This window comes from Armigeres subalbatus, chromosome 1 (genome assembly GCF_024139115.2).
Source record: "Armigeres subalbatus isolate Guangzhou_Male chromosome 1, GZ_Asu_2, whole genome shotgun sequence".
NCBI lineage: Eukaryota > Metazoa > Arthropoda > Insecta > Diptera > Culicidae > Armigeres > Armigeres subalbatus.
Genome location: NC_085139.1, coordinates 171,584,019 through 171,728,197, shown reverse-complemented (window position 1 = coordinate 171,728,197; position 144,179 = coordinate 171,584,019). Strand labels below are relative to the sequence as shown.

Genomic DNA, 144,179 nt, shown 5'->3' with positions numbered 1-144,179 from the left:
ATTTTAGTAACGCTGCTAATTTGTTTCTCAAAAAAAAAAAATGGAGCTAAACTTAATGTAAATTTAATTAAACAGTAAAATATCTTGCCGAAAATTCTATTTTATGAATCACCATTCCCATGATGGAATTAATTTACTCCTTGGGGAAATATTGTCTGGTCTATCAGATGAACTAATGCTTGGGGAAGGGTTCTAAAACTGGAACTAATTTCCTTGATAGATAAAATAATTCATAAACATAATAATTGTTCAATCCACTTAGGATAGCTAATCTGCTTCTAAGAACATCATAACCATAAAATTTCAATTATTGCTGATAACACTCTTATGCCGGTGACAAACTCACGCGTGTGTGTGTGCGACCGCGTCCAAGACAAAAGAATTCCTCTTGCTGATATTCTGCTTTATGAGGGCTTGGACGCGCTCCGCATCGCTCAGCTGCTTCAATTGTTCAAAATGATAGTATAATATGTGTTACGTAAGACTGGCAAACATTTATGACACATTTTTTCAAAGTTTTGCTACTAAATTCGTTATAATCACACGATGGTGTTTAAATCAGTTGTAAAATTATTACGTAACATATGAAGGACCCCGCATGTGCCATGATCAAAGCATATTCAAATTTTTACTAAAATCGTACAGAAAATTGAACGAAAAAAAAAAATTTTTTTTTTGTACGTTCTATCGAGGTAAAATGTACGTACAATCGAGGGTACGCGCTATCGAGGTATGCCTGTATAGCATTGCTGAGACACTGCAGAAACGGATCAATTAAATCGAACCAGTTTAGTGCACCATTCTTGCCCAAAGAGGACGTCTGCATTAAATGTTTGCCTTTCTTGTGCATTAAATGTAACTAAAGACTGTAGATCACTACAAAAATGAAACTTTGATAGCAAACCCAGAGACATACAGTGTCTATACCATTGTTTGATTAAAAACAAAGTTTAGATAAATGCAATGCTTTTTCACCTTCCATAATACACGAAAAAGGCATCAACATTGATTGATCTTTCTCTTTTTTGCCTGAACGCAGCACACACTTTAGCATCTACACTGCAACACGCCAATGAATTAACTATTTTCCCACTGATACATTTTTCATAATGCAGAAAGGGAAAATGTGAAAACCTTCTTTGCAGCAGTGGTATCATTACTGTTTCTTTTCATCTTGGTTCGTTTTGTACCATGATTTTCGTCTTCAGCCACTGTGGCTCTGAGCTCGACACTCGTCAACAATTTTGCGAAAAAAGGGTGATCGATATTGTTGCGGATGCAACAAGAGAAACGCTTATTTTTTTACAATAACATATAGTTTATAAATATATATAAGTATATACATTTTTCCTACAATAACATATAGTTTTAATTAAAGTCACATTTTGGGTTAAACTGAACAGACTCACGTTTGTTTTTCCCTGTTTTTACTATGGTTCCCCTTCTAGCGATGCCAATCAGGATTATCAGAATCTCAAGTCTTTAATTTAAGGCAAAATATTAGTTTATCTTTCCCTTAATTATTTAAGCTCAGTTACCGTTAATTTTAAGAATACTGGCTGTCTGGATCCTTCGCATGCAGGTCCCGTCTCTGGATATAATGTATACTTTTAGTTTTTAAGTTTTCTTATTTTATGTTTTTCTAGCTTACCGATTCAATTTGATTATAGATAGAATAAGTTGACTGTAGGGAATAACTAGTTTTAGTAACTAACTATAGATTAAACAAATCACCGTCTCACTCACAACCTTTATGTGGCACGTGTAGAACACAATTTTTGCTCGCCTCGCTTTACAATCTGCTGTTGACAGTTCTGCTCCACGTCATTCTCACAAACCGCATTACGCAGACAGCACCTACATCCAGCACTGCAAGCTTCACTATTGGCATTTCATAGAGGCCTGTAACTGTCTGTACGACCGCCGAACGTACTTGTCCGTCTGATGAAGTCTTAACTGATAGCACGCGTCCTTTCGGCCAACAGTTCCGGACCAACTGAGGATCCACCACAACGACAATGTCACAAACCGTAATTGGCTTCACAGGATAGAACCATTTGATGCGCCGAGTTATTATGGGCAGATACTCTGCCACCCATCGCCGCCTAAACGAATTCGTCAAAGCATCCGACCCCTTCCATGACTATGTAAGTGCCAGCGGACAATCAGTACATCGGACTAGTGGCTTGGACCCTTTCGAAGATCCCAAAATAAAATGGCCTGAGATCAATGTTGGTGACGAGACGTCATCCACAGGTACGGAGTCCCACGACGTGCGAAGCAGTCCCTAAGAGCCATGATGCACGAACTGGTGCTCAGCAAAGCGGCAAATTCGAGGTGTATGGCCCGAGTTGTTAGGCATGTAACGATCAGTCCGCGGCGATTATCATGACGGCGACCGATAATGAAGAGAAACGGACCGAAGAAGTCCACACCCACGTATGAGAACAGCCGTACGAAAGCTGCAAGTGCCATTGATCGTGTACCGTCAAACGGGGGGAAGATGATCATTAAGGCGAAGATGATCATTTGTTATGTCAGTCAAAAGTGCCTAATTTTTTTTTATGAAATAGTAGTTAACAATATTATCCGTTTAAAGGCTCCCCCAGACCCAAGCGATTTCATCGCCGCGACGGCGACAACTAGTCGCCGCGATTCTATCGTTCGGTCGCTACCGGCAATGTTCTATTTACACTTCCATACCAATGGTGACAGAATCGCTGTCGCCAAGCGATAGAATCACGTCGCGACTGTCGCATCGCGTGTGTTTGGGGGAACCTTAAATCATGTTACCGCTAGGTAGAAAATCCGAGTTTTTCGATTATAATCATGAAAATGTATTTTGTGGAAGAAAGGGAGAGATAGTCATAAATGACGCTATTTTCGTTTCAAATATTGACTTTGTAGACTTCTTTACGTAGTAAATTCAACATTCATACAAATAACCTAGTGTATTTTGACGGCTAGGTCATAATGATTTTAGTAGAGCTGTCTTGATCAACTTCACCCCAAACCAGAAAACTCAAAAAATGTGTGATAATTTAATTTATTTTATTAATTGCGAACGCATTTCAGAAGATTAAAGTTGTTGATTAGTGCAACGTATACAATGACCTGCATAATAAAAAGCCCACTTGCCGTTTTTTATACAAAATGGTCAACTTTGGAGATCAAGATCTCGATTGCGTGTGAACCAATTTAGCTGAAAATTTGACCAGAGCTGAGATATACACACTTAAAATAAATCGCCGAATTCAGTAAAATTTAACCGAAATCTCAACAGCAGAACTGTTCGGTAAAAAATTCAACTGATTTTCGGTGATTGTGACAGTTGAACAATGGAAAAAAATCCAAAAAAAATCTGTAAAATAAATTACCGAACAGTTCTGCTGTTGAGATTTCGGTAAAAATAACCGAATACGGTGAACTGAGTTAAGTATGTAACTTGAATTTCACACCTGAGTTTCGACCATATTGATTCATAGGGTAAAAAAATATTGCGGTAATACCAAAATCCTTTTTTTGGTAACTGCCGGTCACTGTAGCAGTACATGTTTTGAAAATATTTGTTTCGGTTTAAAATGTAAACACACATTGTTATTGCATGTTTTGTCTTAAAAATGATCATCTTCCCCAGATGACGGTACCATACCTTGAGCTGCTTGAGCTGCTTTGGGAGTTTATTGTTGTGGAACGTCTAGACGACTCTGATTTGGCTAACGATCACGAAACGCTATATTTGTACTGTGACGCTCGCTCTTTTATGTGGATTGGGCTCAATGACCTGACCGTATGCTTTTTTGCGATTGATCCACGCACCAAAATTCGAATGTACTACTCAGTCGTGAAACGTGTTGTGTATAGGCAAAGATAACGCAGATAATGTCTAAAATGTATAATTCGGACGGTCTTACAGTTGGATATCGTTTGCCGAGCAACCGATAAATACCAAACACCGATAACAATAGATGTTCGAAAACGTGGATAGAAATGGGTCGGCCACATATTGCAAGGGAGCATAAACGAAATCTGTAAACAAGAGCTTCCTTAATATTCGTAACCAGATAGGATATAGAATATTTATGCTGATAGAGATATATGCTCGTATTTTCACTTAAAATGCTCTTGGTGGTAGGGGCCCTCCTTAGCCGTGCGGTAAGACGCGCGGCTACAAAGCAAGACCATGCTGAGGGTGGCTGGGTTCGATACCCGGTGCCGGTCTAGGCAATTTTCGGATTGGAAATTGTTTCGACTTCCCTGGGCATAAAAGTCCATTTTTGCAATTAACTCTTTCTTTCCATAAAATGTTGGTCCTGAGAAGAACCAATTTTCTTTTCCCAATGCGCCTTCTGTCCAATAACTAACTGCATCCAATCACTTGCCGACACCTTGCGTTGCAACTGTTCGACCGCCACTTGATGATTTTTCGCTAAGCCTCCAAAAGTTGAAATAAATTTTCAGCATTGCCACCCACTCCGTGCTGCTGTGTCCGCTCCGCTGCATTGAATGTCTAACCGCTCTCTGTGGAATCCCGATCAAAATGGCTCGCGCGCGCTGAACAGCAGCTTTCTTGTATTTAATAAATTAAGCCCGTTAGCCCCGCCCCTTTGTGATCTGATATGGGTGTAAATATAATGTGCACTCATAACGATTAATGAAGGGGCGGGGCTAATGGGATTACTTCATTAGATATACGAAAGCTGCTTTTCGGCGCGCGAGCCATTTCGATTGGGTTTCCACAGACAACGGACCGTTCGGAGAATTATGAATTCTAAGAATCCAATGAAACTTTCTCGAAAGATTCTGGATTTGGTTATGAGATCAATCGTAAATAGCGAATTTGATAGCGCGTCGGAGGGAGATGATGTAGTGAATTTTAATGAATGGGATCACTAACAGCAACCAAGCTACCACGCCAAACCCAATGCCACCGAAACAGTTCATTTTCGCAATTAACTCTTCCTTTTCGTAAAATGTTGGTCCTGAGAAGAACCAATTTTCTTTTCCCAATGTTCCTTTCCAACTAACTGACACCACAATTTGTAATAAATTTTCAGCATCGGCACTGGCGGTGCGGGATCGCCACAGTGCTATTTTTATGGTCAACCTTTTCTTCATATGAAATTCTGGTTCGTTGAGGTTGAATGATCTGCAGCAACACATCGAGCACCACCGATGGATTTTCTTTGAATATGTTATTAGCGCCTCCGTGATGCTGTGTTCGCTCCGCTACGATCGCTTTGATGCGTCTGCTATGCGTAAAATCTTGTTCAAACTGAGGATTAGATCCAAACCCGCAAGTGATTGATTTTTGATGTCTGTGGTAGTGATGCATGTACGTGATTGGTTAGTTTACCTATTTCTAAACTTTTTATCAATTATCGATAATAAATAGTTAAAAATCAGTATTTTCAAATAAATACAAAGAAGCGTTGACTCTAGACCTGTACGCCGAAGTATTTGTGAACGGCGGCGGCGTCGGCGGCGTCACGCCGTAAGCAATGATCGGCGGCGGCGGCGGTGGCGTGAATCGGCGTGAAGAATTTTGAGCTTAGAAAAAAAAAATCACACGGCTAGGCATATTATGCTTGTTATGAATTTTAGGGTTTTTGTGCAATTGCTAGCTACAATCAGACTTATGGGGGGAACATCTTTATAGCTAAGCTTGTATCTTCACAGCAAAAGCGTACATTACATCATCCACTAGGACATTTCCGCATCTCAGCACATGAGTTCATTGGAAAGTACTTCGGATATAAATCCAGAAATTAGTGTGGAAATTCCTTAAGATATTCCTAAGAATTAATGTAGAATTTCTCTAATGAATTCCTTCAGAATTTCCACCAAGAATTCCCTTGAAAATTCTTTCCGAAATTACTTCAAAAGTTCCTTCATGAATATCCTTCTACTTTAGGGATTGCTTCGGAAATTCCTTTACGGAGTCTTTTGGGAATTTCTTAAGTAATTCATTCAGAACTATTGTTAAGGATTCCTTTGGAAGTTCCTTTAAGAATTCCTTAGAGAATATCCATAGAAAATCCTTCAAACAGTTCTATAAGAATACCTACGGACACTGTTTTAAAAATACATTCGAAAATCCATTTAGGTGAAAAACTTCGGAATTTGATTAAGTATTTCTTTTTTCTTCGGGTATTTCTAATAGGAAATCTTCCAGTAATTCCTCAATTTTTTTTTTCAGAAGCTCTAGGAATATATTTTAAGTATTCTTTCGAAATTTCCCTCTGGAATTTATTTAGAACTTTCTTCAGGACTTCTTTCCGAATTTCGTATAGTAATCCCTTCGGACATTCCTCCGGATATTCCTTTAGCAACTCTTCCAGACATTCCTGTCGAAAATTTCCTCTTTAATTACTTTAAGAATTCTTTCGGGAATCTCTTCAGAAATTCTATTGGAAAATCTGACAGTAGTAAAACAAACTCAGTTTTGACTCTAGGAGCAAAACTACATGCCAATACCCGTAATACTGGGTAGATACCTTTTCGTGGTGTGTTACGGGGTAAGTTCTACCATGGTCACATTGCCAGCTACAGGCAAATCCTGACCCAATATCCTACTCCGTGGTACTTATTCCTTCTCTCCCTAGTAACGGTACAGATAAGTGTGGACAGGAATAGTAATTCTAATGCTTTTGCCATTTTTGTCATAGATTGAAATTAAGGACTACACCCACCTTCATTTCTGATAGCAATCTGGCCTGAGATTTCAAAGGAAACATGAGTATCACTAGTTTCCAGTCCACGAAATATACTTTCGTGTTTTCATACATTCGTAATATATTTATTTTCCATATTCAATGAAACTTATTTTTCATATTTCATTATATCTATTTTTCATATTTTTACATTTTATTTTTTTAAATTTCCATTTATAATTTCATATTTTTATATTTTAATATTTTTTCAATTACGTATTTTATACTGTCCTAAGTTCACATTTCCATGTTTTATTATTTTTGTGTCTTAAAATTTTCATATTATATTTTTATATTATATTTTCATATTTCTTTAAATGTAACATTACACTTTCATATTTGATACTTTAAGTTTTATTATTTTAAACTATTATATTTCATATTTTTGTATTTTCATATTTATATAATTTCATGTTATTACACTTTCATATCATAATATTTATATATTATAATTTTTTTCCATATTTTCATATTTTTTCCTATTTTTATACACATATATCTCATTATGATGATTTTTTATTTCTATATTTTCATGTTTTCACACTTTTTATACCTGTATATGGTCCTATTTTTATACATGCTACAATATTTTCATATTTTTATAATTTATAAAATTTATTTTCATATTTTTTTTTTTTTGTCTTTCTTATATCTTTATACTTTCATGTTGTTACAATTTAATTTGCATATTTACATATCTCTATATTTTCATGTTTCCGTTTTCACATTTTGTATTTTTATATTTTTATTATTTAATTTTTTATACTTTCATATTTCCATATTATATATTTTCGTATTTTAATATTTTTATATTATATTATCTTATTTTCAGATCTTCATATAGTCATATTTTCAGAATTTTATACTTTAACATAAATTTTTATATTTTAAAATTTTCAATATTTTCTCATGCTGTTAAGTTTATGTTTTTTTTATGTTTTTTTATACTCATATTTTTGTATCTTCATTTTTTAATTTCATGTTTCATATTTTTTTTATTCTCATATAACAATTTTAATTCTTTTATTACATTATATGTTTATGTTTCTTATTTTCATATTATAAAATTTTCATATTTTAATGATTTAACATTTTCATAGCCCACTACAAAGCATACCAGGAAGGAAAGCTTCACAACCTGCCATGTAACCTTTATGCAGACGACGTCCTGGCACATAACCTGCTATCTGACACTCATAACATTCTAATTAAATTCTTCACAATTTCCAGCTTCTTCTACAGGAGATGTACATCCCAAGTTAACTTCGGCTCCTAACTGATGTTACATTCTACAAATATATATAAAATTTGATATAATTTCTTATCATAATGTTATTCATTTCACTACATATTTATATACAACGGGTAGAGTCGGGTAGAGCATAATTGCACCAAAAGTAACTGTGTTTTAATTGCTAATTGCAAATCATTACATAAGACAAGCCGAATACAAATCGACGGAATCGCTTCTCAAGGTGCATATCGAACTATTTACAGTGGTAGTTTAGTCAATCAGATTGTTTCAATTTAGATATTTAGTTAAAAAATAGCTGTACGGATTTTGATCCTTTGATTCGAAATCCGTCCACGGTGGACGGATTTCGAGTCAGGAGTAGTTGATTTAATTCATTATTTTATCATGTTTTTCGTAGTTTTAATGAGTAAATGTGAAACACTTCAAAAGTAGAAGCCTTCATGCGCCTGTGTCAATGACAAACGTTTTATTTACATTCTATTCCTATTTTCTAATGACTTTTTCATATACGAAGGTGCTTAAGTGTACGGATTTCGATGCCCCACGGTACTACTGATATGCTGTGAGCCTCAATATTGACAAGAAAAATTATTGGGCGTCATCTAACTCAATGATTTTCCAGGATGCTTTCTTTGTACTGGCTGCGTTCGTGTTCGATTAGATTAGATTAGATTAGGAGCAAAACTACATGCCAAGAAAACCTCTCAAAGTATCGTGATTGCGGATATTCGAATATTCTCAAGAATTCCTTGGTAACTTACTGCAGGAGTTCCTTCAAAAAATTTTACAGTTCTTTTTTGTAAATACCTTAAATAATTCTTTAGAAAATTCATTCAGAAATTTATTCGGTAAGTCATCAAGAAACTCATCTCGATCAGGAATTTCTCCAGGAATTCCTTTAAAAAAACCTCCACAAATGAAACCAACTTTTCTGGAGATTCTTCAAAAACTCTCCTAATATTAATTCTGACGATTCCATCACGAATTCCTTCAGAAATTCTTTTTGGAATACCTTTAAAAATGTATACCCATGTAGATGGGTACACTTCCCCACAACTGTAATGGATTTGACGCGCCCTTCCTCAAAAAAGCCATCTCTTCAAAAGCTAAAAAAAGATTGCGAATCTATTTACTAGTCTGTTGGATTACACTGTTGAAAGGAGATTCTCTCTATCCCGCGGGCTTCGCGCAAGTGTCTCTGCTTAAGGGCCCACCACCTCCGTTTTTTGCCCTTAATACCGCAGTGCATTGAAAGCATAATGGTACTTAATTGAATTCTACTGTAATATTGGATGGAGCCGTATGCAGAGCAAGACTCAAGTCAGGATGGTGGATAACTACACAAATGCATACACACCAACTTTTAAAAATTTCTACATAATTATTTCTAAAATTATTTTAACAATTCCACTGGATTTTTTCCAGGTAAGACATGCCATTCCCTCGTAAATTCATCTAGTAGTGCTTTCGGAATTTCCTCCGCCATTTCCTTCCAAAATTCTAGGACGAATTTTCAGATATCTCCGTACAAATACCTAGAGAGATTTCCAAAAAACCTGAAGGAATTACCGATAGCTTAAATTTCTTAAAGAATTTTTTAGGACATTCCTCCTCCAAGAATTTCTTCGAAATTTTTCTCCAGAGATGACTTCAAAAAATCTTCCAGACGGAAATAAATTCAAAAATTCCTCAAGATTCTAGGAATTTTCTTCAGGTATTCCTTCAGAACTTCCTCCAGGACTTTCTTCGGACATTTTTTCAGGAAAACCAAGAAATTTCTTTGGGAATTCACTTGTCATAACACGACCCGAAGTCCAGTCAAGTACGAGACACTGAAGACGACTTTACTGTTGAGGTCGAAATACGTATCTGTCAAGGTACAATTAAGTGGTGGAATTAAATGGGATTGTACAAACTCGTCTTATGACAAGTGAAGGCATTCCACTAAAAGCTCAAAATAATTTTCTTAACTTTGGGAATTGTTCATCAAAATAAATCAAAACCGTTATTTTAAGAACAATTCTGGCAATTTAAGTACAAGGAGAGTGAAGAAAATGTTCAATTTGGTGGGTGACGTACCCCATCGTGCTCCAGCCTCAGAAGCCATGTTACCATTATTGCATCTATAGCCAAGAAAGGGCCCTCCTTAGCCGTGCGGTAAGACGCGCGGCTACAAAGCAAGACCATGCTGAGGGTGGCTGGGTTCGATTCCCGGTGCCGGTCTAGGCAATTTTTGGATTGGAAATTGTCTCGACTTCCCTGGGCATAAAAGTATCATCGTGTTAGCCTCATGATATACGAATGCAGAAATGGTAACTTGGCTTAGAAACCGCGCAGTTAATAACTGTGGAAGTGGTTAATGAACACTAAGCTGCGGGGCGGCTCTGACCCAGTGTGGGGATGTAATGCCTATCAGAAGAAGAAGCCAAGAAGATATTACATGATCTAACAATTAACGCGCCAATGCAGGTTAAAGTGACAGAAATAAAAGCAAACAAATCTGCTAAAGGTGTAATAGCTATTTAATTAATGCCTGATAGGTTGCCTTGGTTCGGCAGATGCAAGCGCACTGGATGCTGTGTTGGCCAATCATCGGCGTGAAGTACGAAATTCGGCGGCGTAGAGCCAACCGGCGTATGGCGCGCCGCCGACACCTTGACCGGCGTCGGCGTACCTCAATAAGGATCGGCGGCGGCGTGGCGCGGCGGCGCACAGGTCTAGTTGACTCATCCTTGATCGAATGGTCCAAAAAAATTGAAAATCCATCGAGAAACGGCTTAGATATTAAAGTTTAAAGTCTATCATATTTTCGTGACGGTCCCCGATTTTCGCAATCGTAAAGTGTACCCCAATATAGAAAACACAGACGTAGTCCTACGTCAAAAATTTCGCCACCTCAATATTTTTGGAAAGTTGATGGAGGGATGGGGGAGTTATATAAAGTAAATGTATTATTTGAATCGGCCTTATGAGCAGAATAATTATTTCAACAAATATGAGACAGTTCAGCTTTTCAGTTAAGATCTCAGTACAAACATTAGCTATTGTAAGCTCGAGCTCAAACATTATAACTTGAAACTCTTGATATGTAGAATCATGTTGATGGAAAATGGCAATTTCCAATAATAAGAACTTTCATTTCATATTCAGCTTTAGAAAAGTTTTCAGCTCGGATTATTAGTCATTAACAAAATCCTAACAATAAAATTACTAATTAAAATCTGAAAAAAATCTGAAATTGGTAGATTCTCGGATGTTAGTAGAAAGTTTTGGAAGTAAGAAACTTTGTGTGTGGTACCTACCTAATAATTTCACTTAGGGCTGAGAACCATTTGGGCAGCACCCAGCACTATTGCCTTCAGCAACGTTCATTACTCAAGCGCATTACAACCGAATTACTTGTTTTTTACTACATGGTTAGTTTTTGTCGATATCTGGTGATGTACAAACAATCAAGCCATTTGGTTGTAGGCTGACCAGATCATTTCGGTGAAAAAACGGGACAAACGCACTTGCAAAACGGGACATGTCAAAAAACCTTGTGAGAAAATTCAAGAGCTGTGGAAATTTCAAATTTTATGAGCTTAATTTTCATTTTCCGGATAAAAAGCAAGAGATATTTTTTAGAGTGAATCATTCACCACGATAACCTTCTCTTGTATTAAGTTAGTTGTGGAAAATACTACAAATATACAAATAATATACAAATTCATTCTTCAAAGGAGCTCGGAAAAACACGAAGGAACATTATTTACATTAATAACGCATTTTTCAAAATATTTTTAAAATATTGAAATTTGGATTTTTTTTTATCAATTTTAAGAATATGGATTTTATTATTGACCAATATCAAAAACTTTTCATATTCTAAGCAATTTAAAATGACAAAAAAAAGTCAAAGTATAAGTCAAAAGGCATATGCGAAAAGAGCAATAGGGTGGGATTATAGATTTTTCGTGCTAAACCCTTTTTAATGAATATAAGTGAGGGAAAATCTACGGATAAGAATAACAAGAATCTCAACAAGAAAAGAACATTAATAAAATGTAATTTTAATTATTTCCATGAATGTGGTTGGCGCATGTGCTCAAATGTAAAATCTAATCAATTCACAGAACTTTGTGATCGAATTTGATTTAAATGACGCTAAAAGTAGCCTCACACATCGGGAATCCTGTCAATTGATTTTGTTCCCATGTACTTCTAAAAGGGCGGAACTCATGCAATTTCGTCGTCAAAGGTAAAACAAATCCCGGCTAAATTATAGGCAAGTTTACTGCCCATGATCGCATATTTGTAACAATCGACAAAAGTAGGCATGGGAGAAATGGATGGATAATGTTTGTGATACGCATAAGTATGGAAATCTCAATAAATTTCTAAAAATTGCCAAAAATTATATAAAAACTTTTTCCATTCGAATTCTTCGGTAGCAACATTGACATTACTTGATACTTGAGTACGAATTTATTGCGTTAATTTTTGTTCGATACACAATGCATACAAGCGACAGAAGTCTCCAGTGTTACAGTTATGCGGTCATTTTGCTCAATGTTACAAAACAACTTGTTAGTTTTTTCAAGTTTTTCAGAACAAACCTCCTGATTTTATCTGACCTGCCTAAAGATCCAACAATTTTGGAACGATTTATAAGATAAACTCAAAATCGAAAAAAATGCAAATGTTACAAATATGTGATCATGGGCAGTTTACAGCTTGGACTCTCGAAAAATTTCCACTTTCTTTATATTTGGTTTTAGATTCCTGCCTAAAATATTGTTTTTTTTTGGAAGAATCAATGAAAAACGGGACAAATTGAGGATTTTTTAGATTACGACGGGACAGCACAATAAGGTCTAAAAAACGGGACTGTCCCGTTAAATGCGGTACGTATGGTCAGCCTATTTGGTTGGAACGCGGTCGAGTTATTAACGTTGTGGACGGGAATAGGGTGTGCTGCCCAAATGGTCCCGCTCCTTATAACAGCAATAAAAATATACGAATAAAAATATATAAAAAATTCCGTCATTGAATATTCATGCTACGGGATCATTTCATTTTTCAGCTTTCATATAATGTTTTCATTACATATGTTTTAATTATAATATTATTATATCGAACGAATTTTAATCTAATAATTAGGCATTTTTAGAGTTCTTGTGAACAAAAAATACGCATTTGTTTTCATGTTTCAGTTAGAAACAGACCAAAAAATACTACGCACATTTCATACTAAATAGTTAAAAAAACAGCTTATCGCAACTTTTCGGAAAACATAATAGTTATTAATAGAAAGCTATTGCTCTTCGCTTTGTAATGAGCACAGAATCATTACGGGCACTCATCGACCCCTATACTTTGGGAGCATTTCAATCTAAAAAAATGTTTGTGTGTTTTGATTAATTTTGTATTTAAAGTTAACTTAAGAGATCGTAGTGTGCCGTGGTCGCGAGTGAACGTGTTTTTTTTTCTGCGTTGCAGCTTCCGTCATTTATTCTGTTTCATTTCAAAATGACAGAAAATTTTAATTTTGAATTAGAGGACTATCTAAAAAACCTTTAAATCAGCATGGTGTTTAAAAGGACAAACTGATTTGCTTTGTTATGTGTGCCGCGCTCGCGAAGATTGAAGATTGGACATCATCAGGATGAATGGCTGGTCGAGGGAGGAATTCGATTTTGGTGAGATCAACCCAAATACCTTTAGGATAGCTGTATAGCTAGATAGGTCTTTCTTATTGTCTTCTTTAAATAGAGGTTTCTATACGCTTATTAATTCAGAAGTAAGGGAAACTCCATTAAGCTCTTTTATTTAAATTTTTTTTCATTGCATCGTCACTTTTCCCATCACCTCTAATCTTTCCTCGTCCCGTAGTGTGATGTATGGATGTTTCCTAAGTGCATGCATCAATGCATTTACTAACTAAACATGCCTTTGCTTTTGAGGCAAGCTCGTTCTACTCAAGTCCACTAAATTACTGAAAGGTGAACGAAGGTCGAAAGAAATTTAATATAAAATGTTGTCATTCAAAACCACACTTTTGACTCGTACAGACAATAATTTCAACCCTCTCTTGCTCTCAAACGTACAACACTTTTATATAAAATCTACAATAAACTTATAATATTGTCATTTCCTTACGATTTGTTAGATAATTTGCTGATCTGGTGAACCAGATCTTCCAAAAAGTGAGCTTCGAATTATTCACTCACTTTAAAGATCCGGATCATTTAAACGGTTCCGGATCTGAACGCCCATAGCCGTTGACATAGTGGTCAATCACTATCCCTAATTGCAGATTAGTGCGTAGAATTGATTGAATTTGCTCCTGCAAAGTTTTTTGTGAGTTTGCCCCAGTTTGTGCACGGCCGCAGTACCATTATATTTTACCTGTACAAGATTTTATTTGTGGATAGGTCCAAATCTTTAAAACGGTCGAACATGAATGAACACTTTAAGTTGTAGTTAATGTATGTGTTACAAGAATGTTCATAATATTTCATAATTTTCATAATTTTTGACGGGTTTAATCTAGATAACGAATGCAGGTAAGACAAATATTAAGCAGTGAAAGTAAGTATCTAATATGGTATATTTTGATGGTCTGATTTCGCTTGTTTTTCATCGCTTTATTCATTCATTTTTTTTCCAGAAGGCAAGTAATGGCGGAAAAAAGTAAAAGAAAAAAGATCAGAGTGCGTTTTTGCCTTTCATGTATTATTAGATATGCAGATTGTTCGCGATAATCAGAAGCTTTTGATCTGCTTGTGCGGTCGATATGTGAATAGATTTAATTAATCGCAATCTTGAAACATGTCTCAGAGACGTTTATTTAGGAGTATCAAATTTTCTGTCAGAATTGAGTGAAAAAAGTAGATCATGTTTGTTTGTTACTTGAAAGACAAATGTTCAGCATTTAGAGGTCACGTACAGTCGTGATTTATTCAGTAGGCAGAATGATCGGCCGGTCATCACATAATTTGTTTTGCTTTGTGCGGTTAGCAGAACGGTCGCCCGATCATCGAAATGTTGTTCTGCTTTGTGAGGGAGAGTAAAATAATTAGAAAGTGAAGATTCAGTTCGCGTCAGTAAGCAGAACGATCGGCTGGTCATCGAAAATGTTGTTCTGCTTTGTGTGGTTAGCAGAGAGATCGGCTGGTCATCGACAATTTTGTTCTGCTTAGTGCGGTCGGTAATTAAAATAATTAGTGTTCGTTCGATTATGTTTTGAATTGATCAAACTACACGCTATACACGGCATACCGTTTACCAAAACGAACCCTGCTTCAATACCTACCCCATGTATCCAACATCCCAGTGATTTCTCGTGGAAGTGCAGATGACTCGTCGGCTTCCATCAAAGCGAGTATCACGTCAACATTCTCCTACCCATTCCTTAATTGACCTGCATTCGGACACGGCCGGCGCTGGTATTGCTTAATATTTGGGTCACCAGTTCTTACACATTGAGGATGATGTTAGCCCCAAACATCATCTGTTGGTTCTCTGTGTAATTACTGCCGACCTGGCAATAACGGAGTAGCAACCGTGGGCGGTCAATCATGCTCATGCTCATGCTCATTTTGTATTTAAAGTTAACTTAAGTTGAGTTACCTATATTTGACATAGTCATATTATTTACATCCATATTTCCCGATCTACTCTTCGCAATAGATTCTCTATTATTCTTTCGGGACAAAAAGTCGATTAATTTGTTAGGGTTAGCTTAAGTAAATTCAAGCAAATATTGTATGTATCATTAGGATGAATAAGGTAGCAGTCAAAACGATTAATGTAAGAGATGGCGTTTTTTCAGTGGTAGTAAAATCAAAATTTCATCACTACAAAATCTTTTCACCTCATACTTCATTCCTTATCACTACTTCTTCTAAAACACCTTCATTTTCCATAAATTTGCGAAATACCTGATTTTTCCATACATTTTATCGATTTCCAACAAGGGGAAATGTTCCGATCTCCATCTCATTGTACATACACCCAGGTTTTTTTTTACGCGGTTGGAATTCAATAATTTCTCGGTTAACCTGAACTTTTACAGCTTTTCAAATACCCCCTGAATTTTCTTTGATTTTTTGTGAATTTTTTGGTGGGGTTAACTCATTGCTTCATTGACACTGAAGGTCTTAAACGACCAAAACCAAACCGTGTAAAAAAAAACATGGGTATATCCATCTCATCGCTAAACAGAGAAAAACGGCACCAAATTCGCCGCTTCTTTTTGTCAACATGCGTACTCACTGCTCTAAAAAATCACAAAAATAATAAACAATTCCTTTTCATTGCTTTATTTTTTATGGGATAGAAATAGGAGCTATGAGATGAAGTGGCGAACCGTTCCCCTACCATTCTTCCATTCTTCTCATTGTAAAAAATATGACAATCTCAAAACATAGAGTAGCAGGTTTAACAAAACAGATAGAAACGCCGGAATCGTCACTCAATGACGAGTACCGTAAACATGGTGCACGAAAGGTTGTTGTCTACACTTTTTACGGCTGCTACACCCTGGAAGTAAATGTCATCGAAGTAAACAGTCGGTCCATCATTGTTAATCTGTTGATGCAAAAGAAGAGGAGGTTTTTACTCTCGTTTGAGGAAGAACAGTTCGTTCTGCTCAACCGGGATTTTCCAGCTCCTAATAAAGAATAAGAAGAAGATGCTGATCTAAACACTTTGTCAATCAGCGTTTTTAATCAAAACTCAACAGAACAACTTCGAATTTTGAATTTGAATCACGTAAGTGTTCTATATAAAATGAGAAAAATATAATTCTGACGGAAACACAAATTTCGATTTTTGAGGTTTTGGCTGCTCTCGAACCGTTGTGCACTGTCTTATTACATGCTAGTTATTTATTCGGTATAGCGACACTGAAGCCGAACAGGTATTCAATCAGCAATGCTAGTGTTTATTACGAATAACAATGAGTTAATCAAAAATTTTATAAATGTAGCCGGGATTCAAACGCGGTCTGCCTTGATGCTGGGCCGCGTAAAGCTCCAGTCCTGATTGCTTGCAGCCTTAATAATTTGTAAGCTAGCGCTATACTCGAAAATCCCATTTTAAAATATTTATTTACTGCCATTGTTTTATTGAATACTAGTTTTATAATCAAGCTCATCAAGCATACACAAAAGTGAGTACGTTTACACTATTTTCCAAGTCATCAGCCTTTCTGACTATGATAGATCATTTTATTATCTCACCCAGATTCTTAACCGGTGATACCGTATAGTTTAATTGATACCATATACTGCCTTTGATCGCACATTAGTCCCATTTTTGCTGGATTTCCTATTCATATGGGACACATATGCGAGTGTGAGCAGTATACTATGTGCCAACCAACGACAACACCCAAACAAGTTATCCACACTTGATTTTTACCACCGTTGTTGGGCGGCGTCGATGAAATCCTAAGAGCATTGAAACTCAAACTGGTATGTCATGTAGCCGGTCTGTAGTAAGGTGCTTGGCACCAAGTATGCGAAACAAGCTTTTGGATTCCTACAGAAGGAAGGTTATTGTTTGCATTTATTGCGCGTTGATAGGTTTCGTTCCAATTCCAATTGAAAGTGATCGCAATCGTATTGAATATGAAATGCCACCACCAAAAAAACTCCAGGGCGTGTAAAAAATCCTTGAAAACGGGTAGAACGTTGCGGGACAATATCGAGGCTAACAAGTAAACTTTTGTCTACTTTCATACGTCAAATCTTTTTTTTCAACTATAGAATCAACTTTTTTCTTGCAGTTTGGTACAACATACAGAACAGTGTACAACGTGAGGAATTCCATCCAATAATAAATCTTGTTTATTTTTTTTCGTTCCTAAACCTGTAGACCTTGAAATTCATTCCTTTAGTCAGTGCCACGCCATTAGATTTTGTATTACAAGGTTTATCATGCTCTCAGTAATTAGCAATTGAATCCGGTTGTGTACTCCCTAATCATTTCCTCAAATTTGCCACTTTAATTAATTGTCAATTAGTCGAACATGAAACCCGATAGATTACTGGTTTGTTTTTATTGGCATTCAAGCTCACGAGCTCAATGAGTCACAAATTTTCTCGATCGTGACGAATCTGCAGTAAATAATGGTTAACAAAATTCAACCTAGATATGAATTCAGAAGAAAATCATAAAACCTTGTTTATCTAACCCAAACATTTTTTTAGAGGTTTTAAGCCGCGGTATATAAGTTATAGTTAAAACAAAATGAATTCCTGGGCAGCCTTCAATAGAGTTTAATTACTGACAAACAGACGTAGCAGTGATAAAATTCACATCGACCATGTGCTTAATGATACTTGTATGTAAAAATAGCCAGCATTAGTTAACCACCTGAAGTTTGTATGGCGAAAGACATCTAACGCAGGTTTTCTCAACAGCAGGAACGCCTACCAAATATTTTTTCGCTTACCAAATATAAACGTTTTCTGGGGCCCTTCGTAGCTCAAAAGTAAAATGGGTGACAAAAAAGTAAATCATATAGAATATGGCTTTCCCCGTCTGGAAAAAAAATCCCACATATAACCTTGACAGTATCTATAGAATAATTGAATCATTTGTTTGAGAAACTGCATAGGTATTTTTTACACAATTTTACACAATTTCGAGAAAACAACAAAAAACTGTTTTTATACAAATTGGCACCAAATCTTTCGATTTCTTCGACAAGATCAATATTTTTTGGCAAAACTCAACACCCTGAGGCACTTCCAGTGCGAAAACTGTAGGTACATAATTGCTCTTCAAATTGCGTGCACATAGGGGGAATGGCGGCTTTGGCAGGTTTTGTTCTATTATTGGTAGGCTGACCAGATCGTTTCGGTGAAAAAACGGGACAAACGCACTTGCTAAACGGGACATGTCAAAAAATCTTGTGATTCAAATTCAAGAGCTGTGGAAATTAAAAAAAAAATTTCCTTGTAAGAAGTTAGAAAATTTTGTTTAGAGTGAATCAATCACCACAATAACCTTCTATTGTATTAAGTTATTTGTGGCAAATACTAAACTACTAATATTTTACTCTTCAAATAAGCGCGGACAAAAACACAAAGGAATAAAAAAATACAAGTTTTTAAAATATCAAAAAAGTAGAATTCTGAAATTTTATTTTAATCCACTCTTAAACATGCATTAAGATTCTTTTACTGATCAATATGAAAAACTTATATTCAATACTGAACAATAGAAAGGCAAAGTACTCGCCTCGCCATTAGAGAGATAAGAAGAAAAAAAATTAAAGAACAAAAAAAGACAAATGCGAAAAGAGCAATAGGGTGGGATTATTGATTTCCCGTGCTAAAACCTTTTTTCATGAATATAAAGTGAGGAAAAATCTGCGGATATCTAGATCAATCTCCGTGCGTTTGTTTTGTTTTCCTCAACAGCTGACCCAAAATTGTATTCTAATGATTTTTTTACATTTCTCCGTCAAATTCCCCAGCATTTTAAATATGCAAACCTTACGGATTCCAAGACGAATCGATTAGAGAGAAAATTTTGCAAATAGGTTAATCCGTTAATGAGTTAAATCGTCACATTTTTATTAATATAGATTATCGTCGTTTTTTTTACGGTGGATGATCTCGAAATGTTCAGAATTATTCAGAAAGACTTTGAATGACTAATGAATCAAAGAATAGAAAAATATGTGGTAAAGTTGATTTGAAAAAAAGAGAATTACCTAATTCGCAATAGACGTTGAGGCGTGACCTGATTTTCAGGATATACTTGCCTACCAAATTACCGGTCCCGTTCAATCATAACATCTCACACTTTTTTGATGGGTTTCGTCCACTTTCTTTGTATTTGGTTTAGATTTCTGCTTAAATATTTGTTTGAATAACATTTTGGAGCTCTTTAGAAGAATCAATGAAAAAACGGGACAAATTGAGGTTTTTCTAGATTACGACGGGACAGCACAATAAGGTTTAAAAAACGGGACTGTCCCGTTAAATACGGTACGTATGGTCAGCCTAATTATTGGCAGGGGGTTTTTTTATGACTGACTAGGCTCAAATTTGGCCTAAACATTCTTTGCATATCAAAGAATAAAGCTATGTCCATTTAGAATCCGGAATAATAAAACCATCTGTATCTCGGTAACGGATTGACGTACAAATAAGGTTAATACATCAAAACAAAGGTAATTTACTGTACTTTAAGGAAACAATTATGATACAAATCATTTCTTTTTGTTTCTAGTGAAAATTCGCACCTTCTTCTTTATTCCTCTCATCAAAAGTTGCACACCTCCGAAGTCAACTTCCTTGGCACATTTGTTCCACATTTTGGTCATCTGAGTCGCGTCCCGAGCTGTTTTTCCACTTTTCTTAAGCTTCCGTTTCATTACTGCCCAAAATGTCTCGATGGGCCGGAGCTGTGGGCAGTTGCGTGGATTTATTTGTGGACAGTTGCGTGGATATATTTTATCGATGAAATCTTCGTTATTATCGCGGTACCACTGGATGACTTCCCGGCTGTAGTGACAACTCGCCAAATCTGGCCAAAACTTCACGGGACCTTTATCTGCTTTATGGAAGGTAGACCGCGGTTTTTGAGACATTCCTCCTTGTACAGCTTCGACAACTGGACAATGAAGTGGTAGCCAATCGGAGTCAAGGAAGGAAAGTTTTAGTCGTTCGCGTCAATTACTTTTATCTCCAACAGTTGTTAACCAGTTGGCGCGCCCTTCTTCAAACAAACCATCCAGTGGAAAGCTTGACAAGTATTGCAAATTTCATTATTATATTTGTTGGATCATTTTGCTGGAAGGAGATTCTCATTTTCCCGTGGGTTTCGTGTAAGTGTCTCTGCTTACAGGTCCACCACCCCCAATTTTGGCCCTTCATACAGCAATATGTTGAATTCAAAATGATATTGAAATTTGACCTTACCGTTAAGTGGAACCGCATGCAGAGCAAGACTCAAGCTAGGATGGTGGCTAACTACATACATACATACATACATTCCTCCTTGTACAGCTTCGAGTCCATCGTCTGATTCGTCACAAACACTTAGGTATTTGCTCCACAGCTGCATATTCCTTGCTAAAATCATCTGTTTTTTTTTGCAAGTTTGTCCAAAAAGCAAACTTAAACTTCGCAGCAACTACTCCTCGTGCCGTCGTCATGTAGAATTTTTGGCTAGGAAGCTGTCCGAAATCCACCGTCGATGAGCAGGATTATCAACGTGGGTGTGCAGATTTTTTTCTCTCCTTTCGGCTTCCATCTGTAATATTTTTTGACTCGCTGCACGAAACATCGTGAAATTTATACCACAGCGGTGCCTAGGTAGACAAACCGCTGTAAAATAATTCTTTCAGCGGTCACTTTCCGTGCCGCTGCAATACAATAAATGATTCCGGATTCTAAATGGACATAGCTTTATTGTGGAAAATTTCATAAAATTCGGTCAACAAAAACCCCCTGCCAATAATAGAACAAAACCTGCCAAAGCCGTCTTTCCCCCTACGTAGTTTTTTAAACAAACGAAATTTTTTCATACATTCCAGAACGAATTTTTTTTTTTAGTATTTTTTATACCTATTTTTGAACCTTTAATGGAAGATTTAAGAAGGCTATTCGTGCAAACATGATATTTAGATGTACAGTTCATGCTTCTGTCGTTTTACTTTCAACTCACATCTGAATTCAATTGGGAAAAAATGAGCATCCACTCGACATCGCAATACGGGTACCTGCTAGCTACACCATCAAACTCGCATAACTAATTAAGTACCGCTGCGCGTGTAATTGATATCATCAAACAATGCAGCACCATCGACAGGATGTTCGATTTCATTTCCACAATTGCATGCGCAATAATTCGTCAGTAGACGTCGAAATAATTTCCTGTGCATTCGTGCTGCATTCGAAGCGTGGGATCGAAATACGCCTGCACCTCAGACATAATAGATGTAAATGAAAATGGCTGATACTTCCGATTTATTGATTTAAATTGAACAGCGATTAAATTTTATCATTCTGTATTGATTTTAAATATGATGAATGATAGGAATTGAACGAATGTATACTGAAATAATTGTCACTTTATTTGTTAACAAGAATCATGTAGACTTCCAAAATAGAAACTTCCATCGACTTTACTTGAATCAAATAAAACTTACTCAAATAACAAATGCATCTTAATAAGAAATTTAGTAAAATATACACTTTTCTGGTGAATTCTACTCTAAATTAACGTATGAAAAATACATGAGTGGGGTTCTCAGAGCGAGATGTATGATCATCAATCGCCAATCGCCAATATTTTGCGATAGATCGGTTTGAAAAACAAAATGTTAACCCTGTCCGCTTCTAGTCATCATTGACAGGGATATTATAGAGAAGGTTTTAATAAAATTCCACTTAAAATCTATGTACATAATTATTTGGAGTATCTTCCCTTTCCTTGAACCGAGCAAATGCCTAAATTAAAAGAAGAAATCATATATCCCCTCGCCTTAACCCTTAAAGGCGCAAGGCGATTTTTTTAGAAATCGTCGGAAATATTTTTAACGTAAATAACTATTGAAATTATTGACATTAAACGTATTTTCGGTTTGTTGTTTTAAAACAACATTGCGCATTTAAGGGTTAAACAAAACAAATGCCTGAATTGAAAAAAGGAGTTATAATCTCTCTTGTTATCTGCCAAATGCATTCCTTGAAAGAAGGATCGTATCTCCCTCGCCCTAAAGCGAGCAAATACATGAATTGAATGGAGCATTCAAAAATGGAATATTGTCTTCTGCCGGGTGAAAAAGATGGTAAGTGAAAAAGCCAGATATTAAACACAGCATCTCTCTTATGATGTAGTGGCGACAATAATTATAAATAATTGGACATAGTTTGCATTAGTTCCGAAATTGGTGATTTCACAACTATTATGCCAAATGACCATTATGCCAAACGGCCGTTATGTCAAACGACCTTTATGCCAAACGGCATTATGTTAAACAGCGTTATGCCAAACGACTTTATGCCAAATGGCCTACCACACCGTTTTGAAATCGATTTTATCCAATGTTCAGAGGTAAACTTCATGTTTTAGAAAGGCCAGATTATGCAGAGTTAAGTAAGACTGAAGATCAATTAAATTTTAATTTTAATCAATTCTTCCGAAAACGACTTCAAGAAGCAAATGAACCGTTTGTTTGAGAAACTGCATATGTTTTTGGCCGAAATTTTTAGCCGAAATGAGATACGAAAATAAAAAATACGAAAAAAAAAAATTTGTTCAGGAATGTATGAATTTTTTTTCGTTTGTTTTTTCTACATAGGGTAGAGAACCATTTGGGCAGCACCCCCTATTCCCGTCCACAACGTTCATTACTCGAACGCATTACAACCAAATTACATGTTTATCTGTGCATGGTTAGTTTCTGTCGATATCTAGTGATACACAGAATATCAAGCCATTTGGTTGGAACGCGGTCGAGTTATTAACGTTACGGATGGAAATAGGGGGTACTGCCCAAATGGTCCCGCTCCCTATGTCCACGTACTTTGAGAAGCAATTGTAGAGTTCTGCTTACATTTTTTGCACTGAAAGTGCCCCAGGGTGTTGAGTTTTGCCAAAAACTATTGATCTGTATCGAAGAAATCGAAAGATTCGGTGCAAATTTGATCAAACCCAGTTTTTTGTTGCTTTCTCTAAGTAGTGTAAAATGGACTTATGCAGTTTCTCAACAAATGATTCAAATAATATTCACGTTTTTTGGCCAGTAGAGTGCGCTTTTTGGAACTGTCGGTCGAAGTTGGCTTGATTGTTTGCATTGTTTTGAATATTGTATGAATATGTACACTCCCGGCCAAAAGTTTGGGTTCACCCTCGAAAAATATAGGCAAAAGTTTTTGGCCGTATTTTCGCCATCTTACATCCGATTTCGGGTATTGTTAGCTCAATATAAAGAATATGAGTAGATCTTGCATCGTAGATTTTTTAAACTTACATATTTCATTTTTTATGTGCTAAAATATTACATTAAGATACACATATTTCTTAAATTTATGTGGTAAAAACATGTTATTTTTTCTCAAAATTGAACCCACAAAATTTCGAAATAAAAAGTGGAACGGAACCCAATTTTAATCATCTTTGAGATGCATTGATGAAATTTCGGCGAAAAAATCTAGTTTTATTTAAAAAAATCAAAATGTTTACTCCGAAATTTTGTGCAGTTTTTGTAGAATTTTCATGCTAAACTGTATTAAAATCTGCCGTCCACTGGTTGGGTCCAGGAACGGTTGTTCTACAAACGTCGAATAGAAGGCCATTTGTATGAGCAAACGTTGTTTCACATTGTCTCTTATCTCCAATATTTTCATGACTGGTGCAAGGTATAAAAAAATAATTGGTTCATTAGCTATATTGTCCTAATGATTTTTGTCCCGGGTATTCCGGAATTTTCGGGATTTCAAACACAATATCCCGGGTATTGGAAAATCTCAAATTTTCCTAAATCTAGGGATTTTGACGTAGGACTACGTCTGTCTTTTCTATTTTGGGCTATTGTACGTGGATTTCCCTATTGGACCCGACCGTTCGAAATAGTCGCTCCTTGAACAGTCGTTCAAATCGCCGTTTTTACCTTCACACCCATTTTCATAGTAAAATCTGTCAAAACTGACAAGTCTGCCACGTGCTTTTTGCTGTTTCCCTCGGACTTCTCTTTCTTTTCCGACGTTTTGACAGACAAGGAGCAAAAACAAGGCAATCTACCAAAAAATAACGTTTGAAATAGGCAAATGAACCGACCTTCGAATCCTTTGGTCAAATAAATCCACAATACATTTTACGATTGCGAAAATCGGGGACCGTCACGAAAATATGATAGACTTTAAACTTTAATATCTCAGCCGTTTCTCGATGGATTTTCAATTTTTCTGGACCATTCGATCAAGGGTGAGTCCAGAGGGTGAGTGGCTTCTTTGTATTTATATAAAAATACAGATTTTCAACTATTTATTATCGATAATTGATAAAAATTTTAGAAATAGGTAAATCAACAAATCACGTACATGCATCACTAGGGTTTGGATCTAATCCTCAGTTTGAACAAGCTTTCACGCAGAGCGGACGCATCAAAGCGATAGATCAAATGGACTGTTTCGGTGGCCTCGGCGTTTGGCGTGGAAGCCTGGTTTCTGTTAGTGATTCCATCCATTCAAATTTACGGGCTTAATTGATTGAATACAAAAAAGATTCTTTCCGACGCGCGTGCCATTTTGATCGGGATTCCGCAAAGCGCGGTTTAGCCATTTATAAGGCAGTGGCAACCATATTGCCACCAACAAATTATATGTTTTTCTGTTTTTTAACAAGAGCTCTACTTATTATTTCCCATGTATTTTTTGCTACCTAGTAGGCCCTTAGATGAATTTGAGCCATAAAAATTGAAATGACAATTTGAGAACGGTTCTTTTACGAACAGATCGTAAATTTCGAGTGGAAGAAGGATTTTCAGTTATAATTCATAGAAAAAAGACGACAAAGATATGGTTTTTCCCATTGGTTCATGTCTTAAATTATGAAGAATGAAGAATGCTTTGCCTTTCTTGTATATTTGGCTTTTAGACTTTTGACGAAATGGATTGGGAAAAAAATCCAAAACAAAAAAAAATCACTTTTAATGCGTTTTCCAACTATGAATCTTCGCTAAAAATGTAACGTGCCTTGTTTTGCTTTGTATAACGTAAAACCTATATTTTTAAATCTCCTTTATTTTTGTTGTTGCCTTTTTTCCCGCTTGCAAGGCAGTGGAAAATTACATTCTCTGAACGGACTCGTTGTCTGCGGAATCCCGATCAAATATATATCGTTACAAAGTCCCTGAAGCTCCAGAAACTTGTTAATGCCTTTGCAGAATGGTGTGGAATCAACGAGCTGATAATCAGTACTAAAAAATGCTCGGTTATATCTTTCATCTGTGAAAAGAACCCAATCAAGTGGAACTATGATATTGAAGTCGTCGCTATGAAATGGTCGCGGGAGTATCAGTAGTTAAGGATCTTGGTGTTCAACTAGACACAAAACTGTCTTTTCGAGACCATTACTCGTATGTTATTGCGAAAGCCAATCGAAATCTGGGATTTATCTTCAAAATATCAAATGAATTCAAGGATCCGTACTGCTTTCGAGCTATGTATTTTTCGCTAGTGCGGTCTATACTTGAATATGCTGCTGTCGTATGGAGCTTTTATTCAGAAATCTGGACTTCGAGAATAGAAGCCGTCCAATCTTGTTTTGCTCGTTATGCGTTGAGGATCTTCCTTGGCGTGACCCTTTCAACTTACCATCATATCGGAGTCGCTGCCGTTTGCTTGCAATGGATACATTAACCAGGAGACGTCAGGTGGAAAGAGTTCTGTTTATACAAAAAGTGATAACCAGATATATTGATTCATCCAATTTGCTAGCTCAAATCAACATAAATGCTATTCCTCGTAACTTAAGACAAACGAGCTTTTTAAGATTGGACTATAGATGCACTGGCTATGGTCAGAACGAGTCAATACGTATAATGTGTTGTATGTTTAATAGTGTCTACAGTTTATTTGATTTATCTGTAAGTACAAGTAATTTCAGGCTACGATTGCTGCAATCTAATGCATTTGCATAGCTTAAGTTTTATTCATGTAGACAATGATGTCAGATGGATGTACCAATTAATAGTAAATAAAAAAATAAAAAGATAAATAAATAAATAAATAAATAAATAAATAAATAAATAAATAAATAAATAAATAAATAAATAAATAAATAAATAAATAAATAAATAAATAAATAAATAAATAAATAAATAAATAAATAAATGAATAAATACATAAATAAATAAATAAATAAATAAATAAATGAATAAATAAATAAAGGCTTGCGCGTGCCGGAGTGCGGCTTTCTTATATCTAATGAAGTAATTGCATTAGCCCCGCCCCTTGATTAAACGTTATGAGTGCACATTATATTTACACTCATATCAGATCACAAAAGGGTGGGGCTAACGAGTTTAGTTTATTGGAAAGGCGTAGATAACCTACAATTAGAATATACACCACCCTTTCATTACTATCACATTGGCAACCCGTTAACCAAGACGAACCTCTGCCATAAAACCTAACCCCCAGATTCAGAGATTCATCCTGAACAGAACATGTGCCAAGAGCGTGCCTTGGTGTTCTTAGTTTTGAACTTTGAACACAGTTTAGTGTGCACTGGATTGCTACGCAAGCAAAACGATCATGGTAATTAAGATTCCTTAGGTTTGGAACTATCCAAAAGCATATGAGCATGCTTGATTTCTATCCGTTAGATCCCCACGTGTTCCATTACCAGCCAAAAAATGTGTAGCATGCCGTCGTTTGAATTTGTTTTCCTAGGATACAAGTCGCTAAGTTAGGTCAGCGCTTTTGAACAGTGTGCAGTGTTCAGAACGTTTTGAACACGAACACGCGTTCTCGTGTTCAGATGCATCTCTGCGCCAGATTCCAATAAAATTCCGCAGGAACTCGTGGCGAGTGCAGAGGTGTTCTCGGCTTGCAGTGACTGCATCATCAATTCCTTCCCATCACCGATGACCGTGAGGACGTGGCCAGCGCCGTTATCGACCATCAAAAATACTAGAGCTCTCGGACTGTGCACATTGAGGTTGGAGAGAATATCCCATGCTTCCATCCATTGGTTCCCTGTGTAATTGCGATTATTCTGGTCAATCACGGAGTAACAACTACGAAATGCACGGTCATATTGCTCATGCTCAGAAAGAGTTGATTACGAAAATGGACTGTTTCGGTGGCATCGGGCTTGGCGTGGTAGCTTGGTTGCTATTAGTGATAACATCCATTCAAATTTATTGCATCATCTGCCTCCGATGCGCTATCAAATTCGCTAGTTACGTTTGAGTTTTGCACTTTTTTCAAGTTTGTTGTGATATGTTCAATCGACATAATCTTATTATTAGATTAGCAAGAGAGGGAAATAAGCCAACGAACTCATGGTGACTCGAGGTTAGGTTTACAATGTTTAAGGATGGACGGGGATTATGATTCAGAATCAGAGAATCATCATAATCAAGGAATTTCCGCAGCTTATCCGGTCATTTGGCGTCAAAGAGTTTTGCACTTTGCAGAAAGTTAATTTCGGATAGGCGGATCAACCTTCTTTCGTATAAAATGGTGGATTTTATATGAAATCGATGAAGACGCCATCTCAGTGGAAAATATCTACAGCAACCATCCATCGGCGAACGTCGCTTGGACAGACAGATGCCAAGATATAATGTTTTTTAATATGAAGAAACTTCGTCTTGAGTCAAATTTCTGCTGTTAATCTTCGCAACAATAGACATCGTAGATAACCAACAGCTCATAACCAAATTCAGAATCTTGCGAGAAAATTTCATAGGATTCTTAGAATTTGCCATTCTCCGAATAGTCCATTGTCTGCGGAATTCCGATCAAAATGACTAGCGCGCGCTGGAAAGCAGCTTTCTTATATCTAATGAAGTAATTTCATCAGCCCCACTCCTTCATTAATCGTTATGAGTGCACCCATATCATATCGCAACGGGGCGGGGCTAACGGGCCTAATTTGTTGAATACAAGAAAGCTGCTTTGCGGCGCGCGCGAACCATTTTGTTCGGGATTCCGCAAAGAGCGGTTGAACAGGATTGTATGCATCGGAGTGGACACAGCAGCACGAAGGCGTGAGTAGCACCAGTGCCAATGCTGAAAATTTATTTCAAATGGTGGAGGCTTAGCGAAAAATCATCGAGTGGCAAGATTCCGAAAAGCATTTGGATACAGTTAGTTATTGGAAAGGCGCATTTGGAAAAAAATGGTTCTTGTCACGGTTGATTGCAAAAATGGTCTGTTTTGGTGGCATCGGCGATTGGTGTGGTAGATTGGTTGATGTGAGTGATCCCATTCATTCAAACAAATTTGTTGCATCATCCCCTCCGTCGAGCGCTTGTGATTCAGCTACCGAAAAGTAGCTTTCTGCCGTCGCAAATCGATTAAGTTTTGCACTTTAGAGAAAATTTATCTCAAATTGACCTTCTTTTGTGTAAAATGGCGTCTCGGAAAAACAAACTGATTTCAATTCTAATGACTAACAGAAACAAAACCAAATAATCTTGCCAGTAAACTTCATTTTCCGCCTAGTCAAATCGATAAAGACGCCAATACCTCTTCTTGAATAAATAGTTTAAGTTCTGAAAAGAACTATGTGTAATTACTTCTTGAAATTCTCCTCACTTTGCCACGTACGTTCCCATCGCGGGCGAAAACCAAACGATGCAAATAAATATATTTGCGTTTGGTATCATGGCACTTCTGATTCCGCTTATTTCTCCTTTATTTAGGACATTTTTAAGGATGGTGTCTTCTAGCATTGTGATATCCTCCACTGATAGCCAGTCGAGAGTCGAGTGGCTTCAGCGGTGATGCGGCCGATGAGTCATGCTAATTCCATGGTAAGAGACTCAAAGTTCATTCAACTGGGAGCAACTATTCGCCTTCTTGATTCAGTTGACTTCCGAGCAGTTTGCTCAATGTTAATAAAAAGACACAAATTATTATGGCAAATACCATCCATTTCGTATAGCTACGTAGTCCTACGTCATCTTGCGTACAACCGGATTGGGCTGCACCTTTGAGTTTTTTTGTCCCGGGATGTCCTGGGATGGAAACTCTATCGATTATGTATCTTGCGAGTTTATAAAAGCATCAACGGAACCTCACATGCAGTAGCTTAGCGATAAAATCGCGACAACAGATGCCCAGCAACAGCGACAGTCACGTGTGTTTAGGGGAGCCTTGAGACCAATGGTTTGACTATTCGTCCAATGATGGACTTCGGAATTATGTAGTTTGGGCGAAGAAACCTGACGTCTTCGCGGGCTAACCCGAGTACTGGATGGATTAACAGCTCAAAGAGAAGAAGGACAGCTCGTAGTTAATACATATCGGGTTTTGCTGTGCTTTCAATTAATCAACAGAACGGTTTTCCCATTGTAAGGTCTAGCTCCTGCTAAAAGAGAGAACAAGGAGGAAATCCTAGAACTGTTTACTGCACTCAAGGGCACTTAGAACCGAGTCCACATGATGGCAGTGGGTATGATCTTCTTACTCATACAGCCAAAGATTGCTCTGAGTTCACTAAATTTATTAAATTTATCTAGGGGAACTGTCCCGTTTTCCATCTCACTGTACATATATTCATCTCATCGCAAAACAGAGAAATACAGCACCAAACTTGTCGTTTCTTTTTGCTAACATTCGTGCTCACTGCTGAAAAAAATCATAAAAATAAAGAACAAATCAAATACCTTTTCGTTGCTTTGTTTTTGAGGGGATGGAAATAAGAACTATGATATGAAGTGTCGAACAGTTCCCCTACTTACCTGAAATTTACAATACCCATACATCTGAATTCAACAGAAAGATAAGCATAGTTTACTTATGATTCTTTGATGATTATTTGAGATTGCAAACAAATGATTCATCGAAGAAATTTACTTTAAGTTGAAATATTTTACCGATATTTTATTTTTCAGGACCAAAATTGATACTAAAGGTTTATTATGTTTTGTTTTATGTTTTGAAACAGTTCCCATGCTCTAATAATCGTGAGTTTTGTTGTACGCCCAGACTATGGACTAGTTCCAATGCTGCATTTTCGTATAGTTTGCTATAATTAGGAAGATCCTATAAAGTTGTCACTTCCATGCCTAGCTACGCCCATGACTGAATAAAAACTATAATTTATCTTAAAGCTAACTCCGAAAAATAAGTACTGGTTCGTCTTCAAAATGTCCAAAAAGTTTGTCCGCTCTAGAAGCAAGCTACTTAGCTTGTAGGGCCTAAAAAGGGTAGGTGCGAAGCGGTGCGGAGTTGTTCTGTTCTCTTTATTTAAGTGCGGATGAAATTGTCCAACAGCCCTCGCTGTTCGCCAATTGTTAAACAAAACCCTGCGTAAATCGGAAACATGTGGAATAAATTAAATCCGATAATCTGCAACAAAACCTCAGTAAAGCTTTCTAGAAAAACATGAAATCCTCTAGCTGGTTTCAACTTAACATTGGTTATTAAACTTGTAAGTGCTGGGTTGGTCTAACAGATCTCAGTCGTAGATAACGAGAAATAGCGTCATAAAATGCTGGTTTTTATTTCTTCACACATTCTCTCACATAAACGAGTTTATTCCCTACCACCAAAAAATACCCTACCGCCCAAACAAGACTGATTTGAACGATATTTTGTCAAAAACGTGAAGGCATCAGATGGAATGGCAAGTAGTTCGAATAGAAAATCTGTTCCCAAGTCCATCCCAACCCCTAAGTCCATCTCTAAATTTGCACTGATCAAATCGAAAAACCAATGCAGCATATTCTCACGGATCGTATTCAACAAATATATTCGTGATATTTATTTCTAAAAAGTATTTTTCAATAAAAAGTGGAGCATTTTTACAAACTAATTACAACACATCACTACAAATCGCTGCGCACTACACTATTTAGTTAGTTTAGTTTAGTTAGTACACTATTTAGTCAGTTTAGACGCACAGCATGGCCTCTGTAAAGGGCGTCCAAGTTCAACTTATCTTCTTGAATTTGTTGACTATACCCTGAATGCAATGGATAAAGGAAACCATGTAGAAGCTCTTTATACTGACTTCAGTAAAGCATTTGATCGCATAGATATACCCATGCTTCTATTCAAATTGAAAAACTGGAATTGAGCTGGACTACTCAAATGCCTTGAATCCTACTTAACTGATCGCCAATTGATTATAAAATTTAACAACAATAAATCAAAACCCATTCAAGCCACTTCCGGTGTCCCCCAGGGCTCTCATTTGGGGCCTCTATTATTCATAATATATGTAAACGACATTTCCTTCATTCTTGACAAACTTAAAGTGTTAATCTATGCAGATGACATGAAGCTCTTTTTGGAGATAGGGAATAAAAATGACCTCAACATATTCCAGAACGAAATATGCACATTCTACGAATGGTGCAATAAAAGCCTATTGCAACTGAATGTAAAAAAATGTAACCTTATATCATTCAGCAGAAAAAGAACAGCATCAAATCTCTCAATTACATTAGGAAACCAGGTTGTAGAGAAATGCGATAGAGTTAGGGATTTAGGAATTATCTTAGACTCCAAACTAACATTCATCGACCATTACAACACCATTATTCATAAAGCAAATAATATGATGGGTTTTATAAAACGTTTCTGCTATAACTTTCATGACCCATACACAATTAAAACATTATATATTGCTTATGTAAGGTCGATACTGGAATATTGCAGCATTGTATGGTCTCCTTTTTCAATAGCACACGAAGAAAGATTAGAATCAGTACAAAAACAATTCCTATTATTTGCTCTTCGTAAATTAGGTTGGACAACATTCCCACTTCCATCATATGAGGCACGCTGCAAAGCTTATAAACATTCAATCTTTGAAAGAGCGTCGTGAAACTGCAATGGTTTCATTTATTAACGATATAGTTTCGCAGCGTATTGATTCAACAAACATTTTATCGAAATTAAATTTCTACATACCATCTCGACAACTGCGTCATCGACATACATTTTTAACCAATCACTGTCGCACAAATTATGCAAAATTCGGACCTCTCAATCAGATGATGGCTATCTATAATCAACATTGCGAAACTATTGACTTTACAATGTCTCGGCAGAACCTAAAAAAATATTTTGTCACAATTCGAAACCTACACATCTAAATTTACATTAAATCGCAAAATTAAACACTACTTAACCAAACTATTTTTATTTTTATACACTATAATACCGTATTTATAGCATTAAGAAAATAAAGAAAAACATGTATATTGTATATGTACTAGTCTACGTCGGTTGACGAAATAAATAAATAAATAAATAGATTGCTTTGTGTGACTTTGATCAACTTAAAATTGAGAATAACTAATTTTTTATTCTCCTTTATTCTTCTTTATTCTCTCAAATTTGGGTTATTGTGCTGAGCAATCCCATTTGGATCCATGCATTTTTTGACACCAATCATGGAATAGAAAGGGATAATTACCCTAATTTTGAATACATTTTTTTGGTATTCTCATCAGTAAGTATATTGAACTCAAATTTGGGTTGATTTATCCGTCCTTGGAGAAATGGAAAAATCTTACAGACAGCAGCATCACGAAATGCTTGATTCATAATGAGCGGAAACAAAAAAGACAATGTCAAATAGTCATGACGGCTTCATCTACACAATGCGAGAATAATTAAATGATAAAATTAGATTTCACAAACAAGTGTTCATTTCGCCTGTATTGAAAAGAATAGAGAGACAGCTGTAGCCTATTAAGTATCAAGTAAGAAAGACATTATTTCGAAACAGACACCAGTTTTGAGAAAAGGAAATAGAAATTGTGTCTTCATATTCTGATCATCAGTGCAAAATAACTTTTATAAATTGTAATCAAAGTATAACAGCATAAACATACATTATATATCAGACATTATTGAAATATATGTTCTTTGGAATTCTCATAAGGTGCGAAGTTACATCATTCAACAAATTACCACTCCATCTCTACGCTACCTCGTACTTTATGCGGTGCTTGTTCACTTTATTTCGCTCCAGCAACCGATAAAAGCGGAAAAACTCCTCTAACTGTTGCAGAGATTTACTTCACTCTTGCTCCAGTCCTAGTTATACTTGTCATGCCCATGATCTATTTTCCGCTTGTCTGTTCCGTTTGTCGGCGAAAACGCTCGGACAAGCTTTAAGGCCCGGGATAGGAGAATGACCTTCGGTGCAGTCTTGTTGTTGGCAATGGAAGTTTTCAAATGTGCTTCCAGTGTGAATGCGATGGTGCCACCCAGCAAGAACTGCACTGCGAGACGGCCCACTAAAGCAAAACTAATGAATGTGTAAAGTATGTGGCAAAGAGCTTTTCAAGCAAGTTTTCCTATTCTACACGTTGCGGATGGTTTCTATGGATTATCAAAGTTGAACAGGTGGGTGCTTAGCTCAAGTGGGGTTCCTTCGACGCATTTTACGATTGGATGCAACCCGGTTAGTGGGAAGATATGGTACACATTGTTGTTTCACATTTATCACTCTTGTCCTAGCTATAGTATGGTTTGCAGTCATAATAATTGTTCACAAAGCTTCCTAACATGTAGAACTGTATAATTGGATATTCAGGGCAATTTGTTCTGAACGGATCCTTAAAATGAAATTAAGAATACTCGCTTAACTTTTCAAAAGGTTCTAAGTAACATTTTTTTTCATGAATTAATTTGAATAGCGCAATCAACAGACTAAGGGTATGCGATAACACTCTTTTTTCTAACGAAACGAAACGAAACGAAATTTAAAATGTCTGTGTTGATTCGGATCGAAACGAAACGAAATATAGATTTGTTTCGAGACTTCGAAACGATACGAAATCAAGGATCATTTAATTCGAAATTTTTCGAAACGAAACGAAATTTTGATTTTTTTTTCCGCGGAATTTTTATTATTATTAAATTGGTTTTACATTATGTACGCAATTCTGATTTCACGTTTTCGAAGTCGAATAACTGTTTTGCAACCAAAAGAGTTATAATAACAGAAAAGGCAATCTGTGATAAATCGCCACATTCTCGCCGCATATAACATTGGCGATAAGGCAATACCCCAGCATATGTGCCGCTTTCAAAGGAATTCATCGTGGAGCGTGTGTTCCCGTATCTGATCAATTTCATATCAGTTTTATATACTTAATATGAAAATAATTAATAAAATAAATAAAATAAAAATAAATTGTGGGATTTTCATATACGGATTCAAATTTCGCTTAAAACCTTGGTTCACTTAAGAATTATGTAATTATGCTGAAGCATACTTCATATTGCCTTGTCAGCGTGGTTTTACAGTATTGACTTAGTCAAAATTAGAAAATGAATGCTTAGATTTATTTTCTTATTTAGATACTCTATTATGTATCCACATCTGCCAGGCGTATGCGTAGTGTAACTGCCAGTGACGTCCGCCGTCTATGCAGTGGACGTCCACACGTCCCAAACTAGCTCACCGTTGGGGTTCTCACGCTTACCTTTACTTGCTCAAGAGATACACGACGGAATAGCGAAGAGGGACACATGCACATAGGGATAGCGTTAGAAAGAACTGAAGATTTAAAGAAACATTTTTAATTATATTTTATTTTTCATTTGATATTACTGGGTTTTGGATTAGTGGGAGGAAGGGAAGGGTTGCGGCCTTACAAAGTTGGTCGACATTGTCATGCTCAGGTGTTTTGACATATCTGGGTACTCAACGGTACCTGCAACGGGGTTTGAAGGAGGTCCTCCTCGGCTCCGCTAGTGGATTGCTGACTAGGCTGACAGTGGTTGGTAGTTTGATGCGACTATGCTTCTCCAGGTCCTCTGGATAGGTTGCCGACGAGGCTGTAGTCTTGGACACGTGGGAGGGGAGGGCTCGATGACTCGTTGTGTCGTCTTTCCGGCTCCGCGAGGTAGGCAGCCGACACGGTCGTAGCGTTGGACATGTCGTGGGCGAAAGCTTGAGGGTTAGTTCAAGATTTTTATTTCCAGTCCTCTTGAGGAACGCAGCCAGCGATCTGTAGCGTTGAACACATAGGTGATTTGTCAAAGATTTTTCTCGGCTTCACGGGGGTGTCGCCAGTGATCTGTAGCGTTGGACACGTAGACGGGGGGAGGGGTCTTGAAATTCTCTTTGATACACTTTCACGGCCTCAAGGGCCAGGTAGCCGACGAGGCTGAAATGTTGTACACGTGGGCGGTATGTCGAAGCTCTCTCGGCTCCACGGGGATGCCGCCAGTGATCTGGAGCGTTGGACACGTAGACGGTGGCTTGAGATTCTTCCTAATGCACTTTCACAGCCTCAAGGGGCCGGCAGCCGACGAGGCTGAAATGTTGGACATGTGGGCGGTTTGTCGAAGCTCTGTCTCGGTTCCGCAGGATGAGCCGCGACGTTGAAAACTGCGACGATTGGTGATTCTTCGAGGTTTGTTCCCAGCTCGGTGGGATAGACAGCCGGCGAGACGGTAGCGTTTAGCACGTGGATGCAGCTTGAGAAATAGCCGTTTTTTCGGCTCCGCGGGACTCACGACGCACTACGGGATTTTCTATCGGAAATAATCCTCCCGACGGGTAACAGCCGTTCACCGCGCACACTCTTCAATATTCGGGACGTTCTAGGCTCCCTTCACAAGCACACTAAGTCCTCGCTAAATCAACGCTTCACAAGGATCTTCTTTTACAGCTTTTCTCCGGTCAATCGAGAGGTCTGTACCCGATCACAGTCAAAATACGACTCCTCGACTAGTCCACGATCTTTCGCTCGGCTCCCTCGATTTTCTCTTTCTCTTTTTCTCTCCCATCCTTCGACGTTCGGCTTCGGTATAGCGGAAATGGTGTTGCCGTCTTTCCTTCAATTTTGCTCCAAGGGCCGAAATAGGGAGAGGGGATAGGACAGTGGGTACACTTTAACTATGAAATAGGTGAAACGCATCGATATTGTTTCCTATGTATATACATGTTATTCAAGTATGCCGATGGTTCGTCCATTGTTACTATATTCGGTAACAGTAGATAGAGAACTGATATTACTAGACCAACATTTGAAAAGATCTTATCAGCCAAATTTTATTCCTTCTTATTCTTCGTCTACATATATAGCATACATTTGCTCACTAGAAGAATCCTGTGCACCTTTCTAAAATGCACAAAGATATGTAGTTCAGATTGAATTTCACAGACCCATAGTCTTATATACAATCAGCTCGACAAACTGAGCTATTTTCTGTGTGTCCTTGGCATATAAGAACAGCTGTTATGGTCAGTATAAGCTGAAAGCAATCACAAGTAAAGAACTTTCAGCAATTTTAATGATCTTTCAAACCGCTCTGGATTTTTTTTTGCAAATTCTATGCGAAGATCTAGAAATGCCCACAAATCTGCAATGTTCCTTACATATTGTGCAAATAGTCAAAGAAAAGCTTATCAGATTGATTAACTGTACACATCGTAGTTGCTAATCATGATTGACCGAGAAACAGCAAATATGCACAGCTCACCAATTAAATAATATTCTTGCGATACAAAAAAGTTATACTTATTGTATACTTGCTGCGGAGCAATTCATGACCAATAACGATGCTAGTCACGTGCTTACAGTCAATTTAGGTTTATGAGAGGAAAAATAGTTTAACACTCATTGTTATAAGAGGTCGAGGAATGCTCTGCATCTCCGTGAGCGCTATGGAAAAGGAATCGTTGGTTAGTTGAGAAGGTAATTCACGTGAAACCCCTTGGTAAGCGACAAAATATTTATTGTGAATGAAGTTATTTTGAAAACAAGAAGACGAAAACTGTGTTTCGAATCAATCCAACGCAAGACCAATGTGCTTCGTTTAATAATCTTCTACAACACGATCGATTCCGCACTAAATAATGTTGTGCTCTTCGATGCAGACATTAGTTTTGTAACTTCGCGTTCTCCCACACTAGCTGGCGTGATCAGCATCAACACTATCGATTGCACATTAGTTAAACGAATTTCTGCTACGCGAAGTAGATTTCGCGTTCTCCCGGACTAGCTGCCGTCCCATAACCAGCAGCAACACGATCGATTCCGCATTCATATTGTGCAAGTAGTAAAAAATAATATCACAAAATTTAAATTTTAATCATGGAAACACTGAAGACGTTTTATAGAAGAAAACTACATTCATATTTGTCGACTAAGAATGGGGTTATGTAGTAAGCATGAATAGAAAAAAATGTATAACATAAAGTCTTGAAAACAACTTTACGATTTTGTTCAGCGGCGCAGCCAAAATTTTCGATAATAAAAGTATGGTTTAAGTTTAATTTTTTTTCGAAATTCCGCGGAATTCCGTTAAATTTCGTTAGAAGCTAGTTTTTTCTAGCGAAATTTTTGTAATTTTACGAAACGAAACGAAATCAAGAAATCAGATTTCGCCATGCTCAAATTCCGCGAAATTCCGCGCAATTTCGTTTCGAACCACCTGAAACGAAATTTTTCGAAATACCGCATATGCTTACAACAGACCAATATGAAAGCTTTTGATTGCAGTACTCAAATTAATTCATGAAAAAATGTTACTTAGGTCCTTTTGAAAAGTTAAGCGAGAATAGTTGAAAGTCTGAGGTGAACCAACCCAGGGCTAACACCTCATTGACAAAGAATAAAAATAGTCAAAAGTTTGTGATAGCTTCTATCCCGCAATTTGCATGAGTGAGTATGCAAATTATACCATTGATGATTGATGAGCTGCAGAAGTAACTGCGAATTGAAGTACAGAAGAAATTATTCTATAATTTATACAGATGGCTAAAAATGAAAAACAGAGGCTGGAATCATGAAATCAACCTTTTATATATGTATTTATTTATATATGTATTTATTTTGTTGTTTATTTATTTATTTGTTTATTCATTTATTTATTTATTTATTTATTTATTTATCTATTTATTTATTTACTTATTTATTTATTAATTAATTAATTAATTAATGATTTTATTTATTTATTTATTTATTTATTTATTTATTTATTTATTTATTTATTTATTTATTTATTTATTTATTTATTTATTTATTTATTTATTTATTTATTTATTCATTTATTTATTTATTTATTTATTTATTTATTTATTTATTTATTTATTTATTTATTTATTTATTTATTTATTTATTTATTTATTTATTTATTTATTTATTTATTTATTTATTTATTTATTTATTTATTTATTTATTTATTTATTTATTTATTTATTTATTTATTTATTTATTTATTTATTTATTTATTTATTTATTTATTTATTTATTTATTTATTTATTTATTTATTTATTTATTTATTTATTTATTTATTTATTTATTTATTTATTTATTTATTTATTTATTTATTTATTTATTTATTTATTTATTTATTTATTTATTTATTTATTTATTTATTTATTTATTTATTTATTTATTTATTTATTTATTTATTTATTTATTTATTTATTTATTTATTTATTTATTTATTTATTTATTTATTTATTTATTTATTTATTTATTTATTTATTTATTTATTTATTTATTTATTTGTCTTGAATGTTAAAAACGCGAATACCGTTCGGCCGTATGCCATTTGGCCGGAAGTTGTTTAGCCGAAAATGCCATTTGGGCGAAAGGGTCATTTGGCCGAAAAGGCTATTTGGCCGAATTTGGCAATTGAAAAGTGAGAGATAGGGTGTGAGACGTCTACTTATTTCCCACTTCTCACTGTGAAAAGTGAGTAGTGTGAAGTAAAAAGTAAGACGTCTCACTACTCACTTCTCATTTTTTTTCACAGAGAGGAGTGATAAATTAGGAGTGAGAAGTGATACGTCTTAACATTGGGCGGCTACAAGACGGTAGACTAGCCCAAGAATACGCGCAGCAGCTGGAAGTGGCACTCCCAACGGAAGAGCAGCTAGGCGCAGCGTCTCTTGAAGATGGCTGGAGAGATATTCGATCCGCTATTGGTAGCACCGCAACCGCTGCACTTGGCACGGTGTCCCCGGATCAGAGAAACGACTGGTATGACGGCGAATGTGAGCAGTTAGTAGAAGAGAAGAATGGGCGAGCATGGGCGAGATTGCTGCAACACCGCACGAGGGCGAACGAGGCACGATATAAACAGGCGCGGAACAGACAAAACTCGATCTTCCGGAGGAAAAAGCGTCAGCAGGAAGATCGAGACCGTGAAGAGACGGAGCAACTGTACAGCGCTAATAACACACAAAAGTTCTATGAGAATTTGAACCGTTCACGTAAGGGCCACGTGCCACAGCCTGATATGCGTAAGGACATAAACGAGAACCTTCTTACGAACGAGCGTTAGGTGATCCAAAGGTGGCGGAAGCACTACGAAGAGCACCTGAATGGCGATGTGGCAGACGGTATGGTGATGGACCTGGGGGAACGCGCGCAGGACATAATTCTACCGGTTCCGGATCTCCAGGATATTCAGGAGGAGATTGGCCGGCTGAAGAACAACAAAGCCCCTGGAGTTGACCAACTACCAGGAGAGCTATTTAAACACGGTGGTGAGGCACTGGCTAGAGCGCTGCACTGGGTCATTACCAAGATTTGGGAGGAGGGAGTTTTGCCGCAGGAGTGGATGAAAGGTGTCGTGCGTCCCATCTAAAAAAAGGGCGATAAGCTGGATTGTAGCAACTACCGCGCAATCACATTGCTGAACGCCGCCTACAAGGTACTCTCCCAAATTTTATGCCGTCGACTAGCACCAATTGCAAGGGAGTTCGTGGGGCATTACCAGGCGGGTTTTATGGGCGAACGCTCCACCACGGACCAGGTGTTCGCCATTCGCCAAGTACTGCAGAAATGCCGCGAATAAAACATGCTCACACATCATCTATTCATCGACTTCAAAGCCGCATATGATACAATCGATCGGGACCAGCTATGGCAGCTAATGCACGAAAACGGATTTCCGGATAAATTGACATTGTTGATCAAAGCGACGATGGATCGGGTGATGTGCGTAGTTCGAGTTTCAGGGGCATTCTCGAGTCCCTTCGAAACCCGCAGAGGGTTACGGCAAGGTGATGGTCTTTCGTGTCTGCTATTCAACATCGCTTTGGAAGGGGTAATACGAAGAGCAGGGATTAACACGAGTTATACAATTTTCAATAAGTCCGTCCAGCTATTTGGCTTCGCCGACGACATAGATATTATGGCACGTAACTTTGAGAAGATGGAGGAAGCCTACATCAGACTGAAGAGGGAAGCCAAGCGGATCGGACTAGTCATCAACACGTCGAAGACGAAGTACATGATAGGAAGAAGCTCAAGTGAAGACAATGTGAGCCACCCACCGCGAGTTGGCATCGGTGGTGACGAAATCGAGGTGGTAGAAGAATTTGTGTACTTGGGGTCACTGGTGACTGCCGAAAATGATACCAGCAGAGAAATTCGGAGACGCATAGTGGCTGGAAATCGTACATACTTTGGACTCCGCAATACGCTTCGATCGAATAGAGTTCGCCGCCGTACCAAACTGACAATCTACAAAACGCTCATTAGACCGGTAGTCCTCTACGGACACGAGACCTGGACGATGCTCGTGGAGGACCAACGCGCACTCGGAGTTTTCGAAAGGAAAGGTCTGCGTACCATCTATGGTGGGGTGCAGATGGCGGACAGTACGTGGAGGAGGCGAATGAACCTCGAGTTGCATCAGCTGTTTGGAGAACCATCCATCGTTCACACCGCGAAAATCGGAAGACTGCGGTGGGCCGGGCACGTAGCCAGAATGTTGGACAATAACCCGGTGGAAATGGTTCTCGACAACGATCCGACAGGCACAAGAAGGCGAGGTGCGTAGCGGGCAAGGTGGATCGATCAGGTGGAAGATGACTTGCGGACCCTCCGTAGACTGCGTGGTTGGCGACGTGTAGCCATGGACCGAGCCGAATGGAGAAGAGTCTTATATACCGCACAGGCCACTTTGGCCTTAGTCTGAATAAATAATATTAGTGATACGTCTCCATTCTCACTTCTCATTTCTCACTTCTCACTGTAAAAAGCGAGAAGCGTGAAGTGAGTAGTGAGACGTATCACTACCCACTTCGCACTATTCACTTTTCACTGTGAGAAGTGATAAATGATGAGTGAGAAATGAGACGTCTCACTTCTCACTGCTCATTTCTCACTTATCACTGTAAGAAGTGAAAAGCGAAGTGAGTAGTAAGACGTCTGAATCTCTCTCTTCATTTCTCACTGTAAACAGTGAGAAGCACGAAGTGAGTAGTGAGACGTCTCACTATCCACTTCGCATTACTCACTTTTTACAATGAGAAGTGAGAAAAGAGGAGCGAGAAGTGAGACGTCTCACTACTCACTTCTCATTTCATACTTTTCAAATGAACTATTCTAACAAATGTCGTATTTGGCCAAATGTTCTATTCGGCCAAATGTTCCTTTCGGCCAAATGTCCTTTCCGGCCAAATGACCCTTTTGGCCAAATGACCCTTCCAGCCAAATAACCTTTTCGGCCAAATGACCTTGTCGCCCGGATGACCCTTTCGGCCAATTGACTTTCGGCCATATAGGTTTCGGCCTAGTGGCATTCGGCCAAATGGCTTTTGGTCGAATGGGTTTCGGCCAAACGACCCTTCTCCGTTGAGAACAATTCTACAGACTGATTTTTATTCAAGGTTCCTCATTTGAGTTGGTGAGTAGCTTCCCTAGCAGCACACATATTCCACATAGGTTACTGCAACTCATATGTGACTAAATTTAGTCGCAAACAAGTTGCTGCAACCAGATTTGCCTGACTTGTGCTGCTCGGGTTACCTGTAACTTGCCTTTCTTTCACTGGCATCCTTGCTTTCAGCTTTGCTTTACTCAGGCGTCATGAGATATCGTAGAGGAGGCACTTTTTGCGACTTACTCCTCTTTATCGTCCAGGGAGTCCGACCGTGCTCGCTTGTTGCGTCTGCAACAGCGTTTGACTTTCTTTTAAAGAGCCAAGTTCTTCAACGAAAAATCTCCTCAGTTAGCTCTAGTTGGCGTTGTTCGAGTATCTCATGCGGCCGATGAGTCGGAGCATTGCATAAGGTCGAGGTTAGATTCAAAGTCAGCGCTGTAGTTAGTCCAGACATCAAGAATTTCCCGCCTTTATTTCTGACTGATGCAGATTTTATTTTATGCATGTCAATCCCGAGAGTCCCACGTGATGTCTTGCGTTTGTCGATTGGGAAAGAGCCGCTGAATGCCAGTACGGACGTTTGTTGAGCCACACCTGGTTGGAGAGAAGACAAACCTCCAAACCAAACCAAATAGGAGGCTCCTATACCGCTGGGGGCCGTTGTGTAAGGTCTGTCAAGTATCCCAACCCACACTAGGACTATTTTTATTTATTTATTCAGACTAAGGCCGAAGTGGCCTGTGCGGTATATAAGAGTCTTCTCCATTCGGCTCGGTCCATGGCTACACGTCGCCAACCACGCAGTCTACGGAGGGTCCGCAAGTCATCTTCCACCTGATCGATCCACCTTGCCCGCTGCGCACCTCGCCTTCTTGTGCCCGTCGGATCGTTGTCACCGGATTATTGTCCGACATTCTGGCTACGTGCCCGGCCCACCGCAGTCGTCCGATTTTCGCGGTGTGAACGATGGATGGTTCTCATAGCAGCTCATGCAACTCGTGATTCATTCGCCTCCTCCACATACCGTCCGCCATCTGCACCCCACCATAGATGGTACGCAGCACTTTCCTTTTGAAAACTCCAAGTGCGCGTTGGTGCTCCACGAGCATCATCCAGGTCTCGTGACCGTAGAGGACTACCGGTCTAATGAGCGTTTTGTAGATTGTCAGTTTGGTACGGCGACGAACTCTATTCGATCGGCCGTCTTGCGGAGTCCAAAGTACGTACGATTTCCAGCCACTATGCGTCTCCGAATTTCTCTGCTGGTATCATTTTCGGCAGTCACCAGTGAGCCCAAGTACACAAATTCTTCTACCACCTCGATTTCGTCACCACCGATGCAAACTCGCGGTGGGTGGCTCACATTGTCTTCTCTTGAACCTCTGCCTATCATGTACTTCGTCTTCGACGTGTTGATGACTAGTCCGATCCGCTTAGCTTCCCTCTTCAGTCTGATGTAGGCTTCCTCCATCTTCTCAAAGTTACGTGCCATAATATCTATGTCGTCGGCGAAACCAAATAGCTGGACGGACTTATTGAAAATTGTACCACTCGTGTTAATCCCTGCTCTTCATATTACCCCTTCCAAAGCGATGTTGAATAGCAAACACGAAAGACCATCACCTTGCCGTAACCCTCTGCGGGTTTCGAAGGGACTCGAGAATAAACTCGAACTACGCACATCACCCGATCCATCGTCGCTTTGATCAACCGTGTCAGTTTATCCGGAAAACCGTGTTCGTGCATTAGCTGCCATAGCTGGTCCCGATCGATTGTATCATATGCGGCTTTGAAGTCGATGAATAGATGATGTGTGGGCACGTTGTATTCGCGGCATTTCTGCAGTACTTGGCGAATGGCGAACACCTGGTCCGTGGTGGAGCGTTCGCCCATAAAACCCGCCTGGTACTGCCCCACGAACTCCCTTGCAGTTGGTGCTAGTCGACAGCATAAAATTTGGGAGAGTACCTTGAAGGCGGCGTTCAGCAATGTGATTGCGCGGTAGTTGCTACAATCCAGCTTATCGCCCTTTTTGTAGATGGGACACACGACACCTTCCATCCACTCCTGCGGCAAAACTTCCTCCTCCCAAATCTTGGTAATGACCCAGTGCAGCGCTCTGGCCAGTGCCTCACCACCGTGTTTAAATAGCTCTCCTGGTAGTTGGTCAACCCCAGGGGCTTTGTTGTTCTTCAGCCGGCCAATCTCCTCCTGGATTTCCTGGAGATCCGGAGCCGGTAGAATTATGTCCTGCGCGCGTTCTCCCAGGTCCATCACCATACCGCCATCTTCGTCTGCCACATCGCCATTCAGGTGTTCTTCGTAGTGCTGCCGCCACCTTTGGATCACCTCACGCTCGTTCGTAAGAAGGTTCCCGTTTATGTCCTTACACATATCAGGCTGTGGCACGTGGCCCTTACGTGAACGGTTTAACTTCTCATAGAACTTTCGTGTGTTGTTAGCGCGGTACAGTTGCTACGTTTCTTCACGGTCTCGATCTTCCTGCTGGCGCTTTTTCCTCCGGAAAATCGAGTTTTGTCTGTTCCGCGCCTGTTTATATCGTGCCTCGTTCGCCCTCGTGCGGTGTTGCAGCAATCTCGCCCATGCTGCATTCTTCTCTTCCACTAACTGCTCACATTCGCCGTCATACCAGTCGTTTCTCTGATCCGGGGGCACCGTGCCTAGTGCAGCGGTTGCGGTGCTACCAATGGCGGATCGAATATCTCTCCAGCCATCTTCAAGAGACGCTGCGCCTAGCTGCTCTTCCGTTGGAAGTGCCACTTCCAGCTGCTGCGCGTATTCTTGGGCTAGTCTACCGTCTTGTAGCCGCCCAATGTTAAGCCGCGGCGTCCGACTTCGACGCGTGTTGTACACCGTCGAGAGTTTTGAGCGCAGGCATACTGCAACGAGGTAGTGGTCGGATTCAATATTCGCACTGCGGTAAGTGCGGACATTCGTGATGTCGGAGAAGAATTTACCGTCGATTAGAACGTGATCGATTTGGTTTTCCGTTTCTTGGTTAGGTGATCTCCATGTGGCCTTGTGGATATTTTTGCGGGGAAAGAAGGTGCTTCGGACTACCATTCCGCGGGAGGCTGCGAAGTTTTTGCATCGTTGGCCGTTGTCATTCGATACGGTGTGCAGACTATCCGGTCCGATGACCGGTCTATACATTTCCTCCCTTCCTACCTGTGCGTTCATGTCACCGATGACGATTTTAACGTCCCGCAGTGGGCATCCATCGTATGTCTGCTCCAGCTGTGCGTAGAACGCTTCTTTCTCGTCGTCGGGTCTCCCTTCGTGTGGGCAGTGCACGTTGATGATGCTATAGTTGAAGAAACGGCCTTTAATCCTCAGCTTGCACATCCTTGCGTTGATTGGCTGCCACCCAATCACGCGTTGGCGCATCTTACCCAGCACTATGAAGCCGGTTCCCAGCTCGTTGGTGGTGCCACAGCTTTGGTAGAAGGTAGCCGCTCGATGCCCGCTTTTCCACACTTTCTGTCCTGTCCAGCAAATCTCCTGCAGCGCCACGACGTCGAAGTTGCGGGGATGTAATTCATCGTAGATCATCCTGTCGCAACCTGCGAAACCTAGCGACTTGCAATTCCATGTTCCAAGCTTCCAATCGTGATCCTGTATTCGTCGCCTAGGTCTTTGCCGATTATATCGAGTCGCATTATCTCTTATATTGTTCGTAACGATTGGTTTTCTAGGCGGCTTATTGGGCCTGCGCAAACCTCCTGTCTCGTCGGAGGGCCGTCGTGTCAGGGCTGTTTAGCGTCCCACCTAACACCAGGACTTGGGCTTGTGCGCTTTGAGCGGCACACGGTCGCTTTGGTGGGGCCTACTTGCGGATACATGTAGCTTTTTATAGAGGTTTAACAGGGCCCACTGTCAAACCCCACCACATCCTAGGCAAGCCCCACAACTCGCAGATGGCCTGGGGAGGGATCGTCAAGCCCTTGGACATAGTCCCTGCTGCCCGGAACTAGGACTAGGCTAGTGCCTTTTTAGTGGCACACGGTGACTTTGGTTTGTGGATTAGTGCACATTTTTATAAAAGTTTAACAGAAACCACCGGCAAAACTCACCACATCCTTGGAAGACCCAACAAGTCGCACCCTCTAACTTTAGCTGGTTTCAGAAGGACAAAAATGGCCGTGCTGAACTACCAGATAAATAAGCAACTGGTTGTAGATGTGATGTCACTCTTGATGCATTGATCACCGGACATACTATCGAAAAAAGTTAATGAATCATTAGAGTATTTGAGTGACCAGAACGTGAAATCAATGCCTTGGCGCTTTTCACGGTGTGTCTATGAGGAAATATTATTTTTCAAAAATCAGTATCTCTGAAACATCCACCACGTGAAAGTATATGCTCTCCTATTTCATATAGTGGGTAAACGAAAATGTTCTATCGGGGGATGTAGAACAATTTTTTTTCACTATTTTTGGAACAAACTCCATAGAAATCTCCAATGATAGCCGATTTAATCCCCTCAAAAATTCATGGAAAAATGACCCCCGATAGAACATTTTAAAAATGGACCTATGTGAAAGAGGAAAACCTATACTTTCGTGTAGTGAGTGTTTTAGAGATACTGATGTTTTGAAAATAAGCCTCTTCGGACAAACACACCGTGTATTATAATCCAAGCATCACCCCGCTTCGCTTCGGCTTGAAAACAGAGTAAACCAATATTTTAATATTATGTTCAGGCCACCTTAACACCTACTGAAAAAACACGCAGTCGCCATTGTTACAAAACTATAAATTTAAGGTCTTTTCTAGCCCAAAATTATTTTTCCAATAATAAAAATACAATTTATCTTAAATTTAGCAAAATTAAGGCGGTGACGGCTATTTGGTTCTAAAGTTTAGATTTTCTTACAATATTATTAAATTGGTCACTCTAAATTTAATGGAATTTGATTTCTTTAGTTTAGTTAGCGTTTCAAATATTTCCCAAAAAGAACAACCTTGGTTTCATAACTTATGTCTAAATATCAGTTCATAGTCATTAACAACTGGTTTACGAACGAACGCAGATCCGTAAAATATACAACAGAGTCAGAACTTCATGACATTTAAAAGCATTATATTTCGTCTCATTTTACATCAGTTCTTACTCAAGTCTAATTTCCGACATAGACCTTTAACTCGAATACAGCTCACCACGCCGCCGTAGCAAACAAAATTGATTCCTTCGTTTGTCTGGTGGGTTTCCAAACACGGCCTGACGGAATCGATATCTCTTATGCGCTCACAAAAAAATGACCGATCCCATTGAGCGTGGCTACGCGTCGCAATTCATACAGTTATGGTAGCAGTAAGGTATTTTATTTTCGAAAGTTGCTCTAATATTGGACTCACTACGCCTAGTTTGATCGTCGTAGTGGACAACAGAACAAGCCGCAGCCAATATAGGGTCCACGAAAAAAGACGACAGAGTCGTCTACTAACACTACTCAGGCACTGAGAATTTGTAGAACCGATTCAAGACAAACTGGACAAGTCGAGTGTCGGCTGCGAAAATGCTCCAGTGAAAGAATAATTAAAGTGGTACTGCTACCGTTTTGGTTGAAAATAGGGTAACCAAATTTTAGAACAGTTGAAAAATGTTTCACAACTTTACCTAATTATGTTGTTCACATAGAGCACTAAGAATTAATAATTAAAATTTGAGACAGGAAAACAATTTTGAAACATGGTGAATGGACGACTTTTGGCGATAAAAAAGGAATGGAGGCTTACTGAAACGTTTCTTATTTTTTGTATGTATACATACAGAGATTACTCCAATTCGTCAAGCAGAATCGGTTAATATATAACACTATTATAGACCACCGAATAGTTTCGCTTTGTGCGTATCATTCCGATATATTTATGATTTTTTGAACGGCATCATGTAGCAAATTACAACTAGAAACCCTACTCAATATTGGCGCAATCTGAGTGCTAGATGCGGATCATGAACCTCTTTGTGTGGTAGGTTGGTTAGTTCAATCGCTAAGCGAAGCACAGAATCGAAGGTAAACTTTGACTACCCCTAACCAATGAGTAAGGTTTTCAAGCAAACTGTCGACTGGTAGTTCCACTAACTTGAACTGTGGTAGGTGCTATAAACACTGTTGATTTTACAGTCGGGCTGAGGCGGAGGCGAGTGTACTCAAATTAATTCAATCCTACCGGTGGAGAATCTAAGACCAGGTACAGTGTGAACTAGAGTAAATACAGTATGCAGTTATGCCTTTGTGCTCATCTATGGATTCTACGGTATCTATACTAGGTTCCTTTGCTGCATCGATCACAACCACCCGCTAGTAGACGATCTCTCTCCTGCTCACTGTGGCTCATTTACCGAACAAACAAAGATAATAAATTGTATTCAAATAATATTATGTGTCAATTACTTTGAATGGTGAATTGTATCTTTGAATAAACAATACCTTAATAATTCAAATTCAATTGAAACTAATTTTCCTCTCAGGTTCTTATCAGGCCTTGGGCAGTGGATCCCAAACTTCTCGTAATATGGTCTATTAATACTGAGCTGAGCTTTTTGAAACGCTCTGCTAAATCTAGATCAGACTAGTAATGTGAGGTTATTTGTCAGCAATTTGATGAATATGAGAACATGGGGTAAAATCAGCAAGATCTCAATTCCTAACAAGACAAAGTTCACATAACAACATTTTTGGCTAAATTTGAGGTCAAATATGTTATGTTTTGTTGATTATTTGTAATTCCAAACTTGACGAATTACAATACCCAATAATTGGTGTGAAACGGGGTCTTGCAGCTGCGTGCAGTTAACTTAACCACCTTTGCACGATTCCCCAGAAAGTTCTACGATTTGTGTCAAAATTTCAGCGCAAGCCGCCGATACCGAATCGAGATATTATATTTATTCGCGTTATGGACAATTGTTTTCCCATTTTGCAGTGGGACGTAAACTGTCGAATTTACGGGTATAGGCAATTCTTTTTCATGTTGTAGTTAATGCTGCTATGCATCCTAAATAACCGCCGCTTTATCAAATACTAGACAAACTTGCCCGATCTCGCTCGTGGGACAACGTCTGTGTTTTCTATATTGGGGTACACTTAACGATTGTGATAAATCGAAAATCATAACAAAAATATGATAGACTTTAATCTGTGATATCTCAGCCGTTTCTCGGTGGATTTTAAAATTGGTTTTTTACGATGTTTTTTCTTCGCGGATCGCCTTTAACCCTTATGCGGCCGAAGGGGTACCCGTGTTCCTTTTTCAAATTCAAGTGGTGATATTTCAATGAATTTTTATAGCTGAAAGCTGAAACTCGGTGACATCTAAGAACTCCATAAAATGTATCATCTGTGAGAAAATCACGTAGATACAGTGAGGAGGGACGTGGGGAGGGGCATCTGATTTTTTTCTACCACGTGGATGGCCGACAGGGTACCCGTGTTCCACTAAATTGATATTTTCATAACTTTACCAATTTTCAACCGATTTAGATAATTTTGACAGTTTTGGAAACAGAAACTCATATACTTTTTGCCCATTGTCAAGGTTTACAGCTTTTGTCCATGGTTATACAAGAAATCTTTGAAGTAAGGCTTAAGAGTCTACACACGTAACCGAGGGACTATCAACCAGTTTCAAATATATTCCATGCTCATTGCGCTTCTTAGAATAGTCGGTGTTCACAGTATATATTCTGGGTCTCCAAAAACCTCTGGAGTAAGGCCTAAGTCATCCAAAAAATCCCTGGAATAAGATCTTATGGGCTGCTAACGTAACCAAAGGTCTATCGTGCAAATTCAAAAGCAGTACATGCTCTTTATGGTGCTTAGCATATAATGCTTTCACAGTATATGTTCCGGGTCATCCAATGACCTTTTCTTAAAACATGTTTGCATTCCAAGTAGTTCTTGTTGCTGTCATTGATTCCAAGTAGCCTACGAACTCCATACAGTCAAGGTCTTCGGATCAATCTCCGTAATGGAGGCAGTAAACAAAGAATAAACAAGTTGCGTGACACCTTCTTGGTATATGTTTGTTTTTCATGTAGTTCTTGTTGTTGTCGTGAGTTCCAGGTAGTCTACGAACTCCATACAGTCAAGGTCTTCGGATCAATCTCCGTGATGGAGGCAGTTATCGGAGAATAAACAAGTTGCATGACCCCTTCTTGGTATATGTGTGTATTCCAAGTAGTTCTTGTTGTTGTCGAGGACTCCAGATAGCCTACGAACTCCATAGAGTCAAGGTCTGTGGATCATTCTTCGTAATTGAGGGAGTTATTGAAGAATAAACAAGTTGTGTGACCCCTTCTTGGTATATGTTTGTATTCCAAGTAGTTCTTGTTGTCGTGGGCTCCAGGTAGTCTACGAACTCCATAGATTCAAGGTCTGTGGATCAACCTCCGTAATGGAGGCAGTTATTGAATAATAGACAAGTTGTGTGATCCCTTCTTGGTATATGTTTGTATTCCATGTAATTTTTGTTGTTGTCGCGAGTTCCAGGTAGTCTACGAACTCCATGCAGTCAAGATCTTCGGATCAATTGTTTGTATTCCAAGTAGTTTTTGTTGTTGTCGTGGGCTCCAGGTAGTCTACGAACTCCATAGAGCCAAGGTCGGTGGATCAACCTCCGTAACGGATGCAGTTATTGAAGAACAACTGGGAGGGACGGAAGGTAGTGGTTTTCCTCCAATACCTTTTCCGAACTTAATCTATCACATGTTGTGCATATGCATAATCGAGTTTCAGACATAGTTATTAATTTCCACTCCGGGTGCATCAATACCAGGAACATAGGCAATTAACTTTGAATGTACTGAACTCGAAAGGCGATCTCTCTTCGCTTATGTGGTTGGGTTGGGATCTGACGACCAACTGGCACAATCTCACTCAACCCTACTTCATCGAGCGCCGTTGGTGATGAAGCAAGTGTGTAGGAGCCAGATAATACTAAATACTCATCTTACGTGGTTGGCATTGTACAAAAACATATATGAGAGAGTTAGTTCTGAGAATGTATTGCGAGAGTTCCCCTACATGCCCGGTGCTGTGAATTTGATTTCATCAGTACCCGCCAAGCTGCAGAGGACGACGGAGGTCCTTCGTAGCTTAGTAGGGAAAACACCTCTCTAGCGCACTGGTTTCGTGGGATCAAACGCCACCGAAGTTCTGTAGATCAATCTCCGTAATGGAGGCAGTTATCGAAGAATAAACCAGTTTTGTGACCCCATCTTGGTATATGTTTGTATTCCAAGTAGTTCTTGTTGTTGTCGTGAGCTCCAGGTAGTCTATGAAACAGAGTCAAGGTCGATGGATCAACCTCCTTAATGGAGGCAGTTATTTGAAAATAAACAAGTTGTGAGACCCCTTCTTGGTATATGTTTGTATTTTAAGTAGTTGTTTTCATTGTCGTGGGCTCCGTAATGAAGGCAAGGCAAAATATGTGAATGGAATCCGTATTTTTTTTTGTCGAAGAGACTTACGAACTTATTAACAGGTACTCATAAATGATTCATAATAAGCTACAGGCAGTGAAAGTTATTTCATGAAAATCTCTATAGCTTGCAGTTATCGAACGTCTGCTGTAGTTTTTGTTTTTGCCATGGTACTAGGTAGTCTATGAACTCCATATAGGAATGATCTGCAGATCAACTCACGAACGGAAGGCTATTGGTATTGTTTGCATTTCAAGTACTTCAAGTTGTTGTCATTAGCTCTGGGTAGTTATTGAAGAATAAACAAGATGTGAAACCTCATCTTGATATATTAGTATTCCAAGTAGTTATTTTTGTCGTGTTGTTGTTGGTTCCAGGTTCCAGGTAGTATACAAACTTCATTCATATCACTAATATGAAGTTGTCTATTCTTTGGAAATGCAAAATGTAAATAAATTGGAACGATGCAACTTCACGCCGAGAACGTGAGGGAAAAAACGGACTAATATCGCAAAGATCATGTACCATATTAAAATTAGATTAAGGACACTCCTCACGGTATCCAAATTTCAAAGTGCTCGCGTTTTCGGGGGCACACCAATCGATAGGATGACCATCAGCATATGTCATGAACGCATTTTATTCATGGACCCCAAAGGCATGTACCAAATTTAAAACAGGGTGATATATCTCTGGTGTGGATCCTAATGCCTTACTTCAGGGTTTTCTTGGATGACCATGAACATTTGAAATGGGTGCATTATATTCTACGTACCATAAAATGCATGTATAACTATTCAAATAGGCCGAAAGAACTCTGGTTACGCGTGAAGTTCTTGAGGATTGTTCAAGTGTTCTCTTGGATAGCCATGAACATATGTAATGAAAGCGGTATATTCTATGTACCACAGATATCTGGTTACGTGTGAAGATCCTGAGGCCTATTCTAGCATTTGCTTGGAAGACCATAAACATATGCTATGGACGTATTCTATTCTATGTACCACAAAGGGCATGTAACACTTTTGAAAAAATCTGAAAGATCTTTGGTTACGCGTGTAGATCTTAAGGCCTTTTCCAGGGTTTTCTTGGATGACCATGAACATATGCAATAAAGGCGTTCTATTCTATGTACCACAAAAGGGATGTACCACTTTTGAAAAAATCTGAAAGATCTTTGGTTACGCGTGTAGATCTTAAGGCCTTTTCCAGGGTTTTCTTGGATGACCATGAACATATGCAATAAAGGCGTTCTATTATATGTACCACAAAGGGCATGTACCAGTTTTGAAACAATCTAAAACATCTCTGGTTACGCGTGTAGATCTTAAGGCCTTTTCCAGGATTTTCATGGATGACCATCAACATATGCAATGAAAGCGCTCTTTTCCATGTACCACAAAGGGCATGCACCACTTTTGAAAAAATCTAAAAGATCTCTGGTTACGCGTGTAGACCTTAAGGCCTTTTCCAGGGTTTTCTTGGATGACCATGAACATATGCAATGAAGGCGCCAGAGGACTTATCCGAGAGATTTCTTCGATAGCGCAGAACATATGTAGTGATCACATTTTATTTCAAGATGCTCAAAGAGCATGTACCACTTTTGAGACAAGTTCATAGACCCATGGTTACGAGTGTAGACCTTAAGGCCTTACTCCAGAGAATTCTTGGATGACTCGGTACATATATTGTTATCGCATTCTATGCTAAGTACCACAAAGAGCATGTACCGTATTTGAATTTGCATTATAGGCCTTTGGTTACCCGAGTAGATCTTTAGGCTTTACTCCAGAGATTTCTCGGATGACTAAGACCTCATTTCAGGGATTTTTGCATTACCCGAAGCATATACTGTGAACACCTTCAGTTCTAAGAAGCGCAAAGAGCTTGTAGCATATTTTAAACTGGTTGAATGGCCTTTGGTTACGCGTGTAGACTTTTAAGCCTTACTTCAAAGATTTCTTGTATAACCATGGGCATAAGCTGTAAACCTTGACAATGGGCAAAAAGTATATGAGTTTCTGTTTCCAAAACTGTCAAAATTATCCAAATCGGTTGAAAATTGTTGAAGTTACGAGAATATCAATTTATGGGAACACGGGTACCCTGTCGGCCATCCACGTGTGTTTTTTTTGTTGGCCGAATAAGGGTTAACGCGATTTTTTTATTCGAATTTCAGATTCTTTTGGGCACGTTTTGGAAGTTACTCATTTTTTACGCTACTTTTACTCCAGCTGCTCGTGGTTGAAAACGAGGAAGGGTCATTTGGCCGAAAAGCTCATTTTTCCGAAAGGTTCATTTGGCCAATAGGGTCATTTGGCCGAAAGGGTCGTTTGGCCGAAGGGGTCATTTGGCCGAAAGGGTCGTTTCGCCGTAAGGGTCATTTGGACGAAAAGGTCATTTGGCCAAAAGGGTCATTTGGCCTATGAGGCTGTTAGACGTCTCACTTCTCACTGTGAAAAGTGAGTAGTGCGTAGTGGGTAGTGAGACGTCTCACTACTAACTTCAGGCTTCTCGCTTTTTACAGTGAGAAGTGAGAAACGAGGAATGAGAATTGATACGTTTCTCTTATCACTCCTAATTTCTCACTTTTCAAATGACCTATTCGGTCAAATGTCCTATTCGGTCAAATGTCCTATTCGGCCAAATTACCCTTTCGGTGATACGACCGTTTTGGCCAAACGACCCTTTCGGTAAAATGGCCCTTTCGGCCAAACGAACCTTTCGGCCGAATGTCCCTTTCGGCCAAATGACCACTTCAGCCTAACGACCCTTTCGGCCTAATGGTCTGTTCGGCCAAATGGTACATATATTCGGCCTAGTAGCATTCGGTTAAATGGCATTCGGCCAAACGGCCCTTCCCACGGTAAATCATGATTGGCAAGCTCGATTGTTAAATGAATGAAACTTACAGGGCTTTTTGATGGTGCTGTTATGCCTGCCAATTTATACGCGCGTTTTCTTCCGGAAGCTTGGGGCGTTTGACGGCAACTATTCACTTACGTCTTGGTGCCAGTAGATGCGCTCGTAATCTCCTTCGCTGCAGCAGCGCTGCCGGAGTAAACGAGTAGTCTGACGGAACTCACGTGAAGGAATAATTATTATTATCAATAAACTGTCAAACTTCTTTGTTGTCTACTCTAGCTTCCCCCTAAGATGAACACAAAACGCCGTTGACAGACTCAGCTTTAACGATGGGCATTTCTATTATGAGATAACCATTTCTCCCTCACAACCAGTGCAGCGAAAAGTTGATTTGCCTATTTTCTCACTAATTTCGTGCCATTACCAATTGTAAAAATATTAGTCTTTATGGGACAAACAACCTAATCCCTATAGTTTGTTGATGTTCTAGGTTCAAATCCCTTTTCAGTCATAAATTTTTTGTAATTGCTAAACGAAAATATTCGCGAAAAGTGAGTGAGACGTAAAAATGATTAAACGAAAAAAGGTATTCATCAAGTAGCCACGGCTTTCGCTAGTCTTCTGGGTTTGCTCTGGAGAAAGGACGGGAGGGAGAGAGATGTTTTTCACTACAAACTCCGAAAAAAGATTCTCCCCGACCCGAAAATCCCTGGATTTCGTTTCATCGAAACGAAAAGTACGAACCCTGCTGAAGTGCAATTTTTTCACAAGATTCTGACCTTGGTTTTGCTGCTTCTATAGAATACAATCTACAAAGCCTGAGAACAGATTTATATTTCTTGAATTTTTTCGCCAACTTTTTGTATGGATCAAGTGTGCCCATATTGAGACAATAACTTCAAATCTAAATATCCTAAAATTTTGATGGAATGTTGACAATTTTATCAGTACAGATCATTAAGCATAGTTATGACTTTGTGCTATGGAAAAAACAAAGCATTTGGTTTTTGTTATGAGAAGTTGTTTAAATTTTGCGAGGCCAATAAAAAAATCTTTAGGAAGGTCAAAACATACAAACCGCCCTGCAGAATAAATAAGGTTGTCAATCCAAAAAAATAGCTCACCACATAAAGCTCATTTGTCTAGAGGATCTATAATAAAAAATACACTAGAACAAAACTACTTTAGTTCTCGATAAAACAGGGGGTGATCAAGTCTCCCGGGGATCAAGTCTCCTCACCTTCCCCTAAACTTGATTTGGTTTTGCCTTTACTTTTATGTTATAAATATTATTACTGAGTGGTGGATGATTCCGATGAATCAAACGAATTTATGACATTTTATTTGAAAACAGCTTTCCCTGATGCCTTGCAAAAGATTTCGAAAATGGCCAACTGCGGTTTCTCAAATAAATATTTCAATATGTAATAACATTTGAAAAAACTATCATTCTTTAAAATGCAAGTAGTAACAGGGATGATCTTGCACTATATCAGCAAGAACAAATGTGTATAAACCTTAAATATTTGCGAAAATGGGGCATTATATATTGCGTATTATTTAACTTTCTAGAAAGAAGCCAAGAAAACTTAAAGAGTGGGCTTAATAGACATATGGCTACCGCTACTGACTCATACGCAGGATGTTGTAGGTTCTGTGTGGCTCTAAATGGCCGGAACAAAGTTATGACAGCGACTCTCCGTGGATCCGTGTGCACGCCACGAAGGTCTGACTAGAAGGGCGGAAAGTCATGGCTTGCTGCTCGCCGATTGACACGCTGATGTGTGAAATGTGCACGCTAAAAATGAACTACTCAAAATTGAGTCGAATCCGACTCATTTTCATTAAAAACGGGACAACTCAAAATTTGAGTAAAAGATACTACTTCAATAAAATGATTTGAATCCAAATCCAATCCAAATCCAACCCAAATCCAATCCAAATCCAATCCAAATCCAATCCAAATCCAATCCAAATCCAATCCAAATCCAATCCAAATCCAATCCAAATCCAATCCAAATCCAATCCAAATCCAATCCAAATCCAATCCAAATTTAATCCAAATCCAAATCCAATCCAAATCAAATCCAAATCCAATCCAAATCCAATCCAAATCCAATCCAAATCCAATCCAAATCCAATCCAAATCCAAATCAATCCAAATCCAATCCAAACCAATCCAAACCAATCCAAATCAATCCAAATCAATCCAAACCAATCCAAATCAATCAAATCAATCAAATCAATCCAAACCAATCCAAATCAATCCAAACCAATCAAATCAATCAATCCAAATCAATCTAAACCAACCAAACCAATCCAAATCAATCCAAATCAATCCAAATCAATCCAAATCAATCCAAATCAATCCAAATCAATCAAATCCAAATCAATCAAACCAATCCAAATCAATCCAAATCAATCCAAATCCAATCCAAATCCAATCCAAACCAATCCAAATCCAATCCAAATCAAAAACCAATCCAAATCCAATCCAAATCCAATCCAAATCCAATCCAAATCCAATCCAAATCCAATCCAAATCCAATCCAAATCCAATCCAAATCCAATCCAAATCCAATCCAAATCCAATCCAAATCCAATCCAAATCCAATCCAAATCCCAGTCCGAGTTCTGCCCCGGTCGAGTATAGACGCTTACTGGCAATTAATTAAACCAACTACCGCGATCGCGAAAGTATCATATTACCCCCGACCGAGACCGTGAAAGTGTCGAATCACCAATTACTAGTGCCGTCGACCGAAGCGTAAACAACATACATAGGGCTCTGAACTTGAATAAACCCTGCGCCACCGGCGACACCAACTTGCCGGATGAGTGCATCCAATTTCCCCGACTGAAACCTCTGGAAACCCAGAGAAATGATAATGGTGATGGAAAGGATGGAAGAGGATAAAATTTCCACGGAGTGTCCCTGATACTTGTGGAAAAAACAATCCAAAGTTACTGTGGAAGCGGAACCAGCGCAAAGAAAACGAAGGATGGAATTCTAGTGACGGTGAGGAACGAACATCAGGCAAAAACCTGGCTAAAATTGAAAAATTGTGTGACGAAATTACCGTCAAAGTGTACGAGCACAAAACTTTAAATTCGAGCAAAGTAGTGATAGTCTGCCGAGACTTGAAGGAAGTGAGTGACGACGAGCTTCTGGAAAACCTATCCTCCCAAAGAGTTACGGAAGTCAAACAGTTGATGAAAATGCGCGACAATGTTAAAACTCCGATGGGAGTTTTCGTACTTACGCTTAAAGGAAAAACACCCCCCAAAGAAGTTAAAATTGGATACACTGTGCTGGAAACAAGACCATGGTATCCAAATCCGATGCGTTGCTTCAAGTGCCTAAAGTTTGGCCACATTGGAAGAAACTGTTCAAGTGAGAAAAGTGCAGGAAATGTGGAAATAACTATCATGAAGAATGTGAAAACCGAGAAAAGTGTATAAATTGTGGAAACGAGCACGGAGCGTTCTTTAATGGATGCCCCGTCTTAAAAGAGAAAAGGATATAATAAAAATCAAAGTGGATAAAACTTGTCTTTCTGGGAAGCCAGAAAAATGATAGAAGATCAAAGCTCGAATACTTACGCCGACCAAGTGAAACAACTAAACGAAGAAAAGAAACCCTTGAAGAAAAGATCAGAGCTGACATCAAAAATCAGTTCGAAGTGAAGCTGAAGGAATACAAAGAAGAAATCAAAAGTCACAAATGAAAACGAGAAAAGATGGAATCCATGGAGGAAAAATACAAAGCACTGAACCACAAATTCGAACATCTGGTATCAGTCTACAAAGAGGAGAAAACAAGAAGAAAAGCAGCCGAGAACGAACTTGAAAGTCTGAAAAAAGACAACAGTAAACTACAAGCAACATTAAATTTGTACGCACCCTCCCATAGCGGACAGAAGAACCCAACTAAGCACACAAGAAGTCAAGAGAAGCAGCCAAGTTCACCTCCAAGGAAAAAGGAAACAAAATGAAAGCAGTTACCGAAGAAGTAGGATATATTTCCACAGACCCAGAAAATAACTCAGATGACGGAAACGAGAAAATGAAATCCTAGAAAATAATAGCAAAACCAAAAAGCATTACAAAATAGCACAAACAACACAAGACCACTCAAGTACAATCAGCAGTGAACACCATATAATTTCATGGAATGTAAGAGGCTTAAGAGGAAGAAGGCCTGACCTCAACATCCTTGCAAGCACTTACAATACAATAGCTATTTGCCTTCAAGAAACTATGTGCCAAAATGACAACCAATCAGAAATCAGAGGATATTCAACATACCATCGTCCAAGAACAAACGGAGCAAGAGCAGCAGGCGGTGTAATAATCGCAGTAAAAAACGACATCGATAGTCAAATCATAGATATTGATACAGATCTAGAAGCAATTGCAGTTAACATCGGAGCACCACTTAACGCAAACTTACTAAACGTATACCTCCCTCCGGGGGAACAGATCACAAAAGAGGATATTATGGCTTTAATAGAACAAATTCCTGAACCTTTCATCCTGGTAGGTGACATAAATGCCCATCATCCCTTATGGGGATCGGAAAATATCAGCACTAGAGGTACAACAATAGAATCAATAATAAACGAGAAGAACCTGATAGTTCTGAACAACGGTGAGAAAACCTACATAAACAGCGGCACAGGAATCGGATCTTGCATCGACATTTGCCTCTGCTCTAATCAACTAGCGGGAATACTGGAACTTACCGTCTGTGAGGATTCACACGGAAGTGATCATATTCCACTAATTATGTCGACACCGTCAAAATCGCCAGCAAGTGATCGTATTCCAAGATGGAAAATAGAAGATGCGGATTGGGAAAAATTCCAAAATAACATTAACATTGAGACGAAAAATGATGTCATCGATCAAGTAGAAGAAATAACTAAACAAATAATAATAGCAGCAGAACAATCAATTCCAAAAACTAAACCAACAACTTCTGGAAAACGTGTGCCATGGTGGAGCAAAGAAGTAGCCACAGCTGTAAAAACTAGAAGAAAAGCTCTACGTAAACTTAAAAATAACAAGAACAAACCTCCAAGCCCGCAACTAATATACGAATATCAAGACGCCAATGACAGAGCACAAAAAATCATCACAGAAGCAAAAACTAGCTCTTGGAAAGAATTCGTCAGCAAATTCAACGTTCATACTCCGGCCAAAGAGATGTGGAGCAATTTTAGGAAAATTCAGGGAAAATACCAATCATCAGCTATCAGAGAAATCAACTTTAACGGCCAACGCATGAACACAAACATTGAAATAGCAAACAGCCTTGCTGATCATTTTGGAAAAATAACATGCGATAAAGAGTACAATTAGAACTTTATACCATTGAAGAACAGGATCGAGCAAACACCTCTCGAAATAAGAAATGAGGATACAGCAGAGTACAACGCACCATTCTCCAAAAACGAACTAGCAGAGGCAATGGAAGGATTAAAAGGGTCATCTCCTGGTCCAGACAACATACACTATGCCATGATCACTCATTTGCCAGTAGAATATAAGAACCTCTTGCTGAAAACATACAACTGGTTGTGGAATGAATCCATGTATCCAGTTAGTTGGACCAAATCATTCGTAGTACCTATTTACAAAGGAAAAGGGAAAGAAACAACCCTGGAAACTATAGACCTATTTACCTAAACAGTTGTCTTGGAAAGATCATGGAAAGAATGATCAACAACAGGCTAATATTCATCTTAGAAGAAAAAATCTAATCAATCAACACCAGTATGCCTTTAGGAAAGGCAGATCTACTACCGATTATCTGGGCCATTTTGACAACATCGTGAGAGAAGCAATGCATAAAAAGCGGCTAACACAAGCAGTTTTTCTGGATATTAAAAAGCCTACGACACAACCTGGCGCAGATTAGTTCTGAATAGAATAAGCGAATGGAAAATAGGAGGAAACCTCATCAAATATCTTCAACAAATGCTGATGAAAAGGAGCTTCAAAGTTAAGGTAAACGGCACATACTCCCGCGACACGCTAATGGAAAATGGTTTGTGTCAAGGATCAGTTATAAGCGTGACCCTGTTCTTGATAGCTATAGACACCATATGCTCAGACCTACCACCAAACGTCCAAGTCTTACTTTATGCAGATGACGTAGCTTTGATCTCCAGCGACAGTAACCAGAAGAAAATAGCTAAAACCTGCAACTTGCTTTGAAAAAATTGAAGCTTGGGAAACCCACACTGGATTCAAGATCTCAGCCGAAAAATGTGCAACCGTAGTATTCAAAAAGCGAGATCAAAAAACAAGCCAACGTAAACCTTAAAATTAACAACGACATAATACCGTACAAGCTCAGTCATAAATGTCTTGGAGTAACACTAGACCACCATCTAACATTCAAAATACACATCGAAGAAATAAAGGCAGCATGCCAGCAAAGAATACAGTTTTACGTTGCACAACCACCAAACAATGGGGTGCAGACCGGCAAACTTTATCAAAAATATACAAATCAGCTGTACTAGAGAAAATGCTGTACGGCGCGCCAATCATCTCCTCAACCTGTGAATCTACAATGAAGCAGCTAGAGAGCATACATAACCAAGGACTGCGAATAATAACAGGAGCTTTTCAAACCAGCCCAATAGAAAGCCTACAAGCCGAATCGGGTATACCAAGTCTTAGAAATTTCTTCAGTCAAAGACTCGCTATCTTCGCAACAAAGCAAACAAACAATGAACAGGCTTTAACAAATAGTGCAACAGACGAAGAGAATAACAACAGCTCAGGAGAATTGTGGGCCCAAGGCCCAGCATCAGAGCCAAACAATATCAGAACAAGAAGCAAGAATATTATCGAAAATATTGGAATTCCTCTACCACCAAGCAAATCCCTAAATATACCAAAAACTCCGCCATGGATAAGAAAAGACATTCTAATAGACAAAACAATGATGTCCGCTAGTAGAAACGGGAAAAACCCAAATGAACTTAAAAAACTGTTTGCTGAAAGAATCCACACCAAATATAAGTTCTGCAAGCTGATATACACGGACGGATCAAAAAACGACTCTAAAACGGGATACAGCATAGTAACCGACGAAGGAATCATACGCAAGCGAACCCATAGTCTACTCAGTATTTATAGTGTGGAGAGCCTTGCAATAATAGAGGCCCTAAACTGGATTTTCAAACCAGAAAAGAGTAGGCGCATATATTATTTGCACCGACTCTTTAAGTGTTGTCACATCACTAGAAAAGAAGAAAATCAGAACCAGCTTGAAAGACGAGATAGTTCATCTGTACACCAACATAGGGAAGAAAGGTACATCGGTAACATTCATGTGGGTCCCTAGTCACATAGGCATCCCAGGAAATGAGAAAGCGGACAAAGAAGCAAAGAGTGCGCTAGAGATGAGCACAATTACGCGGAAAACAGTTGATCACCGCGAAATAAAACCATCATTAAAAATAGTATGACTAAAAATGGGAATCCGAATGGAATTCAACACCCCACAACAAACTTAGAGAGATAAAAACACTACCAAACCATTCAAAGAGGCGCTAACAGGAAATCGCAAAGAAGATGACATACTCAGCAGACTACGAATAGGCCACAGCCGGCTAACACATGCATACTTACTGGAAAAGGAAGACCCACCAAAGTGCGTAAAATGTAACCACCCACTCACTATTAAACACATTATCGTTCAGTGCCCTGGATACGACGACGCAAGAAAGAAAATCGGACTCCAACCAAACATGAGGGAAGCATTAGCCGACGACAACAGTCAAGCAAAAAGAGTACTGGAGTTCTTTAAAGAAATATCGCTGCTCGACGCGATTTGACCCCAAAGTGAAACCTTGAAGAAGAAGATGGAAACACCTTGATGAAGATGAAATCGCTGCAATAACTCTCAAGGAGAAAACGATCGATGCCATACAACGTAGTAATTTAGGCAGTGTCAATAAACTCTGTAAACTCTTGACAGACTCGAATAAAATTCTAAAGAGTCTATAATAAACAAAAAAAAAAAAAAAAAAAATCAAATCCAATCCAAATCCAATCCAAATCCAATCCAAATCCAATCCAAATCCAATCCAAATCCAAATCCAATCCAAATCCAATCCAATCCAATCCAATCCAATCCAATCCAATCCAATCCAATCCAATCCAATCCAATCCAATCCAATCCAATCCAAACCAATCCCAACTCCACCACTCATCCCCAATCCAACCCAATCCAAATCCAATCCAAACCAATCCAAATCCAATCCAAACCAATCCAAACCAACCAAACCAATCCAAACCAATCCAAACCAATCCAAACCAATCAAACCAATCCAAACCAATCCAAACCAATCCAAACCAATCCAAACCAATCCAAACCAATCCAATCCAATCCAAACCAATCCAAACCAATCCAAACCAATCCAAACCAACCAAACCAATCCAAACCAACCAAACCAATCCAAACCAATCCAAACCAATCCAAACCAATCCAAACCAATCCAAACCAATCCAAACCAATCCAGTCAAATCCAATCCAAACCAATCAAATCCAATCCAAACCAATCCAAACCAATCCAAACCAATCCAAATCCAATCAAACCAATCCAAACCAATCCAAATCCAATCCAAACCAATCAAACCAATCCAACCAATCCAAACCAATCCAAACCAATCCAAACCAATCCAAACCAATCCAATCCAAACCAATCCAAACCAATCCAAACCAAATCCAACCAATCCAACCAATCCAAACCAATCCAACCAATCTCAGTCCAAATCCAATCAAACCAATCCAAACCAATCCAAACCAACCAATCCAACCAATCGATCAACCAACCAAACCAATCCAAACCAATCAAACCAATCCAAACCAATCCAATCCAGTCAAACCAATCCAAACCAATCCAAACCAACCAAACCAACCAAATCCAACCAAACCAATCCAAACCAATCCAAACCAATCCAACCAATCCAAACCAATCCAAACCAATCCAAACCAATCCAAACCAATCCAAACCAATCCAAACCAATCCAAACCAATCCAAATCCAATCCAAACCAATCCAAACCAATCCAAACCAATCCAAACCAATCCAAACCAATCAAACCAATCCAAACCAATCCAAACCAATCCAAACCAATCCCAAACCAATCCAAACCAACCAAACCAATCCAAACCAATCAAACCAATCCAATCCAACCAAACCAATCCAAACCAATCCAAACCAATCAAACCAATCAAACCAATCCAAACCAACCAAACCAACCAACCAATCCAACCAACCAAACCAATCCAAATCCAATCAAATCCAATCCAAACCAATCCAAACCAATCCAAACCAATCCAAACCAATCCAAACCAATCAAACCAATCCAAACCAATCCAAACCAATCCAAACCAATCCAAATCCAATCCAAACCAATCCAAACCAATCCAAACCAATCCAAACCAATCCAAACCAATCCAAACCAATCCAAACCAATCCAAACCAATCCAAATCAATCCAAACCAATCCAAACCAATCCAAACCAATCCAAACCAATCCAAACCAATCCAAACCAATCCAAACCAATCCAAACCAATCCAAACCAATCCAAACCAATCCAAACCAATCCAAACCAATCCAAACCAATCCAAACCAATCCAAACCAATCCAACCAATCCAAACCAATCCAAACCAATCCAAACCAATCCAAACCAATCCAAACCAATCAAACCAATCCAAACCAATCCAAACCAATCCAACCAATCCAAACCAACCAAACCAATCCAAACCAATCCAAACCAATCCAAACCAATCCAAACCAATCCAAACCAATCCAAACCAATCCAAACCAATCCAACCAACCAAATCCAATCCAACCAATCGGTCAAACCAATCCAATCCCAATCCAGTCCGATCAATCCAAATCCAATCCAAATCCAGTCCAACCAGTCCAACCAGTCGATCCAGATCCAAATCCAATCCAAATCCAATCCGATCCAATCCAAATCCAATCCAAATCAATCCAAACCAATCCAACCAATCCAAACCAATCCAACCAATCCAAACCAATCCAAATCCAACCAAACCAATCCAACCAATCCAAACCAATCCAAACCAATCCAAACCAATCCAAATCAACCAAACCAATCCAAACCAATCCAAACCAATCCAAACCAATCCAAACCAATCCAAACCAATCCAAACCAATCCAACCAATCCAAACCAATCCAAACCAATCCAAACCAATCCAACCAATCCAAACCAACCAAACCAATCCAAACCAATCCAAACCAATCCAAACCAACCAAACCAATCCAAACCAATCCAAACCAATCCAACCAATCCAAACCAATCCAAACCAATCCAAACCAATCCAACCAATCCAAACCAATCCAAACCAATCAAACCAATCCAAATCAATCCAAATCCAATCCAAACCAATCCAAACCAATCCAAAACCAATCCAAATCCAATCCAAATCCAATCCAAATCCAATCCAAATCCAATCCAAATCTAATCCAATTTTTACTATTTGCTCTTCGTAAATTAGGCTGGACATCATTTCCACTCCCATCATACAAAGCACGCTGCATGCTTATTGACATACAAACTTTGAAAGAGCGGCGTGAAATAGCAATGGTTTCCTTCGTAAATGATATCGTTTCGCAACGTGTTGATTCACCTGAAATCTTATCAAAATTAAACTTTTATATTCCTTCAAGGCAACTTCGTAATCGCACCTTATTTATAACAAACTATCATCGAACAAATTATGCCAAATTTGGACCTTTGAATCGAATAATGAACATTTACAATCAACACTACGAAGCTATCGACTTTACAATGTCTCGGCAGAATCTTAAAACATATTTTAATAGAATTCGAAATCGCAACACATAAGACAAAAGATATAACATTTTTTATCTGTACTATTTAATCTCTAGTTAATTTGTTATTATAAATATATGGTAAATACTTCACAATTTATGTATATTAGCATTAAGAAATGAAAAAAATATGTATATTTATATGTACTAGTCTACGACGGTTGACGAAATTAATAAATAAATAAATAAATAAATTTAAATCTGTATTTTTTCTTCAGGAAATCTTTATATCTGTATTTTAAGTCAAAAAATCTGTATTGTGAATCTGTATCCAGTAAAGCTCAACCAAAATATGTTTTTAAGCAATATTAGCTTTGAAAAAAAGATGTAGCTGATCATTTCAACAAAAATGGAAGTTCGTCAAGTCAATATTCTGCATTTTTAAAAAATATTTCGACATATCGGTAATAAAGAAATACAATCAACAATGTTTGCTTTTTCTAGGATTGGGATTCGACATTTTTTTTAATGAAAGCTGGCAAGAGTCCGTTTTTAACTATTGTAGCCATATATACAAATACTAAATAATTATTTCTCGATATAACTAGATTTGATTCTTCTGCTAGAGCTTTCTCTGAGACCACATGTGTTCAAATACAGTCTGAATTTGGTCATGTTACAGAATCGTTGATCTGCATAAACAGTTATTGAAGAATAAAACCTGCCATTGTGAACCTGTTAGTTAACATGAGAATAATGAGATCAGATTGGAGTAGAATATAATTAACAAGCTCAAATCTCATTGAAAATATGTATTTACTAATAGCAAAAAGTCGTTTATAATTATTTTCAGTACTGAACTCTTAAAAAATCTGTAAAATCTGTAATATTGCTAAAAATCTGTATATCTGTATATACAGATTCTTGGTCACCGCTCTATCTAAAAAATCTGTAAAATACAGAATAATCTGTATATGTGGCAACCCTGCTCCTTCCCCTTACCTACATTGTCTTGCATTCTGAAGTGACAGATGCCAATATTACTTAACAAATCAGATCACTGATCACTGATCTGGTCATAATGGAGTAGCAACTACGGGTAAAGCTCAAGCTCAAGAAGATGAGAAAACTTAAAAATTTTGGATGATTGTATTCAAGAGACGTGGGATGCTAAGTCAGGCGAATCAAAGTTGAAAAAAAAAAACATAACCAGTATCGGAGTTGCAACATCGAAATTGCTTCATCAAAAATGTTCATAAATTAAGAGCCAGTTCTCGAGAAGCGCGACCCCCTCTTGTATCGATATTCTCCGATTTGGATGAAATTCTCAGTGTTTGTTCATATATGTAAGAGAAGACATTTTGCAAATTTTCAGATTTTTTCATTGAGGGGAAGTTGGGTAAAACGGCCCTTCAAAAATTATTGTTCAAAAATTGCCAAAACCAAAAAAATGCAATAACTTTGGCAATGACTGACCGATTTTGTTTAAATTTTGCACTTTTTTTCTACTCAATTAGTACTTCATACCAAGTGGTTAATATGGTTATAAAGTTGTTTACTTTAGTAGAAAATGGACTTTTTCGATAAAAATGGTCGTTTTTTCAAAGGGAATATCTTTCACCAACAGATCTAGGATAAAAAACTAAACCCGCAAGGCAATTAAGCAAACTAACAACATCGCTAGATTAGTTGCCAGTTGGGTCGGAATAATCAAAACTAAAAAGTGTGTTTACGATCATCTGGTTTCGCAGCATTATTTATATTTGGAGATCTATTTTACCCCTTCCTCCCCATCCTAATACTTTGCCAAATAGATTCATCTGTATATAGAAATAAACCTTGTAAGTTTCTGCCAATGCTGAATCATCGATAAAAATGGAGTTGCGTTTCTCACAAACTAGCTTACAAACAAACAGTACAGTGTGCAGAAACTTATAATTTGATTGATTGTTTCAAATATAGTTTCAATAAGTTTTCAAGTTAGAAAGGAAATACGTCAAATTTTTATTATAATGTATATTCTGCTTGAGCTCACATATAAAAATTTATGAATTTTTGACATTTTATTTTTACAAGACTCTTTTACCCATTTTACCGAAATTGCTCATTTGCCGTTAAAAATAATTGTTTTTTTTTCGCATAGCTGTAAAAGCAACATCAGTATCGGTACCTACAGTAATTGTAGTTGATTCAAAAAAAAAAAAAATACGAACAAGTACTTTCGCCGAATCCGTTCTTTTTTGGTTCAGTTTGCGAAAGACGTGCAGTGTTTAAGGCACTTATTTTGGTTCTATTTTATTTCTGTTGAAAATTGTTCTGCAAATAGTTTGCTATCTAATATAGATCAGCGAAGGCTATACGTATCTATTGAGACGAAAAATATAGATGAATTGAAAGAAAGAAGAAATAGTGTTTTTAAACTTATGTATTTTCTGCTAGAACTCATATAAAAACATTGATGTATTTTTTGACATTTATTTTTAAAGGACTATTTTACCCTACACTCCCCTATTTTAAAATCCTGATTTTTAATTTCTACTTTGATAAAACAGTTTGAACAGTTTTCACCAGATCGGAAAACATCAACATAATTAGGGTCGAAATTTGTGCGAACATTCTTATAAATAAGCAGTGTTGCAGAAAATTGCGATTTTCTTAGAAATTCTTGAGTTGGCGCTTCTGAATTATATATGAGATGAAAGCTCTTTAGTTCCTTAATTGCCTTGCGGGTTTAGTTTTTTTATCCTAGATCTGTTGGTGAAAAATATTCCCTTTGGAAAAACGACCATTTTTTATCGAAAAAGTCCATTTTCTCCTAAAGTAAACAACTTTATAACCATATTAATACTATGAAGTACTAATTGAGTAGAAAAAGCGTGCAAAATTTAAACAAAATCGGTCAGTCATTGCCAAAGTTATTGTATTTTTTTGGTTTTGGCGATTTTTGAACAATAATTTAAGAAAGGGCCGTTTTACCCCACTTCCCCTAAATGAAAAAATCTAAAAAATTGCAAAATGTCTTCTCTTACATATATGAACAAACCCTGAAAATTTCATCCAAATCGAGGAACATCGTTGCAACCTCGCTTGGAAAGGGGGTCGCGCTTCTCGCGAACTGGTTCTTAAGCTTCTTTTCAAATATTGGGATTTGATAAGTTTGGAACCTTGGCCTTGGCCAACAATAATAATGTTCGACAGCAAAATAAAATGTCTGTAAAGAATTTGAAATTGTCTTTACAAACATTAGAATCTGCTTATAAAGAAATCTGGTTAGAAGCAAAACATAATAATGTCAAAAGTCATAATGTCATAAGTCATAATTAAAGCAACTTATTCTAAATCGGTTGCATATAGCCAAAGCAAGGAGCCATTCGATTGAGTCGGTCTTCCACGTGTGTTTTGTTCTATCGACCACATAAGGGTATAAAGTTATCTCGTAGCATTCGGGCTCGAGCCGAAGGAGCCGTCGCGTCGTCAGGGGTCGAACTGGGTATCGCTGTTGTAGCTCATAGAAGGGAAAAAATCGGGCTCTAGGGGCTTAGAGTAGAATTCCGATCGACCACCCCATGCAACCCCTTTGGAGCGACCCGAGGGTGAGGCACGCATTGCAAGTGGTCGCCATATAAAAGCTTTTGAGCGGGGTAAATCCATGCTCAGTTACGTGTAACTCGGAGATCGGTCCGTGTGTCGTCGAATCGTCGGTCGATGGTAGTGAGTTTGCCGGGAGGGCATCAAGGTAGACATCAATTGGTGGTTCCGTGAACAAATTTTTCGTTGGCCATCGAGTGCAGCTAGAAGGAAGGGGGGAACACTAGTGATCTCGGAAAGTGATTGTGCCCGGGAGTACAATAGGGTGTGTCGAAACCAAACCTGACCTAGTGGATACTGATCGGTTCAATTGAATCAATAATACCCCGAGAGTTGGCAGTCCGCGGCCGTGAGTTGGAAAAGAAGCAAGTAAACGAAGTGTGAGGCAATCATGATTGGATTCAAATTGGTATGTGAGCAAGAAATAACTGCATCATTGTAATCATCGCCATCATCATCCTTCTCATATACACTGCATAGTAATCGCTTTGGGGATGGAATTGAGTGGAGCAACAGAGAAGACTTACTGCACTATGGCAAACCGGGGATTAATGAATGTGCAGCCCAAGCCGCGAGCAGCAGGACAGTGATTGCGGTCGACCTTGTATGGCTTGGCTTCAGACTCCATTCCCGGTTGGCTTTGTTGGGTGGGTGAAGCCGATCGATGTGATAATGTGATTGTACTGCCACTGGCACTGGGGCAAGGTCAGTTCAATCGTTTTGCGGAAGTGAACTCGTGTGGTACCAGCTGTCGATATGTCGCATGTATTTGATTTATTGCAATAGATTGGGTGAATGTGAACGGGTCCAGTGCGAAATGCCTATCACATCAGTGATGAAGTGATCGGAACGTACCAACGTCGGTCGCGGTTGATTGTGTGGGCAGTTTCTACTTTCACTTTTTAGAATGGCACGTGTTGTCCTTTAATGTAGCAATGACTGTAGCGATCTGATTGGACTTGAGTTGATAATTTTATCCGTGTCTGTTGCTAGGCGTACTATGATTGATTACCACGTTGAGCTAAATGCCAACTCATTGGTTGATACACATAAATATATTATCTAACTTTTTGGATAATATACACAGTTAGAAGTGTTTTGTTATTTTTTATTGAATTTCAAGTACATATTTGGAGCATGTAAATAATCTAAATATTCAATTTAATTTGACGTTTTTGTGAATTTTAATGAATTCTAACTACGCTAGCTTGTGAAATTGACAGTTATTTAATTTAATTTTCCCTATGTTTTTTGCATTTTCCTTTTCCGTTGATATTTTTACATCTAGTTGAATTTCCAATATATTTTGTATGTTATTAAAAGATGAACTGGCAACTTAAAGTTAGTTAAATTTAAAAACTCATTATTTAATCTGTCAACATTGTATAGAATGTCTATAGTAAGTTTTGTCCAGCATTTAATGTATTGTGTGTATTCGATTCGAATTATCGTGTGTGAATTATCATGTTTTTTTATAAAACCTATACTATGTGATAAATCCTACAGTTTTTTTTAAATCACAGTTTTTGGAGAAATTTTACTTATAGAATAGAAAATATAGTGTTCATACACTGTTGGGTTGACAATTTGTTCTGCCAGAGCGTTTTTTAACAGTCGTACAATTCCGCGGTTCCCACCTTTCTTGTAGCTATTGTTGTTATTATTTGTTGTTTTCTAAAGGATCAAACACCCGTTTCTTTGCAGATAATCAAGTACACCCAGGTTTTTTTTTACACGGTTGGAATTCATTAATTTCTCGGTTAACCTGAACTTTCACAGCTTTGTTAATACCCCCTGAATTTTCTTTGATTTTTTGTGAATTTTTTCGTGGGGTTAACTCATTGCTTCATTGACCCTGAAGGTCTTAAACGACCAAAACCAAACCGTGTAAAAAAAAACCTGGGTGTATCATACTATCTACAAACCCAACCTCGACCCAACCTACCAGCGACAAAGTTGAACCCAATTCTGACAGCAAAAGCTTTAGTCTCGTAAACATGTACGTTTAATTCGGCCGCTATGGTTGATTTTACGACCGTGCCATGCCGCCTCTGTTATTTGATGCAGCCGAATCGCATGGCCAACTCCAGTTTCAGTTCGGACCGGTTTTCATAATATCTCAGTACACGGCGCTTGTAGGGCTGTGTCAAACGACCCATTCCGCGCACCATCTGTGCTAACTATTTGTTACGAGTGGCGGCCGCGTCGAGTTTACTGAAATCTTTTTATAGCAGTGAGTGCCGCCCACAGATCTTCAGCTCAGAGAAGCCACTGTTCTCTTAAATTTGGAGGACATTGGTAAAAATTCTAGCAAGGTAATGAAAATAAAGAAATAGACACCTTTGCCCTAAAAGATATTTTAGTTACTAGATAAAGATTGTCGCTTCGCTTCCTTTTGTTCTGTTGTCCGGAACATGTTGGGTACTAAGCTGTCAAATCGTATGGATTTTCCTTCTATGACATTTAGCTCCCCTATCCTCGCCAGCAAAAGATGTTCCGGACAGCGACGACAGCGACAATCTTTATCTAGTAACTAAAATACTTTTTTTTGCCCTCGACCAACTCGTAGGTAAGCATTTACATGTTTGACATTCGGGAAGCAGAAAACATCGGAACTCATCAAGTTGGCGTTGATTGACGCAACGCAAATTGAATATTATGAAATTTAAAAAAGTCACCCGATTAGAGGAACCGCTTAAGATCACTTAAGGAATCCAAGTTTCAAAGTGCTCGCGTTATCGGGGGCACACAACTTGATACGGAGGCGGTGCACAACTGTCATTTTTGTTGATTTAGCTTTGATGCGTGAAAAAATAAAAATGACAGTTGTGCGTTGCTTCCGTATCGAGTGGTGTGCCCCGAAAACGCGAGCACTTTGAAACTTGGATTCCGTCAGCAGTGACCATAAAACAAGCTATTTAACAAATTTCGAATCGACTTTGATGTGAACGTAATATTGTTTTTTCTCAAAACTTATCAACATCAACAATTTACCTTTTTCTTTAATATGATTTTGTTCTGGTAGATTGATTTTACCTCAAAAATCTAAGGTAACATACATAATCAATAGATTTTTTTCATGTGATCTATTAGCCCATGTACCCATGTGAGTGCAAAATGCAAGCGAAATTAATGTTATTTTAATTGGAGCACATGTGCTCGAATCCGTTACTGGAAATATTATTTTACCATCTACAAATTTCCATTTAATTCTATACTCATGCTGAGAAATATTTGTAGATCAATATTTACATTATTTACCGGTAATTTAATTCACTTAACCCCAATCATGAGTTTCTCAATGACAGGTTCTTCCTCTTTGGAAAAAGCAACTGCAGTCCCCAATTCAAACCACCCCAGTGCAGTGCCAGTGTGGCCAAAGCCCGAGAAAGGCAAAAATGCATTATATTTTTGAAAAATTCCATAATTGACAAAGAATTAATTAAATTTCGATGGCAGAAACTGCTGTTGATTGTCCGGTTTAAGTATTGGATGATTTCAATAATATTCCACAGTAACGAAAGTTGCCCGAATTTACGGTATAAAACACTAGTGAGGCACCTCCGGCAAAAAGAGCATAACATTTGCGATCATCGCCTTTCGTTCGCCCATCAGTTTTGATTTTTGACTTCCGCAGAAAACTAACTTTTTGCTACATAGATACTGTGGAATATTATTGAAATCATCCAATACTCAAACCGGACAATCAACAGCAGTTTCTGCCATCGAAATTTAGTTAATTCTTTGTGAAAGTGGAAATTTGTTTCTTGTGCAGTCGTGTTTCTCCAGTAAGCAGAGCGAACAGCCGGTCATCGAAATTCAGTTCTGCTTTGTGCGAAAAGCAAAACAACCGGCCGGTCACCGAAATTTTGTTCATTTATCCAAGATACCAGTGATTTCTCGTGGAAGTGCAAATGACTCGTCGGCTTCTATCAAAGCGAGTATCACGTCAACAGTTTTCTACACGGAAGAATAAAAGTACCAAGCGTTGAGTTTTTTCAAACTTATTTTTGAGTTATTTTTTCTCTTCTCTTTCATCCACTCTTTCTCCTGTTGTCAAAAACAAAAGAGCGAAACAATCCAACGACGCCAGTTCAATACGGGAAGCCAATTTTGAGTTTTATTACCTGAGGTCGAAATTGAGTGAATTAAACTTACATTTGGGTAAATAAATTTTCCGTTGGATACTTTTTTAACATGGGAGTAAAGGCACTACTTCGACCATACTTACTCAATTTTGGCTTCCCGTACGGATGTTCGAGGTTGGGTGAATTAAACTCACTATTGGGTAGTTTATTTCTTCCGTGTACGGCTCTTAATTTCAAAATAAAAAGAAGAAAAAAAGTTTTAGAATATCAGTTACTTTGAAATCAAGTTTAGATATTCAAAGTTTTATCTTGGTTATTTGATATGGATTGTTTCTTGAACTTCCGCTTCACAATTGCACAATGTTGTGATGCATTTGTTAAGAATTAAAGCTTACGGTTGAAAATAACATCAGACGCTATTTCTACGGCCTCGTTTGATATTTTGGACAGTAATAGCTAGGCTAGATGTACCAGTTGTGGCTATAGCACCAGTTGTCGCACTAGTGCTTTATATGCGAAATGGCCAATCAAATCACCACAAAACAAGTTCGATGAAGCATATTCATTTGATACGATAATACCTTTGATCTCTTACAAAACAAGCAAAGCATAATTGTAAAAATTGATTTTGCTTAATTTTTGACGTCCTATGCACCAGTTGTCGCACTATTGGTCCCTATTTGGCCAATCCCATAAGAAAACAATGGGATTTGCCAAATAAGGAACCAAAATTAAGAATAGTGCCACAACTGATGCATGCGTTCCTATTATGGATTAATCAATTTTGAGGATTATAACAAATTTTATTATGGTTTTCACAGCTGTTCTAAGGAGCAGGAAGTAAAACCTTTCACTTGATATATAAAGTAGACCCGCATGCCTTTTACTTATTTAACCAGTTGTTCTTATGTATGGCGACAATTGGTCCACCCACCCTATTCGTTCAGTCCTAAAACCAAAATATTAAATAGCTCAGGTACCTTGTTTTATTTCGGGGAAAACTTGTGCATGTTTAACATACTCCTAAATCAAGCTCTATCTGGAATAAGGGCGAATGTCGCAAGAGAGGATTCTCTTCGTCGACTTCCCCTCTTTTATATAAAAGTGACAAGCAGTCGATTTCCTTGTGGGTTTTCACCTCAGAACGATAGAAAATAATGCGAATTTGCATTCTGAGGTGATAAACTGCAAAGAAATCCCCTGCTTGTCACTTTTATTCAAAAGAGGGGACGTCGACGAAGAGAATTCTCTCTTGCGACATTCGCCCTTTAACCAGATAGAGCTTGAAATAGTGTTTTAATTTAAATATAGCCAACTGTTAATTTTACCACCAGTTAATTTACTACCAGGATCAAGCCAAGGTAGTCAGCCTCATTGGCCCATTCCACAGTCGTGCCATTGAGGATGATTTTGCAGTCCCTAGGCGGAACATGTTGAGGGGATTTAGGGTGGGGGGAAATGATAACCTAGGTCTTCGCCGCGATGATACATATTTTCCAGCTGGTGAGGTACTCTATCAGGACATCCAGGCCTCGTTGCAGTTTTGCCTCTAGCGCTCTGATCACTCTACCGTTGTATACGATGCAGGTATCATCTGCGAACAGAGACAGAATGCCGCCTTCTGGAGGTTCTGGCATATCGGAGGTGAACAGATTGAAAAGCAGGGGCCCGAGAATACTGCCCTGGGGGACGCCTGCGACGATGTTGGAACTCGCTCTGCTGATTGAGACCCGGAATGTCCTTGCCGACAGGTAATTGTTGATGATTTTCACCAGGTAGCTGGGAAGATTGTCATACATTGTCAAATCATCATGTCATACATTGTCGAACGCCTTCCCGACATCGAGTAAGGCCATGGCGGATGTTTTTGAGACAAACTTGTTTCGTCTGAGGACGTTGGTAACTCGAGTCAGTTGGTGTACAGTTGACCGACCGCGTCGGAAACCAAACTGTTCCTCGAGCAAGATGTTGAGATTTTCGGCAGACTCAAGTAACCGGTGATGAATAGCTTTTTCGAACAGCTTGGATAACCCTGAGAGAAGGCTGATGGGACGATAACTTCTGGGGGAGGAAGGATCCTTCCCAGGCTTCCGGATGGGGATGACTTTCGCTGACTTCCAGGACGATGGGAAGTAGCTGAGCCGGAGACACTGATTAAAGATCAACGAGAAGTGCTCAAAGAACTCATGTGTTAGAGCTCGAGATTCAGGATGCTGTCGAAGCCTGGGGCCTTCGTGTTCTTCGATGATTTGATATAGGCCGTCATTTCGCCACCTGAGATCTTCAACTCCTCCGACAAGTCGTTGGGAATCAAATGGATGTTGTTAGCATGCTTGTTGACGGCTGCTTCGTGTGGACTGACGATGTTCTGCCCAAGATTGTGTGAGCTGACGAAGTGCGACCTATCTCAGCGACCTTCTCTGCAGGAGTTATCAAGCGGTCCTTAGAGCCATTATTGTCTAGTGGTATCAAAGGTGGAATGGGCCGAGGCTTGGATTTTAGTATTTTGTTCATTTTCCAGAGCGGCTTAGCATAATCTTGGAGAGTGCGGATCTTATTTGAGAAATCGTTATTTTTGAGGTCCACCATTCTGGCCTGGATAATTTTTGTGATTCGATTGCAGCGTGCCTTATGTTCAGGCAGTCCAATACGCTAGAACTGCCTGCCAGTGACATTCCGCAATCGAATCAAATCTTTGGTGAGTGTGTCGATGTTTAAGGAGTTGCTTACCTGCCGAGCCGTCGGTACGTGTTGCTCCCGGGCCGCCGTGATCGCCTCCTCGATAGTGCAAAGCTGGCGGTCGATACTTTCCGGCGTCTCCAGACGCACCTCGTAATCGACGGAGTTATCAACGCACTGCTGGAACCGCTGCCAGTTCACTCGATGGTAGTTTCTCCGTAACTGCTGGTGCCGATTGACCGAGGAGCCCAGATCCGCCATCACCGGATAGTGATCCGAACTGAGTTCCTGGTGGACGACCGGCTGCGAGACGTGGTCACTTAGGTTTGTTATGTAGAGGTCGAGGGTTGCGTGGACACCAGACCGACTCAGCCGAGTGGGGGAATCCGGGCTCAAGATCGTGTAGTGGCCTTCCTCCATGCCGTTGCTCCAGATGGTTCCGTTTCGATTGCCGCGACTGTTGCCCCAGGGATGATGTTTGGCATTGAGGTCGCCGGTTATGATAAACTGACCTTGCCTCCGCGTAAGCTTGACGATGTCCCTCCGAAGGGCAGCTGATGATCCATCGCCGGCTTTGGCTTGTGTTGGACAGTACGCCGCGATGAGCGCAATTGTGCCGACCAAAGTGGTGATTTCGACACCGATGGCCTCGATGACACTGAGCTGGAAGCTTGGAAGCAGACGACAGATAATGTTGTAGCGAAGAGCGATGGCCACACCGCCTCCCCTGGTCGGCCGGTAGAGTCGCACGATGCGGAAGTCCGGAATAATGACGTTCACCTCCGGTTTTAGGTGCGTTTCGGTCATGAACGCCACGTCTATTTCCTTCTCCTCAAGGAAATCCTTCAGCTCAATTATTTTGCTCTTTAGCGAGCAAGCGTTCCAGTTGACCAGGCCCACCCTAGCAGCCATTTTCAATGATGAACATGCCAAAAGTGAAGACCTGGTCGAAGCGGGTTTTGTAGCCGAGCAGCCAAGTGGCGAGCTGCGCGAAGATCGACATCAGTTGCTCCGGAGTGTACAGCGGGGCAGATTCTTCTGGTGGGACGGCTGCGTTCTCCGATTGCTGACGGAACCCAGGAGAAGGGAGCGGCGGCCATTCGCTGGTGGATGATGCCGACGATGCTGGAGCTTGGACCGATGCAGCTGCTGCTGCCAGTCGCTTGTGCGGCTGTAGCGGTGGGAGTATTGGAATCGCACGACGGGGAGCCGGGATGGCTGGAAAGTTCACCTCGTTGAATACAGGAACACGGTTCTTCTTCGGAATGGTCCTGGTGGAAGCCTTCTTCCGGATTTCCAGGAAATCGGTTCGCTTTGGGCAGCCCTTTGTGGTAGCCCGATGTTTATCGCCACAGTTGGCGCACTTGGGAGCGGCCACCTCCATTTTGTTGCACTCGTCAGTCGGACGGTGTTCGCCACACTTACTGCAGCGCGGCTTCATGCGGCAGTTCCTGGTGCCGTGCCCGAAATTGAAGCAGTTGGTGCATTGCGTGACATCGCGGTGCACTGGCCGATATCGCTCCCAGTCAACGACGGTGTAATTTATAACGCCAAACAGCTTCAGGTCTTTCCAGGTAGTGGAGCCGTGCTCCAGATGGATCAGGTAAAGCTGGTCGCGATATCCCCTCGCCTTGTCGTGACGAGCGATCTTGTGTACGGCTACTGACTTCAGTCCGCAACTTTCAAGCTCTGCTTGGAGCTCTTCCTTCTTCATGTCGTGGAGTTCTCGCAACAAAGCCTTAAGCGACTTCGTGCCAGGGTGGTCATGAGTGTAGTACTCGTACTTGTGGACCTCGAGGAACTCCACGACGGATTGATGATGGTCCTTGTTTGCCGGCATCACTTTCACGCCCTCGCTGCATAGCCAAAAAGTGCATTTCAGCCCCTTAGCGATCAGCTGGCGAATTTTTGGGCGTAAATCCGGCGGATCGCCCTTCACAAACACTGGCGGGCACTTCTCCTTCCGCTTCGGTTGCACCTGCGGCAGCTGCGATTGCTGCTTCTTCCTCTTTTTTGGCGGATTGCCGGCGTCATCAAGCGGCAACGGCGAGAACACGTTACTCTGCAAAAGCTGCTTGGAGGGGTTACCCGCGTTTCCAAGAGCAATGCGCTTAGGCACTTTTCCAGCGAACGAATCGGCCACCGAGTCTCCCATGACGTGTCCGGGAGAAAATAACGCCAACGCGACGAAGCGAAAACGTAAACAGCGAACGAACGAGAAAATACACTTGAAAAAATAGCGCGAGCAAAAAACACGTCCGTACGTGCTGCTGTCTCAAACTGGAATCTATGAAATCTATTTTTCCGGGTTACCATTTTATACTAAAGAAGGTTAATGAGGATTAGATCCAAACCCGCAAGTTGCTTGATTTAGATGTCTGTGCTCGAGATGCATGCACGGGATTAGTTGTTTTACTATCCCTGAATTGTTGGGTAATTTTCAATAATAAATAGTTGAAAATCTGTATTTTAGAACAATACAATGAAGCATTGACTCATCCTTGATAGAATGGTCCAAAGATATTGGAAATCCATCGAGAAACGGCTGAGATATTAACGTTCAAAGTCTATCATATTTTCGTTACGGTGTTCGATTTTCGCAATCGCAAAGTGTGCCCCAATATAGAAAAGACAGACGTAGTCCTACGTCAAAAAGAAAAGGAATATGGATGGGTGAAAAATAGGAATTTTGGAAAGGGACCCTTGACGACCATACAACCTATAAACGTATACAAGCTCATAGCTCCTTACTATAACGGGTTATGAACAACAGAATTCTCTGAAGTTTCTGAAGTCAATTTCACTTAGTGAGTGTTTACCAAATATGTGGAAACGCAGCTGCGCATAAACTGGGCAGTTACATATCAGATGATAAGAAGTTCTATAATCCGATGCACAACTACCACAGACAAATTATTCAACACGTTGAATTTTTGCCATGTGATAGTTGAGTCGGCAGTGATCTGTCAAAGCCTTGACTAGGACACGGCAATTCTGTTTAGACAGATTGGCTAAATAGTTTACTACTGCAGGAGATGGCTCTCATATATACAATTTTGTTTGTCGACAAGAATCCAAACTACTCCAATGCCAAACACTTATGTCGAATTCGTTTTTAAACCTGGGTCAGTGCCAACCCGAACCCTGAATAAAAAAAACATTTTCAGTTCCATCTGTCATTGGATATGTTGGTGTGCGTAGCATAGTGTTTGTTTTGATTCGAAACATATGATCCAGGACATCCAGTGCACTGGCAGTGCGTTGGCGTTGACTAATCAGATCATGATAAACAAATATGTTTAAGTGCGTGAACCTTGCCGTGAACTGATTTTTGCGGATAGTGGAAATAACTTTTGGGTGGATATAAACAGGGAAACTGCTCCTGGAATTCATCTCACAGCTCCGATATTCATCCCACCAAAAACAAAGCAATGGAAAGGAATTTGGATTGTTTATTATTTTTGTGATTTTTCTCAGCAGTGAGCACGCATGTTGACAAAAAGAGGCGACGAAATTGGTGTTGCATTTCTTTGTTTCCCGTTGAGATAAATATATGTTCAGTGAGATGGAGATCGGTACAGTTCCCCTATTTAATTATATTCAATAATCCCGTGCACATTTTTATACCACGAATTCCGTATTTTCCGTATTTCCGTAAATTCATCTATTTCTGCAAAAGTTTTTTTTATCGGAGAACACTCAGAAGCATGTAATAAAAATTCTCCAGGATTCGCTAATTTTTTTTCCTCGCTATCTCTCCTGATAAAGGTAGCCTCACACCTCAGGAAAATTTTCCGCCGGATTTTGGGCCCCGTGCATTTTCAATTTTCAAGAATCTCCCGGAGGAATTGCTCAAGGTACTTCCGGGGGAATTTATGTACGAAACTTGCGTAGCAATTCCTGAAGGATACTTCGAGTAAGTTTCTGTATTCTAGAAGGATTTCCTCAAGGAATTATATTGTTGGAATTTCCAAATTAATTCCTGGAGCAACTTCCAGAGAAAATCCTGGAACAGTGTTCAAAGATATTCCTAGAAGAATTTTCAAAAGAATTTATCTCGAAAGGATCTTTTGGAAAAAATATGGAGGGATGTCTGAAAGATATGTATCGCCAAAAATTCAAGAAAGAATTTCTGAAGAAAAATTTCCCGAAGAAAATTCTGAAACGCACGAAAGAGTTTTTGAAGAATTTTAAAAGAAATTCTGCATAAGAAATAATTCTATTCGGTATTCCTCAAATATATTTTTCTGACAATTCTTAGCGGATTTTGTGAACGGGTTTCAAGAGGAATTCCCAAACTACATAATTCCATCCACCGACCTAATTTAGGACACCATCTGTGAGAAAAACCTGAATGAACTTATGAATACTTAACTTCCTTAACAATTATTTTTAAAACTGAATCTAGACAACAGTACCGGATTAATTTCATTTTAAACTACAACAACAAATATCACAAAATTCCCGGAAAAAAGATTTTCAACGCGCATTTTATTTTAATTAACAGACAGTTTCGTTTCTCCCTTCTGCTTGTTTATTCCGCCCAGTCCCACCCACCCACGTGGTTTTGACAGTTGTAGTACAGTTGTATTGGTGAACCCGGTGCGAAACCGTGAAACAACACAGTGCGAACCCGACAGCTTTGGGGTTGGAACCAGAGATGCCAGATTTAAAGACATGTCTTCAATTTGAAGACATTTGAATCTATGTGAAGACATTTATTTCGTGAAGACATTTTGAAGACTTTTCAAAATATTTGAAGACTTATCTACTTATTTGAAGATACTTGAAGACAATCAATAAGCCAGCGAGAGAAAATATAATTTAATTTCTTACTTATAAATTCTGCGACTTCTAAATGTAAATTATGCAAAAAAAAAACAAAAGTTATAATAGTCTTTGTCTGGGGCTGAGAATCTCAAACATAAAAATACATTCACACTAGCTGGCTGATAAATGCAATGCACTTAAATTGGAGTTGAGCGCTGGTTAAAAAATTCCCGATGGCCTGTATGTAAAAAGGTATTTTGATCATTACATCGGAACCCAATGACCGATCTAATTTACGGCAAAATTATATTGAACTCTTCTATGACTTGATTTAATCTATTCAACCGTTGAGCTAGAATCTGATCTTTTTCTAAATTCCTTACGAATTCATTTGATGTTTTCGGTATTTCCATGTGACTTTCCACTAAATATCCGACTGGAAACTCTTTGAATTTTCTCTGAATTTTTAAAAGAATTTCCAATGAAAATTATGAGGAATTTCTTGTCTATATTCAAGAGAATTGAAATTGGAAATTCAGTACAAAATTTAAATTTAATAATTTCCGTAAAAAAGATATAAAGGAAATCCTTCAAGATAAGAAATTCATCTTGATATCCACAACTCCCACAATAAATCCCTTTTAATTTCCACAAAAAAATTGTTCCAATTAATTTCCATAAAAAAAATTCTTACGAATGTCGATAAGAAATTGAAATTATGCTGGTTTTTAATGGATATTTCTTATAATTTTCAAGGTAAATTTCTACAGGAAAATGTCCCAAAAAGAAATTCAGAGGAAGCTTGCTACACACTTTCGTTATTTTTTTCCTTGAATTCCTTTGATTCTTCTTCTAGAAATATCTTTGGACATTCTTCCAGTATTTTCTCTGCGAATTCCTCTAAGAATTTCTTCAAAAAATCGTCCTGGTAGTCTTTCTGCAATCCCTCCAGGAAATTGTCTGAAAGTTTCAGGAATTTTTTCCGAAGAATCCTCCAGGAATTCATTTGGAAGATCCTCCAGAAGTTCCCCCAGAACTCCTGCGGTAGTTCCTTCACGAATTCCTCCAGTAGTTCTACCAGGATTTTTTTTCCGAAAGTTTTCCCGGGATTACGGCGGAAGCTCCTCAAGGAATCTCTCCGGAAGTTCTTTCTCTGGAAGATCCTTTAAAAAAGTTGCCGAATGACTCTCCAAGAATACCTCCGGAAGTATACCATGAAATTTATCTGGTATTTCCTCCAGGATTTCTTTGGGAAATTTATGCAGCAATACCTCAAGAAGCTCCTCCAAGAATTCATCCAGAACTACCTCCAATAATTTCTCCAGAAGTTTCTTCAGGAATTCCACCGGAAATTGCTTCAGTAATTCCTCAGGAATATCCTTCAGAAATTTTTCAGGAAAATCCTTTAGGTATTCCTCCAGAAAAAACCTCCGGAATTCATCTTGAAGTATCTACAGGAGTTCCTTCTTAAGTTCCTCCAAGAATTCCTCCGGAAGTTCCTTCTGAACTTTTTTCGGAAGTTTCTTCAGTAAATCATTTGGATGTTCCAACAGGAATTCCTCGAGAAATTTCTTCAGGAGACTTCCAGAAGTAATTAGAAGCTCCATCCAAAAGAAATTAGTATAAGTTATAAGAAGCAGTAATTTATCCGGAATTTGATCTAGAAATTTTACCGGAAGTTCCTTCAGAAAATTCTCTGGATGTTTCTTCAAGTTTTTCACAGTAAATTTTTAATCCCAACAGGATATTCTTTAAAAAGAAATTTGGAAGAATTTCAAGTGAAAATTCAGTTAAAAATCCGACTCAGTACAAAATCCAGGGAAACTCGTTATAAAAAATTAAAGAATTTTAGAGAATATTCTCTTGAATTCTAATAATTTGTATGTTAAAAAATTAAACATTATTCCACATCCGTAAAACAAGAATTTACAAACCTATTAGATTTTGAAATTTCTCGCTGATAATCATAATTTTAATATTGAAGACATTTGAAGACATTTTTAAACGACTGTGAAGACATATGAAAATATCATCTGGCATCCCTGGTTGGAACTAGTGCGAACCTGAGCGAATAAAAAAACACTTTGACAGCACTTAGGTTGGAACTGGTTCCAACCTAGGTTGGAACTTTTTTAAAACGAATTCGACATTAGATATTGGAATAGCTGGCTCAGGAACATAGGAAGATTGAACATAGGTCAGCAACATAAACCAAACACAGCTCTTGAAGTTTTCGGAAGTTGATTGAGCTGAAACTGAAATTAAAAACACTTAAACCAGTGCATGTGGGTTTATAAATTCCTTTCATCATTAAGAAAAAAAATCCCAGCAACACTCGTTATGCTAATATGCGAACGCAACGTTCTTGTGAACAAATGATGCTTTAACCTTTGACACGATTCCAAATCATTTGCATTCGAAATAGACGCCTCGCTAGATCTCACGGATCTCTCTCATTTAACGCGACGAGACGACATTCTAACATGCAGTTGACAAGGGGCATGAATAAATCATTTCAGTAGTACATAAATGGGGTGGCTTGCACTAATGAATTAAATTTGTAAAATTTGCTCCAGTTGCAAGTCAAAATCAGCATGGACTGAGTCCCATCACATTCATGATTAATCACCCAAAACGAACGCTCTAATTATGAATGCCATCGAGTCAATAACTCGTGAAATACCAAGTTTGAAAATCAGTCTATCAATGATTAATATTCTTCATCACCAGCAATGCAATGCAGCAAAAAATCACTCTGCCATAAAATCCGGCCCCACAACGCTGCGAGTGATGAGACGGTGCCTGCCAGAGTGCAAAATATTCAAGTTTAGCTGTTTGTTAGTTTTTCCAACCTTATTCTAAAGGGTAATCTTATTTTTTGTTAACATTTCACAATTATTCATATGTAAGTAATATCGTTGGGCAATATTTCATAAACAATTTAGTCAATCTCAATTTAAAATGATGAAGCATTCGTCATCAGAAACATTCACGTGTCAATCTTCGTTGCATGTTTTGTCGAATTCTTGTTCAAAGTATTCAACTATATGTTTATTGAAAATGCTTCACCCTGACTGCAGCTAGTGCATTGTGTATTTGCCTATGCACATCACCAACTAGTCGGTATGATTCGAAACGAATGGTGCCGAAATTCTTCCGTCTGCTGCCTTCCACACCGCTGTTTTGCGAGTTGCGCGCATTTTTTCCCACCAAACATGAAGGCCCTTGAGCATTGAAAGTTTCTGTTTCGTGAACAGCATGTTGGCTCACGACAAGCCAACGCTGCGCTGCTGGCGCGAACGCTGAACATGACATCGCTGAGCTGACGACATCATTATCAATACGCTGAAGTTTAATTTCACGTGAAATTCGCAGCCCTCTGCTGTTCTGATCCGTGCGAAGCAACATGAACTGGAAAAGGCATCCAATTTTAAGCTTCATCAAGCATTGGTAGGATGTGCCATATGATTGTTGTATCCGTTCATTTTTTATTTGTTCAATATCGTGACAGAGCGAATGGTTCCATCAGTGTACATAGTTTCGAGCTTTTTTTGTGATTTTATTTATTCGAAAACATTGTTCGATACCTATAGAACTGAAGGGGATGAAGTTGGCAACTGTTTATTATTTGTCATATAACTATGCATTTGGCGTGTGGGATTGATACATAATTCAAGCATTGCATACTACCTAAGCCATCTTGCCTCATCTCAAATGACCAGAGACTGTTCAGAAAACTTATTTGTGAGACATAAAAAGCATTACCTCAAAAATATTTATTCATGTACTTTGATTGGATCTCAAAATTAAATGTTTGTGGTTTTTGTATTAAAACCAACTGAAAAAAGCATAAAAAAAGTTAAATACCTATGCTATCTATTAAATATACGAGTTTGGAAAATCTATGGAATCCGTAGGTAATTAAATAATTGAGGCATTCTAAAGGCTCACCAAAAATTGAGTCAATATGTCAAACTCTGAACGACGCTAAGGTATCAGTAATCTGAAGCATTTGAATTCAGGACAGTCTAGAGAATGTGAGAACATAAAGAATTTGTATGATAGATCTAAAAATCTACAAAATCTGGAAAATGACTGGAACATCCGAAGATTAAAAAAGACAATTCAATCAATGGTTCATCAGATAGAACAACGGACAAACGGACAAAACCCAGTAGATCATTGAAGAATCTAATGTTTTGCTAATCGAAGAGTCTCCACGAGATCTTAGGGTACTGTTTTTTTTCAATTCGAGTGATCAGCATCATACTGAGTGTTGTCTGGGTTTCCAGCTAGCTTTGTAAGCAAAGGTGTAGGATTACGATACCGAAGACAGCTAGTTAGACTCTCGGTTCGGGTATCTGAATATCGGTTACATGCTTCAGTTACTCCGTCCATTTCTTCCATCCAAAGGGGAAGTTGCACTTCCATTGTATCGCAGTGTCGGTGCGTCAAACAACATGCATCAGAATTTTTCCGTGAACCAAATAGGAAGCTCATGGCGCATTCAAACATCTGTCGTTTCGTTGCCCTAGCAGCGATTTTGAGCGACTCAACTTCATCGCTGAAGCAATCATGATCAGGATCCCACAGCATTCCAGAAATGCGTTTTGTGTTATTACTACCACCAGGAAGAAGTCGTTTTGTCTCCTAGATGCTCTAATACTACCTTTCTATTGGATGACAAATTGCGAATGTTGATTCCACCCTTTGATTGAATAAATCGTATAATATATAAATCATTGATTTATTTAGCTTACACATGTAAACAGAACACTGAATCAACAATGGGGCGTCAACCCAATACGCGGTTGGAGGCCGCATCTCTCCATACTCGAATGTGCCACGCGCTCGCCCAGTCGTTGTGTATCTGGTCAGCCCACCTCGCTTGCTGTGCTCCACATCGTCTCGTACCTACCGGATTGGAAGCGAACACTATCTTTGCAGGGTTGCTGCAACATATCCATCGTAACCTTCCGGCTTTAGCTACCTTCTGGATGCTAGGTTCGCCAAAGAGCTGGGCGTGCTCGTGGTCCATTCTTCGTCGACACACACCGTCTTCTTGCACACCGCCAAAGATGGCCCTAAGCACATATCTCTCGAAAACTCCGAGTGCTTGCAAGTCCTTCTCGCATTGTCCAAGTTTCATGTCCGTAGAGGGCTATCGGTCTTATCAGCGTCTTGTACATGACACATTTGGTGCGGTGGTGAATCTTTTTTGACCGCCGATTCCTTTGGAGTCCGTAGTAGGCCCGACTTCCACAGATGATGCGCCTTCATATTTCACGACTAACACATCAGCCGTTAGCAAGGATCCAAGATAGACTATAGTCTATTGTAACACTGCTTCCCAGGCGGGCCTTGTTGCGCTCGGTTCCGCCCACAAGCATGTACCTTGTCTTCGATGTCTGGACCACCAGAGTCCAACTTTTGTTGCGTCACGCTTAAAGCGAAAGTACAGTTCTGCCACCTTTGCAAATGTTTGGACGACAATGTCTAAGTCATCCGTGAAACAAATAAATTGACTGGATCTGTAGAAAATCGTACCCCGGTATTACACCCGGCTCTCCGCATGACATCTTTTAGCGCAATGTTAAATAACAGGCACGAAAGTCCATCACCTTTGAACAAACTGGAGTGTAAGCCCGAAATCTTCACTGGTTGCTTTGATCAGTCTGGTAAGCTTCCCAGGGAAGCTGTTCTCGCCCATAAATTTTCATAGCTCTACGCGGTCCATACTGTCGTATGCCGCTTGAAATCAATGAACAGATGGTGCGCTGGGACCTAGTATTCACGGCATTTTTGAAGGATTTGCCGTACAGTAAAGATCTGGTCCGTTGTCGAGCGGCCGTCAACGAAACCGGCTTGATAACTCCCACGGACTCATTTACTATTGGTGACATACGACGGAAGGTGATCTGGGATATCACTTTGTAGGCGGCATTAAGGATGGTGATCGCTCGAAAGTTCTCACACTCCAGCTTGTCGCCTTTCTTGTAGATGGGTATACCCCGTTAGGCATAAGTACGTTAGGCATAAAGACGTTAGGCATAAGTACGTTAGGCATAATGGACGTTAGGCATAAAATTACCCAAAGAACAGCCCATGACATAAAGAAGGCAGAATTATGCCAAACGTCCATTATGCCTACCGTACATTATGCCTAACGTCCGTTATGCCTAACGTCCATTATGCCTAACGTACTTATGCCTAACGTCCTTATGCCTAACGTACTTATGCCTAACGTCGCGGACCCCTTGTAGATGGGGCATATGACCCCTTCCTTCCAGTCCTCCGGTAGCTGTTCAGTTTCCCAGATTCCCTGACTATCAGTTTGTGCAGGCAAGTGGCCAGCTTATTCGGACTCATCATGATGAGCTTATCTCTGATACCATCCTTACCCGCTGCTTTGTTGGTCTTTAGCTGTTGGAATGCATCCTTAACTTTCGTCAAGGTGGGGGATGCGGCTGGTTGGCTTCCATCGTCCGCTGAACTGACGTAGTTATCTCCTTCACACGTTCGTTCGTCAAGATGCTCCCATCCTTATCCCTGCACATCTCGTGGCACGGAGCCTTTTATTTTTTATTTGTTCAGACTAAGGCCGAAGTGGCTGTGCGGTATATAAGAGTCTTCTCCATTCGGCTCGGTCCATGGCTACACGTCGCCAGCCACGCAGTCTACGGAGGGTCCGCAAGTCATCTTCCACCTGATCGATCCACCTTGCCCGCTGCGCACCTTGCCTTCTTGTGCCCGTCGGATCTTTGTCGAGAACCATTTTCACCGGATTACTGTCCGACAGAAGATCGTAGTGAGCCGTGTCATCTGGCGGACGTGTTTTTGCGTCAAGGAAATTTTTCTTCCGTCAAATCTTAGGTATGAAAAATTATATAAAAATAAATAATAAATTTTGAAAAAAACAGTGCTGTCGATTAATTAAGAATAGAAGAAACTATTTTATTTGAAGGAGCAGTAATGTTTATGACTCCTGTCGAACAACAAGATGACCTAACGCACTGTGTCTGCTACTTCTGGAGTTTGGTGCAAATTAATCATTATCAGGACTGGTAAGATGGTGCTCATTCAGGTACGTAACGACATTTGTAAATTTTCAAGTACATATTTAGATCAGGTGGTTTGGACCAGGTTTGGACTCGTTTGCGTTACTATAAGAGATCTTTACATACAAGCTCCGAGTGTGCAAGCTATCATCCTTGTGGCATTGCTTAACTATGAAGTGAGACTAAATTCCTGGTGATGATTTTGAATTGAGAATTTTCTTTATTTCCCAGGGCATAGTATCGTGCTAGCCACATTGTAGAAAAAACGTTTGTATTTCACTGGGTGGTACAAGGCATTCTAAGGAATCCACACATTTATGCTGGAAATCACGTGGATCGCAAGAAATGATTTATTTTGAAATGATTTGGTTGTTTGTCTTAACACTTTTTCTTTTTTGGACGTAGCATATTTTAGTATATTGTACACCATAGATGTTCAGAATCCGTTCCTAGCGCTACACTACAAATTTAAACAATGAGTCTATTAATTATGATGACAAGAGGCCTGAATAGGGGAAACGTGATAGGTGATAGTTGACAGAAACAAATAAACTGCCGCCATCGGGGATTATATTTAATAAGACTCTCCATATTAGTCATGAACAATACATTTTGTAGTTTTTTGCGTTCTTCTGTGAATCTTTGAGAACCGTTGATTCTAAGGGCAACTTTGGATTTTGATTATATTAAAAAATCAAACGAAAAAAATACCAAATATGAAACAGATAGTAATTTGTCAAGAGAAGCCTCGCACGATGGAAGAATGCGTGGAGTTATATTTAGTATATGTTGAGGGTGGGTGAGGGTAAGATTTAAGAAAAACCGGTGCGATTCAAAATATAAAGTGCTTGATAAAATTAGTAAAATGTAGATCGTGTTGAAGTGCGCGTCGGTTTTCTCGAAGCTACGCGTTTCACAATACGCAGAAGATGCTGAGCATGCATTGTGTGAGATTATTTCTTCGTGGCGGGATAATCCACGAAATAAATATAAGTTGATAAATCATGCTTCATTAGTGCGCGTCGATTCGGTCGGAGTAACACGATTCCTAGTATGCAAAAATCACCAAGCCTGCATTGTATTAGTTTTTTTTTTCTCTTCGTCGTAGAATCAAGTTTGTTCGTGTTTTGTGTTGGACGCAGTACGATCGCGTGGTTATCCAAACGTCTGATTCTGATGTGCCGGCGAGTAAATTAGAAAGTGAAACAATCAAAGCAGGTTTGTTATTGTTTTGTATTGAACGTAGAACGTTCGGAGATCGCGTCCAGACTGAAACTATCTTATATCTACAAGGGTCAGATGGACCCCTGGCTACTCCCCTGGACACTGGTCTAGCCACGGTGTCCACTTGGGGTGGGCTCTACAACAGCCTCTTTCGTGCGATAGTTATAAGTTATAGGGTCGTTTGTATGATTTCGGGTTCCTGGTAGAGATTGGTGGACAAGCTTCCCACGTGGTTATTGGGCAATCGATTAACAATGATAACAGCATAGAAAACAAGCGAAATAACGAAGAAAATGGATGTAATATTATAGATACTTAAAACTAATCAATTTAGCTCGGATAATTAACATTTTATCATTTATTCAAAACTTTTTTTGGTAACATAATCTTGGGACATTTGAATGAACAACGTTTAGCGTGTCATAGGATATTCTTGATTATACTTGCGATTTATTCAATACATAGGTACATCTTCGTTGCGGCCGATTGATGATCTCGTTGGTCGACATACAGCATACCGATAGGGTTGAGCACTGAACACAATTCCAGCGAGGGGCACTTTACTACAGGCGGGCAAAGGGGCTTGACTTGGCTTCTCTATGCCAGGGAGGTGGCATCACTCGATTTCTTCATTCCCACTCTTGACGAGGGAAAAACTTGGTGACACTATGGCCTTTGAGTAACGATTGGCCTACGGTACTAAGGTCCAGGAAGTGGTACAAAATTTCGCGCGCGCACTGTTAACGGTGGTCCAATCCGAGCGAGTCACCAGAGCCGATGGGCACAGACTTTGTTTCACATCACTGACTGGCCAGCACGTGCGTCATGCCAAGCACTAAATTAACCATCGGCTCGGACCACTATTCACCATCCGGACTCGTTTATTCGCTTTGACGTAGCCGCGCTGTTGCCATCTAGCGGCGACGGACGTGTGCGTGAAATCACTGTTTTTCAACATGGTGAAGTGTAGGAAGTATATTTTAAAATGCTTTTAAAATGTTATTAACAGTGATATGCTGAAAACTTTTAAATACGTACGGTTAGAATTTTGAAAAACTACATGTTAGGCTCCTTACCTACACATGTTTTTTTAATCGAAATAATTCAACTTTCGTGTTTCCTATATAAAAGTAAATTAAATTTCTAACCCAAAAAAGTGAACAATTTTAGGCAAAAATGTGTTTTAACGCTTTAATAAGCATTTTAAAATTGACGTCCTATATCCCTTGCTGGGTGAAATAAAAAAGCATCAGCCGGCCCCCATTTTGTTTTCTCGCTTTCGTCAGGGCCAATTGTTCGCACCACGCTCACTCGGACCATTTCTTTGTACGTTTGTGACCAAGCAGACCTAACTCAATCGAATTTTGCTTTTCGAAACTGTTCACAATTTTGGTGTTCACTATTTCGATTGTCCGTGGTGCGGTCTTGCATTGGTCCGTACACAACAATTAGACTTAAGTGATTTTAACTCGTCGTGATGTACTAGCTGTTAATGTTTTAAATCACTGTAACTTTAGAAGTTAACGTACCGTTCTTCACGAAACTTGCTAAGAGACGAGGCAAATTCATGGGTGTCACACACTTTCTTCACTCCTCTGGACCGATGGCAAAACTAAGAGGCTCTATTGCCAAATGGCGCTTTTATATTATTTTTGCCGCCCCCAATATAACGCCCAAAACCGACGATATCGTTATGGTGTGCGTTTCGGCGAATCGCTGCGTTTCTCGTTGATGGTTATTAGTATTATATCTAGGGGTTTTGGTTGATGTTTGCGTTTTTAAATTTTAGATTTAAATTCAAATAATTTTAACTAGATTGCATGCAAAACCTGTACATATTCAGCCCTAAGTGCTTGTTTTCTTTTTTTTTCTCCTTTTTTTTATATACGGAAATATTTAAATGTAAATAGTGTAAATAATTTTAATAAATAGGGTAAATAAATATTCGAATAAATAATGTAAATAAGGAATCCAATAAATAATGTAAATAAATATTGTAAATAATGTAAATAAATATTTTTTTTTTTTAACACCAACCAGGAGGTAAACAAACAACTAAATATAATGTACAAATTTGGACTCAAACGTCATCTTTTATTTAATAGAATTGTTTGTTTACACCCTAAAGCTACTATATACAAAATAAATATCAGTCAAACATACAAATATGGACCACAGACATTTATTTTATATACAGACATTTAATAATAAATTAGTAGACGAACACAGAAACATTTATTTACAATTTTTTTTGGGGGTCTGAGCTAAATTGGCCCAAGAACCAAGGGGTTTTAATTGTAACCCTAAAATGGCGGGTTACAAGACATGTTTTCTTCAGTAAGCAGAACGATCGGCCGGTCATCGAAATTTAGTTCTGCTTTGTGCGGTAAGCAGAACGATCGGCCGGTCATCGAAATTTAGTTCTGCTTTGTGCGGTAAGCAGAACGATCGGCCGGTCACCGAACTTCTGTTCTGCTTTGTGCGGCCTTCAATAAAAACTATTAGATTTGTTTTTATCGATCAAAATACACGCTATACACGGCATACCGTTTACCAAAACGAACCCTGCCACACTACCTACCCTATCCATCCAACATCCCAGTGATTTCAGTGATCAAAGCGAGAATCATGTCAACATTATCCTACCCATTCCTTAATTGACCTGCATTCGGACACGGCCGGCGCCGGTATTGCTTATTTTTAGGTCACCAGTTCTTACACATTGAAGATGACGTTAGTCCCAAACTTCATCTGTTGGTTCTCTGTGTAATTACAGCTGACCTGGCAATAACGGAGTAGCAACCGTAGGCGGTCAATCATGCTCATGCTCATGCTCATGCTCAACCATTTTCACCGGATTACTGTCCGACATTCTGGCTACGTGCCCGGCCTTCCGCAGTCTTCCGATTTTCGCGGTGTGAACGATGGATGGTTCACCAAACAGCTGATGCAACTCGTGGTTCATTCGCCACGGAGCCTTTGCGGGATGCATTGAGCTTCTGATAGAACTTGCGTGTTTCTTGAAAACGGCACAGCTGTCCCATCTCCTCGCACACCGCCTCTTCCAGGCGGCGCACTGATATTGATAGTTTAATCGCAATTGAGCATGAAAAAGTGTTGGAGGCAGTGCAATCAACTAGTCATAGGTCGTTTTCGTTCGTAAGCTGGTGGGCGCTGAACTATCCAAAAGTCGGTCTAAGCTTCCCCTCTTGGCTAACCTGAGCGTTTAAATCTTCTATGATGATTTTTACGTCGTGGCTTGGGCAGCTGTCGTACTCACGTTCCAGCTGCGCGTAGAATGCGTCCTTATCATCATCAGTGCTTCCGGAATGTGGGCTATGGACGTTGGTAATGCTTAAATTGAAGAACCGGCATTTGATCCTCAACCTGCACATTCTCTCATTTATCGAACACCACCCAATCACGCGTGTGCTCCCGATGAAGTTGAAATATTTGCAGTTACACAAACCGAGTTTCCAATTTCATCGCAGTGGTCTCCGCTGATTGTTCCGGTTGTGCATGTTTTCGTTGCGTATGTTTTTTTAAAAGCTGGCTTGCCAAACCACCTAAATTTCTGGAGGACTTTTTCTCCTTATTTCCGGTAAACCATGGTGAACTACGCCGCCCCTAGCATGGAGAACAGACGCTGTTGTAAGTCGCTCCTTGCATGGATAACAGACGCTTGAGTATGGAATTGATGTTGTGACACACGGACCATTGTGGCCACCGGGTGGTCCCCTGAATGATCTGGAATATCCATAAAATGGTCAATTGGTAGATTTCATCGTAGAGCACCGGGATTTTTTTTTTTCAAATCCTATTGTTACACAACCCTGATCATGGAATTGGTGTTTTGACCACACACTGGTCATTGTGACCCCTGGAAGATCCGAAACATACGTAAAAAGAATAATTTATTGTCGAACCTTGAGTACGGAATTGATGTTGTGATTCACACACGGAGTATTTTGGCCGCCGAGTGGTCCCCTAGAAGATCCGAAACATCTGTAAAAAGTACGGAATTGATGTTATCATTCACACATGGACCATTTTGGCCGCCGAGTGGTCCCCTGGAAAATCCAGAACATCCATAGAAATGATCTTTCGAAAAATTCAGCTTAAAGCACCGGGATTTTTTAGAACCATTTTTTGTTTAACCATGAACATGGTATTTATGTTGTGAACCACACACGGACCATTATGGCTACCGGGTGGTCCCCTCGATATCAGTAAAAATAATCTATTGGAAAATTTCCTCGTATTTTAAAACCTTCTACATACGTTTCAGCTCCGTCTAATCTTGCTGGGTGGGACAGGAAACCTTCCGACTCATAATCGAAATCGCTGCAGCTATATATGAACGGGTGTTAAATGCGATGTACAGTACTGCCCCCACTCGCATAACAGCCCCATTTGACGTTTCGTCACTTTGGAATTGAGCCAATGAATATGGTTCATTTCTAATGTACTTCCATAAATTATAACAAAAATTGCGATTTTGTAAGCCCATGAGTGGAAAAAATACCAAGTCATGTGCGTCCCATATTAAAAGTACCTGCATAACAGTTCCCCTAAAAATTTACATGACCTGATTGCACAAAACTAAATAATATTTCGATCAAACTAAATCGCTTGATGGTAATCTATCGAATGATGGATAACTCAGCAAAATTTCAACAAGATACGATGATGTTTCAATTTTATAGATTTTTGTTTTAAATTTTCATATGGAGATGCGATTTGGAACTTCAATGGCCATTATCTCAGTATGCGAAAAAAACGGTATGGGACTGACATGCGAGTGGGGGCAGAGTAGTTGTCCTACCATTTTCTGGTACTGTTAGTTGTCCGGAAGAAGAATGGAATTTTCTTTTTGCCAGAACGTAACACCACATTCCTCTAAAACGCATTCGATACAAACAAAGATTCGCATCATACTATTGGAAACCAGCTAGTTTGAGGACCTCTTGTAGATGACATTTCCACGAGCGGGCAGCCTGCTTCAAACCAAACGGCTTTTCTTCGATCGGTATACCAGCAACTGCAAATCCAGGGGGCTGTCTCACAAAAATCTCCTCCTCAAGGTTGCCATGGAGAAAGGCCGTCTTCACGTCGTCGTACTGCTTGACCATCATTTTTTGTTTGACGTAGTTTGACAGACCACCGGCGTGAACACCTTGTCGTAGTCGGTTCCATACCGTTGGCTAAAACCTTGAGCTACCGACCGCACCTTGTACCGGATCACTTCGCCGTTCTGGTGCCGTTTCATCTTGAAAACTCATTTTCTGCCAACATCACGCTTTCCTTCGGGAAGGACAACCAGTTTCCAAGTGTCGTTGGAATTGATTGAGTCTATCTCCTCTAACATCGCCATTCTCCACTGCACTGGTTGCTTTGGGAACTGGACATTGTCTTTTTGAAACTCTTCGGCTCCTCCTAAACAAACAGTCCAGCACCGCACGCATACCTGTCCGGTGTCTTAACTCGATTGATCCTTTCAGACCTACGGATTGGCAGGTCATCTGGTTGATCTTTATTCGGTAGCTCTTCATCCACTGGATTCCATCCATCCATCCATCCACGGTTCTTCGTCTGGTTCGATGGATTTATAATGCACTTCAGTGTTCGCTGAGAAAATGCTTGAAGGAATCAACAACTCTTCTATTTTAGCTTCGTCTAATGGTTGGCAAGTATCCATAAACTCGACATCGCGACTCACGACTATTTTTTCGCTTCTTGGATCCAGCAAACGATACGCTTTCGAAACATCACCGTGTTCAACGAACTTGAGCTTTACTACTTTGCTGTCCAGCTTTGCGCGCTTTTTGTTAGGCACATGGCAGAATATATCCACCCCGAATCGTTGTACATGTCCCAGCTTGGATTTCTTACCAAACCATCGTTCTTACGGTGTACCGGAGATTGAGCGAGAATACAGTCGATTTTGAAGGTAGTTGGTTGTAACCATCACATCTCCGCAGAATCGATGCTACATGTTGGCGTCAATAAGCATACAACGGGTCATTTCCACCAAGTACCGATTTTTGCTGCGAAGTATACAGAGCAGTGAACTGGCCAACAATCCTGTTCCGCTTCAGATACGTCAAGAAATACCTCCTAAATCAATATAATGCATTCTGATTATGTCAAGACGGTCAATATTAGTCATAATTCAAATTGCGATCATGATTAGTTTAATATATAATGTATCTATGTTGCAAAACCAATTGGTCCCCCGGGTCCAGATAGTCAGTTCATGAGAACAAATAGCCATTCTTTGCACCTGTTTTGCTAAACTTACTTCAATTCAATTGTTTTTACTTGCTGATGTATCATAAAGCCACAGAAATAAACAGAAACAAAGATTGAAGATGTCATTGAATTGGAGGGAATTTTGAGTAGGATGTAAGAAATTGAACTGGAGAGTCAAATAGGCTCTACACCCAACCAGCGGATGGCAGTTTTTTAATGCAATTCTGCATAAGAACCTTACAGAAACTGTATAATAATTTGGCAAATACAATTTCGGAAGATTCTTATACAATTTTTGTATTGAAATAATACAGATTTTTTTTTATTTTATGCAATGATTGCCAGATTTGTTTCTTGGGTCTATTAACACGTGTTAATATCTACAACTTGAAGCAAGTGAAAAATATTACTATTCTAAATGATGTCTTTACTCATGTAATAGGAACTTGGACATATTTGAACATGATGCAATAGTGTCCGGTACTCGGGGACACTTTTCTGAACCGTGAAAATTTTCACCAAAATTCATCATCAAAATACATCGTCCAAAAAAATGATCAAATATAGTTTGTATGAATCATTACATTTCATTCATTTCGTTTTCAAGGTTCGTTAAATGATTCTAAAAAAATCCCGTCGCTCTAAGATGAAATTTGTGGGGGTCTTGTAGCATAGTTGGCTACACGTTCGCTTTACAAGCGAATGGTCATGGGTTCGATTACCAGCCCCTCCACCAAACCCTCGTCAGTTGCCGGCCCATACGGTAGCGTATTGGAAGACACGCCTTATCGTCACGGCTGCCTGATGACAACTGACATCTTGTTCTTCTCGGAGGCATTCCTCCAACGTACCCGGATAATTGGCAACTGAACAATGCAACGATCATTGGGTGCACGAGATGGACAAACGAACACAATGGACTAACGATGAGATGGACTGGCAACGACAACGATAATGGTAATGGAAATCTTAGAATAGATTCTGTGTGGATTCTGTACAGCAGAATGCCACAGTAGGCCTCGGCACAGTAGCGGTTAAGTAACACAGAGTGCCTAACTAATAAAAGAAAAGGAATAAAGCAAAGATGAAATTTTCGAATTGACCATTTTTACGAATGTTCCGGATCTTTCAGGGGACCACCCGGTAGCCACATTGGGCTGTGTTTGGTCAAAATATCAATTCCATACTCATGGTTCGATAAAAATAGGTTTTATAAAAATCCCACCGCTCTAAGATGAAATTTTTGAATTGACTATTTTTTCCGATGTTCCGGATATTCCAGGGGACCCCCCACCAACTGGTCAAGTAAGGATTTATAAATAGAAGTGTGATTATTAATATCCAAAAAGATTTTTTTTGACGTAAACTACGTCTAAGGGGAAGACTCAGATACAGGGTGTAAATCCGAAATTTCCAAATTCAAGACCGTCACGAAATTAGGATAGATTTCAAACGCTAATAGCGTCTTTATCTTTCGATGGATTTTCGACATTTGCTTATCAATCGATTCAGAAACTCTCCACCAATTTGCCAATTCTATTGATACTATTGATTATCAACGTTAAACTATTGAAAATGTTGTTTCTTTGCAAACCGGGTGAAAAAATCAATTCCAATTATAAATCCCCAACACGGACATCAGATTGCAGTAAGGTACGGGCCTTTTGATCCACTGCTTCGTTTTCCCTGTGTATAAAAAGCCCCGTGTTTCGCGTGCGCGCGTCATTTTCATTCTGGATGTCACGGCGAGCGGACCAGGGCGTCCAGAAGCGGTCCCAGTGACAACGGCTGTCTCAGCGGTGTGGTGGTGCGGATGAATTTTTTTCGGTCGGTGGTGGTGGCGGTCGTGGAAGCAGCAGCACATCATTTTCATCCGTGTCCCATCTTCGGCGGATCTGGCAATCGACGGCGTCCGTTGAGCCGAATCATCGGATGGCGGTCGCGCAGCCCAGTGGCTGCTGATATGGCACATAAGTGGCAATTAATCGGTTCTTTTCAGGGCCATCATTATATTTGGGAGGAAGGTTAAGTTGAAATAATTTTCCTAAAGTGCAACCGTTAGGAACTGGAAAATTCTTCGTTGAAATTTTCTAGCGTTATTCGGAGTTGTATGATTTTAGTGATTGAGAATGTTAATATTAGATGAACTTTCTTCTTAGAACAAAGCATAATTGTTTGGCATCGGTAGCGGAATCATAGCATTAGTGCCGGTCCGAGCATAGGCTGTCATCGGAAGATTGCTACAGCAATTTATTCACTAATGTGGCGTTTGCAACGGTTTGGATGTTGTCGGCACAACATGAAATTTTCCCGCGAGACTAATTTTGTATTTTTCCTGTTGATTGAAAAAGAAATCGGTTCCGAGATGAACTTTATTCAAAGCGCAACGCTAACGTCGGTAGTTGAATCCCAAGCAAGTATCGGAAGGAGACCATGCAAACAATTGATTCGCATTATGACTGAAAAAAATTGTTTGGCGTCAGTATGTTTGCTACAGATTTTTTGACGTAAACTTCGTCTAAGGGAAAGACTCAGATACAGGGTTTAAAATAGAAATTTCCAAATTCGAGACCGTCACAAAAATTAGGATCGAATTCAAACGCTAGTAGCGTCTTTATCTTTCGATGGATTTTCGACATTTGCTTATCAATCGATTCGGAAACCCTTCAGCAATTTGCCAATTCTATTGATACTATTGATTATCATTGAATGCTTAACTTTTTTCTACAACAAATATGATTTTGAAAAAGTATCACCGGCGCGTGCTTACTCGCAATCTACATGCTGATACATTTACAGTTACATCAAACAACTGAAAACCGAAATACGCTACTCCAAAATTACGAGGTGACAATGTTAGAAAGAGACAAAAGATAGGAAAAATAACACGGTGTGTAGTGCCTCCCCGAATCACCTTAAGGGAAGATCCTTTAATTACGTAACGTAAAAATTGGGCCTTTTTAACCCCCCCTCCCCCTTATGTCACACTTTTGGTATGAAGCATCTAAAAATTATGTATGGGTCGTCACACTTCGCCCAACCAACCCCCTCCCCCCTCTAAGCGTTACGTAATTTGTGGACGCTCCCAAGACGTTAGTACTGTTAGTAGTACGTTAGTACTTCATATCAAATATCATATCATATCAAATAATATTGTGGCCAAATTTCATAAAATTTGGTCAACAAAAACCCCCTTGACAATAATAGAACAAAACCTGCCAAAGCCGTCATTCCTCCTACATCATACAAGAAAATTTAAACTGAGCGCTGCTAATGTTAATGACGACGACCGCGCGACCCACACCATCGCCGGGAATAAAATTTCCGGTAGGAACTCCGCCGATGCCGAAGGTGGTACCACGCGCGCGCGGAAGAGCTGCTTTCTTGTAATCAATAAAGTTGAACCTGTAGCCACGCCCCTTTGGGGGTGTGTGACGGTTACACAATATTTGCAGTCATACCGGATAACAAAGAGGCGGGACTAATGAGCCATCTTTATTGATTATAAGAAAACTGCTCTCCCGCGCGCGCGTGGCCCATTCCAGTTCGAGACAGCAGCACGTACGGACGTGTTCTTTGTTCGCGCATTTTGACGTTAACTACGTCTAAGGGGAAGCCTCGGATACAGGGTGCAAAATGAAAATTTCCAAATTGGGGACCGTCACGAAATCATGTAATGTCGTTTTCGTTTATTCCGAACGGTGTACACCGGCGGTGCAATATTTGGCACCGCAAATACGAACGGTTTGGGTGCAACTTCTTGACTGCCAACACATGTTTTCGATGGTGTTGGTGATGTCGTCAATCAAATTCATCGAGTATCAAATAGGAAGTAAATATTATTAAGATTTATGCAAGGGTTTATGTTGTATTTTTGGCTTGTTATAAATTTATGGGCAGTATAGTTTCTTATGCATTTTGTTTATTGTTAATAACATATTTCAATGTAAAAAATCTCTTAAAAAACAAAATTATTTGTTTTTTTTTTCCAATTTCGTTTATTTGGTAGGCTCAGGCGTGTATAACACTTTACGGAGCCATTGTTCTTTGTGATATATACAATCAATATCATTTTATTATACGGTTAGTAAGAGGGGGGTAGAAGCCAGCGTACTCGTGGTGACTCGAGGTTAGTTTACAATGTATAAGGATGGACGGGGCTTAGGATTTGGGATCAGGAAATTTCAGCTTCTCATCCGGGCATTTGGCGTCAGTGACGATGTGGCGTGTCGTCGTGCTCGAGGAATGGTTCGACTGGGAGCATCTTCCAGATGGCAAGAGCTATGGAGCTCTATGGAACAAAAAGGCAGAGACAGAACAAAAAAAAACTTTAAAGAAAGAAAAAGAAACAAAATGTTAGATTTTTATGTCAGAAGCACAGAGAAAACTATAAATGGCCTGCATATAGACAACATCACGATCTCCCAAAACACCGCGAACTTCCCTGAAGGGTTGTTTACCTCGGGCCACAAGGGTATCCAATAATTGCTCTCTGGAGGCGTCATTTTCCGAGCAGGACCAAACTACGTGATCGATGTCATCATAATCGGCTCCGCACCTACATAAGTTGCTATCGACAAGGTTTATTCTGTACAGATGTGCGTTTAGTGAATAGTGATTGGACATAAGCCTCGACATCGTGCGAATGAAGCCTCGACTTAAGTCCTCACCTCTGAACCACGCTCGCCCAGAAACTTTTGGAACTATGGAAAATAGCCACCGTCCAAGTTCGTTGTGTGTCCAATTTCTTTGCCAACTTTGAAGAGTACTCTGACGGACTAATGGGAAAAACTCGTTGCTCGAGTATTGTCTATCATAAACCTCACCTTCCTGTGCGCCCACCTTTGCCAGCGAGTCTGCCTTCTCATTGCCGTAGATTGAGCAGTGAGATGGGACCCAAACAAAGGTAATCTTGAATGATCTTTCGACCAAAACACGCATCTGCTCTCTTATGTTTGTAAGAAAGTAAGATGCGTGCTTAACAGGTTTCATCGACCGGAGTGCCTCGATAGAACTAAGACTATCCGAGAAGATGAAATAATGGTCTACGGGCTGATTGGAAATTATCCCCAAAGCGAAGTTAATTGCTGCCAGCTCAGCAACGTAAACCGAACACGGTTCCTGAAAAAATTATTTGTTTATTTTTATTTGAAAACTAGTTAAATCGTTTCCCGTAATGTTGGGTAGACACCTTTACGTGGTGTGTTACGGGGTAAGATCTACCACGGTCACATTGCCAGCTACAGGCAAATCCTGACCCAACGAAAACCTTCCCCAATTTCCAATTCTGTAGTGCTTATGAAATTGTCGGTAAGTCATTAAGTAAATACTACACTAATCCTTCCTTCCCACTTCCTAGATTGGAATCAAGGATTTAACCCCCCTTGATTTCTGATAGCAGTCTGGAAAAGCATTTCAAAAATAACATGAGTATAATTAAAGTGTCCAATCATCTAATGCTGTGCTAGCGCTTCTTTTATTTTCAGAATTGTCATCACATCTGTTACCGAGGAAAGAAGCTGACGTTACCGTCTACTAATGATGATTTTCTTCTTCTTTTCTTATTTATAGTAAACGTAGTTATTCTGAACACGACGTTAACCATCACTTGCCGAATGGAGCATTCCATAACTTTTAAATAGCTTCGCTCCCAACGAAAAATTCATTAATATAATATTTGATTATTATTTATACTAACTGGAAGCGTTTGGTACGGGAGGTCCACGCTTTCTTCCTATCCCCTCGATTTCATGGTATGGATCGACTTTAAGGGTTTACAAATTCTGAAGTCGCTCAGTATCTAGAAATCATCTCTGCGGTACATACTGCGTAGTTGGCCTGGCCGTATGAAAAGAAAAATGATGGAATTTAGAAACCGTCATTTTCCAGGATGCTTTCAAGTATTGGCTGCGCAAGTATGAGATTAGATTAGATTAGATTAGATTTGAAAACTAGTTAAGTCGAAGATTGATTCAAATACTGCCATCGGGGGTGACGATGGGTTAAGAATGAGTCATTGCTGTTACTAACAGTCAAAAGGTCGATAATCAAAATCGTTCAAAAAGGACTTTTATAAATAATTAGTTTTCTTGCTACTGAACACATTCTAAGTTGTTGAAACAGTAACCTATTCTCAACTCCATTTGACGCGTTATCACCCCGATACGGTATTAACCCTTATGCGGCCGACGGGGTACCCGTGTTCCTTTTTCAAATTCAAGTGGTGATATTTCAATGAATTTTTATAGCTGAAAGCTGAAACTCGGTGACATCTAAGAACTCCATAAAATGTAGCATCTGTGAGAAAATCACATTGATACAGTGAGGAGGGACGTGGGGAGGGGCATCTGATTTTTTTTACCACGTGGATGGCCGACAGGGTACCCGTGTTCCCATAAATTGATATTTTCATAACTTTAACAATTTTCAACCGATTTCGATAATTTTGACAGTTTCGGAAACAGAAACTCATATACTTTTTGCCCATTGTCAAGGTTTACAGCTTTTGTCTAAGGTTAAACAAGAAATCTTTGAAGTAAGGCTTAAGAGTCTGCACACGTAACCGAAGGACTATCAACCAGTTTCAAATATATAACATGCTCATTGCGCTTCTTAGAATAGTCGGTGTACACAGTATATATTCTGGGTCTCAAAAAAAAACCCTGTAGTAAGGCCTAAGTCATCCAAAAAATCCCTGGAATAAGATCTTATGGTCTGCTAACGTAACCAAAGGTCTATCGTCTAAAATCAAAAACGGTACATGCTCTTTATGGTGCTTAGCATATAATGCTTTTACAGTATATGTTCCGGGTCATCTAATGACCTTTTCTCAAAACATGTTTGCATTCCAAGTAGTTCTTGTTGCTGTCATTGATTCCAGGTAGTCTACGAACTCCATACAGTCAAGGTCTTCAGATTAATCTCCGTAATGGAGGCAGTTAACGAAGAATAAACAAGTTGCGTGACCCCTTCTTTGTATATGTTTGTATTCTAAGTAGTTCTTATTGTTGTCGTGGGTTCCAGGTAGTCTACGAACTCCATAGAATCAAGATCTGTGGATCAATCTCCGTAATGGAGGCAGTTATCGAAGAATAAACAAGTTGTGTGACCCCTTCTTGGCATATGTTTGTATTCCAAGTAGTTCTGGTTGTTGTCGTGGGCTCTAGGTAGTCTACGAACTTCATAGATTCAAGGTCGGTGGATCAACCTCCGTAATGGAGGCAGTTATTGAAGAATAAACATGTTTTGTGACCCCTTCTTGGAATATGTTTGTTTTTCATGCAGTTCTTGTTGTTGTCGTCAGTTCCAGGTAGTCTACGAACTCCATACAGTCAAGGTCTTCGGATCAATCTCCGTAATGGAGGCAGTTATCGATGAATAAACAAGTTGCGAGACCCCTTCTTGGTATATGTGTATATTCCAAGTAGTTCTTGTTGTTGTCGAGGACTCCAGGTAATCTACGAACTCCATAGAGTCAAGGTCTGGGGATCGACCTCGGTAACGAAGGCAGCGTTTGAAGAGTAAAAAAGTTTTGTGACCCCTTCTTGATATATGTTTGTATTCCAAGTAGTTCTTGTTGTTGTCGTTGGCTCCAGGTAGTCTACGAACTCCATAGATTCAAGGTCGGTGGATCAACCTCCGTAATGGAGGCAGTTATTGAAGAAAAAACAAGTTGTGTGACCCCTTCTTGGTATATGTTTGTATTTCATGTAGTTCTTGTTGTTGTCGTGAGTTCCAGGTAGTCTACGAACTCCATACAGTCAAGATCTTCGGATCTATCTCCATAATGGAGGCAGTTATCGAAGAATAAACAAGTTGCGTGACCCCTTCTTGGTATATGTGTGTATTCCAAGTAATTCTTGTTGTTGTCGAGGACTCCAGGTAGTCTACGAACTCCATAGAGTCAAGGTATGGGGTTCGACATTGGTAACGGAGGCAGTTATTGAAGAATAAACAAGTTGTGTCACGCCTTCATGGTATTTGTTTGGATTCTAAGTAGTTCTTGTTGTCATTGGTTCCAGGTAGTCTACGAACTCCATAGAGTCAAGGTCTGTGGATCAATCTTCGTAATGGAGGCAGTTATTGAAGAATAAACATGTTTTGTGACCTCTTCTTGGTATATGTTTGTATTCCAAGTAGTTCTTGTTGTCGTGGGCTCCAGGTAGTCTACGAACTCCATAGATTCAAGGTCTGTGGATCAACCTCCGTAATGGACGCAGTTATTGAAGAATAAACAAGTTGTGTGACCCCTTCTTGGTATATGTTTGTATTTCATTTATTTCTTGTTGTTGTTGTGAGTTCCAGGTAGTCTACGAACGCCATACAGTCAAGATCTTCGGATCAATCTCCGTAATGAAGGCAGTTATCGAAGAATAAACAAGTAGCGTGACCCTTTCTTGGTATATGTTTGTATTCCATGTAGTTCTTGTTGTTGTCGTGGGCTCCAGGTAGTCTACGAACTCCATAGAGTCAAGGTCGGTAGATCAACCTCCGTAACGGATGCAGTTATTGAAGAGCAACTGGGAGGGACGGAAAGTAGCGGTTTTCCTCCAATACCTTTTCCGAACTTAATCTATTACATGTTGTGCATATGCATAATCGAGTTTCAGACATAGTAATTAATTTCCACTCCGGGTGGCTCAATACCCGGAACATAGGCAATTAACTTTGAATGTACTGAACTCGAAAGGCGATCTCTCTTCGCTTATGTGGTCGAGTTGGGATCTGACGACCAACTGGCCCAATCTCACACAACCCTACTTCATCGAGCGCCGTTGGTGATGAAGCAAGTGTGTAGGAGCCAGATAACACTAAATACTCATCCTACTTGGTTGGCATTGTACAAAAACATATATGAGAGAGTTAGTTCTGAGAATGTATTGCGAGAGTTCGGCTACATGCCCGGTGCTGTGAATTTGGTTTCATCAGTACCCGCTAAGCTGCGGAGGACGACGGAGGTCCTTCGTAGCTTAGTAGGGAAAAACACCTGTCTAGCGTACTGGTTTCGTTGGATCAAATCCCACCGAAGTTCTCTAGATCAATCTCCGTAATGGAGGCAGTTGTCGAAGAATAAACAAGTTTTGTGACCCCATCTTGGTATATGTTTGTATTCCAAGTAGTTCTTGTTGTTGTCTTGAGCTTCAGGTAGTCTATGAAATAGAGTCAAGGTCGATGGATCAATCTCCTTAATAGAGGCAGTTATTTGAAAATAAGCAAGTTGTGAGACTCCTTCTTGGTATATGTTTGTATTTTAAGTAGTTATTTTCATTGTCGTGGGCTCCGTAATGAAGGCAAGGGAAAATACGTGAATGGAATCCGTATTTTTTTTGTCGAAGAGACGTACAAACTTATCAACAGATACTCGTAAATGATTCATAATAAGCTACAGGCACTGAAAGTTACTTCATGAAAATCTTTATTGTTTGCGGCAAATTGGATCGAAAACGTGATAAAATCGGGTTAGGCAAAATCAGGGGTAGACAAAATCTGGGAGTGACAAAATCGGGTCAACCTCATCTGAGTAAATATACGCATTCCTAGTACAGTAGCCGTTCGATAACTGCAAAATGTTTACTTTTCAGTTATCGAATGCCGTTCGATAACTGCAACGCCTTCTAGACGTCAAACGGTTGTTAATCGAACGTCAAATACAAGAAAAGTGCATCTAAATGTGCAGCGCAATGCAGCTGTCATTGAGTCTGACATCGGTTTGAAGTTTAGCGGTCCGATAACTGTAAAACTGTTGCAACTATCGAATTGCAGTTAAATGATTTGCAGTTATCGAACGTCTGCTGTAGTTTTTGTTTTTGCCATGGTACTAGGTAGTCTATGAGCTCCATATAGGAATGATCTGTAGATCAACCCACGAACGGAAGGCTATTGATATATGTTTGCATTTCAAGTAGTTCAAGTTGTTGTCATTAGCTCTGGGCAGTTATTGAAGAATAAACAAGATGTGGAACCTTATCTTGATATATTAGCATTCCAAGTAGTTATTGTTGTCTTGTTGTTGTTGGTTCCAGGTAATATACAAACTTCATTGATATCATTGATATGAAGTCTATGCTTTGGAAATGCAAAATGTAAATAAATTGGAACGATACAACTTCACGCCGAGAACGTGAGGGAAAAAACGGGCTAATAAAGCAAAGATCATGTACCATATTAAAATTAGATTAAGGCCACTCCTCACGGAATCCGAGTTTCAAAGTGCTCGCGTTTTCGGGGCACACCAATCGATACGGAGGCGGCGCACAACTGTATTTTTTGTTGATTTAGCTTTGCTGCGTCGCAGCATGCGTGAAATAATAAAAATGACAGTTGTGCGTTACTTCCGTATCGAGTGGTGTGCCCCCGAAAACGCAAGCACTTTGAAACTTGGATTCCGTAAGGAATGACCTTAAAGACCCTCTAGATATTCGTGTAAGCCTAGAAGTTTAACTCCATAAATTTCTAGGATGACCATTAGCATATGCCATGAACGCATTTTATTCATGGGCCCCAAAGGCATGTACCAAATTTAAAACAGGCTGATATATCTCTGGTGTAGATCCTTATGCCTTACTTCAGGGTTTTCTTGGATGACCATGAACATTTAAAATGGGTGCATTCTATTCTACGTATAGTACGTGTATAACTATTCAACTAGGCCGAAGGAACTCTGGTTACGCGTGAAGTTCTTGCTGATTGTTCAAGTGTTCTCTTGGATACCCATGAACATATGCAATGAAAGCGGTATATTCAATGTACTAAAAAGGGCATATGCCACTTTTGAAACAATCCGAAAGGTTACGTGTGAAGATCCTGAGGCCTATTTTAGCATTTTCTTGGAAGACCATAAACATATGCAATGGACGTATTCTTTTCTATGTACCACAAAGGGCATGTACCACTTTTGAAACAAGCCAAAAGATCTCTGGGTACCCATGCAGATTTAAAGTCCTATTCCAGGGTTTTCTTGGATGACCATGAACCTATGCAATGGACGCAATCTATTCTATGTACCACAAAGGGCATGTAACACTTTTGAAAAAATCTGAAACCTCTTTAGTTACGCGTGTAGATCTTAAGGCCTTTTCCAGGGTTTTCTTGGATGACCATGAACATATGCAATAAAGGCGTTCTATTCTATGTACCTCAAAGGGCATGTACCAGTTTTGAAACAATCTAAAAGATCTTTGGTTACGCGTGTAGACCTGAAGGCCTTTTCCAGGGTTTTCTTGGATGACCATGAACATATGCAATGAAGGCGCCAGAGGACTTATCCGAGAGATTTCTTCGATAGCGCAGAAAATATGTAGTGATCACATTTGATTTCAAGATGCGCAAAGAGCATGTACCACTTTTGAGACAAGTCCATAGACCCATGGTTACGAGTGTAGACCTTAATGCCTTACTCCAGAGGTTTCTTGGATGACTCGGAACATATACTGTGAACGCATTCTACGCTAAGTACCACAAAGAGCATGTACCGTATTTGAATTTGCATAATAGGCCTTTGGTTACGCGAGTAGATCTTTAAGCTTTACTCCAGGGATTTCTCGGATGACTAAGACTTCATTTCAGGGATTTTTGCATTACCCGAAGCATATACTGTAAACACCTTCAATTCTAAGAAGCGCAAAGAGCTTGTAGCATATTTGAAACTGGCTGAATGGCCTTTGGTTACGCGTGTAGACTCTTAAGTCTTGCTTCAAAAATTTCTTGTATAACCATGGGCATAAGCTGTAAACCTTGACAATAGGCAAAAAGTATATGAGTTTCTGTTTCCAAAACTGTCAAAATTATCCAAATCGGTTGAAAATTGTTGAAGTTATGAGAATATCAATTTAGTGGAACACGGGTACCCTGTCGGCCATCGACGTGTGTTTTTTTTGTTGGCCGCATAAGGGTTAAAATGATCGTACAATTTGAGTTTTATGCAAAAATAATGAGTTTATGGACTTCATCATAAATTATTTCATCTCAATATTCGTTTGAAAAACATAAAATAGACTGACTAATCGATTTACTACATTATGAAAAGTAAACACATATAAGTAGAAATAATGACCATGTTTATAACTATGTATATACATTTGCAAGGTAATATGAAATATACAAAGATTTTTCTATAAAAATTTAACATGTTCTGTGAAATTTGATCTCCTATTTTAATTAGGTTGACATTTTGTAGATTTTATAATATTTATTCGTTTATTTTAATCACTGATAATTGAAATAACTCACAAACATTATAACAAATTGTACATTTATAGAAAGTTCTTGGATAAAGATTCTTTGCAGCTTTTGATTCTCCTTCAACAACATTGATACAAATGATTGAATATAATTTCAATGAGGTATAGATATCAGCAGATAATAAAATAAAAACAAAGCTTCCCGAAAGACCTAATAAGAAACTTAACAGGAATCTTATGACAGCTCCACATCACACAAGTATTGGAGCCGCGCGGTGCCTACCCGCTACACTCGCTTCGGGCAGGGTGTAGATTTTTCTGCACCGGTGGCAAAAAGGTGCAAGAATGGAACTGCACCGTTTTTAAAAACGAACGATTCCAGTGCAAGTTTGTCTAAACCGGTGCAAGCTGTGCGAATAAACGAAAACGACATAAGATTTTAAACGGTAATGGCGACTTTATCTTTCGACGGATTTTCGAGATTTTGTTATTAATAGATTCGGAAACTTTCCACCAATTTGCTTATTGTATTAAAACTATTCATTATCAACGGCAAACTATTGAAAATGTTATTTCTTTCCAAACCGGGTGAAAAATCAAAAAATCAATCCCGTTCATAAATCCCCAACACGGACATCAGATTGCAGTAAGGTACGGGCCTTTTGATCCACTGCACAGTGTGCAAATTCGAGCCAAAAAACGGACGCAATTCAACCACGGTATGTACATATCTGGAGATTACCTTAAAAAAATCACAAAAATCCAAAGAATCTGATGGTGTCGACCCCTTTGCCGTTAGAATACTGGAAGTGTCCTATTTTGTCCAATTTCCCCTACAAATAGAGGATTTTGCTAATGCATATGTTCACATCAATCGTAAAGACAGGGAAAACCTTGACTTGTGTTATGGAAATATCATAATAGGCCTCCCATATATTGTAGAACACGGATAAGTGTCTCATTTTGTCTAATATCCCCTATAAAATGCTTCAGATGATACACATTTAAGATTCGAGGAGATCATCAAATGAGTTACTGTTAGTTATGGAATACAGGACGATGAAATAGTGTTATTCACTGGAAATATGTTTAGTGTCTATTTTTGTCTGATGCCCCCTACAATTTGAAAAAAAATTCAAAAGTATAACATCAAATCAATTTTCATTTTAGGAAAATGTACTAAGATCCTTGTAGGCATATCAAAAGGCATATCAAAAGGCTATTTCTTTTTCGCTGGATCCCTTCAGTGTCTCATTTTGTCCAATATCCCTTATACGTTGAATCGTTTTTATTCAATTTATCAGAACACACAGATTGAAAGCTCGAGAAAATTTTGTGAAAATCGGCGAATTATCTGGACAATAAAATGTGACTTTTCCTAGGGGGTTGAGTAGTGTCTGATTTTGCCAAATATCCCCTATAGTTAAATGAAATTTTAAAATCAGATAGAGCAAATCAATTAATAACTCTGAAAATTATATTAGCATCCTTGCTTACTTAGTGGACATATTAAAGAGAGGTTTTTTTTTCTTTTTTACAGTGCAACGTCCAGTGTCTCATTCTGTCTAATACCCCCTATACATTAAAATTCTTTGAATGCACAAAAACATCAATTAAAGTTCGAGAAAATGTTGTGAATTGTGCTAATTTTAGCAAATCACTTGAATAATAAAATAAGACCCTACACACTTAATTTTTTTACCGGGATCTCAGCAAAATGCTGAACTTTTACCGAGAATCACACAGCCGTGCCCCAGCAAACATGTTTTTTGCCGAGATTTCTGTCAAAATTGCTGATAATCAGCAAATAATTTGCCGAAAATCAGCTAACAAACGGAATGTTATCAGTTTTTTTATTTTGCTGGTGCACGGCTGTGCGGATTTTTGCCGAGCTGCAGAAATAAAAACTGAGTGTGTAGCTAATTAACAGAGAGCTGGGTAATGTCTGATTTAGGTCAATATCTCCTATATTTAAATTAAGTTCCAATATATAGTAGAGCAAATCAGTAAATAACTTAGAAAAATATATCAAGATCCTTGCGTATTATAGTGGACATATTAAAGAAAGGTTGTTTTTCTTAAGTGCACCGTCCAGTGTCCCATTCCGACAAATATCCTTCTAGGAATGTTGTGAAAATCAGCGAATCATCTGAACAATAAAATATTCGTCTTCGTGTTTCTGATGAGAGTTCTGATGAGAGATATGAGAGCAATAAAAAGGAATAAAATGTGGTTCTTTTCATTAATTTGTTTAGCAGTTTTGTGGCTGGTTTTGTCAAATACTTTTTTATATTTTGATATAATAAACTAAACATAACAGATCACTAAACATGAATTTGAGTTATTTCCGCTTGCTGATTGTAGGCATTATCCCAATAAGGTATAACATATCTTATGAAATGTATTGCTTACTGGGAGAAGTCATCCATACATCTGATTGTTGTATCACCCCATTATCGATAAAATTGCGTCTTGTTATGAAAAATGCTTCAAAGGTTCAAAGTAAATGAATCTTTCTTGTCTCTTCCACAGAAACGACAGGTATCATCTTGCACTTTACATAGTTGTTTCAAACAATATTTACTCAGGGAAGTGCCCGCAGAAGGTATTTTGATCTTTCTTAGTTAGGCTGAGAAGTTTTAGAGTAGCAGTTTTGTTGGGTGATATAAACCTTTTATTGTCTTGCTGTCATGTAGATTTCTTCAATCACATTTTTTACAGTTCTTTGGTTCCAAGGGTACATTTTGAGGTCCAACAAAATGGTTCTGGGGCTGGGAAAGGTTTTGATAATCCCAGTCTAGCTAAAAATCTGCTTTATCGTTACATTCAATTCCATAGTGCCCAGGTACCCAAAATAGACTTGACATATTTTTAGCCTCATGTTATAGTAATTGAATGCATTCCTAAAACAGTATAGAAGTACATAAAAGATTTCAATGCTTCTAGGCCAACCAGATCATACTGTGTTATAGAGCTAAGCATCACAAAGCCTACTTTTTCTCATCTTCATAATTATGCTTGATGCAAAAACCCTTCTATGTGGCTGCTTGTTAAAACCTAGGTAACTGTCATTACAATCTGACGTGATTGTTGTAGTTCAAACGTGTGTTCGGAAAATGAAGAATAGAGAAGTTGTGGAGATCTATTTGAGATCAAAACAAGATCAAGAGTATCTGGTCAATGAGCTTACCGAAGCAGGAGTGAAGGATAGGAGAGCGTTGTTGACCAAAGTTAAAACATGGATCCGGGATTTCCGCTACCGTTGGAAAATATCTCATGGGAAGCAGAAATTTTATGAGAAATACCGGGACTGGCTTGATGGAACCTTCACGGTAACATACCTATCCATTACATGTATTACCTAATGTTATTTTGGAGGGCCATTTTGGGCCTAAATGTATTGATCGATAAGTTATGTCTATTTTTATAGCATTAACACTATTGAATAGAGAGGTGAGCCAGCCTAGGGCTGAAAAACTCTTTGATAAAGACAAAAAAAACTATTAAATAGCATGATTGAGTCTTCTACATTTTAAAACTTTGAACATTCTTTTAAACCTTTATTATTATATTCAACACATCAATTAGGAAGATCCAATAGTTCCTATTTTCGAACCAGGTATCCTCAACACCGGAAGTTGGCGATAGAAAATGTGGTCCGAAATCAAAAAGCTTCGAGTTCCTTTCTGAAAGTCTTAAGAGTAAGAGAAGTAAGACTCTTGCAGAAACAGAGCCACTGGAAATGCTGTTGAGAGCTGCTGAGAAGAAATGTAGCCATGGTTCATCGCCTTTCATGGCAAAGGTGCTCAAGAAACTGAGGGTCCAGGGAGAGAAATGGGCATGCACAGTTTTGAAGAAGGATACGGGACGAGAGAAGCTGATTGAGCCTACAGCGGAAAGATCGTTACACCTCAAGACACGGCAGGGACTGACCAATAAAAAGTATAACGGTATTAGAAGATACACGAAGGCCGTAACCGGTGAATACGCTTTAGTACCATGGGCAGAAGCAATGCAGTATCGAAATACAATTATTCCGACATTTGCTCCTCCGGTTTGGGAAGAAGGCGTCTTAGGATGCAGAGTCACGCTACAAGACATGGTATCAAATATCATTACAAGATTGTTGTGCTTAGAAGAAGTTCAAAAAAAAATCTCAGATCTCACCGACGCCGAACTTGATTGCTGTTTAATGCTATCAGCTGGTGTAGACTCCGCGACTGGCTTTAGTCACTATAATCAGAAAGAAATTTTGGCGAAAGACGATTCTCTTCTCACGGAATGTGTCGTACCCCTAATTCTGGAAACAAAAATGGGACAAAAACTATGGACAAACCCTAACCCACAGTCAGACAAGTTTTGCAGAGCAAAGTCGATGAGCTGGCAGAAGGAAACGGAATCGGTAACAAAGGGAATTTTCAATAGCTTCTATGCTGAAGTTGAACAAGTTGCGGATCATCCGGTAGTTGTTCGAACCCAGGTATTTCTTCTGTTTTTTTTTCATTATCTTGACCTAATTGGTTTTACTTACTTTAGCATGGAAAAATGCTACGAATCTGTGTTTCAGCTATTTTTTCCATGGTGGATGGTAAAGCAGCGAACGCTATTGTGAACAATCGGAGTACACATGCTTGTGCTATATGTATTGCTGGTGTTGATGCTCGCGTTGGCCCTTCATATTTTCATTGTCGTTTGAATACGGTTGAATGGCTAATTCGTGTTGCATCCCAACTACAAGTGCCAGGAAACCCACCGCAAGCAGATGCCCAAGTGAAAGCGAAGGGAAGAGACATTGCCAACCAGCTGGAAGCATCTTTTAAGATGCAAATCAATAGACCAAAAATTGGAGGAAGTGGATCTTCTAACAATGGAAACATGGCTCGGAGACTCCTGGCTGATCCACAGAACTTTGCTGCTATCCTGGGTATCAGTCAAGATTTGGTTGAGAAGATCCGGTTGATCAGCAGCCTAGCTCTATCCTCGAGAAAGCTGGATGCGGAAAAGGTGCAACATCTTTACGCTGAACTCGAAAAACTCATTCGAAAACAGTTCCCGTTTGTCAAGAAGTTGCCTCCGTCTGTTCATAAATATGTTCATTTGCCAGAATTCATCAGTAAACTGGTAAATCCATGCAATAATTTTAAACAAAAAAAAACTAGTATTAACTAAGATTTGAAATTTCATTTTACAGCCGTATCCCATGAGTTTCGCAGATGAACAATCAGGAGAAAGATGCCATAAGCGGTCGAAGTATGGCCGTACAAATCTAACTAGAAAGACGTCGGCCGAAGACAATTTGGTAGACCTTATGCGGCTTTCTCTAACATGGTCGGATCCTCTGTTTGCAGATCAAGATATAAGAAAGAAACAGAAATCAAGGACAAAAGTGGACGAGGAATTTGAACGGCAGATGGCTTTCTTTTTTTGGAACGATCTGAGTATGAAAATGACAGGAGCGATGATTATGAAAATCTCCATGAATCTGATGAAAGTGAAGAGGACAGCACTGAAGACGACAGCGATTGAAACGGAGTTTTTGAAATAGATCCGATAATTTTTGCAATGGCTCAGACGAGCCTAAATTTGTGTTTAACTTTCTAAAATCAGAACCCTTTTTTTACCTGTATGTACGTTATTGTTGTTGGAGTACTAACCCCTACTGATTTATCCACCAAACGGTGTTGATTCCCTTTTTGAGTATTAAAAGAAAGTAGCACTAATAGAGGGATAGGTGCTTACTCATTGCAAGAATTCACGCTGCTCGACACAAGGTGTACTAATGTTTACAATGGATCAATCGCCGCGACTAAAGGTGTACTAAAAAACCCAACTCAATTCACCGAAAAGTGATACTATCTTTCTCGCAATTAGACAAGACACCAACCTTATATGGTTCAATCGAAGATTCAATGAACCATTTTCTTAATAACTTTTGAACGCAACGGCCGATAGTTCAGTGATCTACAAGGGCTCGGTTAAAGATTACTATATGAAAAGTTGTCTAATGTTTACTTAGCTTTTGTGCACACACATACACAAGGACATTAGGACATACAGACATGTGCTCAGTTCGTCGAGCTGAGTCGATTGGTATATAACACTATGGGTCTCCGTGGCTTCTATAAAAAGTTCGTTTTCGGAATGAAATGATAGCTTTTCGGTACAACTTTGTTGTACGAGAAAAGCAAAAAAGATCACATTTTCCTTCAAATACGACATGTTGCAAATAAATCGAATGAGGCTAAGCAGCAAAAAGTGTGTGTCACATATATGTGCAGATAGACACTACCTCAATTCGTCAAGCTGCGTTAATTGGTATATAATGGCGGGTCTTCTGGACATCAAAAAGTCAGATTTTTCATCAGTGCGTGTTGACTCTTGTTTCGGACGGCAGAACGATCGCGCGATTTGCCGAAGTTTTGTGTTTTGCATTGCGCGGCCGGTAATAAAGTTAATTAGTTCAGTGCGTGTTGGCTCTTGTTTCGGACGGCAGTACGATCGCGCGGTTTGCCGAAATTTTGTGTTTTGCATTGCGCGGCCGGTAATAAAGTTAATTAGTTCAGTGCGTGTTGGCTCTTGTTTCGGACGGCAGTACGATCGCGCGATTTGCTGAAATTTTGTGTTTTGCAGATAGTTCGCGCGGCCGAGTGAGTAAACATTTGGTGCGTGATCGGACGTGTTTCAGGTAGGAATTAGAGCATTCGTAAAATCCGAGTTTTTGGTTCTGATTATAATGTTCGGTGAATAAGTGTGCGTGTTTTGTATATAATGCGAAACATTTGTAAAATCCAGGTTACTTTGTCCTCCTTTGGACGGTTCGTAAGTAAATTGATGAATATATTTTATTATTTTTTCAGCATATACTGTTATTGACAAACGCTCTATATTGTCGAATAGAGCTCCTTATTATTCACCTTACCCACTAACACAAATTTTCCTTCCGAGACATCTATGAAGGTAGTATGGGTTCCCTGCATCTTCACTAGTAGATGTTGAACTAACATTCCTTCCCTTCCTTCCGTGATTGTAAGGACGTGGCCAGGTATACAACTGCTACTGTATAGGAAAAGGTACTAATCCCAAGTACCAATTTGCGACAATATACAGTAGATTGTTCAATTCTCGCTTGGCTTTTCAAGGGGACCTAAGTGTAGCATTTTTTGATGAATTAGTTTTAATACTGCAATAGCTTTCATATTGTTCTGTTGATTGCGCTATTCAAATTGATTCATGAAAGAAATGTTGCTTGGGTCCTTTTGAAGAGTTAAGCGGGGATTGAGCATTGTATAGCCACCCACGATTTGTACAATCACATATGCTATGCTATGCTATGCTATCAAAAAGTCAGATTTTTCATTACACATTGTTGTACGAGAAACGTAAAAACTAACCTAGCAAGGCGAATCATTTTATTTCCATGTGGCATTGATAAATTTGCTCATCTCATTCAAGCGGATATTAGGGTCTATTTTTTTACTATTGAAAATCAGCTAAATAGGTCTTTGTTTTGGAGTTATGGTCTAAACTTTTAAATTTTAGTTCGTGATTCGATTAAATAGATATTCGGAACAGTATGTATTTGTTTAATATGCGAGATAATCACATTTTAATATTCGTTATTGTTATCTTCTGTAAAGCCAGAAACGAAAGCCATTGTCCAGATGATTAGAATAATTCCACAAAGTTCTCTCGATATTCCAGAACATTTATTATTTGTTCAATGTCTGGGGTGTGTTAGACGGAATGGGACACTGGACGGTGCACTTAAGAAAAACAACTTTTCTTTAATATGTCCACTATAATACGCAAGGATCTTGATTTATTTTTCTAAGTTATTTACTGATTTGCTCTACTATATATTGGAACTTCATTTAAATATAGGGGATATTGACCTAAATCAGACATTACCCAGCTCCCTGTTAATTAGCTAGGGCCTTATTTTATTATTCAAGTGATTTGCTAAAATTAGCACAATTCACAACATTTTCTCGAACTTTAATTGATGTTTTTGTGCATTCAAAGAATTTTAATGTATAGGGGGTATTAGACAGAATGAGACACTGGACGTTGCACTGTAAAAAAGAAAAAAAAACCTCTATGATGTTTTATGCTAATATAATTTTCAGAGTTATTAATTGATTTGCTCTATCTGATTTTAAAATTTCATTTAACTATAGGGGATATTTGGCAAAATCAGACACTACTCAACCCCCTAGGAAAAGTCACATTTTATTGTCCAGATAATTCGCCGATTTTCACAAAATTTTCTCGAGCTTTCAATTTGTGTGTTCTGATAAATTGAATACAGACGGTTCAACGTATAAGGGATATTGGACAAAATGAGACACTGAAGGGATCCTGCGAAAAAGAAATAGCCTTTTGATATGCCTACAATAGTCTTCAAGGATCTTAGTACATTTTCCTAAAATGAAAATTGATTTGATGTTATACTTTTGAATTTTTTTTTCAAATTATAGGGGGCATCAGACAAAAACAGACACTAAACATATTTCCAGTGAATTGTCCGAGGATAACACTATTTCATCGTCCTGTATTCCATAACTGACAGTAACTCATTTGATGATCTCCTCGAATCTTAAATGTGTATCATCTGAAGCATTTTATAGGGGATATTAGACAAAATGAGACACTTATCCGTGTTCTACAATATATGGGAGGCCTATTATGATATTTCCATAACACAAGTCAAGGTTTTCCCTGTCTTTTCGATTGATGTGAACATTTGCATTAGCAAAATCCTCTATTTGTAGGGGAAATTGGACAAAATAGGACACTTCCAGTATTCTAACGGCAAAGGGGTCGGCACCATCAGATTCTTTGGATTTTTGTGATTTTTTTAAGGTAATCTCCAGATATGTACATACCGTGATTGAATTGCGTCCGTTTTTTGGCTCGAATTTGCACACTGTGCACTGCTTTGTTTTTCCTGTGTATAAGCCCCGTGTTTCACGTGCGCGCGTCATTTTCATTCTGGATTTCATGGAAAGCGGACCAAGGCGTTCAGAAGCGGTCCTAGCGACAACGGCTGTGGTGGTGCGGATGAATTTTTTTCGCTCGATAGTAGTGGTGGTCGTGGCAACAGCAGTACATATTTACATCCGTGTTACAAGCAGCATTTTTGGATCTGGCAATTAACGGCGTGCGTAGAACTCAATCATCAGATAGCTGTCGCGCAGTCCAGTAGTTGTTGTTGGTGAGGCACATAATTGGGAATGAATCGGATCTTTTCAGAACCACCATTATGTTTGGGAGGAAGGTTCAGTTGAAATAATTTGTCTATAGTGCAACCGCTAGGAACTAGACAACTTTTCAGTGAAATATTCTAGCGTGATTCTGAGCTCAATTATATGATGTTTGTCTAGCACTAAATACTCTTCTTGCTGTGGATTTAATTTTGAACAATGATTCAGTGATTGATAAGTGATTGAGAAAGTTGATATAAGACGAACTTTTTTCATAGATCAAAGCATAATTGTTTGGTATCGGTTGCGGAATCATAGCATTACTGCCGGTCCGAGCGCGCGTCGGAAGGAGAAGCTGCAAATATGTATTCGCATGGATGGAAATAAAACCTTAAACAAGTGGCAGGCTACCTACTAGAATTATAATCTTGATGGGAAATTTCACTTGACTGTTACTGCTATCCACGCGAATAATTATCGGCAGCGTCTTTTTATAACGCGCGCTTGTGATTCTGCTACCGATGGAAAACAATCTGCCATCACCAAGCAATTAAGTTTTACTTTGAACAAAATTCATCTCGCCTCAAGTTGTGACTTAAGAGCTACTTTCTCTGATGGTAGCCAATCATTAGTACTTCAGACAAGAAAATTTAATCTGAGCGCGAACGACCGCATGAACCACACCATCGATGAGAATGAAATTTCCGGTAGCAGCTCCGCCGAAGCCGATGGTGGGACTACGATCTGCTTTTCGCGACATCTCGAACGAAATGGCTCGCGCGCGTAATCAATAAAGTTAAACCTGTAGTCACGCCCCTTTAGTAAGTGTGTGACGGGTACACAATATTTGCAGTCATACCGGACAACAAAGAGGCGGGACTAATGAGCCATCTTCATTGATTATAAGAAAACTGCTTTCCCCCGCGCGTGTGGCATTTCATTTGAAATATCGCGAAGAGCGGTCCCAGCATCGGTAGAGATGTCGCAAATTAATCGATTACTTCGATTAATTGATCATTTGTTGTGATAATCGATTAATTTTTAAATCGATTACTTCCCAACGATTAATCGATTCAATAATCGAGAGTAATCGACTAGTTACTAATCGATTAATCGCAAATTTTATTCCAAATACATATGGGATATTGGAAAAAATCGGTTCTTCTCAGGGCCTCCATTCTATACAAAGGAAGATTAAGGCGAGACGAATTTTTTTCAAAATGCAAATTAACCGCTTGGAGACGCCATAAAGTTGCCTGGCGTCCGTAGCAGAATCACGAGCGCGCGTCGAAGGGAGATGCTACAAATATGTATTCGCATGGATGGCTTCAGTGGCAGTCAAGTTTAATTCTTTCAAGATTCTTATTTGGTTTTGTTATTCCAGCCTATGGCGTGGGTCGTGTGGTCGTGATTCGAAATATGCATTATTGGGAATTAATCGATTCTTCTCATGGACACCATTTTAAACATAGGAAGATTGAGGCGAGACGAATTTGTTCAAAGTACGACGTCGTAGCAGAATTACGTTGCCGTTCGTAGCAGAATAACGAGCGCGTATTGTAGAGCTGCTGCAAATATGTATTCTTGCACTGGCACTAGATTCTTCATTTCACCAAACTGTTTTACGTAGTTTACGTCGGGCGGTCGTGTCTTGTAAACAACCCTTATGATTTTTTGTAAAATTGAAAGAACCATCATTAAAAATGGCAGTGATTTTCAGTAGAATGTAATATACTCTAGTTTTCTCAATAACTAAAATATTGAGAAAATGTTGTTCCAAAATTAACTTCCAAGTGCTATAATTTTAGTGTTGTCATTTCCAAAGCAAAATTTTTTCAGATTTTTTTTCTTAATTCAAACAAATAAATTTATCGAGAACGCAAATTTACACTGTTATTTGAATATAAATGTTATGAAATGGAATAATACTGTGACAGAAAATTTATACTACCGCGTCGCACAGTGGCGGAAAGCCGAACAAAACCTCATTTTTTTCCAAAAGTTGCAACAATTTTTGATTGTAGCTTGTAAATATAATTTTTGGTGTCTTGTTGAAGTTCATTCCGAAAAAATATGTATGGGAAAATGAAATTTGGCTAAACTTTTTTGGGAAAGATTCGAAAAGATCTGGTATTATGTATTAATTTGTCTACTATTTTTTGTCTACTTTCCGGTGGTAAGTGTGGTGAATTAAGCATAGCTGCGCCAAAGCGGGAAATTGACTGGTACAATGTTAGAATGAGGACGCTGTCTTTGTTCTAGATCCTAGGGCCTGGGCTTGCGGAAGCCCTTGGATAACATAAAGTATGTCGGATAATTCAACTCTGTGGTGAAGTTTTGAACGCAATCTCAGGTTTTGTTCGGGATTTGTATGAGGGCCTGCCACTGTGCGTGGATTAGCAAAATCGTAGTTCGGAAATAATATTTCAATTAGATGAATTTTATTGTTTGCTACATGCAAAACTGCAGATAAAACTACTATTCCGAGGGTTATATTGGGAAGATGCACCGATGAATTTCGGCAGGTCTGGTTCGACAAACCCGTCTGATTATACCATACGCGCAGTTAAAATCAACTGTGGCTCTTGCGGAATGTTGTCACAGGAACTGAAATAGTGGTGGATTTCTATGAAACGTTGTTAAAATTTACTGAAATTTCATAGTAGTTTTAAAAACAGAGCGTAGTCTACGGAGTAGTAATTTTTACCACGAATTTTTCTCTGTGTAGTGTTGCAAAGCTTTGAAATAATGGAGTATTGTTCGGAAGTTTTTAATCCACTATTAGCGATGTCTACAGTCTGAAACAGTTGTAATTCGATGACCAAATTGTGATGATTCGAAGAAGAAGAGTCAAAACTAAAAATAAGATTAATCGTCTTTGCATGTCTCGTCTTAAAGTGCGATAAAGAATTTCACCAAAGATAGTTTGATTGGTGTAGCTGCGTATGAATCACAATTCTGCGTGGTGGGACGCCCGCATTCAAGTGTTCCTTCCTCTGCGTTGGTGGGACGCCTGTAATAACAAAAGTATTAATGTGGATTGGAATGATCATAATTCTGCGTGGTGGGACACTCGCACTCGGTAGTTTCTTTGCTTGGCGTTGGTGGGACGCCCGCAAGAAGAATAGTGTTATTGAGGGTTGAATTAATCACAATTCTGCGTTTTGGGACGTCCGCATTCAAGCTTCTTTCTCTGCGTCGATGGGCCGCCCGTAAGAAGAATAGTGTTATTGTGGAACGAAATGATTACAATTCTGCGTGGTGGGCCGCCCGCACTCGAGAGTTTCTTCCTTTGCCGTTGGTGGGACGCCCTCAAGAAGAAAAGTGTTATTGTGGATCGGAATGATCACAATTCTGGGTGGTGAGACGCCCGCATTTAAGAGTTTCTTCCTCTGTGTTGGTGGGATGCCCGCGAGAAGAATGGAGGAGGGACGTCCGCGTAGAGGAGGCGAATGAACTCCGAATAGTATTAGTCGCGACGTACAGCCATGAACCGAGCTGAATGGAGACGACTTTAATGTACTGCAAAGACCACTCCGATCTGAATGAATAATAATAGTAAAAAGTGCCAGAATGCTGGAGCAGCGATCAGCAGCTTCGAAATTTGGTGTTGGAGTCTTTCAGACTCCTGTTTCTAACAATATGTGCCCGCTACTTTGATCATGATGCACACTTGTACCTGCGTTTGAAACAGGGATAGAAAGCCTGTGAATTTAGATTTTACTGAATGCATTTATACGATCACGATCAAGATACTTGATATTAAATACCGTCAATGGGGGTGACATTGGGCCAAATGTGATATGTTCCAAGAGAATGTTACAAAGCTTTGGAATCAAGTTATAATTAGTTTGGCACTATCTTGAATAGTAAATTTACCACTGTGCGGAGGCAAAATAATGAACGAGGCAAATTCATCAACATTATACATAGGGTATGTGGCTCAAACCTTAGCCTAATATACTGTGGATGACACGAGCAGGTAGACATTTATTCAGTTCGTCTATTGGTATATAACACTATGAGTTTCCGAACCTTCTATAAAAAGTGCATTGTTATAGTAATTTATTAAATATCTTGGCTGTGCATATGCACAGCACATGTTTCGAAATGGACAAATTGATATGAAATTTGCGAAAAAGAATCCACGTGTCTTGGAGGGACTCGAACCCTCAACCTCCTACTCTCTAGATAGGCGTGATAACCCCTACACAACAAGACCACTTAAAGGTCACGTTTGCGGAAAAGCCATCAGAATCCGAATACCAACCTCCACCGCTTACGTAAGGCAATCAAACTCATCAAATGCTTTAGCCAAGCAAGCCTTTGGAACAGCAGAGTGCGATTGATTCGCATTCTATACCATCCCGCCCAACCAGTTGTTGGAGGGCATGGAGTGCGATCCTCTCGTTTAATAAACAATGTGCACTCGCTTGACTGTGGATATACAACAGTAAAGCACATGTGGAGATTGGACAAATCAAGCATCCGAAAGATATTCAATTTGCAAAAAAGAGAGCTAACCGCGGTGGAGGTTGGTACTCGGATTCTGATGGCTTTTCCGCAAACGTGACCTTTAAGTGGTCTTGTTGTGTAGGGGTTATCACGCCTATCTATAGAGTAGGAGGTTGAGGGTTCGAGTCCCTAAGACACGTGGATTCTTTTTCGCAAATTTCATATCAATTTATCCATTTCGAAACATGTGCTGTGCATATGCACAGCCAAGATATTTAACAAAAAATGGTTTTCGTACGGCCGAGTTGCCGAATAATATGCAATTAATAGTAATTTAGTTTAGTTAGTTCTTCTATTGTTTCATCTACACCAACTCGCTTCGAGAAACGTTTTCGTTTTTTTCTTCTATATAATTTTCAATAAATAATGATCGAAATGATTGATGATTATTGATTATTTAAGCCATCAAAAGTCTCTTGCAAAATGGACTTTATGTTTGGCAAATTTTCCTAGTCTGAGCACTAATCTTGGATGCTTTTTCAGCCCATGAAAGGTTGTTGCAGTATTCGCTATTCACCCCTGTGACGGGGTAATAGTGGGCAAAATAAACTTAAGTGCTTTTCTATATAGAACACAATTGAGAGAAACATCCTACATTAAGTTCACTCTATGAATAGCATTTGAGATATAATAAGATGTTTTTAGTACACCGGTGAACTGTAAAGCACTAAACAGATTTATCTGGCTATAAATCGTGAAAGACATAATTGCCGAAAACACATGAATCAACTCGGCAAAGCATGTGTCGAGTTTTCTGCCTGAGAGCCATAACCAAATAGGAAACACCAAAAGTTCTTTTCACTATTAATAACACGAAGCGTATAATGCTGAATCACTGAATAAAAAACTATTCTAGGTAAATCGTCACAGTTAATTTAACGACGGTTCTGGTTGTTAAGAAAGTGCAATACAATATAAAAAATGCTGGTATTTGTAAAATATCGAGCTAAAGAAACCATCGTGAGCAAATAAATAAGTGTGGAAACGAGATTAATTAATTATTTGTTGCAGTGATGGACATACTCTTTTCTGTGGCCATATCCAATTAAACTACCCTAGATTAATGCATTTTGAACATCAGTTTTTCTCATATTTCAAAAATACTGATATTTATCAAGCTAAGAAATAAAACCAAGGGAGCAGTTCATTTAAACAAAACACAGGTTTGGTGCTTCACTAACAGTTCATTCCTGTGGCGCATGCATAAAGCACAGGGCATCTTTTTCGTGTAGGCCAATGCAATTCAATAGGAAATTTATGACCGCTCTTGAAAAAAAGTACTGATTTATGATACTCGTCGAAAGCATTCCAACCTTTTTTGCACCGGCATGATATACATACTGGCACAACGATGATATATCGCCGCTTGGATCCATCGCCAGGGAATGCTTTCCAGGATTCATTGATGATATCGCGTGAAGTGATTTTAAAACCTGTTTTAAAAGTTGAATCAAAGCTTTTAAGTCCAAAGAATAGAATTAAATTGATCCATGATGGATACTGATTCACGTCATAAATTGGATCCGTTTGGCTGATTTCACTCTTCTCAGCAGTAATTTCTCTCCTGTCGCAGTCGAATGTACGTGGGTGTGCCTTATGAATAATTTATGGCGAAGCACTATTTTATCTCGCCAGCTCTGGTGCCTTATGGCATCGTTTGGAATAATTAATTCTCATCGATTCGATATATCATTCTTCTCCCTGATTCTCCAGAGAAGTGGTTACAACAGGGACGAATTGTAGAATAAACATGGCACTGAGAAAATGGGCTAGTCGCTGCATACAACCCTGAACTGCAATACCACTGCCTTTAACCGTGGACCATTGCGCTTCACTGAATTTGTCTAAAGAAGACAAAACGTGGCGCTGACTGCATTCCATAATTTATGGGCTAGGAATAAATTCACACCATTTCAATTAATATTAATATTGATCCTGTTTATTCATCTCCTGAATTGAGAACCCTACTTGCATATTTCATCTGTTCATCTTCGCAAGTCATGGTTTATTCAGTGCAGCCATCCATCATGAAGTTTCACCGCAGTGCAATTTAAATTTACTGAACGCGTTCTCTTCTCCTCTGCAGCTTACGGCGGCATGCTTACTGGCAGTTGCATCTGCCCAGCAGGACTACCAACAAGACTACCGACCAGCACCGCTGCGACTCGGCACAAACGCGGTGGAAGCCAAACCAACGCCGATTCCGATTCTCAAGCAGATCAACAGGTAATTAACTGATTAATGAACCTACGAATGATATTGGTCTGACTTCCTTAGCTGGCTACTGGTATTGGCACCAAACTGCAACGGAACCTACTAACTAATCCGACTTGCAGCTATTAGCAATGCAGCTGGACAGGCTGAATGGGACAAGGGATTTTAGAACGGGTTGATGAGTTGGTTTAGTGTCATTTAGACGAATTTTATTTGGCCGCAAGGGTGATTTGGCTGAACGCCATTTGGCCGAAAGCCGTTTGGCCGAATAGGTGAAATTCGATTCCTTATTAAGTGAAGTTAGAAGTGAGGTGTTTGAAGTAAGAGATAAAAGGTGGAAAGCGAGAGCTAAAAAGTGAGAAATGGAAAGAAATGATAAGTGTTGGAAGCAGGAGTGCGAATTCTCAATCTCAGTGACTGAAATTTGTAGGATATTGATACCATTGCCTCTTCACACTCACTTTCTAGAAGTGAAAACTGAAAATGGTTAGCAGCAACAATCAAAGATAAAGTAAACAAAAGACCTCTTTTCTCATTGCACACGCGGCCCGCTGTGACAGTCCATTCAGTTCACTCGCTGATGCGTGAATGTGACGACCCTATATAAATGCATGGGTGAATACTATCACTTGAAAGACAAAGACAGGAAATTTGTGCCGAATGATCATCAGCTTCAGCCCGCTGTTGGCAAACCGAGTTGGCTAAGCTACTCCTGTTTTGTCTTTCTGACTGAAAGGCACCGTCATAGGTAAAGAGGAGCAGAGAAAAATACAAAACAAAAGAATCACACTCAGCAGGCATTGCTGATAAATTGCACCAAAGTGGAAGTGAGTACAAAGAAGTGAAAAGATGGTTGCTGAGAAATGGACGAGAATACTGAATAGTGAGATATGGGCAGTAACAAGTGAGATCTGTGTAGTGAGCAATGATAAATGAGAAGTGAGATGTGATAGTTGAGGATGCAGAAGTAGAAGGGAGTAGTGAACAGAAGCAAGAAATGGGAAATGAGAAGCGAGATGTTGAGAAGTGAGTGGTGAGATATTAGACAGAAAGAAGAAAAGGAAAGGAAGAATAAGGATGAAGGAAAAAGAGAGAATGAAGAAGGGAAAAAGAAAGAAGAAGGAAGTAGGAAGAAGGAAAAAGGAGGAAGATGGAAGAAGAGAAAGGGACATTTCACTTCTCACTTCTCTTTTTTCTCTTCTCACTTCTTCCTTTTTACTTCTTATTTCTTCCTTTTCTCTCTTGTCTATTCTCAATTCTCATCTCTGACTTCTCACTTCTAATTTTGCACTTTTCATTTCTTACTCCTCGCTTCTTGCTTCTTACTTCTCAACGGACGTCATTTCATATCAACTCATTCGTACATGTGTTGAAGGATATCAAGAGTTATGAGCTTGAGGGACATCCGATACGATTTTTGATCAATTGAATTTGCTAACCGAAAGTTTGTTTAGAAAAACTGGTAATTTTTTGTTGGCGCTTGGTGCGATTTGGCAGAACCCCGGCCACTTCATACTTTTCATTTCCCACTTCTTACTTCTCATTCTTCATTCTTCTTTTCTCCTATATCACTTTTCATTTTTTACTTCTTGATTCTCACTTCTCGCTTTCCATTTTTCAATTATCACTTCACACTTATTTTTCAATTCTCGTTTCTTGCTTCTCACTTCCCACTTCTCGCTTCTCACTTCTCACTTTTATTTTCTCGTTTCTCACTTCTCACTTCATACCTCTCACTTCTCATTTCTCACGTCTAACTTCTCACCACTCACTACTCATTCCTTATTTCTCATTTCTAACTTCTAATTTCTTACTTCTCACTTCTTACTTCTCGCTTCTTGCTTTTTACTTCGCACATTACATTTCTATTTTTTTCACTACTCACTTATCACGTCCCACTGTCCGTTACTTACTTCTCATGTCTCGCTTCTTATTTCTAGTATCTCACTTCTAGAATCTCACTTCTCACTTCCCACTTCTTAGTTCTCACTTTTCATGAGTGAGACTTCCCTTTTGTTACTTCCCACTTAACACTTCTCATTTCTCTTTTCTCACATTCTACTTCTCACTTCTCATTTCTCGCTTCTCACTTTTCGCTTTTCGCTTCTCACTATTTTTCACTTCTCAAGTCTTATTTCTCTTCTTACACATCATGAGTATCATTATTCACTTTTCACTACTCGGGAGGATTTTTTAAGGATTTTTTCAACTATTCGGCAAACGGCATTTGGCCAAATAACCCGTTCGAGCGAACGACATTCGGTCGAATGGCGTTTCGCCAAACGCCAAACCCCAAAAACTTATTAGGGTCTCCAGGATCCATAATATATGAATGTTTAAAACAACTCGAAACATTTCGGGCACAAGAATTCTTCTTGAAATTCTTCCAGAAGCTCCCTGGAAACTTCTGAATTCCTCCGGAAAGTTATCCACAAATTCTTCTGAAAATCGTTCGAAAATCCGTCTCATGTGATTGTAATTCATCTTTATCTAGAAACCCATCACTGTTTTTTTTAGTAAATTTTTTGAAGATTTCTTTTCTTCTCTCCAAGTTTTACTTCTAAATATTCCGTTGGCTATTCTTCCAGGAAAATCTCCGGCATTTATTTCAGGAATGCATTCGAGAGTTCCTGCAAGAATACGTACGGAATTTCCTCCCAAAATTCCACCAGAAGTTTCTTCAGAAATTTTTGACGGGAATAATCTGAATTCGCTCCATAATTTTACTTGTAAATCTTTAAGAAATTCCTTCGGAAATTCTTCTTTGAACTTCTCCGGGCATTCCTCCAGGAACTTTTCCTTTAATTCCTCCGGGATAACATTCAAAAAATCTTCCGGGAATACCTCCATAAATTCAATAGCGAAATCCTCTAGGATTTCATTCTGGAATTCTTTCTGCAATTACTTACCAGGAATTACCAGGAATTCGAACAAGTATTTCCCTTGAAATTGTTTCAGGTATTTTTCCGGGAATTCCTTCAGTTACTTCTCCAGGAATTCCTTCAGGAATGTCTTCTGGAATTTTCCGCGGAATTGTCCTAGAATTCTTTCTGGACTTTACTCGGATTTTACTCCAGAATTTCATTCGAAAATTTATTTGAGAGTTCCTCCATGATATCTTCCAAGAGTTCTTCCAGGAATTTCTTCAGAACAAACCCCCGGGAATTCATCAATTTCTTCAGCAATTCATCTGGGAATACTTTCAGTATTTCATCTGGGAATTTCTGCATTAATTCCTCCTGGTATTTTTCCGGGAATTCCTTCAGATATATTTCCGGGAATTTCTTCAGATTTTTTCCCGGAAAACCCTTCAGGAACTTCTCCAAGAATTATTTCAGGACTTTCTTGTGGGAATTCCTCTGGAAGTGCTAGTAGGAGCTCATCCAGGTGTTTTTCCAAGAGTTCCTCCGACAATCTCTCCAGGAACTTCACAGAGAATTCCTGGAGGGTATTTGGCAGAAATCTCACGGGAAATGGGATTTCGGAAGTTCCTCTCCGGGTATTCCTCTGTTCCTTTGAAAATTCCTCCGGGAGTTCCACTAGTAGTTCCTCTGGGAATTCATTCAGGCTTTATTTCAGGAATTCGTTTAGGCTTTCTTTAGGAATTTATCTACAAATTCCTCAAGAAGTTACTCGGAGAATTTCTCTGGGAGTTTCTTCTGTAGGTCCTTTAAGAATTCTTCCAGGAGTTCTTCCTGGAATTCTTACGGAAGTTCATTTGGGATTTCATCCAGAAGTACTTACAAGAGTTCCTCAAGGATTTCCTCCGAAAATTCTTCCTGTAGTTCTTCAAGAAATTTTTCCAGAAGTTCCACCAGCAGTTCTTCCGAGAATTTCCTCTTATAATTTCTCCAGAAATTCTTCCGGGAGTTTCTTCGGAAATAACTCTGGGAGTTCCTCCTCAAAGGAACACCCGGAGGAACTGCTGGTGAAGCTCCCGGAGGAATTTCCGTAGAAAGCGCCGGTGGATCTCCCGGAGGAATTCCCGAAGGAATTGCCGGAGCAGCTCTCGTAAGAACTCCCGGAGGAATTTCAGGAGGAACTCCTAGAAGAATAGGACCTCCCCGAGGAACTCTCAGAAAAACTATCCGAAAAACTTCGGGAGGAATTTCCAGCTAAATTTCTGAAGAAAACCTGAATGATTTCCTGGAAGAGCTACTGGTGGAACTCCCGAAGGAATTCCGGGAGAAACTCCCGGATGAATTGCCGGAGGTACTCTCGGAGGAATTCTCGAAGGAACTTCGGAAGGAATTTCTGAAGAAACTCCCGGAAGAATTTTCATAGGAACTCCCGGTGAAGCTACCAGAAGCATTCTCGAAAAAAAATCTTGGAGAATTCATCTTATAGACAAATCTCCCGGATCTTATAGAGGACCTCCCGGAGAATTCCCTGAGCAGCTCCCAGAGAAATTCTGGGAGGAGCTTTTGGAGGAATTTCTATATAAAATCCTGGAGAAACCAAAATGAATTCCAGAAAGAAAAACTGTTTGAATTCCCGGACGAAATTCTGGAGAAATTCCCGAAAGCATTTTCAGAGGAACCCTCGTAGGAACTGCTGATAGAATAACCGAAATAATTCTTGGAGGAAATCCTGGAAGAATTCTTGGAGGAACTGCCGGTGGAACTTCCGGAAGAATAGCCGGAGGAACTCCCGGAGGATTTTTTGGAGAATCTCCTGGAGGATCTCCCAGTGGAAATCTTGAAGTTTCCACCGTAATTCTTTCAGGATTTCTTTAGGAATTAATCTAGAAATTCCTCCGAAAATTGTTGATTTCATTTTCGGTGGAATTCCTGGAGAAATTTTTTGACATTTTCACAAGAAATTATTTGAAAGTTTCACGGAATGTTTTATGGAATTTACACAAGAAATTCGAAGATTTTTCGCGAAATTCTCAGGAATGTTTACTGGAAATTTTGCGGAATTCCCACGGTACAATTTTTCAGATGTTGGTTGTGGATTTGGTTTCAAATTTTTTGGAAATTAGAAATAAATAGTACCACGCACTAATATTCATGTGTTTTTTAACTACTATAAAATTACGATTCAGAAGACCTAAAAAAGTTGCCCTCCCCCTTCTCGAAATCCTGGCTACACCCATGATTATTCGCCGTATAAATTCATGTCTCAACCATATTTTCTAGTATTACATTTTAGCGCACCTATCTTCCCAACATATTTTTTACTTCACCTCTTTCAGTGTTGCCAGTTTCACCAACAATTACTTGAAGCTTCTCAACAATAATATTGCACCGAAGTTTTGCAAGCGCAAATCCAAATTTCACATAAATTTTATAATTCAAAAATAAAAAAAAAAAATAATAATTTTAGATTCTACAGCAATTCCTGGGGAAATCTCCGGAATCTTTTGGAATTTTTTGCGAGAATGCCATTGACATTCCTTAACTCCTTTAAAAATTCCTTTGGAAAATTCTTCGGGAATTCCTTTAACAATTTCTCAGAAGAGGAGAGTTTCTTCTGTAGTACAATTGTTGTAGTTTGTTGTTCCGGTATTCATTGAGATTATCAAACAATAAATATTACAAGAAATGTTTGAAGAAGGTCTCTATAAAAAGTGTTAAATATCAGTTGAGGAATAGCGTAGAAAGATCTCATTTCCGTTATGAAAAGTTACTGCTATTTGATAGCGATTGAATCCAATAATTCTATGTTAACGTTTGTGAATGTTATTTTGCTTCCAAGGTATTCCGTCTGCTCTTTGTTTTTGATTAACCATTCTTCACTATTCCAGGTCCATCTAACCAAACTATTGCATGACGGGTCCTGGCTTGCTGAAATTCTTTCTATCCTCCCTAATGTCCTAATTGCTGCTGGGCTGCATTACTTTAATCGACTAACTCCTCCCTGCACCGAAGGCAGCCCTAGAGGAAGTGTGGCTGCTTCAGTCAGTGCTATTGTTGCTAAATCTGGTTTCCATTAAATTGTATCTTTTCATTCGCCGGATACAAAAAGTGACCGTGGCAGCCGGAAACGATGCTTCACCATGACCGGGCACAACTGCAAGTCGCGCTCCGGCAGCAATACCCGCTCCAATTACCACCCGAAAGGGTCGTACTCTGACGGCGAGGAGCAAAAACAGCAGACCCGTAAACAGCAACAGGCTAGCGGAGAGACCGAAAGTGTTGGCAATGGACCTGCAGGCAATGGTTTCGTTGGTGCAAAGAAGTTCTATAATAAAAAGGTGTAGAGCAGGAGATGGACGATGTGTTTGTTTTGTAAATATGTAATGTTAATACAGTGCCAGAAATTCCTATAAGCGCATGTATATTTTTCAGTGGAAAGTTTGATTAAAAAGGAAAATAGTGCATTTCATTAAATCCTTCATTAGAGATCCGATAAATGTTTGATTTATATTAGTTGATACTCTCATATAATAATTGGATTTCAAATTAACAGTTAAATACACATTTTAGGGGTGGAAATTCATATAAGCGCAACTTTATTTTTATTGATTCCAATTCATATTAACAATAATAAATGAACTTCAGTACTTCAGTTTACCATTTTTCAGAATTGTTTCATAAATACGTTTTGGCATCGAATCGACAAGGTTTTGTAACATTGTCAAAGGAATTTTTCGCCATTCTTCCCTTACAGCCACTTGTAGCTCCTGAACTGTTCCAAACTGCCGTCCTCCACTGTAAACCCGTCTGGCTAGGATTCCCCAAAGATTCTCAATGGGATTGAGATCCGGACTCCGCGCTGGCCACTCCAAAAGGGTTATGTCCCGCTCCGAAAACCATTGTTTGGACACCTTGCTCACGTGAATTGCAGCGTTATCCTGCTGGAAAATGAAGTCATTGTCCATTACATCCTCTGTGAACGGTACCAACATACAGTCCAGTAGTTCAATATAGTTGTCCGACTTCATTCTGGTGGAAATGGTAGCAATATTCGTTTTTCCTTTGCGTGAGAATGCCGCCCACACCATGAGACTACCACCTCCAAAATTTCGGCTTAGTTTTACCTCGGGATTTTTTCGCAGGTCATGCCAATAATACGCACAGCAGTCCGGACCATCAAGGTTGAACTTCTTTTCATCAGAAAATATGACGCTGTTCCATTCCTCGGTCCACGCCATGTGCCTTTTAGCAAAATCCAACCTCGCTTGAATGTGCGCTGGCGTAAGATTGGGTTTTTTGGCTTTTTTAGTGTACACCATATGTCCAGATCCTCGTAAAATTTGAGAAACACGCCTTGTTGTTATCGGGAGCTCGAGTTCCTTCTTAATCCCTGAAGAATTAAGCTTTCCGGATTCACCAAGCTGAATTATACGGTTTCGATCTCGATTGGTTATTTTCGAATTTCCCTTATTTTTCTTCCGGGTGCCGTATTTATCACCTTTCTTCAAAAAATTACGCACAACTGTTTCTCCTCTACCGATCCTCTTTGATATTGCCCGGTTGCTCAACCCGATATCCTTAAATTCAAGGATTAATCTTCGCTCCTGCTCGTCCAAGAACTCTCCTTTCGCCATCTTTAAAAAATACTCTAACGGATCTCAAAAAGGTATTGTTTACATTTCTCTTATATACACTATGATTGTAAATTAGGAAACTGGCGAGTTTCAATTCTATGCATGCGTACAAAACAAAAAATACTAATGAAAACCCCATGCGCTTATAGGAATTTCTCATCAAATCTATGAAATTTCATCATATAATCCATAATATGAAAAAAAAATTTTTTTTTCCATAGTACATTTCAAAAAATGTATTGCGATGAAAGTATCGGCATTGTAAAAACTAGCTAAATAACGGTATTTACTTGTATTTGTTGAAAAAATACAGTGCGCTTATAGGGATTTCGGCCACTGTATTGTCTTAAACTGTTGTTGCAATGATGCATTCGTACCAAGGAGTTAAACTCGGAATCGTTTATAATATTTGATTATATTTCGGAGTTCCATCATTAGACGGATTGCAATTTAAAGCAACGACTCTTATATTTCAATTTATGAAGCTCTTACAATCGAGAAACAATAAATTATAGATTTAAAATAGCTTTCGCTCACACAGGCTTCAAATACGATGACAAAATCCTCGTAAACAAAAGATGACGATCTAAATCTTTTACTAATTCACTACTTTAATCAATTTTTCACCGAGATCGCAACAACTTTTCAAAAATGTTGCGCCTAGAACCGGGTAAAGTTGTAGAAATCTATGCAACAAACGTCGTTTATTCCGGTATATAAGTTCTAATTTGCATACATCAACGATTTTGTAAGAGACGTTATTATGATATATTTATTAACGCTTGCATTTACACAGTGAAAGTTCAGGAAAAGTTTGTAATTAGTAAGAGTGTATACTAAATCATCTAAAAGGTGTGTTGTTAACATGTTAATTTAATTCTTAATAATTTGAATCATTTAACATAAGCTGAAAAAAAGTATTCTTTCGAAACAATTACGTTTTTTTGTTTTTTAAGATTCAAATCTCGGAAAAATAGTAATTTGTTAAAATGGTTTTTCAATTTTGTTGTGGGGTTTTTCCATATTCAAATATTCCAGACACAACGAAGATGGTTCCTATACGTATGGTTACGAAGGCGCTGATGGATCATTCAAAATCGAAACAAAACTCGCAACCGGGGAAGTCAAAGGCAAATACGGATACGTGGACGAGTCTGGCAAGGTAAAGGTAGTTGAGTACGGAGCGAACAAATACGGCTTCCAACCATCCGGAGAAGGTATTACGGTTCCACCACCAACTCTAGTGGATGAAACCACAGGCAAGGATGCCCTGCTGGATTATGAAGACAATGTGCCTGCACCTCGTCCACAGGTAATATCGTTATATTTGTTATAGTTAGGCTATATGTTGATGAAATACTTTCTAATAATTCCAGAAAATCCGACCATCGAAGCCTCAACCACGCCCGCAACCTCAGCCACAGCCCCAGTACTATGACTACGAAGAAGAACAGCATCAAGCACAGCCTCAACAACAACACCAGCCACAACCGCAACCTCAGGTTCACTTCCAGCCTCAGCCTCAGCAGCAACCTAGATATCACCAACAACCTCAACAAGTACAAGCTCAATACGTACAGAACTCTCACTTCGGACCCGCGGCCAACAATCCAGCTGGACCAGCTCCTCCACGTGTCCAAATAGCGAACGCCGTACCGATTGACGTAGTCTACTCTCCCAAGCAACGCCCTGCTCGCCCAGAACCCAGCTACGACACCCGACCGCAAGCCTTCCCAAATGCCGGACCAGCACCCGAGCCCAAAATCCGTTACTCGGCCCCAGCCTTCGCTGCAGCAGCCCCAGCACCATTACCAAAAGCTAACGTAACTATCGACCCTATCCTAGCACAACTTCCTTCACACACCTAACTAAGCTCTTTTGACCTACACCTATTTTACAGCTCGCACCGCAGCCTAACTATGCTCCGCAGCCAAACTACGCTCCACAGCCACGACCAGCTCCGGCTGCATACCAGCCCCGACCAGCTCAGGGTCGTAGCACCAGCGTCCTGGATCAGCTAGCGAAGGACTATGCGCTGCCACAGGGTGGAGCCGCACCACTGCACGATATCTCATTCGGTTACTTCTAGTCCGAACTAGTAGAGTATATGTGAGACGTAGAATTTTGTAAAACTCCAATTCGAAATGCTTGCACCTGTTTCTACTGGTGAAGTTTGCCACGAAATCAAAAGTTAAAAGTCATTATTCGAGAAATGCAAAGGAAATGTGAATAATAATCTTCTGTTGTCGAACGATACGCGTCGACTATGAACGATATCATAGAACTGATTATTGTACGTAATTGATAATAAAACGGTTGTGAAATAAATCAATTGATTGCTTATTGCCATGCCACTGTATTTTGGATGAGTAAATATTTTCTGAAATATGGCACCCTGATATTTAAGTAACTAGGTTTCAATAAAAAAAATTCCAATTTTGTTTATTTGGTAAGCTCAGGCGTGTATAACACTTTACGGAGCCATTGTTCTTTGTGATATATACAATCAATATCATTTTATTATACGGTTAGTAAGAGGGGGTAGAAGCCAGCGTACTCGTGGTGACTCCAGGTTAGTTTACAATGTTCAAGGATGGACGGGGCTTAGGATTTTGGATCAAGGAATTTCAGCTTCTCATCCGAGAATTTGGCGTCCGTGATGATGTGGCGTATCGTCGTGCTCTATAGGAATGGTTCAACTGGGAGCATCTTCCGGATGGCAAGAGCTATGGAGCTCTACGAAACAAAAAGGCAGAGACAGAAAAAAAAAAACTTTAAAGAAAGATAAAAAAAAAACAAAATATTAGATTTTGATGTCAGAAGCACAAAGAAAACTATAAATGGCCTGCATATAGACAACATCACGATCTCCCAAAACACCTTGAGCTTCCCCGAAGGTATCCAATAATTGCCCTCTAGAGGCGTCATTTTCCGAGCAGGACCAAACTACGTGATCGATGTCATCATAATCGGCTCCGCACCTACATCAGTTGCTATCGACAAGGTTTATTCTGTACAGATGTGCGTTTAGTGAATAGTGATTGGACATAAGTCTCGACATCACGCGAATGAAGCCTCGACTTAAGTCCTCACCTCTGAACCACGCTCGCCCAGAAACTTTTGGAGGTTTCAATAATCTCATGATTTTTCTTTCTGCTTTAATTATTTTCACTTAAATTTTTTTTTTAACACTGTTTTTTATCACTTCAGAAAGCAAGAAACCGAAATGGCAAATTGACAATATATTGGGACCGGATTCATCATCGTATGCAACTTGTTGTGAAGGGTTAAGCAAGAGTAGACGCGACCGCGCGATGTGCAATTAAACAGTTTACTGATAATTATTATTTATCATTGGGGCAGTTACTTGCTTGTTGATGCGTACTATTATAAATAAATGGACCCTTTCACCCATTCTTCTATGACCTTTTCGTTCAGTCTAATATCGTTTTTTGATAGAATGTGTTACAAATTTGAAGGGAATCGGTCAAGAAGATTAATAGTTTAACTGAATTATTTATTTTCTAAAAAATAACCCTCCCCACACACCCTTCCCTTTTTCAATGGACCCTTTTTCATCGCAGGGCTGGTAGCGAGTCACTTTTTAGTGACTTGGTCACTATTTTGAGCCAAGTCACTAAAACTATTTGCATCCTAAAGTTACTAAAGTCACTATTTTTCGGAAAATGGTCACTAAAGTCACTATTTTCGCACCGCCGTTCGTAAAAAAAAGTTCAAAATAAAATCATTTGTACCTACCATTATCATCAACCAAATGAAATGTAAATCTGTTAGCAAAATATACAAATTTGAGAAATTGCACCATGTATTGTGGAAATCGCCAAGTTACTTGCAATTCATGTGAACTATGATCTTCTTCTCCATGAATAAAGATAGTTAAAATACGAAGTGCTGAGAACAAAAGTTGGGGAGTACTGGAACCAGGCTTTTTAATAAAAAAAAACCATTGTGCGTAAATACCCCAAGGTGACTAAATTAATGAAAATAGCTTTAGCTGCATCCCATGACAACAACGTTGTCGAGCTAGGTTTAGCCAGGGAGAATAATTAACGATAATATGGTGTCGATGACGAAAAGTTAATTAAAATCGTTTATGATTGTGAAATCAGCATAGTCTCGAAAACAAACATTGAAAAGCAAGATAAATCAAAAGTAATTCTGCACTGAGGTAACTGAAGAATTGCACCGTAAGAATTTCAATCAAACCCCTTATGGAAGTTTGCTACAATAAATCGCCATAAATTTCAAAGTGCCGTCTTACGAAAGATGTTTTTACTTAAAAAAGAACCAATGTGCGGCAGTGTGGGTTCGAACCATGGACGTTCGGTTTTAAGGCTTTGCGCGGATTTAGTTTAGGGTGGAAATTTAATAAATACGAAACATGAGGTTTTGTTTTCGATAGCGAATTATTGTTTAGAAGGGACTCCACGTTTGAAGTCTATGCTCACCCAATTATTTGGATATTTTCAAGCCATTAGTAAATGCATTATACTCTTGAGCATTCGTTTAATAAGCATTATAAAGGTAAGAACTTCACTTGTGGTCGTTTTTTATCGTTTGTGAATATCAAATTGTCACGTCAATTTTGACATAATGCCGAGGTATTTCTTAGTTTCTTATTGATTAACCCCTCTACGACGAAACACACAGCACGATACATACCATAATCGTTCGAATTTTTTTTGGTAAGAATTAGTTCCTTTTCTTAGAGTATTGAAGGTTTAATATTGTTTTCATAGCATTCATCTAGAAAGAATCAGGGTCTATACAAAAATTTAAAGCACAAAAATGTTCCTTGATTTATACAGAAACTAGTCGACCCGGCAAACGTTGTCCTGCATAGTAGGCGAAAATGCGCGTTGTGATCTGCCCATGCGAAATTTCCATACAAATCCTAATTTCAGTTTTTTACGATTTACTCATATTTACTCGTGATTTCTACTAAAGAAATATCATATAAACCCGTCGGAAACTATAACGGACGTTTCTGCTGAAGGAATAAAGATGATCCATCCAGCCGTTTTCGAGTTATGCGGATACGAACACAGACCATTTCATTTTTGCCTTTCAGACCTGTGCGCCGCCGCGCCGCGCCGCCGCCGCCGGTGGTTTTACTCACGCCGCCGCCGCCGACGATTTTGGGTCGGCGCGCCGCCGATCATAATTTTCCCACGCCGATGACTAATCGCAATAAAAAAAATCAATTAACTTAAGTCGAGTCGAGTAAAGTACAAGACACTGAAGATGGTCTTACAGTTGAAGATAAAATACATATCTGTAAAGCAATACAACGTGGTGGAATTAATTGGAATAGTACTAAACTCGTCTTATGATAGTTTATAAATGGTGAAAAGGTGGAAATCGTCAGAATTCAATTTCAAATCTACCTTACGAGATGGTGTCTCTAAGTCAGTGTGGTGACATACATTGTCTGCTGGATCAAGAAATATGTTGGTTGATTAGTTTATGAGTTTGCATGCGGCTTTATCTAGTAGGTTTTGTCTACCAAGCAGAATAACACATAAAATGTTCAACTGATCTTTGGAATTCGTCTAAGCCAGGCCTTGAATTTGGCATTCAGTCGGGCACCTAAACCTGTAGGTGACTCGCAAATTATGTTTGATGTGGCTTTTGTGATGGCTTAGATACATGCCCAAAGCACCCCCATTCTTATAGAATCTGGCATTTGTGCAGTTAATTTATTACAGTTCAGGAATTTCAAGGTAAGTTAGCACATTAATTATCTTGCCAATATTTTTTTTAATTAAAATCAACCAGGCCACTTATTTAATCAGTTTTCTTTCTTTTTTGATTTGTGTTATGAGCACAGTTGATTTATTTGAGAAACCAATTCAGCAAAATAATTAAATCCCTACTGTGAATGATTTTCTAGCTTTTTGTCCAATATAACTATTTATTTTGAAATCAATGTTTGAATATTATTGACAAAACCGTTTGGTATATATCCTTGTACATTCCTCCAAATTTTTCTAAAAAACCTAAGAAAATTACTTTAGGAATTCTTTTTTCTCCGAAAATTCCTTCAGAATTTCCATTACGATTTTTTATCAGAACATCTTTTACGAATTTCTTTAGGAAATTCCCTATGGAATGTATACGAAAAAAATGTTTCAGGAATTCCTACGAAAAAGGAATTCCTCTGGAAATTCTATAAAGAATTTCTTCGGAAATTATGTATCAACACTTTTTTTAAGCAATTTCTTCAGAAATTTCTTTAAGAATTGCTTCGGAAATTCCCCCTTATGATTTTTTTCAGCAATTATTCCATGAATTTATTAAATCAGAAATTTTCTCAAGGAACTTCTTCCAGCAATTCCTTTAAAACATTCTTCGGGAATCCTTTCAGAACTTTCTGCAGGAATTCCTCCGAAAATGCTTTCAAGAGTTAATTCCCCAAAGAATTCCTAAAGGAATTTACAGAGAAATCCATAAAGAAATGTCTGAGGGTATTTTTGAAGGAATTTATGAAACAGAATTTCAGAGGAAATGCCTACTGGTATGTCTGAAATAAATTCTAGATAAATCCAGGAATTCCTTTGGATTTTTTTTAGAAATCGATTTGCAGTTTCCCTGGGAATTTGCATCAGGGAGTCCTACAAAAACTCTTCCGGAAAAGAATTCCAGAAAGTCTTTCGGATTCTTTCGGATATTCCTTGGAATTTCCCTCAAGAATTAGTTCGGAAATTCATCCACGCATTCTTTCAGAAATTTGTTAAGGAAAACCTTGGGAAAATCGTTGAGATATTCATCCGAAAATTTCGAATTTCTTCTAAGAACTCCTTTGGTATACCTTGCAAAGTTCTAGGACAAAATTTCCTTAAGAATTCTTGAACAACTTCCAGAAAGAATACCCAAGAAACTCCTGAAGAATTTTTCAAAGTAGCTCCTTAAGGAACTTCTGATAGTCTTAGTTTTCTCCGCAAATTCCTTTGGACATTTCATCAAGTTTTCGTTCAGAAACACGGATACACCTTCTGAAAATCCTTCACAAATTATTTTTGAAATATCTACGGAAAATGTTTGAGGAGTTCCTTAGGAAATTGTTTCAGAATTTTTCCAAATCTTTCTAAAAACTCCTACCGAAATTCAATTACGGATTACTTTGGAAATTTCATCAAGTTTTGAAAATTTGCTTAAGAATTTATTTGAAAATTAATTGGGAAATTCCAGCGAAAGAACCTTTTTGGATTTTTTTTTAAATTTCTCCAGGGGTTCCTGAGCAAGCTCCTTGTCATTTTTTCCTGAAATTACCTTAGGGATTCTTTCAAATCTTCCTTAAGCAATTTCTAGAAAAAAAATTCCGGATAATCCTTTGAAAATTCTTCCAGTAAATTCTTTGGTTACTTTAGGAAGCTACGCTACCTACAGACACTGACAAAACTACCTCTGTAAGGGGAAGGGTCGTTTGGCCGAATTCCATTTGGCCGAACAAACCATTAGGCCGAAACCAATCTGGCCGAAAGGGTCATTTGGACGAACGGGTCATTTGGCTGAACGGGTCATTTGGCCGAACGTGTCATGTGGCCGAAAGGGTCATATGGGTCATATGTTCTATTCAGCCAAATTACTCCTTCGGCCAAACGACCTTTTCGGCCAAACGACCTTTTCGGCCAAACTACCTTTTCGGCCAAATGACCCTTTCGGTCTAAAGACCCGTTTGGCCAAATGACCCTTTCGGCCAAATGACCCTTTCAGCCAAACGACCCTTTCGTCCAAATGACTTTCGGCCTAATGGTCTGTTCGGCAAAATGGTCTGTTCGGCAAGATGGTATATTCGACCAAATGACATTGGTAAAAAGATGCAAACTACTGTCATCGGGCTGACAATGGGTCTGGGGGTGAGAATGGGTCATCGCTCTCACCGGCAGCCTGGAGGTCGTAGAGCAAAATCCTTCAAAAAGGTTTCTTATATTTTAGTCTTTTTGCCCTCAGACACATTCAATCCATTCTACAATGTACCAGAATAGATATAGGTAAATTTAGAATGAAATTTTTGGACATTTTCCTCAGGAATTCCCTCACGACATTCTCCATTTCTTTTGTTTTTTTAGGGTCCCCTCAGATATTCATTCAAAGCTCTACATCAAATTTATTCGGAAATTTATTTGAAATTCTGTTAGGCATTACTTTGAAAATGTCTGTGAGGATTTTTTCGAAATTTTCCTGAAGGGTTCCTACTGATTTTTCTTTGGGAATTCCTTCAGTTCCCAAAGTTTTTTTTCGGAAATTTCTTCAAAAATCTTGCCGGATTGCCTTCATAAACTTGTTCCAACATTACTTCAGGAAATCCTTTGGTAATTCCTTTGGAAAACTATTTTAGGAATTCCATCGGAAATTAGTTCATTGTTGAATAAATTTCCGAATGAATTCCTGCATGATGAGCTCTACTAAAGGAATTACCAAATTTCTGTAGGAATTATCATAGAATTTTACGAAGGAATTCCTTATGAACTTTTATAGGAAATGTCTGTAGAAAATTCCTTAAATAAATTCTAGTTTCCTCCAGAAATTCCTTCAGGGACTACACCAAGAACTTTTTTGGCATATTTAACCAAATTTCAGGAAAAATATTAAATTTGGTTGGTCATCCCCAGTCTTACTCAGCTAGTATTTATTTTTATTTATGTTGATCATAACATTTTAACATAAATAACATTTTAAAATCAGGTATTGATTAGTGTCGCCGACAATTGACTATTTTGAATGTGCTGCTTGATGATCGGCAAACGTAGAATATTGCAATTTTAATCCACTGAAGTCGATTTGTATACGGGCGATTCCTACCGTGTGAATCAAAATCGCATGACTCCAAAAACCCACATTAAAATTCATTTTTCCAGTCATTGATTTTTTCATCCACGCCGGTTCACGCCGCCGCCGCCGCCGATAAAAGTCAACGGCGCGCCGCCGTGACGCCGCCGCCGCCGGGGCAAAAGTGACCACCACGCCGCCGCCGCCGATTATATGACCGGCGCACAGGTCTATTGCCTTTCTCGTACAACTAAGTTGTACCGAAAGGCTATCTTTTCACTCCGTAAACGAACTTTTTATAGAAGCCTCTGAGACCCATAGTATTATATACCAATCGACACAGCTCGACGAGCTGAGAACATGTCTGTCTGTCCGTGTGTATGTATGTGTGTATGTGTGTGTGTATGTGTGTGCACAAAAGCTATAAAAAACATTAGACAACTTTTCGTATAGTAATCCTTAACCGGTTTTCTCGCAACAAGTTTCATTTGACAGGGGACAAAGCCTTGTTGATCACTATTGAATTTCATAATGATCTGTCATTGCGTTGAAAAGTTATGAAGAAAATGGTACATCGGACCATATAAACCTCATATAAGGTTGGTGTCTTAACTAAACGCGAGAAAGGCACCACCAACGCTAGGTGGATTAATCTGGTTTTATTATATAGATTGGATTTTTCGGATTATTCAGAAAGTAATTCCCGTTGATATATTTTTTCAACAAATCGATGAGATTCTTTTTCAGTCTGCTGAATTTTTCTCCGAAAAATATATTTTCTCTCTTGGAGTAACTTCCACTGTAATTTATGTAGCGCAAAGATATGTGTAAAATTCCGCCTAAATTTTGGGAAATAATTTTCGGAAGGTTTTTTAGGAATACAAAAAATACAACCAAATAATCGGAGACGAGCCAGCCTCGAGCTGCAATAAAGACAAAAAAAAACAAATAATATCTACAGGAATTCTCAAAGCGACTTCCACCGGAATTCATGAATAAGGCTTTCCACAAAAATTTAACTTTTGCTGAAATTTGTGAAAAAAATCTTCTAAGTTTTCCAAAGCTATTTCTGCATCAAATTCAAGATTTTGGATTACAATTCACGAAACTTGAGCAACTTTGTTGGATTGTTATATTCTGAATTATTTCCTCTCTGGATATAAATCCAAATAAATTTCATATTTATTTTTATATGAATTCAAATAAATTGTATACAGAATTTTTTTAATGTGGTAAAATTATGTGAAAAATCAGTTTTACTTTACTTTCTGGAAGAGAAAACGTTCAGTAAATTATGATAACAAAAATTGTAGTCAGTTGGCGTTTATGTAGTGCGGAAATGTCGCGTATTTGATTTCAGTCGGCGCGGATTTGGCACGGGTGGAAACTTAGGTATGGTAAAATACACGTTATATGTATCTGAGTCCTGGTAATTTTGTTTAGTAAAATCGGTTCACGGGCCACCGAGATCAGGGGCTCGAATGGCAAATGGGCACTGTATGTATTTAAATTTGTTATTATTAAAAAAATTGTTATTAATTATTAAAAATCCCTCTCCCTAGTTATTGTGAAGATGGGCACGGCCAGCAGTAGTAACCATAATGCTTTTGCAATTTTTGTCTTTTCTTGATTTCTGATTGCATTGTAGATGAGGATTTGAAAAAAAAAATGATATCACTAGTTTCCAATCCACTACGAGTTACACAGTGACAATGCAAATGCAACTCAGCTCACTACCTGGTTAATACTTCATACAAAAGTCATTATTTGGTAACTTTTTCTGCATCTGAAAGTCACTATTTGGTCACTTTTTTCGTCATCGTTGGTCACTAAGGTCACTAAGAGCTATTTAAACACGGTGGTGAGGCATTGGCTAGAGCGCTGCACTGGGTCATTACCAAGATTTGGGAGGAGGAAGTTTTGCCGCAGGAGTGGATGGAAGGTGTCGTGTGTCCCATCTACAAAAAGGGCGATAAGCTGGATTGTAGCAACTACCGCGCAATCACATTGCTGAACGCCGCCTACAAGGTACTCTCCCAAATTTTATGCCGTCGACTAGCACCAACTGCAAGGGAGTTCGTGGGGCAGTACCAGGCGGGTTTTATGGGCGAACGCTCCACCACGGACCAGGTGTTCGCCATTCGCCAAGTACTGCAGAAATGCCGCGAATACAACGTGCCCACACATCATCTATTCATCGACTTCAAAGCCGCATATGATACAATCGATCGGGACCAGCTATGGCAGCTAATGCACGAACACGGTTTTCCGGATAAACTGACATGATTGATCAAAGCGACGATGGATCGGGTGATGTGCGTAGTTCGAGTTTCAGGGGCATTCTCGAGTCCCTTCGAAACCCGCAGAGGGTTACGGCAAGGTGATGGTCTTTCGTGTTTGCTATTCAACATCGCTTTGGAAGGGGTAATACGAAGAGCAGGGATTAACACGAGTGGTACAATTTTCAAGAAGTCCGTCCAGCTATTTGGTTTCGCCGACGACATAGATATTATGGCACGTAACTTTGAGAAGATGGAGGAAGCCTACATCAGACTGAAGAGGGAAGCTAAGCGGATCGGACTAGTCATCAACACGTCGAAGACGAAGTACATGATAGGCAGAGGTTCAAGAGAAGACAATGTGAGCCACCCACCGCGAGTTTGCATCGGTGGTGACGAAATCGAGGTGGTAGAAGAATTTGTGTACTTGGGCTCACTGGTGACTGCCGAAAATGACACCAGCAGAGAAATTCGGAGACGCATAGTGGCTGGAAATCGTACGTACTTTGGACTCCGCAAGACGCTCCGATCGAATAGAGTTCGCCGCCGTACCAAACTGACAATCTACAAAACGCTAATTAGACCGGTAGTCCTCTACGGACATGAGGCCTGGACGATGCTCGTGGAGGACCAACGCGCACTGGGAGTTTCTGAAAGGAAAGTGCTGCGTACCATCTATGGTGGGGTGCAGATGGCGGACGGTACGTGGAGGAGGCGAATGAACCACGAGTTGCATCAGCTGTTGGGAGAACCATCCATCGTTCACACCGCGAAAATCGGACGACTGCGGTGGGCCGGGCACGTAGCCAGAATGTCGGACAGTAACCCGGTGAAAATGGTTCTCCACAACGATCCGACGGGCACAAGAAGGCGAGGTGCGCAGCGGGCAAGGTGGATCGATCAGGTGGAAGATGACTTGCGGACCCTCCGTAGACTGCGTGGTTGGCGACGTGTAGCCATGGACCGAGCCGAATGGAGAAGACTCTTATATACCGCACAGGCCACTTCGGCCTTAGTCTGAATAAATAATAAAATAATGGTCACTAAGTCACTATTTTGAACGGCATTTATCGCTACCAGCACTGTCATCGTCGCCTTAAGATAAATTATGTCTGCTCCAAATTCGGTTGAAATCGGTAAATGGGTTCAGAAGTTACACTGAGAGATCGATAACCATACAATACCCCTCCTCCCATTCCCCTTCCCCCTTTTTCAGTGAATCTCCCTCCTTTACTACAATGAACACTTCCTTACTCGATATCGTCCCTTACTCGAAGGGACCATCGAGTTAAGGTGGTATCGAGATATGAAACACATTTACATTTGGCCGAGTAGTTACAATATGTTTCCTTATCAAGGGAAGTGAGAAATTAAATGTTCGAAGTGAATAGAGGACAGCGAGAATTGAGAAGTGAGAAATGAGATGTTCGAAATAAGTACAGAGTAGTGAGAAGCGAGTACTGCAAAACGTAAGTGAGTATTGAGTTGTGAGAATTATGCAGTAACATGAGAGTAGTGGAAAGAGAGAAATGAGAAGTCAGAAGTCAGTAGCAAGAAGTGAGTGGTGAAAAGTGAGAAGTAGAATGTGAGTAGTAACATAAACAGAAGCAAGGAGTGAGAAATGAGAGATGGTTATTGGGAAGTGAGAAGCGAGATGTTGAGTAGTGAGAAGTAAGTGGAGCGATATAAGAGAGAAAGAAGAAGGAAAATAAAAGAAAGAAGAAGAAAAAAGACAGAAGGAAAGGGGAAGTATCTGGTTACTTACTTCTTGTTAGCTGATCTTCACTTCTCACTTCTTCCTACTCTCTTCGCACAATTCACTTCTCATTCCTCATTTCTCACTTTTTTCTACTTTCTTCTTACTTCTCTTTTTGCCCATCTCGCTTCTCACCTCCCTCTTCCCAATACTCTGTTCTTCACTTTTCACTTCTTCCTTCTCACTTAAAATTTCTTATATCTCACTTCTGACCTCTCATTTCTCACTTATCACTTTTCACTTCTAACTTCTAACTTTTCACTTCTCACCACTACTTCGCACTTCAAATTTCTCACTTCTAACTTTTCACTTCTCACCTCTTATTTCTCACTTTACACTACTAACGCCTTAGTTTTACATCGCACTTGAGAAGCGAATATTTCTCAGTTCTTACTTTTAACTTAATTTCTCACTTCTGTCTATTGATTTCTCACTTCTCATTTTTCAATTTTCCCTTGTTAAGAAAATTATTTTGAGCTTTTTAGTGAAATGTCTTCACTTGTCATAAGAGGAGTTTGTACCATCCCATTTAATTCAACCACTTGATTGTACCTTGACAAATACGTATTTCGACCTCAACAGTAAGGCCGTCTTCAGTGTCTCGTACTTGACTCGACTTGACTTTACTGTTGAGTTCGAAATACGTATCATCAAGGTACAATCAAGTGGT

At 39.2% G+C, this 144,179-nt stretch overlaps 1 protein-coding gene across 1 annotated transcript; it reads left to right on the top strand.

Moving 5' to 3' along the window:
- Positions 1-69,064: 69,064 nt before the first annotated feature.
- LOC134205526 (tyrosine-protein phosphatase non-receptor type 23-like) lies at positions 69,065-133,040 on the top strand. The gene is made up of 5 exons (XM_062680813.1): positions 69,065-69,413; positions 123,059-123,198; positions 131,720-131,993; positions 132,058-132,504; positions 132,582-133,040. Exons 1-5 carry the CDS (start codon positions 69,396-69,398, stop codon positions 132,768-132,770), a joined length of 1,068 nt encoding a protein of 355 aa, XP_062536797.1. The 5' UTR covers positions 69,065-69,395; the 3' UTR covers positions 132,771-133,040.
- Positions 133,041-144,179: the final 11,139 nt, after the last annotated feature.

Excerpts from the sequence above, each read along its gene's own strand:
- LOC134205526 (XM_062680813.1), top strand. Across the intron at positions 131,994-132,057 it reads TGCCTGCACCTCGTCCACAG|AAAATCCGACCATCGAAGCC; the intron begins GTAATATCGTTA and ends TAATAATTCCAG. Across the intron at positions 132,505-132,581 it reads CACCATTACCAAAAGCTAAC|CTCGCACCGCAGCCTAACTA; the intron begins GTAACTATCGAC and ends CCTATTTTACAG.